This window comes from Coptis chinensis, chromosome 4 (genome assembly GCF_015680905.1).
Source record: "Coptis chinensis isolate HL-2020 chromosome 4, ASM1568090v1, whole genome shotgun sequence".
NCBI classification, from domain to species: domain Eukaryota; kingdom Viridiplantae; phylum Streptophyta; class Magnoliopsida; order Ranunculales; family Ranunculaceae; genus Coptis; species Coptis chinensis.
In genome coordinates this window covers 74,426,257-74,570,435 of record NC_141459.1, presented here as the reverse complement: position 1 = coordinate 74,570,435, position 144,179 = coordinate 74,426,257, and the positions used below count along the sequence as shown (strand labels likewise).

At 36.6% G+C, this 144,179-nt stretch overlaps 5 protein-coding genes, 1 long non-coding RNA gene and 1 other non-coding gene across 10 annotated transcripts in view; 3 read left to right on the top strand and 4 right to left on the bottom strand.

Annotated features, from left to right (window-relative positions):
- Positions 1 to 586, top strand: part of LOC147504788 (uncharacterized) — a 1,725-nt gene extending 1,139 nt beyond the window's left edge. The window contains exons 4-6 of the mRNA XM_086605359.1: positions 3 to 93; positions 189 to 372; positions 462 to 586. Coding sequence (XP_086461485.1) covers positions 3 to 93; positions 189 to 372; positions 462 to 586 — 400 coding nt within the window. The remainder of the gene's footprint in view (positions 1 to 2; positions 94 to 188; positions 373 to 461) is intronic.
- Positions 587 to 49,409: 48,823 nt separating this feature from the next.
- ARP5 (actin-related protein 5) lies at positions 49,410 to 63,529 on the top strand. 2 transcript variants are annotated; one of them, XM_086557526.1, is made up of 12 exons: positions 49,410 to 49,562; positions 49,637 to 49,707; positions 50,967 to 51,091; positions 51,726 to 51,770; positions 52,734 to 52,836; positions 53,684 to 53,793; positions 56,044 to 56,153; positions 56,257 to 56,347; positions 56,421 to 56,852; positions 60,937 to 61,064; positions 62,323 to 62,665; positions 62,782 to 63,529. In XM_086557526.1, the coding sequence occupies exons 1-12, from the start codon at positions 49,453 to 49,455 to the stop codon at positions 63,286 to 63,288; spliced, it is 2,175 nt and encodes a 724-aa protein (XP_086413652.1). In that variant the 5' UTR covers positions 49,410 to 49,452; the 3' UTR covers positions 63,289 to 63,529. The 2 variants fall into 2 exon arrangements, with proteins under 2 accessions (XP_086413652.1, XP_086413653.1); XM_086557527.1 differs by lacking the exon at positions 49,410 to 49,562 and having other exon boundaries at positions 52,729 to 52,836.
- Positions 63,530 to 64,843: 1,314 nt separating this feature from the next.
- LOC147504786 (uncharacterized) lies at positions 64,844 to 65,796 on the top strand. Its single transcript, XR_015220455.1, has 2 exons — positions 64,844 to 65,160; positions 65,427 to 65,796. It is a non-coding gene; the product is annotated as an uncharacterized LOC147504786 (long non-coding RNA).
- Positions 65,797 to 72,273: 6,477 nt separating this feature from the next.
- On the bottom strand, positions 72,274 to 76,330 carry LOC147504785 (FKBP-like peptidyl-prolyl cis-trans isomerase family protein). Its single transcript, XM_086557525.1, has 6 exons — positions 76,133 to 76,330; positions 75,638 to 75,751; positions 73,902 to 74,035; positions 73,693 to 73,772; positions 72,873 to 72,965; positions 72,274 to 72,760 (listed from the first exon to the last, which is right to left on the bottom strand). The coding sequence occupies exons 2-6, from the start codon at positions 75,744 to 75,746 to the stop codon at positions 72,610 to 72,612; spliced, it is 567 nt and encodes a 188-aa protein (XP_086413651.1). The 5' UTR covers positions 75,747 to 75,751; positions 76,133 to 76,330; the 3' UTR covers positions 72,274 to 72,609.
- A 12,299-nt stretch (positions 76,331 to 88,629) lies between these two features.
- LOC147504784 (uncharacterized) lies at positions 88,630 to 94,839 on the bottom strand. 3 transcript variants are annotated; one of them, XM_086557524.1, is made up of 5 exons: positions 94,275 to 94,839; positions 94,103 to 94,181; positions 93,844 to 93,942; positions 93,621 to 93,736; positions 88,630 to 91,899 (listed from the first exon to the last, which is right to left on the bottom strand). In XM_086557524.1, exon 5 carries the CDS (start codon positions 90,865 to 90,867, stop codon positions 90,181 to 90,183), a length of 687 nt encoding a protein of 228 aa, XP_086413650.1. In that variant the 5' UTR covers positions 90,868 to 91,899; positions 93,621 to 93,736; positions 93,844 to 93,942; positions 94,103 to 94,181; positions 94,275 to 94,839; the 3' UTR covers positions 88,630 to 90,180. The 3 variants fall into 3 exon arrangements, with proteins under 3 accessions (XP_086413650.1, XP_086413648.1, XP_086413649.1); XM_086557522.1 differs by adding an exon at positions 93,327 to 93,393 and having other exon boundaries at positions 93,844 to 94,839; XM_086557523.1 differs by having other exon boundaries at positions 94,103 to 94,839.
- A 9,278-nt stretch (positions 94,840 to 104,117) lies between these two features.
- On the bottom strand, positions 104,118 to 122,256 carry LOC147504782 (RNA-binding (RRM/RBD/RNP motifs) family protein). Its single transcript, XM_086557521.1, has 17 exons — positions 121,722 to 122,256; positions 121,552 to 121,649; positions 121,350 to 121,483; positions 120,999 to 121,082; positions 120,802 to 120,880; positions 119,759 to 119,892; positions 115,111 to 115,250; positions 111,208 to 111,258; positions 111,043 to 111,125; positions 110,892 to 110,946; positions 110,698 to 110,809; positions 109,218 to 109,716; positions 108,928 to 109,141; positions 108,763 to 108,833; positions 107,453 to 107,621; positions 107,237 to 107,366; positions 104,118 to 105,120 (listed from the first exon to the last, which is right to left on the bottom strand). The coding sequence occupies exons 1-17, from the start codon at positions 121,818 to 121,820 to the stop codon at positions 104,420 to 104,422; spliced, it is 2,853 nt and encodes a 950-aa protein (XP_086413647.1). The 5' UTR covers positions 121,821 to 122,256; the 3' UTR covers positions 104,118 to 104,419.
- Positions 106,794 to 106,898, bottom strand: LOC147504783 (U6 spliceosomal RNA). The gene has a single exon (XR_015194108.1). It is a non-coding gene; the product is annotated as a U6 spliceosomal RNA (small nuclear RNA).
- Positions 122,257 to 144,179: the final 21,923 nt, after the last annotated feature.

The following is a 144,179-nucleotide window of genomic DNA, read 5'->3' as shown; positions in this document are numbered from 1 at the left end:
AGGTACACTAGTCCTTTTTTCTCTATTGATTCATTTAAAAAGACATATGTTGGATATGTGATGCCCATTGAGAATGTCAAAGACTGGAAAGTTGTAAGTTGCTAAATATTTATGTTAAATACTTGCGTTAATTACTTACTATTATATTGTAACTAATGTATTGTTAAATATTCATGTTGTTAGTGTAGCATGATAAGATGGTATTTCCTACTCTATTTGAGTCAAAAGCTGGTAGACCCAAGAAGCAGAGGATAAGAGTTGAAGATGAACCTCAATCCAAGGGTCTAATGAAAAAATGCAACAAATGTGGAGTTGCAGGACATAATAGTAGGACTTGCAAGGATAACATGCCGCCAAAACCAAAGAGGACAGGTAAACAATTATGAATTATGTTTCTATTTTGGTGCAGTGGGGATTAATGTTGAATGAATTATGTTGTTTTGACTTGTATTGTGTATTAGGTATTAGTGAAGATTGCCAAGGAGAGCAACATGATGTGGCACCCAGATGGACAAAAAAAAGGAAAGAAGTCGGGTGGAGAGACAAATCAACAATCTGGTGCAAATATAACCATGGGGGAGACTAGTTAGCAATCTTGTGCAAATGTGAGCATGGAGGAGATAAGTCAACAATCAAGGGTCCCTTTGGTCATTCTTGTGCCACCACCTTTAAAAGGTACATAGAGAGAAGGAAAGAGAGGTAGAGGAAATGGTAATAGGGGAGGTAGAAGAAACAATACCAGCGGAAGGACTGCAACTGGTAACAGAGGAGGAGGAGGAAGTGTTAGCAGTGTCAAAATTGATTGGTTTAATATTTCTGCACCAGAAATACCATCCACACTAAGTGGTACAACCCATCCATTTTTCTTTCTTTTTTATGCACGTGTTGCTAGATCTTTTTTTGCAAATACATTAACCTGTTATGATGTCGGCTGTCAGTTGCTATGTCTTGTTGTTTTCAGACTATATTTTGATGACTGGACATGTTTATGTTTGTTTTGGACATGTTTATGATTCTATAACAATTGGTGTGTTGATTGATTGCACTTTAGTTGTGTTGCTATGTATTGCACGGTTTTGTTTTAAGTCAATACACATTACTAAACACACAATACTACACTTTTCTTGAATTTCAAAAACATCATTACATTCATAGCACGATTATGCTCACTCACATGTCAACTTTGACATTCACACTCACATACATCTTCTTATACTTCTCCACCATAGTCCCTACCATCTCAAGCTTCCCACATACATAACATTTCATCATTCTTAGACCCTGATGAACACGAATTTGCTAAACACAATATTAATGCATAAACACTAATACCTAATCTAACAAACACATGTTTAGATCAATACTCTACTCACTCTCTATATTATCAAGTAATATAGATCTAGTGAAGGTTCATATCCACTCTTTAACTAACAAGATTAAATAGAATTCGTTAATTAAATCAAGAGAAACAAGGTGAGAGTAATAATATGTTGAGAGATGAATTATACTATGATTATGTTATTGATTAAAACTTAAACTAATTTATCTAAGCAATAAAATATGTGAATCAAATAGAGAAAGTTAGAGAGAGCTTAAAATCTATTTTGATGATTTCCTAGCATGCCATCATAGAGTTGTTGAGAAAACCATAGTCTTTATATTTTCACACAAGGTGAAAACATAAAGACTAGACCTTTAATGGTCCCTGATCACTTATGGTATCCCTAGTCATAACTAATTACCATGAGAGAAAGTTTGTTCCCATTCTCATGGAAAACTCACTATTCTCTAGTCTAGGTTAACTTTCCTTATTTCTAAGTAAAGAAAAATCTAAACTTGAAGCTCTAAATTAAACAACACTACTCTATATTAATAGATTAAATCCTCATCAAAGCTTCATTCAAACCCCCTCTAATGGAGGTTTAGCTTTGATTCATGGGACTATCATGAATAAAAGAATAAGAAGAAAACATAATATAGAGAAGAAATTGAATTGAATAATAACTTGAAGGTATTTTAATGGAGGTTTAATGGAGGCTACAAACCCTAATTCTAACCCTAAAAACTAAACTAATTAATGGATACTTGAACTTGAAGTTAACCTCTACTTTTATAGAGAACAAGTAGGGTTTTACATGTTGTGGTCGAAATTATATTTCTCTATAAGCTCATGGGCTTCAAAATCACACTAGGGTCCAATACATAGAATTTAACTAAAGCCAAATCTATAGTGTTTTACTGTTACACCTTTTTCTTTGACTTGTACTGCTCTAAATGGATGGAGGCTGTGTGTGCATATTTTAGCAAATAGATATGTAACACGTGGCAGTATCTTCTTAAGGCTTGGATATAGTCTTGGTGTGGGTAGAAAGTACCAGAACATACCTAAAGTCCAAATCCTCTTACTTCGGAGGTTCGGAATTGGTTGGAATAGGCTCGGAGAACTGAAGGTTCGGAACCGGTTGGAGTAGTAGGCTCGGAGAACTGGAGGTTCGGAACCGGTTAGAGTAGTAGGCTCGGAAAACTGGAGGTTCGGATCTAGTTCGAGTTGTAGGCTCGGAGAACCAACTCCTGACTAGGAACACCAAATCCGGAACTACTAAGTTTGAAACTCCAACTCCCAATCCGAACCTAAACATGTTTTTCTGTTGTTTAAGTCAATAAAAGAGACCTATTTGACTTGGGAAACATGGGGCTTCTAGAAGAGTCAAGATGAGACTTAACAAGAGACGGTCTCCTAGTTAAACACTAATTGGGAAACCTCATCTATTCATCAAGATGATACTTAACAAGAGACGGTCTCCTAGTTAAACACTAATTGGGAAACCTCATCTATTCTTATAAATAGAATAGTTGAACTATGCTTTGAGTTTGATTCCTATACATAGGATACGTAGGCAGCCATTAAAGAACGTGGTTCAACTCATCATCTTCTAAATCTCTTATTCTTATTGATTCAATACTTCTAGTTGTTCTTTGATCATCAACAAAATATTTGTGTTTCTTTATTAGGAAAAATCATCACACAATTGGCGCCGTCTGTGGGAAACAAAACTATACAGAATTGATTTGATTTCTTGGTCGAATTTTTTTTCAGTTCTAGGTTCTCCTACCCACCAATTTTTTTTGGGTTTGTTGTTCTTTAAAAAAAAAAATATTTTTTCTTCACTTTGATTCAAAATCATGGTTACTACAAGAGCCAATGCGAATCAAAGTAACGAGGGGAATAACGAGATCAATAACTCACATGTTACTTCTCAAAGACAATCTGAACGTAGAGGAGATCGTCGTTTTGGACAGGGTCGTAAAGAAAATGAGCCTAACAACGATACTCCCCAATCTGCCATAACCAACTAAGCCATCATGGATGCTGTGATGGCCGAACGTGGTCGACAGGAGGCTCGTTTGCGTTTCTTACAAGACTACTACCGCACGCAGGAGGGTCGTTCACCTCCAAGAGTGTTGCCTACTGATGGAAATGCGAGAGGGCAGTTCCGGCCACCGAGTCTCGACCCTGGTGAGGGTTACGTCCCTACACCTTATATACCTTACTTCGCTGGGTATCATAGTGACCAACCAGATTCGGATTATAATCCAAAATTGGATCCCACCCAACACTTGAGCTCACACGGAACTGACTTCTCTTGGTATTCAAGTTCTCAAGGAACGAGGGATGGACGTCCGAATGTGTTTACCCGGAATCCACAACTATTAAGGTCAACCTCGGCACGAAGAAGACTTTCAGTTTCAAGGGAACCTTCATTGCCTCGGAATCCCTCAGTTCCCCGATCCAGTTTTGCAAACTCCTCCACTCGATCTCTAGAACCGGAACCACGTTATCATCAAGATGAGAACTATGAGAGTCTAGGTCTAAGGTACAACAACGAGAGAACTCCAATTCATGAACCGACTACTCTTGCACAACTCAAGGCGTAAATACTAGAGGAACTACGAGGTTCGAAACCAACCAAGATGGATGAGTCAGTTGTTCGGGTCAAAGAATCGAGGGTGACATTGGAACTCCTTTTTCACGACATGTTATGAGTGGATACATACCCCATGATTATAAACCACCGAAGTTCTCTAAATTTAATGGCAAAGGAGATCCGGTCTCTCACGTGCTCGTTTATCGTCAAGCAATGGTGGGTCTTTCTAAGAAAGATCATTATTTGTGCCGGTATTTTGCTTCAAGTTTGACAGACTCGGCACTCATCTAGTACACGAAGCTGCCCAAGGGCAGCATTCACGAGTTTAAGGTGTTATCCATCAATTTCATTGTGAAATTCAGTTGCAACCGACCCTACATTAAAACCGCTGATGCACTATTTGACATGAAGATCTGAAAGGACGAGCATATTAGGGATTTCACCAAAAGATTTAACAAGGTGCAATTGCATATTGACAACGTCGATGAGACCCTCGCCATTGTGGCCTTTAGAAAGTGGTTAGATCCCACTTATGGTCTATACATGTCCTTGAAGAAAGAGGAGCCTACGAACATGACAGAGTTGTAGGCTCGGATCGATAAGTATGCGGAACTAGAAGAAGACCAATTGGATAGGGAATCTTCTCATAAATGAGTGATAACCAGTGTCACCTCCGTTCCTGTTGGTAGGAGCTCTGCTAGTCATTATAATGATAGGAAGTCCGAGGAACCACAGTCGGAGCACAAGTTAGTCGACAGGAATTCCTATCAAGATAAGTCCAAGAGACAGAAGACTAGTGACACGTTCGGAAGTAATAAATTACCCCCACAGGATAGGGACTTTACCACTTTAACTTATCCTTATGAGGACATCTTTGAAGTTAACTAGGAACAATATGTTCATGAAAGATCCTCCAGCGGTGAATCTCGATGCTAACATGTACTGTTTCCAAGTAATGTTATACTACTCTTAGCTTCTAAGAGACAAAATTTTCACAAATTTGGATCTGCTTCCACTATACTGGGGGCATGATCTATGCCAATCAATTCTCAATAAAAGTTATATTTCTCTTTTCAGAGCATTGTTTCTTTTATAATTTTCTGCTGTGATACTTTTTGGATGTTGGGTGAGAGATCCCATATGTTGGCCAAAGTTGTATCAGAACCTTTAGAAAGCTTTCTCGGGATGATGAGTGAAAAATATCATGTGTTGTTTCCCGTGTGATGGAGAAAGTTTAACTTAGCTTGGATTTTATCCTCCTACAAGCAGTTCTAATGCCTTATGCTTATAACTGTCGGTTTATGCATTAGATATCAAATCATTTAAGTACTTTATAGGAAATAATACCGGGGCACACCCTACGTTCCTACAAAGTCTTATTTCTTAACAAAACTAAAGGTATTTACAGGAATTGACACAGGGGCAAACCCTATTTTCCTACAAAATCTTGTTTTTCTAAGATTCGGAATAATAATTTGTATAAAATATAATTCGACACTTTTGTCATTTTCCTTCAACAGTCGAATGTGCAACCATCGTTTGAGAGAAAAGTGGGGCATTTGTGTATACATATTTATGCAAATAAAGAGAAAATAACACCACTTCCTAGCTAGTCTGGAACTTCACGTTCGGAACTTGTCCAAGTTCGAACCTCCACTTCCTAGCTAGTTAGGAACTCCACGTTCAGAACTCTACTTCCTAGCTAATCTGGAACTCCACGTTCGGAATTTGTCCAAGTTCGGAACTCCACTTCCTAGCTAGTCAGGAACTCCACGTTCGGAACTTGTCCAAGTTCGGAACTCTACTTCCTAGCTAGTCAGGAACTCCACGTTCGGAACTTGTCCAAGTTCGGAACTCCACTTCCTAGCTAGTTAGGAACTCCACGTTCAGAACTCTACTTCCTAGCTAATCTGGAACTCCACGTTCGGAATTTGTCCAAGTTCGGAACTCCACTTCCTAGCTAGTCAGGAACTCCACGTTCGGAACTTGTCCAAGTTCGGAACTCCACTTCCTAGCTAGTTAGGAACTCCACGTTCGGAACTTGTCCAAGTTCGGAACACCACTTCCTAGCTTGCCTGGAACTCCACATTCGGAACTTGTCTAAGTTTGGAACTCAACTTCCTAGCTAATAAGGAACACAGAAAGTCCAAGTTCGGTACTGTTCTCTCGAGTAACAAACCCGAAACTATTTTGTGGACGGAAGAATCCGAAACTACATTGTCAACTACAGTACCCGGCCTATCTGAATTGCATTGTAACTTGACATATCCGGAACTGTATGCCTCGACAATTGCATTGCCCAGTACTGGATTCGGAACTGCTTTGTGGATTGAAGAGCCCGACATTGATTGATGAGACATTATAAACGCAGTAGCAATGCGCGATACTGACTTGATCAACCTAGACGTGTAGGCTCGCTAGCACACCCGATACATCAATACCAACCAACACCGGAACTATAAAGAGTGTTGATTAGTTGAAAAGAGCGAGATGGCAGCATCAGTAGTCATTCAACCAATGATCAAAGTTGCGGCACTTTGTGGTTCACTTCGCAAAGCTTCTTACAGCCGTGGCCTAGTTAACTCTGCAGTTCAGATAGCAAACGAGTCAATCCCGGGGCTGCAAATAGAGTTTATTGAAATTGAGCCTTTACCATTTATTAACATGGATCTTGAAGTCAATGGAACTTATCCTCTAGTTGTTGAGGCTTTTCGACAAAAAATTCTTGAAGGCGATAGTATTCTATTTGCTTCTCCGTAATACTAATTACTCTCTTTCCCCTCGAAGAATGCGATTATTTGGGCATCCGGACCTCCAAATTGTTGGTTGATAAGCCACCTGCTATCATAGCGCGGGAGGAGGAGGTTTCGCGGGGGACGATCACAATACCATTTACGCCAAGGCATTTACTCGAGACTTAAGTATGGAAATAAAAGGAACCGGCGATTTACTTACTTACTTTCGGTATCCCACAACTCCCAAACCTTGTCAATGGCGATAAAAAGCTTCAACCACTCATTAATGGTGATACTAAAGAAAAAAAAATTGAATCTTTAAGTTGGAAACATGAGCTGTTGGAGGAAAAGAGTTAGGAGCTTGTTGATATCATTTTACTTTGGAATCATGAGCTTCACACTCAGTGGAAAATACTAATCAATTCTTACCGACGACAACAACGAGTTTCTTGGAGTAGCCTGTACGAACAAGAAGAAAGAAGAAGGTGTTTTGAGCAAGTTAACGAAGGGTATCTTTTATTTTGTTATGTTGAACAGTTCAATTAGGCAAAGCCCAATTCAATTTTCGCCAGGCCCAGTTCCAAGTTGCACTTCCGAGTCAAGGTGATTTAGAAATCAACTTAAGTCCGGGTAAACACGGAGCATGACAGGTGCTGCTTTCACGAAGTTTAGTTCCGGAATGTAATCCCAAGTCGGGATCTTTGTGAAACATGGAATGTTGACTTACACTCAGAGTGGAGTTGGTAAGGCTCGGATTGATCTGACCAGTTCCGGGTCATCACAATGCACTGCACGTTTGGTTTTAACGAAGTTTAGTTCCAGAATGTAATCCCAAGTCCGGATCATCACAAGGCAAGGCAAGACCGGTTTTCACCAAGTTCAGCCTAAAATACAAGGTTCGGGGCATGGTCATAGCAGGTCCGAATTTATAGTTCCTTGCGCAGAAGTAATGCAAAATTTTGCCAATATATTCCACAGAGAAAATCGAGGCGTAAGACGTCGATTACATTTTTATCCAGCCTTTTTCCTTAAGGGTTTGATTCACAACCCATGAATAAAAAAAGGGGGGCATCTGTGTGTGCATATTTTAGCAAATAGATATGTAACACGTGGCAGTATCTTCTTAAGGCTTGGATATAGTCTTGGTGTGGGTAGAAAGTACCAGAACATACCTAAAGTCCAAATCCTCTTACTTCGGAGGTTCGGAATTGGTTGGAATAGGCTCGGAGAACTGGAGGTTCGGAACCGGTTGGAGTAGTAGGCTCGGAGAACTGGAGGTTCGGAACCGGTTAGAGTAGTAGGCTCGGAAAACTGGAGGTTCGGATCTAGTTCGAGTTGTAGGCTCGGAGAACCAACTCCTGACTAGGAACACCAAATCCGGAACTACTAAGTTTGAAACTCCAACTCCCAATCCGAACCTAAACATGTTTTTCTGTTGTTTAAGTCAATAAAAGAGACCTATTTGACTTGGGAAACATGGGGCTTCTAGAAGAGTCAAGATGAGACTTAACAAGAGACGGTCTCCTAGTTAAACACTAATTGGGAAACCTCATCTATTCATCAAGATGATACTTAACAAGAGACGGTCTCCTAGTTAAACACTAATTGGGAAACCTCATCTATTCTTATAAATAGAATAGTTGAACTACGCTTTGAGTTTGATTCCTATACATAGGATACGTAGGCAGCCATTAAAGAACGTGGTTCAACTCATCATCTTCTAAATCTCTTATTCTTATTGATTCAATACTTCTAGTTGTTCTTTGATCATCAACAAAATATTTGTGTTTCTTGATTAGGAAAAATCATCACACAGAGGCCTAGACCATTAAAAATCTATTTCCGAGATGGTTATTGTGATCTAAAATGGGCCTCAATCAAAGCTTTGAGTCCAAAGATATGCTTATTTGATGAAGTTCTTTTGACTTTTCAGCAGTTTTCTATTCCGGGTTGACTTTCACTTGAGTCCTTTGACTTGGGATTTTTGGGGGCTTTTTCTTCATAAATCTTGGCCTTTCTCCATGCTTCTCACATACCAATCAATTTAGCTTCTTTTCATGCACAATTGACATCATTTCAACACTTATTCAACTCCAAAGCCTAAAATACATAAAAACAAGTAAATAGTGATAAACTCACATTATTAATAACATAATTGGCCTAAATAGAATACTATTAAGGGTTTTAAACTATAGTTTTTAGCGCTTATCATACCCTCTCCCACCAAGCTTAGCAACATCTCTTTGAAGTCCGTTTCCCTTTCACAACCTTTTGGACAAGGTTTCTTTTTGTATGGACAATCAATAATACAATGGTCTAATTCACCACAACACATGCCTCCATATCACCATATATATGATTGAAACTAGGGCATTCATGATACATGCATTTGAGGAACTTGTGAACTTCCCCATTTTCATCAGTTCTATAGCTGGAATCATCAAACCATGGCATTTTGGTTCATCTAGGTATCCACAATCATATCTAGTGCAACATGCTTTCTTGAATCACAGATCTGACATGTGACCTGTAATGGAGTGGAAAATAAAGTTTGTTTTTGGTTATCACTGTAATTAGAATTTTAGATTTTAGGTCCTACAAGTTTACTTACTTTTAAAGGTTCATGATTGTGCGGTGGAGAATAAGCATCATCATCAACAGCTTGTGTGGTGTGGACTTCAAGTTTGGCTTCGTCATAGGGAAGCTTGAAAGAGTAAGAAGCCATGTCGAATTTTGAATGGTTTGTAAGTTAGGGAGTGATAAGCACAAAAAACTATAGTTTAAACCCCTTAATAGTATTCTACTTAGGCCAATTATGCTACTAATAATGTGAGTTTATCACTATTTACTTGACTTTACATATTTAAAGTTTTGGAGTTGAATAAGTGTTGAAATGACATCAATTGCGCGTGAAAATAAACTAAATTGATTGCTAGGTGAAAACCGTGGAGAAAGACCAAGATTTATGAAGATAAAGCCCTAAAAAAGCCTAAGTCAAAGAAGTCAAACAAAAGTCAACCCATATTGAAAACTACTGAAAAGTCAACATAACTTCAAACAATTTTGATTAAGGTCCATTTTATATCAAAATGACCAACTCAGAAAGTGCTTTCTAATGGTTCTGGCCTCGACCCATTTGAGTAATACGGGTCGACAAAAAGGGTGCAACAGTAAAACATTGCATATTTGGACCTTGATTATTAGACCCTAGTGAAATATTTTAGCCAGTGAGCTCAAGCTATGATGGGATTTCTAGCAAGTAATATAAAACTCTATTTGTTCACTATAAAAGTAGAGGTTAACTTCATCCCTAAGAATCCATCGTATTATCCAACTTTAGTTTAGTTTTTAGGGTTAGCCACCATTATGATCTTTTTCCTTCACCATCAATAAAAATCCCAACTTTGTTATTCCATATAGCATAATGTCTTCTTTTAATCATGTTCTTGTGGTTATTCCAATGACATTAGGCTAATCCTCCCATTAGAGGGAGTGATTATGAATTGAAGCCTAATGAGGAATATATTATTACAGTAGAATTATTCATTGTGTATGTTTTAATAGATTTAGTTTCTTATATATGTTTAGAGATAAACTGTATATTAAATTGAACCATGGATTATTATGATTAGAACAAAGATGTTTAGTTGTTATTATCCTACATGCTAGTAATAATGACTATAAAGATGTATGTTGTTATTAGGGGTGATAAAGTTTGAGGCTTTAGGTTAGAACATTGCGGGAAAACCTAAAGAAGATTACTTTTCAATGAGTAATTTGAATTTGCCATGAACTAAATCATTAGGTGGATTATCATTCTCTCTAGTTCTTTTCATTCATTCTCACATCATATTTCAGTGTTTTAGTTAATTTAGTTTAAGCTTAAATTCGTAATATAATCATAGAATAGAAATCTCTCAATATATTATTACTCTCACCATTGTTTCTTTAGATTTAATTAGTTGAATTCTATTTAGTCTTGGTAGTTTAAGAGTGGATTCGAACCTTTACTAGATCTATTTTATTTCCTTGTATAGAGAGAAAGTAGAGTATTGATCTAAACACGTGTTTATTTAGGGGATTGTTTATGTTTTTACATTAATAGTTATTCTTATAAATTCCTGTTTATCAGGGAGGAAGAATGAGTCATTTGTGAGGAGGAAGAACTGATCTTAGGAAATGAATTTAAAGGTTCGAATGATAGGAACCAAATCCAACGGCTCTTTAACAAGGGTATGACACGTTACCTTTTAATCTCCATAACTTTAAAAGTCACGTGAGAAGCTTGTGCAGGGGAAAAAATGGGTTTAAGAAAATTATCTACTTGAACCAACTGGTTCTGGCTATGGTTCATTTGGAGAAAAAGGGGCCAAACCCTAATAAATGAAAAAGGGCCAAAACCTAATTATGGCTAAATATTAGGGGGCAAAACCTAAAAACTACATTTCTTAGGGCCTGCTTGATAAAATTTCCCGCTTGCTGGGCAAATATTAGTGGGAAAACAATTTCCCACTTAAAATTTTGCCAGGAAAATAATTTGCAGGAAAATAATCTTTTGCCACTGCTTGTTTCATCAAAGGGCAAATATTGGCAAATGTCATTTGCTAGGTTTGGCGGTGCTTGATAACACAAAAAATTTGCCATCGGCAAATAATTTTAACCCTAGTTTTGAATCATTCGCTTCTCTCACTCTCTCTGTGTCAAGGTAGTCGGCCTCAACTCTCTCTCCCTTTAAATTTTATATATATAAACAAAAAAAAATCATTTTAACTGTGATTGCTATGTCAATTTGACAGATTTTGTGAGATCGGATTCATCTCTTTCTTCTTTTAATTCGAATCAAGGTGAGAAATTTAATGGTTTTCACTTATATTTTTTCAAATATTTGTATTGCTAAGTTTGGTACATACTTACTTCAGCTAGTTAGTTCGTTAATTAGAGCTTATGCCCACAGTATAATGTGTAATTTGAGTTGCACAGCTGGTATTATTTGCTTGCTCTCTTCCTGCCACGACTAGTGTTTCTATCCTTTTTGCTATCATCTTTTCCATACTTTATTCCTAATTTATAGAATCTGTAGGCTACTTAAAGAGGAGCTTCTAAAGTAGTGTTAGCTTCTCTGTCAGTGTTTGTTTAAGATTTATCAGTTCTTTAAGTTTTAGGAATTTTCTTCACCTTTGAGATTTTAGGTGAAATACTAATATTATTTTGTCTCTCAGCTGTGATTGGTAATTTCGAGCTAGCTTCAGAGATCACATGATTGAGTGGCACTTGAAGTCAAAACATCTTGTTGGAAACTTGTGAGTAGATCCTCCTTTTTCAAATATTCCATGTTGTTTATTGATTGCTTGAACTTCTAGTGTGTATAGTGATAAGCACCCAAAACTGTATTATAAAAACCTGTAGAGACATAACATTTCGATCAATTTTGTGCTTAATAATCATGAAATAATCGCATATTCGTGCTTTTTGCAGGTTGGAGCAACTAATGTAAAAATTATGATAAAGCCAGCATTTAAGCACGGAATAGGGAGTATACACATGCCTTCCAATCAAGCCCATGTGAAGCCCAACAAATCCGGACTAAAGCCCAAAGACTCAAATAGTACAGAATCCAGTCAGAAACGGGATTACGTGCACAGAAGCGTCAAACTTCCGAAGCTCATATCTCTTGAACCAGGACTCCGAATGCGATGAGTGAGCTGCTCCGATGATCAGTGCGACAAACTCTCCGCATAGGCGGGAAGTTGTAAAAATGCCAAAAGACTGGACTGCCACTGGACACTGCACGTTGACCCACTAGGCGGGCCCATAAGATATGATGAGTAATCATGCAAGTCAAGACAAAGGTGCAAATAATTGGTGCAAATTTGACACCTTGTATGAAGTTAATGAGTTGGTTGAATTTAGGTGATGATTATCTAAAAAAATGAAAGGTGTCAAATGGGGGTTAGTTGTGGATAAGTGAAAAATAAATGAGAGGAGAGTGTTTCAAGTGGGAGAAGAGAAAAAGGCTCTCTTATGTAAAGGGGGGCTGATTTTAGGAGTTGGCTAGCTTTTACTTCCTTGACTTTTACTTTTCATTTACTTCCATGTCTTTACTTTTAGTTTTTAGTTTTTAGTTTTAAGAAAAAAAGCTTGTAACTTGTTAATGGAGGACTACACCTTCTAGTTCTTGAATAAAAACTTCTGTTTTCTTTAGGTAATTAGTTGGCTTTGTATTCATTTCTTCTTTCTATCTCTTTTTACTTATCTTACTTGTAGTTTTAATCAAATCCTAGGATCATGAGCTAAAACTCTCCCAAGGGGAGGGTTAATGATGCTCATGTGAGGATCAGGCTACAAATTTAGGATTCAAAAATCACTACTTAAAAGACTTAGGTTCTATTTTTCATCCTATCCCAAAATGACAGAGATTGACAAATATCTGATCAATTGTTGTAAAGTAGAACTAGGAGTTGGAATGATATTTTAGAGATGAAATATCATTTCAATTCTACATGCTAGCATGATATGTTTAGAGATAGGTATATTATGTTAGGGATTTGAGATGGTAGTGACCTGTTTCTAAAAGACTTGTAGCTAGGCCTTGCATGAGTAGGATTAATCCTTCCCTATCTTTCTCTCTCTTTCATTTAACTATAAACAAACTTACAAATTTTAGATAACTTGTGTAAAAAAAAAATCTATCTATCAAATCCTTCTCACTTAGTTCTCCAAGGTGCAAATTTTAGTTGTGATCATTTAGATTCTTGTCTTAGAAGTTGGAACGAAATCCCTACTCGAACTAGATTGACATTCTAAAAGAAAAACAGTGAGTAAGGAATTATTGAGTTTTAGCACGTAGTAAGTCAACTTCTAAAAACACTGAAAAGTGCTAAGATCATATAGTCACTGGTATACATAACACATCCCATGGACTAGAAATTATGTACCATAGATGATTGGACTAGCTATTTGTAATACCCTGAACACTATATACATACACTTAAATTTAACATCATCATTATTATCAATATTAGCATTTTCAAAATCTTAGCATTTCATTATTTAAATTACTGCATGAAGTCTTTTATACAATTTTCTTGTACTAGTTATTAGCATATCATATTGAATGAGTGCATGGAGTTTATCTTTGGACTTGATAAGAATAGTGAGTACACAGGTGGTTTGGGTCAGGTAGTCTAGACTTTAGCTTAGTTTTTATTGGAGAAGTATGAGTGTTGGACACGTGAGGGAAGCGTTGTTAAAGAGAATTGAACTAGTCAAGATTAAGACTAGTGTCTTAGTAACTTAGGACTCTGAGAACTTAATTGAAAAAATTGGATAATGGTGAAGTGGTTGTGCATACAGGTTGAGTGGTTAGAGAAAATATAGGAGAGCTCATCTATAGAGGAGATGGAGCTTTTGATGATTAAAACGGTCAATTTTCAACTGATTAAAAAAAAACTAAGTGGTAGATAAAATCTCTCAGGTGTTGAGAACACACACAAGAACTGTTGGTGGAGTAATTCACTAATTCACTTGAAAGGATTTATTACTCAAGTGTCAGCACTACGTATAGGTGCTATGGAAATCTTCTTTCTGGTTTTGGAGTATCAATTGCTAGTATTACCAAGGTGAGTTTTACACCTTTCCTATTTTTAATTACTTAAAAAGAATGTTACTTCTATCATTTCTATATATGTTCAAAGATTTATTTGGAATTGTAGTATTGCTGACTTTATACTAAAATTTCATTGTCATAGCGGAAATACGATTTTCGACTTATAAGAGTGCTATTTTTATAACTATGATTAATTTTCTGGATTTTAATACATTCACAAGGTTAAGGATGCATGGAATTTATGCAAAGTTGCTGCTTAACAAAATGTGTGAATGTGGCTTCAAACTTCCTTTGGAAATTCATTGGTAAATGTTTTGTTAGTTCTTGATATGCGACTCGGAACTTAAGAAGGGAGTTGTTATCTGATAAGTGTTGTTTTTGACGTGACTCTAACTCACACTTAAGTCAAGTACCTTACTCACAAATTCATGTTGATGCACAATTTGAGTAAAGGTTTCATCCCATGCCTAAACACTATAGCACATATGACAAAGGCGCTACAACAATTCAAAGGGATTCCATGGTGATAAAGATTTTTGATGAAGTTTTTGCACTACACTTGAATTCTTTTTTACATTAACTTACAAATTACATAAACTCAACTTTTAAACACCTACACAAAGAGAATTAAGAGAGAAAGAATTGTGGAGAGTTAAATCCGCTCATGTTAAAAGCAACTACCATTTCTAAGGACTTCATCACTGCATCTCTAACCCTTCTTAGGTTCATAAACAAACCCAAAGATGATTCGAGCTTCAATCCTTAACACGATGAACTCGTTTATGAGAACACCCTGTTAGCATGAGGATTTGAAGTGATATTTATGAAATATCCATTCAACGCCTAGATTTACTCTACACTAGCCATCCATAATTCAATGCCTGTTACTACTAGGGAGTAGTGCATGCAACTAGCCCCAATGTCACCTAGGTCACGCTCGCTACTCTATTTTGCATTCTAGATTCCAAACTTGGTCGTTCACTGTCATTTTGTGATAGGATGTAAATTAAAACTTGTTTTACCTAATCAAATGACTCAGGTCCCCAGAAATGGAACATATTCCTAACATGAGCATCATTAACCCTCCACAAGGGAAGGTTTAGGTCATGATCCTAGGAAATCAAAAGGCTAAAAACTAAAAGAGAATAATAATAATAATAATAATAATAATAATAAGTTTTATTTCAAGAATGGAGGAGACTCCATTAACAACTTACAAGTTTTTCAAAAACTAAACCAAAAAACCAAAAAACATATGTTTGCAAAAACTAACTTATGAATCAAAAAATGGAATGAGTGCCAATCACAAGTGCTCCACTTTGGTATTGCTCTACTTGGTACTAATCCACTTTGGTAGTGCTTAAATAATGGAGAAACCACTAAGTGATGGGCCCATGTGCTTTGACCAATGGTGGGTCCATGTGGCCCCTGGTGACTTTTACAATTTCATGTCTTTGCATAGAGCTCGCCGTATTGATCGTTTTGACAATTCAAGTGCCAAATTTGGAGTCCATAACCAAAACATATGATTGTCAAAAGTTTCACAACTTTTCTGCATCATTGTCTTGATTTGACTCGGAAATGGTCGGTGTTAAGTACACGGGCTTTATTCTGGCCTTTTTTTTTAGCTTCAAATGGGCAGAGATTGAAGACTTCAAGTTCAAGCACTATTCCATACAACTTTTTCATGCTAAAACCCAGGTTTTGTTGCAATTTTTTCGTTAACTGCAGAAACCTGTGAAAACACGAAAATACAATTAATTTACAAGTTAGTTAGACTTACCCCCTCCCCATTTTTGTATACCCCCATTTCCAAAGATCCAACGGTCAGATTTCTTCATCTGAAAAACAAAATCATCTCAGTAGCCATTGGATCTTGCAATGGGGGGGGGGGGGGGGTGTATTACTAATATTTTTGAAAAATTAGGGGAGGGAGGGGGGGGGGGGGGTAAGTCTAACTAAATTTACATTCATTAAACACATAATCAATCAATATGTGGTGTCTCGATCTACAAGGTTTATAACACAGTTTTGAGTGTTTATCACACCACCCCCAAACAACACTTTGCTTGTCCTCAAGCAAAGAAGAGACACTAAAACAGATAAGTGGCCAAAATGTGTAGTCTAAGCTAATTCTCGTTTCGCAGAGTGTGATTACATTAACCGTATGCAACAAGTCCTTAAACCATTGGGAATTCCCTAGTGGACGAGTCATAGCCTCGTGAGAGTTTTTCAGAGAAGATGCTCACAAACTTCACCTATACTACAACGACTCAATAAAAAAGGCTTGTTCCCTGAATTAATATCAGATATCTATACATCTCATTAGCAGGGAACAAGAACTAATTCCTTTGAAACTTAAATTAATAAATACATAATAATTAAAACATCTACATATGATCATGCATGCAATAAATTTTTACAATGAATTGTACAAGCAAAGCCGTTTCTTGATCTTTTAAAGAGCGTCTTTAAGTAGGTTTTCACAGGTATGCGTTAAAAGACAAATTCTCTCATAATTTTCACTCAGGGTTTGCTTACTCCAGTGTGCAGTGGGCACACAGTTCCTCACATACTCAATGGCAATCAGAAGAGCCGAGGTCGATTGATCACAACTACTACTTATTATCGCACACTACCCGACTCCTAGTTGAGTTAGAGGTCTTTATTAGGTATGTATTATGGGGTTTAGGTAGTACTGTAGAAGAAAATGGAATGGAAAATAAAAAATATGATAAGTATGAGAGAACAGGGTCTTCAAAATTTTAACATTAGAGAAATCCGCCTTTTGTTCGTTCTTGCTTCTAAAATGTGTTTCCATACTTACCCCTTTTTTGGCTTTTTGACTCATTTTGATTTGACTTTAGGAGTTCTAACTTTTATTTTTCTTTTCTTTCTGAAAACTCATTTCTAACTTTCTTTTCTAAAGCAAATAACAAATTTGTGTTTGGACAAGTCTTTCTCTTCACTTTTCTGTATTCATCCTATTTCTCATACTCATCAAATAGGCGGGTTTATTTTATTTTAGGTTTAATAGATTGGTAAGGAAATTTTGGTGAAAAAATGAAAATGGCTAATGAAAGGTTCAATGGGGCGATTAGTGGTAAAATTTGTAAAAGTATGTATTTATGGTTATATCGATCCAAAGAAGGCCTAAATTCTCTTCTAGAATTCGGATGGTGATCAAGTAAGTAGACGTGTGATACTAAATACAAGACTTTGTCACAGAAAAGGAAACAAGACTTTGTCACTAAATACACTTAGTTAGAAAGAAAATAAAGATATATACAACCTAAAAATGTTCTAACCACCCCCAAACAGAAGGACGTTTTGTCCTCAGAGTGTAAGCGAGATGGAAAGAAGATACCTAAGAAACTTAAGCAAAAATCAGCTAACATACTGCAACAAAAAGTTATTCGAACACAACTGTCACACCCCGAATTTTGACAGAATTCGGAAAAACAATATTTGTTCCCGACTCTTTGATCTTCGAGGTGTACTGCACTCTCAACTCCCAAAACCCATAATCAATTTAAATACGCGGATAATTAAAAACCAATATCCACAAAAGTTCTCTTCATTACAAAAATTCACAAATAAGATTAGGTTACAAATCTCTTTTCAATAACTCTTTATTTAAAATTATAAATGAAAATACACAAACATTGTCTAGACTGAAAATCTATATCACCTCAAGGGAAAACAAAACATATCCTAAAATGCAACGCTAACGCAAACCATAAGCAGCAACCAACCTTCTTCAACACTAAACCTGTCAAGACTTATCACACCCGGTAAGCAAACATGCAAATCGGGTCAGCATTATAAAAATGCTGGTGTTAGTAGCTCTAAAATACAACATATACTTATACATATACGTACACAATCCATAAGGCAGTTAGTTCCTCCACCGAGGCGCCTTAACTTCCAACAACTAATACGACATTCTTAACTACAATAAGTAAGGCAGTGTAGTTCCTCCATCGAGGCCTTTAACTTCCCACTAACCACACAACAAACCATACGCATAATAAAAGGCATTTAGTTCCTCCACGAGGTTTTAGGTTCTAACTAAACTAATAACCAGCCAAGCATATTCTATACTTACCGCATTTCATGCTCAATTACAGAGTGGGTCGTCTCTGCACAAGTAATTAGTTTGACCCACCCTTCTGCAATACCATATACAATCATCTATCTAAAGATATATCCTTAATCAACATATTACCATAATTATATTAATTAAGGCTTTGCGTGTCCCTAAAATCACGTCGTATCTATGTCTTACCTAGTTTCCCTGGCTACCACAATCGCTTTCCAACGCCGAACATGTACATCCACATGCCTCCCCTCACATAATGAACCACTCCGTGTGTAACTACCCTGAGCGGGATGCCGCACACCGGGTAACCCTCACACGAAATCCATTATGCAAGTACTGCCACTATTCGGCATAAAATATCGCGCGTCTCATTCTAGTTTTGCGAACGGAATAATCAAGCCACCATTCGGCTACGCTAGAAGGGCCATTCAGCTTTACTGAAACGCCAGAAGGGCCAATCACATTACTTACGCCAGAAGGGCCATTCAGATTCACTAAAACGCCCGAAGGGCCAATTATATCACATACGCCCATCACAAAGGCAAATCCCATGAGTTGTGGTAGCTAGGTTCTAGGATTTTTGTTACGTAATTTATTCAGGTGTCATACCTTTATATCTCAGAATAATTCTTATTCTATCTCATGCCAGTATACTTAATTGTACTGAAGCTCAACATTTCTCGTTATAATATAATCCACATTATCACGTGTCAATACTATTCATTGCACGATATCCAAATATCTCTATATCAAATCTCGAAACTTATTATTTCACGTGCCAATTATATATTGCACTACACCATATGGAATATCTTAAGCCTTCATAAATACTACAATTCATTTAAGTAGCAACTCATAATAGTAATAAATCCTGTAACGTATTCGTTCAATATATTTATGTGAACTCAATACCCCATCAAAGCCTAATACTAAAATCCATGAATCTGAGTCCACGTGTAGTTTAATTCTCGTAAAAACGTATATATCTAAGTCTTATAAGAATTCCCCTCTTGTTACGTGCCAGTACTTATATTTTTTACACACTACTCACGTCAAATCTGAATTAGATAATGACAAACAAAGTTATACAATTTTCGACAATATTTGATTACTACATTTGTCCATATTTTTAACTATGTGAAAATCTGGAAAGAGTCAACATTCCACAGTCAACGGTCAACAGTCAATGGTCAACGGTCAAAGTCAAAGTGTCATTTCCATGTTCAACAGGTTCAGGGTCATAGCCCTGGTTCATGGCTAAGGGCAAAGGTGCATGGCTCACAGGATCATGACTAAGGAAACGGTTCGGACCCAACTAGCAGAGCCCAAACTCAAACCTTAGAACCCGGCCCCAAAAGTCTAAACTAGCCTAGTGAATCAACCTGACCCACTTTAAAACATATGGACCAAACCCAAAACAAAAACAAAAAAACCGGTCCAAAAAAGTTAATGTGAGCCGGCCCAACAACAAAGATTAGATCTGGCCCCAACAAGAAAATAGAGTTTTGGCCCAACCAAACAAATAGAATCGGGCCCAAACAAAACCGACACACTTGGTCCCGACCCAAGCCCAAGCCCAAGTCCAACCAAGTCGTCTTCTCCATCAGCTGCTCCAGCAGCCTCCCACCACCAGCCTCCAAATCGAGTTCTCCTCCTCCTCCCACTTCATCATATTGGTTTTTACCCTTGGCAAAAACCAAACAACTTTAATAAAAGCCCCCACTCAATTTGCTACCTCGATCTCACTCCCTCCAAACTGGATCTGTAAATCTTCATCTTCCATTCATGGCTTCTACAACCTCCGACAGCCCCCCCCATCCACCATCAAAAAGTTCAATCAAAATCCTAACATCACCACAAAAGTTTTCAAATTGGAGGATGTGAAAAGTGTCGCCATCGAGGATGTCCGGGGAGCTCGCCATTAACGAGTCTTAGGAGCTTTCAACGCCAACCCCCAACCCCAACCACACAACAGACTCAAATCCATAACCCGACCACCGTATTCCATCCCACAACAGCACACAACCCAATCGGCAGCCACCTTCCACCCACAATCAAATGCCACCACCGATTCTACCCCGCCAACCAACAAAACAGTCCAACCAAAACTAATGAAACTGATAACACAATCAACCACACTCACAATAACAGTTTATATCTCTATATGGATGAATAATTAAAATATTTTAGTAATCAAACCCAATTTTATCAAGATAACTTGGTTTGAAGCGCCAGATAGAATATTTCAAAGACACAATAGAATGAACAAAGAAAAAATAAATGAGAAAACTCATGTATTTTGACAATAAATTCGTAAATTTTAAATAGACGAAAATTCTAGTTTTAGTAGTCGGTGAAAGATAAAATCTACTCACCTAATTAACAGCTCGACGAATCCCTCCTAGTTCGAATCGTAGCGCTCCAACGCTCTAGCCAACGAGCTTTTATCTCTGCTTCCATTTTTTTTTATCTTCAAAACCCTATTCTCTAGAAAAATATGAATATATACTTGGGTTTGAAAACTAAGCCCAACACAGACTTGGGCCCAGAAATCAGACCCACATATCCTAAATCCAGTCCAAAGAATTTTAAACTAATTAATTAATTAATTAATAAATAAATAAATATGTATTTTAAATACGGGTGTTACAACAATATACAACATGCAAAAAGAAAGTTGGAAATATCACACCAATCAAATAAAACAAACAAAATACATATAAACAATCAAATAACACACAACAAAAAGATAAGAGCACGCCAAATACATATATATACAACCCAAAATGTAAATTTAGGGCACATCTAATCTAAGGTCATCATGTGTGAAGTGCCATTCTTTAGCATCACACCAGTTCATAATGGCTTGCCATAGTTCGCTCCATTGTGTAGCTCCAGATTCGTCCAAATGGCACATCATTTTATTGTCGTTCGGGTAGCAAGGGTCATTCTTCAGGTACCTTGAAAAACGTCCATGCTAGACTCGAAATTGTAAGAAACGAATGATTTTGTTGGCTGGACACATGGTATCTACTTTAACCTAGTCAGTAAAATCGGCCGAAAAACGTGGGAAGAAAACCCGCATTAAGCGGCAGGCAGTTACGGGTAAAAGCAAATAACAGTGTTGAAAATCCCGAGCTCGTTTCAAATTCTGAACTAGATAGTGTGTGATGTCAAAAAACGTATTCCTTTGAGCAAGCACATGGAAAACTTTGCAGGTAGAATCATTGGCAGTAGAAAAATGTCAATCTCCCATGATGTTCAAAAGGACAAACAATATTGCATTACTCGCGTTCATCGTCATGCTCGCTAAGGGAATGTTTTCGTCATGCTAGCATCCAGGTTCATCTCTTTCCTCCTTTCGTTTGAGACCATCACCATACGTGTATCGAAAATTAGGCCATGTGAAGGAGTTGTAAGTGTTCTGGGAGATGTAGGGCAGAGTGGTTAAAGGTTCGTGATAAGGGAGGTCTAAAGCCATGCATAACAATTATTGGCTTAGGAAAGACATGATGTGTAGTGCCTACTCGGATTGTGAAACCGTCAATGAAGAAACCATGTGCACTGTTGAAGGCAGTTGTGTCCTCCAAATGAGCATAAAAATATGCAGTCAAACTTGGAGAATAAGTTTGCTCAGGTTGAATAACGAGGGAAGACCAACCGATGTCGGCAATGTAGTCACAAAAATGAAGTCCATAAAAGGGAGAATCCAACATAGCTTAGAAAGATTGATCTGGAATAATGCGTGGAGATGCCATGCTGAGAGAGGAGATGCCAAAGATAAGAGAATGAGTTAGAAGAACAAATACGGACTAGAAACTGAGTGGAAAGATGAAGATTGTTTTTGTTGTAGGTAAGAACGAGTGAAGAAAGGGATGGAAAGTTAAGATCGAAGAGGTGTAACTTATAGCAATGAAGCCCGATAGACTCTTAATCATTGTGATTAAAAGTCAAAATGGTAGTTACGTTGGCTTAAGCACCAATTAGTCCATTCCTTAAAACAAGCTTGGCCCAACGACGTTGATAAAATGGTTGAAGGAGAGAAACAAGCTAGAAGTAGTAGGAAAAGTAAGCAATGTTCAAATTATAACAAAGAAAGAAAGAAGAAGGTTGGTAGTGAGGCATTAGGAGCAAAGTCGGTCGATGGAAGTCATAGAGCTAGTAATAATTGTTACTTTACATTCTTATATTTTCGTAGTAGTCAATTAAAAAATTCCTGATGTTAGAGTTTTATGCATTCATTTGGATGGTAATAAAGATTCTCATTAATGGTCTCTACTTAAGTATATTGGAAAAATAAAAATTGGATTTCAAAGTTGCTTTTCACTTTCTTTTTATATGATAAACTGATAAGAGCCCAAAACTGTAGTTTTAACCCCTTAACCATCATACTTTTAGACCAATTATGTGAGTAATAATTAAGAGTTAATACTGATTACGTGTTTTTATGCATTTCAGGCTTCAAAGTCTATTATGTGCAGAAATGTGTCACTTTAGCGAGATAAAGGAGCAAAGGTCGGTTGCTAAGGAGTTCTATGAATAAAGGCCAAGATTCAAGAAGACAAAGCCTTTGTAAAGCCCGGTCAAAAGCTGAAAAGTCAACACGGGCAGAAACAGCACACAAAGTCTGCAGAACTTCCGAAGGCCGTATCTTTGGATTCAGACCTCGGAATTGGGAGTATCTTATGTCAAAACGACCGGCTCGGAAAGAGCTTTCAAATGGTCCAAGCCTTGACCCAATCAGAGAAGCAGAAGTGGATGAAACATCTGTCGAAGCCAACTGCAGCTGAAGAGCCCATTTTGGACTAAAGAAATTGGGTTTTAGGCCCGATTTTTCGCCCAAAACATGGCTCCAAGCCCATGCACGATTTTTGGATCTGAAAGTATAAAAACAAAAGCTTGACTCTTTGTTAATGTAGTTAGGTTAGGAAGCTAATGTTAATGGAGTTTAGGGTTAGAAAAAGATAGATCTAGATTAGTTTTTAGATCTAGATCTAGTTTTTTTACATTCATTCAATTAGTTAGTTTAGAATCATATTTTAGTTTTTAGAATAAAGTATTAGTTCTTCATTTCAATTTAGAATATTGCTTAAATTCTTATTTAGATTTAGTTGTCTTAAATTCATAATTAGTTATTCACAATCTTAGTTCTAAATTAGTTTTAATTTCAGTTTAATTTAATTATGTCTTATTGTTATTATTGTTCTTGTGTTGGGAATGGTAGTATAGAAATTTCACATCAAATCATTACTCTCACCATTGTTCCTTTTGGGTTTGATTAGTTGAATTCGATTTAAGTCTAGACAGTTAAGAGTGGAACGAATCCTGACTCTCTTATATTACTTCATTATTGAGAGTAGGAATATTGATATAAACACGTATTTACGTAAATTGATTGTTTGTGTTTACACATAGATAGTTAGAATACATAAAATCACTTTTATCATAAACCGTAAATTTTCATAGTACTTTTACTCTGCATTCTTAAATTTTACTTTGTATTCTTAAATTTTCATTGTACTTTTACTCTGCAATCTCAATGTTTCACAGTACTTTACTCTGCATTTTAAAATTTTGCATAAATGATTTTTGTTACTAATTGGTTTTCTCTCATTATAACAGAATGTAAACAAGAAGAAGTTGTACAAGACATTTAGATCTTCTGCAGTAGCTCATCTGTTGGGTCTTGTGCAAGATTTTAAGGAAACTCTTAGAGATGACCATATTGCGAAACTGAAAGAAACACCATTTGGAAAGTTGTTTATAGTGTTTCATGATGGTAAAATCACAAAGACAATGTTAGAGAAACACAATCAATGCATAATCAAAGTCTTACAAGAATACTCGAAAAAAAAGGTAAAAATTCAAATTAAGAAAAAATAAGTGGGTGGAGTTGACTCCAGAAGATGTAGTTTTTTTATAAGCACATAAATGCTACACATTCATGCCCATATTTATATTAAGTTATCTAGTTAATTGATATAAGTTTTTTTTATTAGTCTGTTTCATTGTTTTTACAAAAATCAACATGAACGCAATGAAACGGGCTGAGACCTGAGTTTTTAAAAGGATTGCTAAATCCTTGTGGTTTGATTTCAGGAAGAATGCTCGATATGAGTCTGGAAATAGCATATGAAAGATATCCAGAAGCTATTGTAAGAGTCTGAAGTTATGTAGTCAAAGTTAGAGGGGCCGCACCCTCCATTTTGCCTATTCTCAAGGGCCCACCCCCACTCTCAGTACGTGAATAGTAAGTTGTTGTTTTTGCGATCATATTTCACACTGAATGACTCGGTTAAGACTCTCCACCGCTTACAACTCTCGAGAAGGGATTCCAACCTAAAGAAAACCCTATATAACAAAGGAGACCAAGAGGCAAGGAAGCATCAGATCTAATAAAGGCAGACGAGCTGGAGCTGCTGAGAAGCGCTGGAACAGACAATTTGGGGAAGACCATACCACTACTGGACGACGGTTTTGTAATGGCTTCTCTCTTCATTATTTCTTTCTTCTTTATTTATTGTTCGATCATTTTGTGTAGCTAAACTATTAGCTAGGGCTAAGATGAAGCCCTAGCAATGATGTAATTATTTTGAGATAGGGTTTCAATGATTTCAAATATAATTTAACCAACGATTGAATCTTTTTCTGATATATTCGCTATTGATAGTAATTTATTCTTTCACTTTGTATGTCATGCATCCTTAGTAGTTTGAATAACAGTTGTTATTAATCAAAGCTAGATATCACCTATTATATATTAAATTGAGAGATTATTTGTGTCATTAAAAAGACAAGTAATGCTTTTGATTTGATCTTTAGTGCTGAATTTAAGAAGATGCTTTTATGTCAAATAGCTTTGTCATGATAAAATCCCGAGAAACATTGAATCCTCATTAGGATGTTTCTCGTATCAAACTGAAGCATTGAAACCCAGTTCTAAAATATTTACTGAGAGGTTTAGTGGTGGATTTGATAGTCCTAGTTTTATCCATTGATAATCCACATTCAATTTATCGTTTTCGTAGTAATTACTTAATTTTAGTAATTTATTAGTAATCCAAATTTCCATAAGACACCATAGTTCTGATTAGGTTAAGCAATATTCTAAATACTCAATTGTTCAAAGAAGCAATCCATGTGGGATCGACCTCGTTCTCACTTATCTACTACAATAAACCTTGTGCGCTTGCGAGTATTATAATTAAGTAGGATTATATTAGTCTGTTTATTTAGGCTGATTAAATCTCTATCATTGTTACTTTTGGTCTTCTAGTGCAGGGAAAGATAGTGGCATTCCAGTCAAGAACACTTAAGCAGAATACTATTGAAGCTTCACCGTTTATGCAAATATACTGGAAAAAGGAAGCCAAAATAACAACTGTGGTTGTATTAGCTACATTGAAAAAAATTGTCAACAAAAAAGATAATGAATCTGTTGAAGACGTTGCTAAACTAATAGTCATATACATGGTTATGACCATGTTTGTTGATAATCACGAATATATGTAAAACTAATTATCTTTGCCTAAACACAAACAACTAATCCACTAAACTCATGTCTAATCAATTTCCTATACTCTCAAACATATCATGCAATATATGAGTAAGGATTTTGTTCCACTCTTAACTATTTATACGCTATTGAATTCAACCAATTGAACACAAGAAAACAAGGTGAGAGTAATATTTGAAGAATGAATTTAATAACTATTATTATACTATCAAATTGACTTATACTAATCTTAAACTAAGTGATAAAAATATGAATTTGATGAATGGAGAAGGTATAGAAAGAGTTTAATCCACCTATATGATGATATAACTAATTACCTAGCTATTGTATTAAAGTCTCAACCTTTACAATAAAACACAAGGTTCTAAAATTAGGGTTTAAACTTGAAGAGATCCCTAATTAATCCTAGTTATCTCTAAGCAAGGAATTAACTAGTATGAGATATTAGCACCTCCACAAATCTTTTTGATGGAGTTTCTAACCTCTAGTTTGATTCCTATGATTCTAGCTATAGATATCACAAGAATCAAACTTGTAACACAAACACAATAAACTAAGTAAACAACTATAACCCTCACATAAGTTTCATAAAACTCCCTCTATTCGGGAGTTTAGCCTAGATTCATCTGATTCAATGAAGCAAAACAATAATAGAAAGACATAATTAAAGGAATACTAAATAATTGAATTAAAGTTTGAAGAATTGTAATGAGGATAGGCTACAATAAGAACCCTAATTAAAACTAAACTAATGGAGGAGGAAGAAGAACTATTGTTTTTGTCCTAATCCTCTTTATAATAGAGATTTAGGTTACAATTTCATGCATGGGCTTGGGAGCCAAGTTTTGGGCTACTAAATTAAGCCCAAAACCCAAATACTTAAATCTAAAAGGGTCTAAACTATTGGAATTTACTGCTCTGCCCTTTTCGTCCACTTTTACTACTTTGATTGGGTCAAGACCTAGACCATTAGAAAGCTATTTTCGAGCCGCTTGTTTTGTTATAAATTGGGCACGATTTTGAGTTATGAGTCCAAAGATACATCCTGTTGACTTTTTGTTTTTTTTCTGCCCAGGTTGATTTCGACTTTCCAGCTTTGACTAGGCTTTAAAAGGTTTTTTCTCCTCGCAACTTGGGCTTTAACCATAGAACTTCTTTAGGAATCATCTTAACTCTTTTTCCATGTAAAAGTGATGTCTTATACACATATTCAGCTCCAAGACATTTAGTACACAAAAGCAAGTAGATAGTGATAAACTCACATTATTATAAACATAGTTGGCTTAAATAGTTTACTATTAAGGGGTTTAAACTATAGTTTTGGGTGCTTATCACACCACCCCCAAACAATATTTTGTTTATCCTTAAACAAAGATGAGAAATTAAAACAAATAAGTAACAAAAAATGTAATCTTAACTAATCTTGTTTCGCAGAGTGCGAATGCATTGACTATATGCAATTAGGTCTTAAACCACTGGGAATTCCCTAGTGAGAGTTTTCAAGAGAAGATACTCACTAATTTCATCTATACGACAACACCTAACTAATATTAGTTATATTCCCTTAATTAATCTAAGATATTTATACATCTCACTAGCAATGAATAAATAATAATCATTTTAAAACCTAAGTTAATACATGTATAATAATCAAATCATCTAAAGATAAACACACATGCAATGAACTATGCTATGAAATGCAATGGCAGGTCCGTTCCTAAAACTTTTGGAATGGCGTACTTAAGTAGGTTCTCACAAGGAATGTGTCAAGAGACAAATCACTCTAATTTTTCCACTCAAGTTCGGTCACTCCACTGTGTAGTGGGCATACACTTCCTCATAATCTCAATGATAATCCAAAGGAGTCGAGGTCGATCAAATACAACTACCACTTATTATCACACCAACTTATTCCTAATTGAGCTAAAGGTCTTTGTTTCAGCAAAATTTGCCAAAACACACCAGTTGGCCGGGTCAGAAGTGATCTTGTTCGGATGAGATTGCGAAGGAGATGTTTGTTGGGGAGAGTTGAGATTGGACTTCAGTTTTGAAGTTGCCTACGTACCCAAATGTTGTATTTCATTGGGATCAAGTCTCGATTGCGTAATTCTGGAGAATGACAAAGGTTGGATTTTATAAGTAGGATTGGTGATAGTTACTTCTTCGTTCTCCAATATTCTAATCGTGGGATGAAGTTGGAGAACTGGCGGGAGAAATGTCACACGATATGAAGTTGATAGAAGTGAATCTTGAATGTGGACGAAGTTATGGACGAAGTTGTGGAAGTTGTTTGACTCACAAAACATGTGCGCAATTGATATTGATTTTACGTGTAGGTATGTAGGCTTTGAACATGGGCTCTGAGTGTGGGCTTTATTGTAGATAAGCTCTGAGTGTGGGCTTTTTGGGCTATGAGCATGGGCTTTATTATAGATAAGCTCTGAGCGTGGGCTTTTTGAACTCTGAGCATGGACTTTATTGTAGGTAGGTAAGTAGGCTGGTTCTGAGTGTGGATTTGTATTGAATTGGGCTTTTATTAGGCCGCATTTGTGGGGGCGGAATATCGCCCTCTCTTTGTTACATGGGCAAAGCCTGTGTGGCAAAGAAGTAATTTTTTTTTTGGTAGGTTTGTAAATTGTTATATTGATTGGTAAAATAGTAGTAGTAGGGGTAGGCAAATATCATGAACATTAGATATTAAATTGGCATGTAAAAAATCAAAGTTATTTGATCAAATGTAATGGCAATTTGATAAATTATGGGTAAGAATAAAAGATTAAAGGTTCGACAGTTTCAATATTGGTTAGTGCATGGCCATTCGGTAAATATAACAGGATTAAAGAAAAGAAAATAGTCTATTGGGCTTTGCTAATGGGCCTTTGGTTTTTTGTTGATCGACTTTATTTAGAGGATCAACAAAAAAGAAATGAAAAAAATAGCATATCTTTGGAGCACAAGTTATGAGTAGATTGTTTTGAAACCAGCCGCAATTCAATTTGAAAGGATCGGCAGTAACAACGAAAATTCAATTCGAAAGGATCGACAACTCATTAAGCGGCAATTCTTTTCAGCGGTAATTCAAAGGCTAGAATAGATTTTCTTGTTGTTTTACTGTTGAATAGGGTGGGAAAATGCTATTTTGTTGGAAGGAATTATGAAATGTTGTAGCTCTGAGTGTGTCAATGATATTTTTTTGTTGGGCTTCTTGTCCTTCCAGCGGTTTCTTGTTCTTTTATTGTATGAATAGGGACGTCCATATTTAGTAGCCAAATATGGAGCACAGACGTAAATTTGATTGTGGGTAATGTAATTTAAAACAAAAGGATCAGCAGCTTTAGCAATTAATTTTAGTGCATGGCAGATTGGCAGTATGGTAAATAATATATCAGAAAGGGTTGGTGACTAAAGCGAAAGGTTTTAAAAGATGGGATGGGTCGGCATTTGAAGTGGGTATTTGTATTTGGGATTTGGTAATGGAGCGAAAAAGAAAAGAACATTACAGGAGATGGTGGCCATCCAAATATTAATTGAGTTACCATTCTAAAGATTTCAATAGGTCGGTTTGAGAATTCCCAGCATAGGTATCGGCTTAAGATAGTTATACATGAAGATTAGCTTTCTAAGAAATGGATATTCGAAGATGAGTCTTTTGGGACTTGATAGGCTTGATTCACTTTGGAAATTGTTTCAATTTAGATTGGCCTACTAATTTTGGTCGAGTCGGTAAATCGAAATGATTAAATTTTTGTTTCAGTTCAATTTAGAAAAACTGATTGGTTCTGAATTGTATTCATTGATCGGTTATTTAAAGTAGATAGGCAGATTGGCGATTGATCGAGAATTTGTATTGATCGGTAAGTTGAATGGAGGATTGGCAAACTAGGCAAATAGGACCGGCAAAAGGCTAGACTGTTCACATTCGGTGGAGATCGGTTATAAAAAAAGGCATAACTCGGATTTTATATCGACAATTTGATTGTTTGATCGGCAATTATTTTCTAAAAATGGTTTTGGGTGCCCATTGATTGACAACTTGAAAGAATTTTTGGTTTGATCGGTATGGCTGATCGGTTTGGGTGAGCAAGAATTATTCAAATTGATCGGCAAGTTCAATTATAAGTTCGAACTTCACATAGATTGGTAACTTGATAAGTTATTTAATTTGACAGGCAATTGAATTGGTTTTATAGGTAATTAAAAGGAAATAAATTGGCAGTTCGTTGGGTTTTCAAATCAATATAGATTAAGAAATAAAACTTCCAACAGACTAAAAAGTTCGGGTGCTCACTATATTTAAGAGAAGTAAGACTTTTCAATACTCAAAATTTAGCAATTCAAAGTGATCGGCAATTTATATAGATTGAATACCAAAAGTTGATCGGTTTGAGTAATCAATAGATATGCAATTGACAAGTTGATCAAAACAAAATTGATCGGTAAAAGAAAACGAATTGGTAGTATGTTGAGTATTCAATACTAAATTGGGAAACCCAACTGCAATATGGATCAGCAAGTTACTAAAGTTCGAAAAAGGTTAATTGATTAAACATATAAAGGGGTAAGAAATATTTAAGCAAGATACTGGGTGAAATGACAAAGGCAGTTTAGTAAAATGAGATATTTTAGATAAAATGATCTGCAATTTTAGAGTTGGATGGGTCAGGTCATATTCTTGTAGTTATGCTGTAACAAAGAGAGGTCAGTTTGTGTTCAAAATGGATCGGTTAAATAGAAGCCAGACAAGTGATCGGGTGAAAACTTGGATTTCAGCTCAAAAAAGAGAAAAAAGTTGTTCAAAGGGAATTTCATTAATTAAATTGAAGTAGTGGGTGCTCAATATTGAGAAATAGAACTACTAAAAAAATTGGTTAACTGAACATTGAATCCAAAAAGGAGAAGACAGTTTATTGGAGGTCGGGTAAAACATATTGGTTACCATATACGTCGAAATGAAACTGAAGGGCAGTAAGAAAACTTTGACCAGCTCATCAAAGAGAGTAGGCTTATGAATTTAACGCATATATCTGTGGATTGAATAAGAAAGGGAGGGTGAAAAATTGAATGTAGCTTTTATCAAACTGAAGGCAATAAGAAAACTTTGATCGGCTCGTCAAAAGAGTTGTGTTGATTGAAAAGAGGACCTCTTTTAGAGCTAACAAGAAAATTATTATGGATTGGTTAGAATTTTGACTGACCTATTAAGGATCGGTAAAAAGTGTCAAAAAAGATTAACAGACCTATTAAGAATCAGTCATATTTTTTGACCGGCCTACTAAGGATCGGTGAAATGTGTCGAAAAAGATTAACCAAATTATTATTTATTTATTTATTTTTATTGACCCCAAAGAATGGTTGGTAATTAGTGTTCTAAAAATGTTAATCGGATTATAAGGATGACCGACTCCCGTTAAAAATCGGTGAAAACTTGGGTGACTCCCGCCCCATAGCAATGATAACTTAATGAAATTTGGGTTGTCGGTGCCCCTAGATTGTAATGATAATGTATTGAAGTTAATTTGAGGCGTCGTCGCCCCCCATAGTGTACTGATAACGTAATAAATTTGAGGTGTCGCCACCCTCATATTGTAATGATAATGTATTGAAGTTTGAGGTAGCGTAGTGAGGAAGAAATTTGAGGTGTTGCCGCCCTCATAGTGTACTGATAATGTAAGAAATTTGAGGTGTCGCCGCCCTCATATTGTAATGATAATGTATTGAAATTTGAGGTGTCGACACCCTCATATTGTAATAATAACGTAATGATTTATGGGGTGTCGCCGCCCCCGTAGTGTAATGATAACGTAATGGAATTTGGGATGTCGCCACCCCCATAATGTATTGATAACGTAATTAAATTTGGGGTGTCGCCGCCTCCATTATATAATGATATGATAATGTAATGAAATTTGGGGTGTGGCCGCCCTTATGGTGTAATGATAATGTAATAATGAAATTTGGGGTGTCACCGACCTATATTGTAATGATAACGTAATGAATTATGGGGTGTCACCGCCCCCAAAGTGTAATGATAATATAATGATTTAATGATTAAAATGTTATGAATGAAATGCTATGAATACTAATTTAAATGTATATGTATTAATAAAAAATGAATTATAAACGAAAAGATATTTAAGATACCCCATATATGAATGGAAGGTCTTTCGTTTGATGATAGAGTGAATGTCATCATTCTTTATAAATTGCAATATTTTTTTGTAGTGAATCAATATGACTTTGAGGCAAAAGGGTTGTAAATATCATCATTTTTTGAGCAGTTGGTAAAACACTTCTTGTTGTATGGTCGATCCATTCTTTATTTAGACTATAAATAGAAGAATATATATATCATCATATTGGACTGATCAGCATGTTGATGAGTCATAGGCTTGGCATGTTATCAACTATACGAGTTCCATGACGAGATCAATCACTTCTAGTTGTATACCGATCCATTCTTTAGTGAGGCAACAAATAAAAAGTTATCAACGTTATCAGATGGGCAGATCAGTATGTTGATGATCCCTAACATTTGGGATACTATCGACTGTGCGAGTTCCATGACGACGTCAATCACTTCTAGCTCCGATCCATTCTTCAGTGAGGCAACAAATAGAAGACTATCGACATCATCATATGGACAAATCAGCATGTTGATGAGCCCTAAGGTTTTGGGCTACTATCAACTGTGCGAGATCCATGATGAAGTCAACCACTCTTTGTTATATGTCGATCCATTTTTCATTGAGGCAACAAATAGAAAGCTATTAACGTCATCATATAGATAGATCAGCATGTCGATGAGCCCTAAGGTTTGGGCTACTATCGATTGTGCGAGTTCTATTATGAGGTCAACCACTTCTTGTTGCCTGGCAATTTCTCGTAGTTACTGAAGTTTCAATTTTATCATCGAGCTACTCAAAATGATTGATATGCTCAATATTAGATTTTGTTCTACTCAATATAAGAGTATTAGAATAAAAATGACATCTAATCAATATTCTTTTTGTTTGTCGATCAATTAAGTTGAATAAGCTTTTTCGAAGTAAAATTTGTTGGAGTGCCAAAATTGAAAAATCAATTAAGACAAAAAAATTCTTGCCGACTATTTGGATCGGCCAAAGTGAAAACCAATTATATATATATATATATATATATATATATATATATATATATATATATATATATATATATATATATATATATATATATCGCCGATCCATTCTTTATTTAGACTATAAATAGAAGAATATATATATCATCATATTGGACTGATCAGCATGTCGATGAGTCATAGGCTTGGCATGTTATCAACTATACGAGTTCCATGATGAGATCAATCACTTCTGGTTGTATACCGATCCATTCTTTAGTGAGGCAACAAATAGAAAGTTATCAACGTTATCAGATGGGCAGATCAGTATGTTGATGAGCCCTAACATTTGGGCTACTATCGACTGTGCGAGTTCCATGACGACGTCAATCACTTCTAGCTCCGATCCATTCTTCAGTGAGGCAACAAATAGAAGACTATCGACATCATCATATGGACAAATCATCATGTTGATGAGCCCTAAGGTTTTGGGCTACTATCAACTGTGCGAGATCCATGATGAAGTCAACCACTCTTTGTTATATGTCGATCCATTTTTCATTGAGGCAACAAATAAAAAACTATTGACGTCATCATATGGATAGATCAGCATGTTGATGAGCTCTAAGGTTTGGGCTATTATCGATTGTGCGAGTTCCATTATGAGGTCAACCACTTCTTGTTGCCTGCCAATTTCTCGTAGTTACTAAAGTTTCAATTTTATCATCGAGCTACTCAAAATGATTGATATGCTCAATATTAGATTCTGATCTACTCAATATAAGAGTATTAGAATAAAAATGACATCTAATAAATATTCTTTTTGTTTGTCGATCAATTAAGTTGATTAAGCTTTTTCAAAGTTAAATTTGTTGGAGTGCCAAAATTGAAAAATCAATTAAGACAAAAAATTTATTGCTGACCATTTGGATCGGCCAAAGTGAAAACCAATTATATATATATATATTAAGGTAGGCAAAATCAGATATTGCAAATTGGCAATGAAGAAGACCGAACCAACTATGGAGATCGGTTCTTTTGTATATAGGATGAACATCTAGAGAATATTGACGGAAGGTTGGAATCCAATCACTCTTTTTGTGGTCTTATGTAAGTGAGTCACCTTATACAAAATTAATATGGATGGGAGGTTTGAATCCAATCACTCTTTTCGTGGTCCTATGTAAGTGAGAGCTACTACCGTCAATTGACATGTTATGTGGAGCATGCCTTAGCCAACCGGAGAGCTCAAAGGTTAGAACTACTACTTGCAAAGAGACCCCTCCAGAGATGTTGAACTACTAAAGTGTGGTAACTAATATTGGCATCCTAGCAATAGACTGCATGTCGACCCTCTATTTGTGGTATGTTATGCCTACATGCTCTAGTGGTCCGGACGTCCAGATAATTTCTTCTAGGAGAGAGTCGACGACCTCTTATAGCCTTTCTTCTATGATCGGCTACACCAACATTATTTTTCTTCATATCTTCGATGAGTCCAGATAATTTCTTCTAGAAGAGAGTTGACGACCTCTTATAGCCTTTCAGCTATGATCGGCTACACCAATATTATTTTTCTTCATATCTTCGATGAGTCCAGATAATTTCTTCTAGGAGAGAGCCGACATCTTATAGTCTTTCAACTATGATCGGCTACACTGCACCAACATTATTTTTCTTCATATCTTCGATGAGTTGTCTACCACTCTGTTGAGTGATTGGCTGCAAAGTTAGCAGAAGAGTTTCTGGACTCACTCACAATCACACTCGAAATTGAGGGTCGATGGAACTGCCCACTCATATTGTAGTTTTGTTTGTGAGCAGCCTTCCTTAATCAACTCGCACGATTTCTCTTGGAACGTGAGCAAGTGCTTTTATTCTTTGATTGGCTATACGAGGATCCAACAGCATCCAAACGATCCCACATACATCTTTCCTTATGTGTTGGTTTCGTTGGTTCCAAATTAACTTCAAGCAATCATCGTAGCTGTCTCCTGAGATGGTTGTTTCCGTTTTCCAATCTCTAGAGATGACGATCGGCCAGAGTTGTTGGATCGATCCGCAATATGGATATCCACTCTCTCAATTGCATTAGATGATTTTTGGAGACATGGGAATATCCATTAGCTTTTGAATTTGAAAGTTGAACGAGAGGATGGTCCTCTCCGTTAAGGTTGAGTGTTTGATGATGCTATTGACGTAACTTTTTGTAGTTGAGGGTAGGAGTACAGACAGCGCCAAATATGTTTTAGCAAGATTTGCCAAAGCACACCAGTTGGGTCAGACGTGATCTTGTTTGGATGAGATTGCAAAGGAGACGTTTATTGGGGAGAGTTGAGACTGGACTTCGGTTTTGAAGTTGCCTACGTACCCAAATGTTGTATTTCATTGGGATTAAGTCTCGATTGCGTAGTTCTGGAGAATGACAAAGGTTGGATTTTATAAGTAGGATTGGTGATAGTTACTTCCTCATTCTCCAATATTCCAATCGTGGGATGAAGTTGGAGAACTGGCGGGAGAACTGGCACACGATATGAAGTTGATGGAAGTGAATCTTGAATGTGGACGAAGTTGTGGAAGTTGTTTGACTCGCAAAACATGGGAGAACTGTCACACGATATGAAGTTTATGAAAGTGAATCTTGAATGTGGACGAAGTTGTGGAAGTTGTTTGACTCGCAAAACATGTGCGCAATTGATATTGATTTTACGTGTAGGTATGTAGGCTTTGAGCATAGGCTTTGAACATGGGCTTTGAATATGAGCTTTATTATAGATAAGCTCTGAGCGTAGGCTTTTTGGGCTCTGAGCATGGGCTTTATTATAGGTAGGTAAGTAGGCTGGTTCTGAGCGTGGGCTCTAAGTGTGGGTTTGTATTGAATTGGGCTTTTATTGGGCCACATTTGTGGGGGCCGAAACAGTCTTTATTAAGTATTATGGGGATTAGGTGGGTGGTTTAAGAATGAAGGAAATGGATATTCAAATAAACAAATCTGAGAAAATATGGTCTTCAAAACATGTAACTAGAGAAAACTTTTGTTCTTTTGCTTCTACACTTTTGTTCCATACTTAGGCCCCCCCCCCCTCCTTTTTTTTTGGCTTTTGACTCATTCTGATTCTATTTTTGGAATTCTAACTTTAATTTTTCTTTTATTTTCTTTTTAAAGCAACTAACTAATTTTTGTTTTGCACAAGTCTTTCTCCTCACTTTTCTGCTCTTCATCCTATTTCTCAAACTTATTAATATGGGTAGGCTGATTTTTATTTTTATTTTGTTTAATAATGGGTAAAGAATTTGTGGTATATGAAAAGGTTAAAGAAAGGCTCAGCGGGGTGACTAGCGGAAAAATATTTTTTAGGTTGGAATTTCTTGCTATATCAATCCAAAGAGGGCCTAAATTCTCGCTTAGGATATGGTGTGGTGATTAAGCAAGTGGACCTGTGATCTCTCTACTTGGAATTGACTTCTCCCTTGTGTCATCATTCAAATATTTCACTCTTATGAGGCTTTTAGGCTAGATTCTCACAGGATTTGTAAAATTAAGTAGTCTAACCTAGGTCTCAGAAAAATACTGCCAAATACAACCATATATGCTCATGCAAGACGTTTATGAAAAGATGCAATGACTATTACCTATATATTAACCTAAGTTTCTAAATGATACTCTTAGTTCTAATGCTAAAGTGAGACTTCTAGACTAGTATCATCACAGAAAAGGAAACTAAACCATTATTACTAAGTACATAGTATAAATAATTTTTATGATTTTTTAATCTTTTAAACTTTTTATAAAGAAAAGTGCGTAATTTATATCCTAAAAGTGCCTAATTTTTGCAATTATTTCTATCTCACCCCCATACAGAAGAACGTTTTGTCCTCAAAGTGTAAATAGAAGGAAAGATATTACCATAGAAACGTGACAAAAATTGGCAGTACCTGTAACAACAATATTATAAAGATGATATGGTAACATGAAGCATAATCAAACTATTACATAGTAACTAACATTGACTCTACTGGAATAAACATGAGAGACAAATGGTGGCAAAAAGTTTTGAAATGAAAGACCAAAATACTCGACCCCCAAACAAATTTGAAAACTCTTTTAAGTTTGAAAATTTTGTGGTCTATGCTTCAGAAAGGTGGTATTGTACAAAAACTTTGGTCTTTTAAAGTCAGATTTCCTAGACTTACTAATGTATTTTTATGGTTTAATTTATTAAGGGTTTTTTAAACTTTGGTCCTACGCATAGTTGGTTTATTAGACTTTGGTCCAGAAAAGCTTGAATATTAGACTTTAGTCCTAGTTCTATTTGTTCATCGTTAGTCAACTCAATTGAGGTCAATCTGCTTACATACGACTGAGTTGACTGTTAGTCAATTGAGTTGACTAACGGTGAACAAACAGAAATAGGACTAAAGTCTAATATTCAAGCTTTTCTGGACCAAAGTCTAATAAACCAACTATGCGTAAGACCAAAGTCTAAAAAGCCCATTTATTAATTTTTATAAGTTTGATTTTCGGAAAAACAAAATTACGAGGAAGAAATAAAAATGAAACTCACTTCATAGAGAAACACTACTCAAATAACGAGAAAAAGTGCAAGAGAGGAATGTGTGAGTCACATGAAATGTGGACTAAGGATCCAGCACTTACAACCACTCACTCCAAAAGGAAGGTCCGGTTACCTTAACGGTGAACTCCTATAATATATGATTAGAATGGTGTACACCGAAGAATAAAATGAGTCTTTTATAGTCAGATACTCGAGACTTTATCTAATATATATGTATGTATTGCTTACCATATATCAACAACCGAAAGAGTTGTGGGTCTTTCCATAAGCAACTACCACAAAATGTACTCCCAAAAAGAATCAAACACCAAGATTTCCTATGACACAGCTTAGTGGAATGAGAAAGAGATCTGATTGACCGGCCTAGAACCTAATCGAGCGTGTACTTTCTTCTTCTTGGGATGAAAGGGTCCCCAAGTGAATGACCGTGAGGAAAGGAATGGTTGTGGAAAATACTTGGAATGTGTAGAAGTTTTAGAAGAAAAGGGCGAAGAGAATGAGAAAGTGGATTTAACATAAAATTCATTAATGGTGTGGGTCTATACTGTCTCACATCCGAAAATGAAGAGGTCGGGTGGCTCGTCCTTGGGTATTACTGCCGCATCAAGACGGTTGAGAAAGTCATGAAGTACAGGAGAAGTACGAATATCAAGTGCAAACTCAAGGTTCCTTTGAAAAGGTGGAGGGTGGGGAACATTCGTGATGGAAAGTGAATGAGCGGTAGGATGATGTGAGGTGGGTGAATGGTGCACAACTAGTGGTCGCAGTTTTAGATCATCAGAAGCTTTGAGATATGCAAGACATTCCTCAATAGGTAGGTAAGAAGAATCACGGGGATAGAAGGTGGAAAATTCTTCTTCTGTCCAATAGAGGTCTAGGTTACAATTTCGTGCATTGGCTTGGGAGCCCTATTTTGGGCGCTAAATCAAGCCCAAAACCGAAATACTTAAATCTAAAAGGGTCCAAACTATTGGAATTTACTGCTTTGCCATTTTCGTCCACTTTTACTGCTCTGATTGGGTCTCAGCCTAGACCATTAGAAATATATTTTCAAGTAAGTCGTTTTGATATAAAATGGGCTCAATTTCGAGTTATGAGTCCAAAGATACAGCCTTTTGAAATTCTGTTCTTTTTCTGCCCGGGTTGACTTTGACTTTCCAGCTTTGACTAGGGTTTAAAAGGCTTTTTCTCCTCGAACCTTGGGCTTTTGCCATAGAACTTCTTTAGCAATCATCTTAGCTTTTTTCTCATGTAAAAGTGACGTCTTTATACACATATTCAGCTCCAAGACCTGTAATATACAAAAGCAAGTAGATAGTGATCAATAAACTCACATTGTTAAATAGACTAATATTAAGAGGTTTAAAGTACAATTTTGGGTGCTTGTCATTTGTTAGTAGCGGAGCAAGTGGATTTGGATGGACATTTCCAAAACATGTGCAGTCTTTTGATGCAATGTGGAGTGTTGCATGGGCCACATCTATCCACAAAGAGTTGATGACCAAGCAGGTTCATAAATGGGATAGTAAATCTCCATTCACTCTATATCAGGATGTGTTATTCAGCTCTTGTTTAGTTACTTCACTTTATGTATAAATGATTGGCCATCCCGATTATTAAAGATTGTCTGATCCATAACAGTTTTACTCTACAATCTTAGATATAATTTTTATAGTAGTTTTACTCTGCAATCTTAAATTTACATGTGATGTGCAGTATTTTCTATATGAGCATGCTGATATATGTGAGCCTGCAAATGCGCACTGCTTCCCAAGAATAGCAAGGTGGTCTATGGAAAAACTGAATGAGAAGTTGACCAAGGATTTTGAGCTGGAAAATGTTGAAGTGGGGAGCGTGATGATAAATTTGAAACTGAGTGAGGAAGATACAAGATTAATAAGCCATGTTTCTGCTCCAAGTGAACTAGATTGATTGAGGAAAGAGAATGAAGACTTAAAAAAGGAGAATGATCAGTTGAAGGCTGAAAACACTCACTTGAAAATAACTGCTAAAGATTGAGAAGTTTGTACCTTTTGATGATGAGAATGAGTTGGATGTGGAGAAGGACATAGGTGAGGCAGAAAACAAAGAACAAGCATAGTTAGACGGATAGGAGGAAAGTCAGATAGAGAGGAGGAAAGTGGAGAGGTAAATGAGGATGAGGAGAAAGGAAAGGCAGATGAATAGGAAGAGACCGAGTCAAATGGAGAGGAGGAGAAGGATAGACAGGTGAAGATGAGGAGAAAGGAGAGGCAAATGAAGAGGAAGAGTCTGAGTCTGGAAGAGAAAGGAGAGACAGGTAAAGAGGAGGAGAAATGAGAGGCAGTAGAAAGGAAGAGAACAATTTGGATGGAGAGGAGGAAAGCGTAGAGACAAAATTAGATAAAGATGAGGAGGAGGAAAAAGGTGAAAGTTGATGTTTAAGTTAAGGAAAGGGAGAGGATGAAAAAAACATCAACGATATATGAGTTCAAAGATATTAAGAAGCAAAGAAGGAAGACTAAAGTTACTGAAATTAAATTGGATGATGAACTGGTGATTGATGCAGATGATTTCGAGATTCCACCACCATGCGCGGGAAAATCTATGTCAAAACCACATTCAAACAAGTTATGGAGTCCACTTGATAAAGAGAAGATGTCGTTGGTGGAAAAATTCTTCAAAAAAGCAAACCAGAAGTAAAATTTACTTTTCCTAAGTATATATAAATTTTTATTATCGTCTATGTAGTTGCACTAAAAATTTTTAATCGTGTATGTTGCAGTACAATTGTGTGGATGGGCATCCAAATGCATTTGAAAATATAAGGGGAACACTTGAACCACATGATGTTGACCTTCTTCATCAGTGATAAGGTAAATCTTTTGAAATGAAAAAACTTGCAATTTAGTAATTTTTGTTACTTTTTATAGTAGATCATTGATTGGTACGTGCACTTCCACCTCCCTAAGGAAGTGGTGAAGCTAATTGGATGTTCTCCACCAAAGTGTCTCCATTTCTCATCATTTGCATGGGTAAGCATCTTCCATGTAATTTAATTATTGAAGTTGAATGTGTAAATTCACAAAATCTCTAAAGATGTTGTTGTTCTAATAGCCCTTTATAGGCAGTCTGTGGTTATGGTGTTTTTGGATGCGGATAGTGTTTGTGGATCAACATTGTTTTATGGGTTAGGTTGGTAGGTAGTCTATGGATATGGTGTTTTAGACGAGTGCAAAATATATGGTCCCTATAATGCTAAATTTCTAGCTTTTGACTTGTGGAGAACACTATCTAAAAGAGTGTGATATGCATTATGTTTTACTCTACATTCTTATATTTACGTAGTAGTTTTAGTCTGCACTTTTAAGTTTGCATATTAATATAACTTCTGTTTGCCCAACACTTGAGTTTTTATATTTAAGTTAGTTACAGTTATAAACATAGTACTCTTACTATGCAAACTTCAAAGTGCATAGTAATGCCTTCTTATTTGTTGTAGCTGGATTTAATAGTTAAACAGAAACAAGGCATGAGGGTCCATGTTAGAGATGTCCTAAAATAGTCGGATAACAAGGTCGCCCATTTGTTTTTCATCATAAATAGTCCCAAGTTGAGAAAGTATAAAGATGGTCATCACTGGACTTTGCTTCGTGTTGATACTCTGAATTAGGAATGGACGCACTATGCCTCTTTAAGGCCAAAGAATAGGAAATATATTCCATTAGAAGGTGTTGAAGTTTTGGTAAGTGAAATGTTACTTTGAGTATATATATATATATATATATATATATATACAAACTTTTGGTAATTTAAATACTGTTTATTTTTTTGTTGATTCTAATTCAATTTAATGCAACAAGCTAGAGAGGGTGGTGGAAGCTATTAGATGTAGGCATCGGGAGCTAAAGTTGCCAGATGTGGATTTGATGCCAGATATCAAAGTTGGAGCATGCCCACAACAAGGAGCATCGTAAGAACTTAACTTTCCGAACTAAAATGTCTTTTTAATCTCTTATCTGAAACTTCTTTTTTAGCATTTTCAATTCAGATCATAGATTCTTTTTCATCATTATGTTCGTGAAGGCTATAATATGTGGAAAACCTATCCAAGATATAACGGTAGAAGACGCAAGACAATTGATGGTTGACCTGACATATGAGATTGTATCAAGCCAACAAGAAAAATAGGATCCAAAAGAAGAACGCAAGAAATGAAAAGCTGATTCCGTATTTCTAACTGATTACGTTGTGGTAAAACATTGGAACCATCCTAACTCCTGTTCGATTATGATTTACTATTACTGTTAATGTGTTGGAGTTGTTTAATTAGTATTCAGGTTTTGCATATTCAATCTTTGTTGGATTATACTTTTTAGTCTAGTTATATTGACAAAACATTTTATTATGACAGATGGTTTTGCATATTCAGTCTTTGTTTGATTATACTTTTTAGTCTGGTTACTCTGTCAAAACATTTTATTATGACGGATGAAATGCTTATAGCTTTTCTGGAAATATTATGTGTGCAAAGTCCCTTTCTCTATCAGGTTAAGCACAAATTATACTATCTATATTTGTGAATCCAAGGTTACTTGAAAATCACTTTTTGTACAAATAACATACTTCATTATGGTAGTTATTAAGAAGCTATTTATTGTCGTCACAAGCACAAAATCTATTCACTTCCAAACCAGTCTCCAAACACCTGATCACCATTTCCAAAGGTGTTTAGAAATATAATACTATTCCATCCTCTGTCCCTAAATTGGATAGCAAAGCTAGCTCAAACATCTACTAGTTGGTGCTATGTAAATTTAACTAGCGATTGATAACGGCAATTGATTTACATATATTGACTATATAGAAATACATTTACATAGTTTTTCAATGGAAATAATCCAAAAAGTTAAAAAAAAATTACTATATGTAAATCTAAGTTTTCATAGGTCAAGTTACTATGTAAATATAGATTTACATATTTAATGACTATGTAAAAGTACATTTACATATATTCTGTCAGGTGTCAGGCTAATTTCATTCCCAAAAGTTACTATGTAAAAATATCTTTACACAATAATACAAAACCTCTTTTGATTAGCTATTTTAAAAATCCCCAATTAAAAAACGTAACATATAAAATCCAACATCAAACTATAAAATCCAACATCAGAAAAAAGAAAGCAAGTTCATCGACATCTCATTTTTTATATACGAGCAACATCAAAGAATAGATTGAATAATGCAAATTCATCGACATCTTGCTTTTATATAAGAGCAACCATCAAATAATAGATAATTAAATCGGTGTAGAGCATGTTATAGGAGTGGAGCCCACTCTTGGGTTGTGGTGTCCATAGCAAGGGCCCTTATTCTTCTTCCTACCTTTTGCAGCACCCGTGTTGTGCTTCCGTTTCTTGTCTGGTCTCCATATCTTCCTTTTCATATTCAGATGTAGTAAATCAGGCACACTTGGTATCTTAGCAGGCATTTTACTATTTTCCACGGGTATTATAACTCTTGAATAACTATCGTGGAATGTCTGAGAATAGAAGAAGTTATCACACTACGTATACACATTCAATCCATTAGCCAAAATGGAGCGCAGTGCGTGTGCACAAGGGAATCCTTTGATTCTCCACCAATTATAAGAGCAGTGACTTCTATTCAAGTCAACCAAGTGAATATGAGTAGCACACACCTCGAAAATACCCTCCCTTGACTTGAGAACCACCCAAATTCTACCCACCTCGATTCTCTCATCCAATAAAGTTTCTATAGACGGACATATGATAGTAGTCCAGCTCCTAGATGACTCCCGCTGATCAGACATAATTTTCATAATTTTCCCACGGATCTTGTCCACCCTTGCAGTGATAGGCAAGTGGCGTTCTAGCAGGATCCAAGAGTTGAAGTTTTCCACAATATTGGAGCACATATCGCCATATCTATTTCCTTGAAAATAAACATTACACCAATGCTCATAACCTACGATGGACAAATATTTGTTCGCTTGATTGCCGCAAACATCTCGAAAATCAACCATCACTTTCTCAAACTCATGGTGCGTCTCCACATAAGCAAGGTCTGAAAAGAGATCCAGGGTTTACAAGCGAAAGCAATGGTTGCTGGGCATAGCTGAATTAAGGTTATTTTTAAGGTGCCACAAACAATAACCATGATGGGAATCAGAAAAAACACGAGAGACACCCACGAGCAGACCATGGTTTCTGTCAGATATAAAAGTTAGCTTACGATCTTTGGAGACTACCAACCTAAGTTGCTCCAAGAACCAATCCTAATTGTCATCAGTTTCAGAAATTACAACTGCCATAGCTGCTGGAAAAATACCTAGAACACAAATAAACATCAATTACTGAATTGGTTTTGTGTACCATACTCACTATGAAAATTTAACTCTTATATGTAAAAATAAATTTTCATAGGCTAAACTATTATGTAAATATTAAAATGCATAGGTTAAACTATTATGTGAATGTAAATTTTCATAGTTTATGTCATTTCACACGCTTGTTTAGTTTTACAAACTACTATGAACTACTCGGTGAAAAGTCACAAACTCACAAAGATATACCCCTATTTGCAATTTTGGCAGTAGCTGACGAGACACTCCTTGTATTTTGTTTTTACAAAAGTTTCATCCAAACAAAGCATAGGACGACATAAGTTAAAGCTGTGAATACAAGCACCAAATGCAACAAATAATCTCTTGAACTTTCCTGTTGTCGATTTCTTTTCCAAAACAACATGACTCCTTAGATTAGTTTCTTTCAGCTTTCCAAATATCAATGTAACTGATGATAAGATAAAGCATGGTCCCCATCTATCTCCTTCAATACAAGATCTATACCGATATGCGCAAAGTAATAATTCAAGTTCACACCATATACCCTTAGAAAATGGTCAGTGATTTCACCTGGCTTAATTAAAGGCTTGTCTCTCACCATATCTAAAACAATGCTCTTTACAAGTCTACTATTCACTGGGGGATTGTTAACGTCAACGAATCCAGCTCCACATGTGTGTTTTGCTTCCATTGTCTTTATTTCAAAGAACTTTGACATCTTATACTTATTTGATGTGTGAACTTTCCATAGACACCCGGTTTCAGTCTTCAAATAACACTCAACCGTGACTCTATTATTGGGATCATTCTTCTTAATAGAAACTCTTTAATGATTAACAAGACAATGACGTAAAAGCTCAACACGAAACATAGCATCACCACCAGGAAATCTCTGTCCTACACCAGTCAAAATAGGCAAAGCAACGACTTTTATATACTTTCCATCATAAGCAGCAGAAGACATAAAATAACTAGCAACCAAATCTCTAGAAGTAGAACAACTAGCAACCAATCTCTTGACGATGCCATTATTAAGAATGTATCAAAACCTTTAACCAAATTGAAGCAAACAAGGGATTGAAACTCCGAGTCAATATCTATTACAATACACTTCGATTCCCCTACAAAAGAAATGTTTACAGACAAAAGGAGTAAGGTCAGACCACTTTTCACAAATTGTATGTTTCAAATCGGCAATCATAAAATTTGTCCCCACACGAGCACTCATCATTTGGGTCTCGTAGATAATAACAAAATGAATTGTCCCATCCAGGTCTCCAGTAACTTTTGTCTTCTTTCTTTTCTTCCTAATATCTCCGAACTTATATATCGTTGATGTTTTCTTCATCTTCTCCCTTTCCTTAACTTTTTTAAACATCGAGTTAGGTTCTCCCTCACCTTTTTCCTCCTCATCTTCATTTGATTTGTCTCTGATAAGGTTATATACTAAAAGCATTACTTTTTTATTAACTCTAATTCTTCATATTTTGAATGAGAATCATATGGGCAAATGTTATGTATATTATATATGTTATGCATGTGTCTAATACTTTATGTTGTAGATGATATGGTGTGAACACACAGAAGATCATATCATCAGTACCTTATAAAGTATAAGTAATCGTTCACAACCTAGATGGATTTGGACAAACCATTGGTACAGTTATAGTATAATCTAGTATTAGTCTATCTTGACTATAGGATTACACTAGTACACTTTGTGTGTATTGAACAGGACCAAGTGAGGTCATTTCTCTTTATACTGACTATATAAGAGAACAAACGCCTCTGTTATTATAGATGTTTGTCCTCTTAATCCGGATGTAATAATGGGCACTTATGTGCATTGTACATTACTTTGAATCATCAATGAGTGAAATTTATTTGTGAATCAACAAACTCGATGGATTGGATAATGACATTGTATGTAAGGTGTGTTGTTGATTATAGAAGAAATTCGTGACCCGCAGGAAGTCGGGTTGATGATGTCCCCTTGAGGAGCTCAAAAAGATTGTCATGTAAACCCTGCAGGTGGATTTATTCTGACATGACAATAAGGTTGAGTGGTACTACTCAAGGACATAAGAAGTTGATTGATGTTGTTGTCATTAACTTGACTTAATCAACGGACATTCGATATCTTAAACACGGGGAGATCAACGAGCATATAATATGGAGTCTATAAACGCTGACACGTAATTTGGGATTAGGGTGGTAGTGCAACAATGACCTTTAGTGGAATAAGCCATTTGTTGATGGACTTGGGTCGTGTGTTCTGGGTGAACATGGGAAGCCCAAGCCCGTCAGGAGGCCCAACCCTAATTTCTCCTCATGGTCCCTATTGTAGCCTATAAATAGAATCCTTTTTCTCTTGGCCAAAATTACTATTCACTGGATTGAAAAGAGAGGCAAGAAAAGATAGATCCAAAATTGGATCTAGCTTTGTGAGAAAAAAAGGGGTTGGTAGATCGTTGCCCACACAACGTCCAATTTATTCTAAAGGAATACAACAGAAGATCAAGGGGTTGATTGTTGATTCAGATTCATAGCTATTGGATTCTCAGAGATTACATCTTAGCCGATTATAAAAGGTCGCACATGGGTTTTTGCGGTTTGTAGAAATTTGCATTATGAAATAACGGTTCCTACAGTCTCTTTGATTTCCTCCTCTCCATCCAACTTGTTCTCTTCCTCTCCTTTATCCTCCTCTTCGCTTGTATCTCCTTTCTCCTCCTCTCCATCTGCCTAGGACTCTTCCTCTTCATCTGCCTCTCCTTTCTCCTCCTCTTCACCTGTCTATCATTTCTCCTCCTCTCCATCTAACTCGGACTCTTCCACTTCATCTACTTCTCACTTCTCCTCCTCTACACCTGTCTCTCCTTTCTCCTCCTCCTCATCTACCTCTCCAATTTCCTCCTCTCCATCTGACTTTCCTCCTCTCTATCAAACTCTGCTTGTTCTTTGTTTTCTGCCTCACCTATGTCCTTCTCCACATTCAACTCATTCTCATCATCAAAAGGTAAGAACTTCTTGATCTTTAGCAGTTTTTTCAAGTGAGTGTTTTCAGCCTTCAACTGATTGATCATTCTTTTTTTTCAAGTCTTCATTCTCTTTCCTCAAGCAATCCAGTTAACTTGGAGCAGAAACATGGCTTATTAATTTTGTTTCTTCCTCGCTCAGTTTCAAATTTATCATCACGCTCCCCATTTCAACATTTTCCAGCTTGTCCTTGGTCATCTTCTCATTCAGTTTTTCCATGGACCACCTTGCTATTCTTGGGAAGCAGTGCGCATTTACAGGCTCACATATAGCAATATGCTCATATAGAAAATACTGCACATCACATGCAAATTTAAGATTGCAGAGTAAAACTTCTATAAAAATTTAAGATTGCATAATAAAACTACTATAAAAATCTAAGATTGCATAGTAAAATTGCTATGGATCAGACAATCTTTAATAATCGGGATGGCCAATCATTTATACAAAAAGTGAAGTAACTTACCAAGAGCTGAATAACACATCCTAATATAGTGAATGGAGATTTACTATTCCATTTATGAACCTCTTTTTGTGGATAGATGTGGCCCATGTAACACTCCACATGTCTTGGAAATGACCATCCAATTCAACTTGCTCTGCTACTGACAAACATGGTCATAACCATGCATATGACTATTAGCCTAGCAATGTCTTGAACAAATTCACTATCTTTTTTGTTGACAATTTTTTGCAATGTAGCTAATACAACCACAGTTGTTATTTTGGTTTCATTTTTCTAGTATCTGTGCATAAATGGTGAAGCTTCAATAACATTCTGCCTAAGTGTTCTCGACTGGAATGCCACTATCTTTCCCTCCACTAGAAGGCAAAAAATAACAGCTACGTCTTCTGGAGTAAGCTCCACCCACTTATTTTTTCCGAATTTGATTTTTTTCCTTTTTCTTCGAGTACGTCTGTAAGACTTTGATTATGCAGTGGCTGTGCTTATCTAACATTGTCTCGTGATTGTACTATTGTGAAACATATAAACAACTTTCCAAATGGTGTTTCTTTCATCTTCACAATATGGTCATTTCTAAGAGTTTCCTTAAAATCTTGCACAAGACCCAACAAAGCGCTATTGCGGAAGATCTAAATTATGTCTTGTACAATTTCTTCTTATTTACATTATGTTATAATGAGAGAAAACCAATTAATAACAAAGATAATCTATGCAAACTTTTAAAATGTAGAAATGTATTACTACACAAATTTAAGAATGCATAGTAAAAGTACTGTAAAACTTTAAGATTGTAGAGTAAAAATACTATGAAAATTTAAGAATACAAAATAAAATTTAAGAATGTAGAGTAAAAGTACTATGAAAATTTACGGCTTATCAAACAAAAAGAAAGTGAAAAACAACTTTGAAATCCAATTTTTAATTTTCCAATATACTTAAGTAAAGACCATTAATGAGAACCTCTATTACCATCCAAATGAATGCATAAAACTCTAACATCAGGAATTTTTTAATTGACTACTATGAGAATATAAGAATGCAAACTAACAATTATTACCAGATCTATAACTTCCATCGACTTTGCTCCAAATGCCTCACTACCAACCTTCTTCTTCTTCTTCTTTTGTTAGAATTTGAACATTGCTTCCTTTTCCTACTACTTTTAGTTTGTTTCTCTCCTTCGACCATTTCATCAACGTCGTCGGGCCAAGCTTGAAGAACAATTTTCTTCATTTTTTGGGGGGTCTGTTAATTTTTAGTTTTAGACCTAAAAATGTAGGTTGAAATGGTTGTTTATGGTGTCGGGATGATGGTTGTTTAAAGAGGAAAGAGAGAGTAAAAAGAGAAAGAGTTGTTCAGGGGTATTTTTGTCAGTTTATTTTATTTTAGAAAAGAGGAGTGTGTATGTTAGTTTGTTCGCATACGAGGAGGTTTTATGTACCAATTTTTTTGTTAAGGGAGATTAATTGCAAAATCTGATTTTAAAACATGACAATATCACCAATGAAACACTATGTAAAACATGACAATACATTTTCATGGCATGAATCTAATAAGTAAAATAAAAATCGAAAAGAAAATTGAAAAAATGTGAATCAAAAGTTAAAATAAGTGTATTGCCGAACCTTATTTTTCAATGAAAAAATAGTGGAATTTCGTCAGCGTCAAACTTTAGTTCGTCAACAAGAGAGGTTAAACCTTATTTCATTTGCTTGGATAAGCCGCGTTCTTCTTGGTTGTAGACTTGTAGTGACAATGAATTAATTTGTAATTTTCTCAAAATGGTAAAAAATAAAATAAGTTTTATCTCTTTTTGGGAAAACATAGAGGTTATTTGGTACGGGCCTTGGGCCTTCGGAGGGTGTTTTTATTCAACCGGATTAGAACGAAAGGGCTGAGCCTCATTTCTTGATTGGGCAGGTGATAAGCTCTAAACTATCGGGTTGGGCTCCTGTAAGTCCAGCGGGCCTTTAGTCGATTTCTCTCTGCCCTCTTTTACTCTTTCTGGTGTCTCTCTATTATTATTATTATTGAAAACCTTCGGGAATGTCTTCTTTTAGCAAAACACGACGACCGCAGCGTCAGACTGATTACGACACTTTCCCACCAAGCTGCCCTATTGTCATTGACAATGGTGCTTCTACTTTTCGAATCGGGTAATCCAAAAAAACACAAAACGACTTGATTTATTTGACCCTGACTTGTCTCATACGCCTTTTTATTTGGACAGATGGGCCGGGGAACCCAATCCTCGTATAACTTTCCGGAATGTCGTCCAGCGTCCTCGTCACAAAGCAACTGGTATTTTATTTTTTCTTCAATTCTGGAGTCCTACTGAAAATACACGTATACGTCCAGCTTTGGAATAGTCTCACATCTTGGGCCAGATTGTTAGTCTAGTGCACACAACTGACATGCCAAGATCAGTTCTGTTTTGTTAAAGCCTGAACGCGTGGTGGTTGTTTTCCATGTGGGGTGTTCCACTGGTTATCTAATATTGTGGCCCGTGGGGCTTATTACCAATGGAACTGGTGGTTATTTGAGTTTAAAGCGGAATTAGCATTAGCATTTTCCGTCATGCTATTTTCTACCCTGTACTTGATTTGGAGAGGGAATGTAGGCATGTTTAGGAACTATTGTCACATGCTGATAGGTTTACACGGGCATATTGGAACTTTGCATGTTGAGGGACTATTGTCAGCTGCCAATGTAGGAGCATGTTTTCACCGAAACTAAGTCCATCTAACGGAATAATGTTTAGCATTGTGTGTGGATCATGTGCGGCTATAGGACTTTTCAATTGGTCTGTTCACGGATACCATGATTATGATTACTCCTTTGACCATTCTATTGGATGTTAGGTTTAGTATTGCTTATTGGTTTATTCTATGTTATGTGGACATGCCATATTTTGAAAATAATTCTTGTCGGATACGTATCCACATGTCCGTGTCGTATGTTTGTGATATAATATGTGCTCAGGTACCATTGAGCTCCTTCCACATATTGTATGTATTCACCTTGCTACAGACTAGAGGTGAAAACATGCCTTTGTTACCTTTAGTTTGCCTTGCTCCTTACATTCCCTCAAAGAATGCAGTGATGTGGAGTATAACCAAAACTAAAGTAATTTCCCTATATAACAAGCCCTAGAACTATTGGAAGGATCCATTGGTAACTTCACTGTAGCACATCTTAGAATGTTTTCTATATGATTTTTATTTGATAGCATTGGGTTTGAGTTTTATAAATTGCACCAAAGATTAAGTAGATTTGGCTATCTCATTTTGAGTAATGAGAGGTGAGCTATATAATGATAACCATTTACCATGAGTGTGTGAACTTAAATGTTAATAAATCAACAGATATTTATCAAAATAAAAAATAAGTAAATTAACATAAAGGATACACTGTATCAGTTTTATTTCATTTTACTGATATTTTGTGATTCAGGTGTTCTGAATAGGTTATATTTTCCTTTGAATTGGAGAACTGACCTTGAGTGAAATTTTTTAGTACTTTAGTATGTTTAATATTTATTTACATTTATTTTGATGCAGGTGAAACTGTCACCATGGTTGGAGACCAGGATCCTGCCTTAATGAAATATTTTGACTGTACACGTTCTTCATACCGCTCGCCATTTGATAACAATGTTGTTTATCAATTTGAGATAATGGAATATGTAAGCTTCTATAGTCGTTAATCTAGATTAATTACATTAAGAAAATTTTATAATTTACTTCTCTCCTCACCTAAAATCTTTCTTGACACAAAAATTTGCACCTATCACGTATTTTCAAGTGGTTCTCATTTTTAAGATGCTTAATCGAGAGCTCTTAGCGGCACAAAAGATCTTGCATAAATGTGTACACGTTGAGTGTGCTGTTTAAGGCATTGGATTAAAATAGCTTCTTCTGGATGTAATATTAGTTTGGTCCACTATACTTAATTTCTATGTTACATGGACACGCCATATTTCAAAAATAATCCGTGTCAGATACGTGTCCGTATTGGACACACACGTACACATATTGTATGTGATATACCTCAAATTTTGATATTTCATTGTATCAGACACTTCGTATCCGTGTTGGATACCGACATGTATCATCGTCCATGTAACTTAGCTTGATTTCAATTTCTTTTTGTATTTAATGTGTTGATTTCACGTCACTGTGTCTTCAGTAAATTATTTTATGTAATGTCTCTAGTTTTGTTTGTGTTTGTTTTTGGGCAATTTAAACAGCATTGGTTGTTGCTTTAGAAAGTCATCGATTTTCAATCGACTGGTCCTCTTATATGGTGATCTTTTGTAGATCCTGGACTACGCATTTGAGCGAATGGGTGCAGATGGATCACGGGTAAATTAACAAATCTTTCTGGTGTTGGTTATTTATTAGATGTACAAAATTAGTTCTCTTGGGACAACAATCAATTCCGATTTGTAGTTAGCTATTGACTTCTTGGTAAGTTGGTATGACCCATGCTGATGAGAATGCTAACTTATATTCTTGCCTACCTGCAAATTTTCCAAAAGCTGTGGTCGTTCAAGGTACTGGGATGTTAGACTGCTTCCATGGTCTTGTTTGAGACTGAATTTGTATTCTTTGGCTCAAATGTGTTGTTAAACTCTCAAGAACCATGTCTAGCCAACAGAGTTTTGTAGACCTCCGAGCATAGAACAAAATGCCGTATTTGACTAAAATGTTCAATGTCTCCAAAAATGATATTTTGAAAATATTAATATAGACCGCCGGTAAGCAGAGGTTTGGCAAGTTTGATTTTCTGATGTATAAATCTTTTGATACATATCGGGATCTTTTGATGTTAAGACGAGGTGTTAAATAAGGGGGAAAAGACATTGTTTTAAATAAAAAGAGAGGGACAATTCTATCAAATGCTTCATGCCTTTATTGTAAAGTCGTAGACAATTTTATCTTCATTTAGTTCATTTGAATCCTTTTTTCATAACATTCAACCTTTATGATATGGATTTCTTGTGAAAGCTGGTAATGAACCACTAGGGTCTGGAGATGGACTTATCCAAAAACGTACCTCTAATGTGGAAGGTATTGGAATCATTCCCTACATTCGACCATGTGATATTTCACAACATCCTTGAAAACCGGTAGATTTTACAAAATATGCCATTGGGAAACATGTGGGAAAGAGTGAACAAACATAAGCAATTTTTTGGGTTCTTTATATTGTCAGATTTGGCTCAGTAAACTTGTACTTCAACTTTGTAGATAAACGTATTTCTCATTGTAGTAAATACACTAAGCATTAGTCTTATTGCAATCTAAATTTCGAGGGCAGAACAGGTTAATCATCCAGTCCTTATCACAGAGTGTGCGTGCAATCCTGTTCAGTCTCGCAGTAAAATGGCGGAACTTCTTTTTGAGAATTATGGAGTGCCATCAGTAGGTATGAACGTTAGTTTTGAATTAATTAAGAAGGTTCCCATTGTGTTTTGATACTTGTACATTGAGGACTTTCTAATCTAGTATGACTGTTACCATAGTTATCAAATCGTATATCGTATCATATATTGTTTTTCATTTTTAGCGTATTGAGTATCGAATCGTATCGTGTAATCGTGTATCGTATGATATGCTTGACATAAAAAATTTATAGTTTTATATGTGTCTCTGCATGTGCATGTAAGTTCATATACATTTATACGCTTTATCATGTACAACATTACTAATGTATGGTAAAAAATGTCATCATTTTCAATAACTGCACCTAAATTATTATTATACATAAAGGGCTAAGCTAGCTCTTAGTTGAGTAAGTAAAGATTGCATTGCATTTGGGCTTTTGTTTATTGAAACTAAAACCTTAGTTGGCTTTCCAAAGCTTAGAAAAGAGAATTAAAAACTAAATTGCTCTTACAAACTCATTTTTGGATAGAAATTTCCATGATTTCATGTGTTAAAGTGTATCGCCCGATCTGGAGTTGTATCGTGTATCTTATCGTACGATATGCTACCCATATCGTGTGATATGCTACCCATATTGTGTGATACTTAATACGAGACGTATCATGTATCGTTCGATATTGACAACTATGATTGTTACTACTTGCTCCATGAATCTCATGCCAATATGATTTCAGTGTGGGAGGGGCAGACCTAATAACATAGATGCTCTGCTCCTTTAATTTGTCTAATTTTCTTCCTCTTTGAGGTTTTTTAAAAAGTATCTTTTGCAAAGTTAGACCCTAATTTCTGTTGCTTTCTAATTATGACACATGTAAATCTGAAACCAGCTTTTGGGGTCGATGCTGCATTCTGCTACAAATACAATCAACGACTTGGAATTTGTGATAAAGATGGCCTTGCTTTATGCTCTGGATTTTCGACAAGCCATGCTATCCCAGTAAGCTTGCCATCCTCCTTTTTTTTTCAATAAACTATACTTTTTTTTCATGAAGGGGCCATTTGGTATTGCTTAAAAACAGCTTTATGGTGTTTTAAAAGTGGATATTTTCTCACAATGTTATTTGTCAATTTAAAAAAGAAATCTCTACACTATATGATAGCCGAATCTTTAGGAGAAAAATTTATCAACCAAACTGTGTATTTGTAATCTCTCTATTTTATGATTTTAGAACCACCTCCCTTAATTATTCTAATCAGCTCCCTCCTTTTTAAACAATTTACCAAAAACTCTCTCACTTTATTGAAATTAGAATTAGCTTCATATTATTTAAAATAATTTAGAAAACCTCATTCACCTCACTCAAATTATATTCAACCCCTCCTAATGTTTTTATATTATTTTTTAGATTATAACTAAAATTCAAAAAATCATACTATCAGAGAGATGTTAGAGCGACAGGTTTAAAGATTTGAAAAAACACCGATGCGTAGCATGGTTTTCATACTCGTTGGTAGTTAAAAAGTAGATAACTAAAAGCACCATTTTGATACTTTTTTCTGTCCACTCTCTAAAATTTTAGGAAAAACACTTTAAACTAATGCATTCAAACGAACAAAAGTAATTTTTTAAAGCAAATTTTCTAATATGTTTTTTTAAATCTGCTTTAGTTTGAAATTAAGCAAGGGCAAATGGGGCCAAGCTGATACAAGAAATACAACAAGCAAACATGCCAGAGCAGATTACAGAGAACAAATAACATAACAAGTACATTAAAACTAAACCCATTCTCCCAACAGCATCACCTCCAAACCGCCACCAACAAGCAAGGAATGTGTTACCTGCATCCACCTTACTACCGCCACTCTCACCCCTTCAATGTGCAAATCTCCAACCTTTATTTTCTGAAAAAAAGACCTGAAGGTCAAAAACCAAGACCCAATGTCCTAATCGCCAGATTAAGTGATTAACGCTTCCAAATAGGAAATGCCCTACCAAGTGCACTATAGCGGAGCAGTGGTGGCCTGACATTAATCCTTGCCAAGGTATTGATGCACCACAACAGGAGAGGAGGAAACGAAACCTTAGATCTGAACAATAAAGGATGAAGGGGATAACTCAGTAACACGACCAAGACACAACATGCTTCCATAGCGGAATTTGAGGAATCAAACTGTTAGGAATAAGACTTTGAACCGCTGCAAGCAATACTAGATCTGAAACACCAAAATCTATTGCAACCATATAAGAGATCCAAAAGGAGAAGCGTTGTGTGAGCAAATCCCTTCACTAAATCTCTCATTAAACTATAAGAACCATAGATCTTGGACGGAGAACTAAAGAACATCAAAGAAAGGGAGAAAAAGAGGGTTTTTTCCTCTTCTAAGTGGATCTAGAGGAATGAACTGGATTGGGTTGGGGAGAAGAAGAAAGGTGAGATTTAGGCTATGGTTTGGAGGGGAAAAATGAGGTTTTACGCCTTGTTTATCCTTGCGTGGAACGAGACAGAGAGAACAGAACAAAACCAATGGAAGAGTGTCTCTCTTACCATCTTGATATGTTCTAATATATGGTTACAACAGATAATGGCTTATATCTTGCAGGGCATGGCGGGTCACTAATTGCATGGTTGCACTTGGATCCAGGGTGTAGAAAAAAAAATGCTTCTAATGTTGTTATTAAGATAGATTTTTAGGCATGTCGGCATTTGAGTGGAACCCACAGTTGAAGTGGCAAAATTAGGCTAAGGGTGTGTTTGGAATACCGGATTTGACGGGGGAATTCAGATTACATTTCTGACAATTAAGAATCACCCCGTTTGGCAATCTTTTGTGAGCTATAATGGAAACCCCAATACCCCAAAATCAAGGAATCTTAAGTTTCTATTGGGGGCAGAAACTTGAGATTTCCATATTTTGAGGAGTTTTAACTACTTGAAATTGTAAGTCTTGGAATTATATTTTCAATTCCAATTCCAAATGAAACTTCCAAACAGACCCTAACTGTTAGTTTTATAGAGCTTTCTAACGATAGATTCTTAGGGATGTAGGTTCTTGAGTGGGGCCGCAGTTGTAGTTAAAAATTGGGTAACTGTTAGCTTTATGGAGATTTCTATGCTTAAAGGCATTTGTATTAACACACTTTATTTTCTTCAGAATGTTGTTACTTGTTATGTTTAACATTTTCACTAATTTCGCTTCGCTAATCTTCTTGTCCTGCACATATGTTAATCCAACATTCTAATTTCAGTTTGTCAATGGCGAGCCTGTTTTTGAAGCATGCTGTAGAACTAACATTGGTGGGTACCATGTCACCGACTACTTAAAACAACTTCTCTCGCTTAAATACCCCAATCATATGTAAGCATATCCCATTTCTGTTCTTGTAGTATTGTGACGGTGATCAAATATCTGTTTTTCCGCATTTGGTTGTTTGTATTCATTTTTAATTTGTGCAACATAGGCCGAACCTTTCATGGGAAAAGGTTGAAGAACTAAAGATGGAGCACTGTTACATTGCACAGGATTATTGTTCAGAAGTTCAACTGTTTCAGGTAACAGGCTTGATGCTTTGTACAACTGATCTTTTAACTGACTGAAGGACAAGTAATACAATAGTTATTACAGAGAGGGGGAAACGAAGCTGAACAAAAGACCAGGTGCTGGCAGCTCCCATGGATCCCACCTCCCATGGAAGAGCGACCTTCTGGAGAAGAAATTGCAAGGAAGGCAGCTATAAAGGAAAAACAGGGTCAACGGCTGCGTGATATGGCAGCGTTAAAGAAGACTAATAGAATATCAGAGCTGGAAACCGAATTGGAAGGATTAGAATTTCTTCTAAAGGAACTTGAAAATGTGAAAGAGAGTGAGGTACAAGCTTTCCTGTCTCGGACTGGCTATGTCTCCAAGCAGGAAATTGAGTCTGCTATTGTTCGGGTAACACAATCTCTACGCAGATCAAAGGGTGAGCCAGCCGAGGTTGAGGAGAAGACAGAGTCTTCAGCGACTGAGAAGTATCCACTTATCAATATCTCCGATAATATGCTGTTGCCAGAACAGGTGAACTACTTGAACAGATCTTTACTTGACTCTTAAATTATATTCAATCCCGCCATGGCAGCACACACACACACACAAAATAGAATTTAAGAAAACAGGTCATACTCCTTGGTTCCTTGCTTGTACAGCTGTCAGTTAAATTATGCCTATGGTTTTACCAAACAAGTTTACAAATACGAAGAAGACTGAGGATAGTCTTGTTTATCCCTTTTCCCACGACCTTCTCTTTCTATAGTGTAATAACCTTTCAAACTACGCGGGAAAAAGCACTGTCCTATACTTCTATGTAAATTAAACCAGGGTGAAAAGATCTTGATGTGTTGGTAAAAATTGGCTGTGGAATTTCGGGAGCCCAATACCAGTATTTGTGATATACATCCACATAATGATCTTTTAATTTACTGTTTTTTTTTTTTTTTTTTTTTTTTTTTTTTTTTCATTTTTTGCATTATAAGGGATATGTTGCTTGACATTTTCCAACGTTGGAGAGATGTATCATAATTTTGGGGGTCCTGCGTACTGGAAATATCTTTATTTCGTCCCTTTTTTAAAACCAACAAACCTTGAGACCTGAAGGCTAATATGCACAGATATTAATATGGGTACCGACATGGGTAAGGGGTACGATACATAAACTTTTCGAAATCTAGGACATGGGTTTGGGAGTATAATTACTGAAAACTTGCATTTCAATAGGAATTTAAATGCAAGATGGTGCTGCGATTACTGATTAGCAACAACGTAGGTACGAGTTCCTCTTCATCTTTCTTAATTACTTCTGTTCCATCTCTGATTGTGTGTTTCTCTCCCCCTCCCCAACACACCCATATTATTCATGGCTGTGTGAGGATACGTGTTTCAGCAGTATCCGAAGCTTATCCTGTACCAGTTACCATTTACATACCCTGTTGACTCGGGTACAATGGGTAAACTGCAGTATCCGTGGATCATGAATGATTTTCCTTTATTAAATATTTCATTTTTCATTTTTCGAATCATTTCGTACAAAAGGGTATAACATTTGTTCTTACGTACTACATTATTAAGTTTGTGAGTGAACATTTAATGTATTGGTATTTTGTTTGTCTGAAAGTTATATACATACTGAAAATTCATAGCTGATCCTCATTTTGCGTTTCTTAATGCTGATGTGGTGATGATATAGAAACTCTTAAGTCTCAACCTATTTATCTAGGGTTGAGTGATAGTATCACGTTTCTCCATTGAATTTTATCTAGATTAAAGTTTCTCGTTATCTCTAAGTATCATCATATTTGGCGTTACTGCTTCCATTTTTGTGTTCTTGTTGCCCCCCCTGTTGTTTTTTAAGTGTTTATGTGCATTCTTATCTGGGCGTTATTGGTCTATGGTGTAATTGAAGAAAACATGTATCATTATCTTCTTTGTTTACCAAATCTTGGAGCTCCTCTTGCATGTTGCATCCAGGTTACTTGAATGCAACTGGTTTGAATGTGGATGTGTTGCTAGAATGCTACTAGATGCAATTTGGTTGAAGGTATGAAATTTTAAAGGACGCGGCTAATTGGTGCGGCCTGTTTTAATATTGGTCGAAACACGTAAAGTGAAGATTACCATGGGATATCCCTAATCTCTGAGGCATGTGTCACAACCTGCTTCAAAGTTGCAGAATCATGTGTATTATGAATGGATGCCCTTAAATTTGTTCAAACGACCCCTCAAGGCCCTGCACATGTGGCATGGCAGGATAGTGCTAGCAACTTATTAGGACTAGGAATTGGTTCAACCCAGACTGAGCCCTTTTTTAAGAATTTGAACTGAAGTAAGGGTCTTGAGCCCATAAAAGAAGAGCTATGATATGAAGATCAAGAAAAACCACAAAAATTTTCCTCCACGAAGGACCCATGAAACCTTGATTTTCGCTAATTGGTGAAAGGGATCCAAATTTGTTTTCCAATCAGATGTTTATTCCTTGGAAAGGAACAAAGAGGTCCTCACAAGTGACTATTTTGTTAGGATAGGTAGCTCTTTCAAACATTATACATTGCTGACATATGAACTGTTTTACTTAGATTCAATTTTAAGAAAAACTCCTTTGCAAGGCTCTCTTCTCTGATATTCTCGAATTGTGGGGAAGGTCGACAAAGGCTTATATTCTTCTTGATCTTTTGAAGCTTGCTTTGCTTTGAGAGAATCAATTGTGGCAGGCAACGAATTGGATGGAAAGGAAGACGTTTGAGTTGTATGGTAGAGCACAGAAGGGAGAAGCACAGTCTGTATATAAGAGACATAGGAAATTCTGGTGTTGTGTGTTTCTTTCAAAAGAAGTGTTTTTCTAGTTGTTTAAGAAGGTTTTCAGCTGGTGAAAGGGGAAGGTATTACTGACAAGCAGATGATTTTGGTGGAGTTGAATCAACATGGAAGGTTTATAAAACCCCCGATCATTCCCACATCTTGGGATTGCAGTGAATCTCTGCTTGCCCGGAGACCATAATGGAGATCAATGGATGAAGGTGGTTGTGGAATAGCATGTTTTATTCCATGAAAATGGAATGAGAAATAAAATTACATTATTGATAATGAAGTAGTAAGTTGGAGAGAAAAGAGAAAAAGAGGATATGGTCTTTGTTTCTTTCGGCCTTGCATTACTTCAATATATATAAGAAAATAACTGTGTTAACTTAATATAAAATTCTTAAAAAAATTGGGGTTGGAGGCGCTGCCCCCGAAACCCCTATGGACCATTCACACACAACAAAGAGAAGCGATGTAGGAGGCTTGCTCCCTATAACCCCCCGGGAGATGTCCCATAGAACTCTAACAAGAGACAATGATGTAGACGAAAAGAGGTGATGGATGGAAGAAGCTCAAAAAGTGCTTTTTTACGTGAAAGGAGCTAGGGTTAGAGGAGTCTACTTTCTTGTCCAAAATCTATGGTGGTGGAGGCACAAAACCACACTAAGAATCTTCAAAGATGCTCTTACAGGTGGAAGTGGCGACGATGTAATCTAATCGACAGAAACTTCGATTAAATGATCCAACATCAATTTGATAGGTAGAACCCTTAAATGCAATTAGGGAAAATATGATATAAACCCTAAAAGCTTTAAATTTAACACTTTTCTTTAATAACAAAATAACAAATCAACCAACCCTCTATTCTATTACAAGCCCTTATTTATATATATAACCTAGGGTTTTGATGCAAGATCATGATTACTAAATTAGTATATTGCTTATTTTATTTAATTAGTAACAGATTAATATCATTAGTTTCCTATTTGTATTAGATCTAAGTTAATTAGTAAGGTTTCTATTTTGGAGTTCAAGTAAAATTAGGAACAATGTTTATTATATAAAGGCATCTAGGCCTTCATTGTTAGAGGGTTATTATTGAATATTATTTCTAAGAGAATTGTTCTTCAATTTGAAGGTTTAAACCCAAGTTTTAGGTGTTTGTTTCATTAAACTTAATTAATGTTTGACTATTGTTGAAGCTTCAGGTTTACTTGACAGCAAAACACACCAATAACGTAATGACACGTGAACCAACTAATAAAATAAATAGAAACACTAATAATACTAGACAAATGATTTGGGCTTGAACTTGGACATGTCCACCACATGATTCCTATCAGATAAAGCCAAGAGGGTTACTTTTATTATCTCTTCAAAACAATTTTTCAGTGCAAGCCACATTTCTTGGCTGAGAAAACTTGGGTGTTGAAATAATTTATAACAGTCGATTGTCAATTCTTAAATCCCTGTACTTACATAACTTTTCTCGATGTGTAAAATGGTTATCATTTTTTGATGATAGTCAAAATGGTGAACTTCATGATACTGTGTTATTACACTGCCTAATTCAGAAATGTGGGAAACTGGATTTCTATCTGCTATTTATCGATCTATTATTTCCAGAAGCAACTCTGCGAGTTCCACCATACTGGGAAATTTACACAAACATCATGTATTGAATGTCTTTTTTCAAATGTTCTGAATAAACTTGCTCAATTTCATGAAAACAGAAATTTATTGTTCTTGTCAGTACACTATTTTGATTTGCTGTTCTCACCTCTCCCTTGAATTTGGTTTTCATTGGCAGCTGAAGGAAAAGCGGAGGCAGTTGTTTCTGAAGACCACATCTGAGGGTCGGCAGCGAGCTAAACAGAAACGATTTGAAGAAGAAATAGAACGAGAGAAAAAAAATCAACAAGATGAGGAAAAGCGCTTGTAAGTTCTGACAATTAGCAATAAACCAATTAGGAATGTGATCTGGGTTTGAAGAAAATAAGACTGTCCAAATAGAAAATGCTTGTGGAAAACCTCTACGGACTTGTCTATAGTTTAAATTGAGAGACAAGACGTAATTAGCTTGTATGTATACTGTTTACTAGATAGAGACTGCCTTTTGAGGGTGTTGATAGGCTGATCTTGGCTGGATACAAATGAATGTAGGTTTGATTCCATAGTTGGCCCACTTTGTTGAGACAATAAGGTGATATAAACTGGAGCATAACCTTATAGATACCTGAAATTTGATGTCAGTAATTTAAACCTGGAAAATGCTTTAGTATTCCTCAGAAGCAGTTGAAAATATTTTTTATTTTTTTTATCCATTTAGGTATTCTCTTTTTTCTAAAAAGGATGAGGTGGCTACCCATGCCATATTGCCATCATAGCTAGTAATTCGCGAATTATAAGGTTTGGCGAATAAAACAAATAAGTCGGTGAATTTTTGAATGATGCGGTTTAATTCGCGAATTGGTTGGGCCGGGCTTATAATTGCCGAATAATAATGTCCGAATCTTTGAAATTCAAAAAAACGGGCCGGGCCTTAGTTGGAACCAAAAATAAATGTGTTAGTAATAGTAAGAAGAACCAAAAATTTGTATTATTTTTTCATGAATAAAATTGTAAAAATAAAAATAAAAACGTTATGTACTTATATATCAAAGTTTTAAATGTAAAATATATAGCCGAATTTTAAAGGAATGCATTCGTATTATACCCGTTTAAAACGTATACCGTATTTTTACCGTTAGCGTTTTATTAGACCGAATATTTAAAAGTATTATTGTTGAAAATTTCGAATCTTAGGCGAATAATTGCTTTATCGAACTTTTGCCGTCCACGAATTTACTAGCTATGATTGCCATACATCTGGTGTTGCAGAATTGTGGTCATTCCTGTGTGTGCACTTTGCCCTATTATTTGTGTCCATTTCTTGGTGGATCTGTGGGCATGGACTCATAGAAGTTACTCATTGGCTGGCCATGTTAGGGAAACTCTTACCACTTTGAAGAGCATTTTAGCTTAGTTTTGTACAATGATTTAGTTCCAAATTTTTTAAAGCCACTGTTCTTTTCATTTTAGTCTTAACAATTCCAGAAGTTCTTTAATGGAATGAGAACTAAGGAATGGTTAAAATTCTTTGAAGCACTCGAAACAATTGTTACTTGTTTGATATGCCCGCCTTGTTTTAATGTAGAGAGAATCCAGCACTATATTTAGAACAACTCCGTGCTAAACAGAGAGAGCTCTCTGACAAGGTTGAGCAGCGAAAACGTCTGAAGACAAATGGATCCCGTATGAATGGAAATCAAAATTTATCAAGTAATGTTGGGCGTGGTGAGAGATTAAATGCTGTCCAGAAAGAAAGGATGCGCCTTTTGACAACAGCAGCATTTGATCGAGGTAAGGGTGAGGACACTTTTGGAACCAAGGAAGAGGATTGGCAACTTTACAAACTCATGAGCAAAGATAATGATGACGATGACGAGGGACCAGATGTTGATGAGGCTGAGCTTGTTCGCGTCACTTCTCGACTCCAGGTCAGGTCTTTGTTTTCTAGGGTGAACATTGTCCATGTAGTTCCTTGTTTTTCATTGTTATTATTATGCACTTGTCCTTGGGCTCTGCTCACATGTTCTTGGGTGTTGCTTGGCAGGACCTTGATCCAACATTTGTTCCCAAGTTAGATTTAGGTTCCTTCCAAACTGTTTCTGACATTCCCCGAGTACGTCCTCTCACAAAGGAAGATTTCCAGATCACATTTGGGGTTGAGAGATTCCGATGCCCCGAAATTCTATTTCAGCCGAACATGGTTGGGGTTGATCAGGCAGGGCTTGATGAGATGGCTGGAATCTCGATGCAGAGATTTCCACTAAAGGGCAATGCTATTGAAGAGAGAATCACCAATTCAATTCTTGTGACTGGAGGGAGCTCTAGATTTCCTGGAATAGTTGAACGGTTAGAAGCTGGGATCCGAAAAGTGCGCCCCTTTGAATCACTTATCAGAGTGGTCAGAGCTAGTGATCCTGTTCTTGATGCATGGCGAGGGGCGGCAGCTTTTGCTTCTTCTGGACAATTCTATGTGCAAACCTTTAATAGGGATGATTATTTTAAGAAGGGTGAAGATTGGGTTCGTCAATATCGCTTGAGGTATACTATTTAGAGGACATGTACAGATTGGAAAAAGTTTGTATACGAGGTAGAAATTAACTGGAAATTGACGGAATGAAAATCCTCACAACACATGCGCTCTTGGTTTAGGTTAACAGTAGTATAGGCGGGGCAGGTGAATTCATAATACTTTGAAATGTCATGTTTCTTAACCTCAGGTATTTTCTTGAATACGGAAGTGTCATGTTCACGCTGATTTCTATATTTCTCAATCTCCATGTTAGCTTTATAAATGACCATCCCTACATTCCTACAGATATGATCATATTCCTGCAATTCCAGTGATAGGACGATTTAAGTTCATATTCAAAGGAAATGCAGCTCAAAAATAAAGGATGTAGGTCGTGTTTAATTTGTTTTCTTAATATTAATGGGTGACAATAGAGCTGCTTCTTTGGTGCCAAAGTGATGTTGGATAGTAATGTATTCCACATTAGTTCTGAGCACAAAATTTGCTAGATGAGCAAGCAGCCGAACCATGATATCCTCATCGAGCACCCTCTTCTAGCTCTTTTATATATTGAAACTCAGAAAGTCATCCCTGAAGTGTGTATAGAGCTAAATTAGTTCCGAATTTCTATCACTCAGTAAACTAATATATGCGTTCTACTTTTTGTTTTCAACTGAAAACAATCACTGTATTCCATTCTTGGTGCTCGTAGTCGAACATTTTTTATCATTCACTTTAACTAGACGTCATGAAATCTGCAAAATTTCTGCATAGCTTGACATACTTCTGTAGCCGTGGGTAGAACTGTAGAAGTGGTCAGCTAACATTTCTAGAATCAGGAAATCTTTCTTAACTGAGCTAAGAAGTCCGCAAATGCAACTGATTCAGTCTTCTCAGCTAACATTTCTAGAATCAGGAAATCTTTCTTAACTGAGCTAAAAAGTCTGGTCTTTCATTTTAGTTCTGTAGAAGTTGGAGCACAATGGGAGTTTCTTTTTGTATATTGTGTATTGTGTAACAAATAGGTTTTACAATTCTCCAGAGGAAGAGATGAGTCCTGAGGCATGTGTTACACTATAATTTTCCTTGTAACTATCATTTCATTCTTCCGTAGACGACAAGGCCAAGATCTGCCCAGCAGGCATGCTCCGTGGGGTCTCTAGTTCCATGACTAAATTTTTTGTCAGAGGACGCAATCTGTTAACCATTTGATAATTGACGATCCACTATATATAAAAAAAAGATGATTGACGATCAAGTCATACATCCATAATTCATTGTTTTAACAGTTTGTGATCTTTGCGTGGCCACTGGTCACAGCAGGCACGACGAAATGAGTTGCTACACTGTATTTGTAAGAGCGCCGGACTCGTGAATAACAAAGAGCCAAAGAATATGATAACCAAAGTCCAAATAGAAAAGTTTGCAGTCCATCGCATGAGGCAGGGCGGGCAAGGGCTTAATACATTTTCTATTAGCCCGTTTTGGCCGGCCTCAGTTTGTGAGGGTTGTAACTAATCGCATCATCCCCGCCCACAACATATAAAGTACCAAACTCCATGTGAAGTTGCATTACACATGCGATTATAATATTCCAACCTTTTGACAATAACATTTTACATTATTTTTTACAAAATGTTTGCTATTACAACTCTATAAATGCTGATTTTAGTCTCTAGGACTGTTAGATCAACAATACACTAATAAGATTGAGATTGATGTTGAGAAAGGAGAAGGGGTTGATGGTTGTCAATGGTTGTTCTTTTCATGGGAGGGAAAATACCTAAGTATCCGATTGTACGGAATTGGAATCGGAATCAAGCCAATGTAATTCTGAGTCTCTTTTTATTGTTGAGCTATGGGCTGAGATAGATCACAATGTCATTCATTGCCAAAGGCTCTGTGCCATAGATGGTAAGTATTTGAATGTACTGATGATCATATATTATTGTAATGGTACTCATCGAATGGGTAGTTGCTACGGTTATAAATTTAAACGCTGCATTTGGAAGGTTTTGGTGTTGAGATTGCTGCTTTGGTTTAGGATTCTGATTGTTTGATCAGTGTCGTTCTTCTGCTTGGCCCTTTTCATATTGATACTGTCATGGGAAAATATCGTCTAAGCCAATATTTCAGCCCATATTTTCAGTACTAACTCGAGAATTGTCGATATCTTGCAGGTGCCAACTACCGGTAAAACCTTGTGTGATGATACCAGAAGTCTGTGGTTCGAACTCGCTAGCATTTATTGATCTCATTTAAAACAGACTTATCAATAAATAAAAATAAAAAAATAAAAAAAATTGTCGATATCTTTCATAAGTTCATATGTTGCATAGGAAAACGGGAAAGGAGAAAGGAAGAGAAAAATGAACATGTGGCACCAAATGATTGGACATCAGTAAAAGAGAATGACTATAGAAGTACAGATTGATGAGAAAGAAGATCATTATCTTCTTCCTACAAAAAAACTGTAAAACGAGAGCAAAAGAGAAAGATTGTAAAGAACACCAATGTTATTCAATAAAACATACTTCCATTCATCTTGAATCCGAATTTAACATTTGAATACTTAATAGTTCTTTAGTGGATCATTCTTGATCACCACAGATACCTTATTATTCTCCCATTGATTGCGAAAATGTGTCGTTGAAAATGTAGACGTTGGAATAGAACTGAGAGATATAGACGACTATGAGATGGGCTCGTCATAGATGTGCAGTGTTCATAGGTCGTCGAATATGTGTAGGACGTGGTTTCTATATTTTTTGATAATCAGGGAGTAACTCTCAAGGACAAAACTGCCGAAAATGTAACTCTCAAGGACACCTCTTTTTTTTGTAACTCACAAGGACGGGGTAGATGAAAGGTCAAGTATACCCTTGACGCGAAATAAAAAATGGATCGGGTAGATGAAATGTCAAGTATACCCCTGACGTGAAATAATTAACTGCCCGGCCCAGACAAAACGACCTGGTGTATTTAGTATGAACAATCACCCTTTAAGCAAGTGTGAACACTCATTGTTCATACTCCCAATTACAAACATTAGCTATGAACAATGAGTGTTCATATCTATTGAAACTATGAACAATGATCTAATAAGTATGAACATTGATCAAGTTATGAACATGGATTGTTCATACCTATTTGGGAGTATGAAAAATCACTGTTCATACATTAAACATGAACAATCATTGTTCATGACTACTTTTAAATTTTTTCAATTGGTAGGTATGAACATTGATTGTTCATAGTCTTTTCAAAAGACTATGAACATTGATTGGGTATGAACATTGATTGGGTATAAACATTCAATGTTCATAGTCCTTTGGGTATGAACATTGATTGGGTATGAACATTCAATGTTCATAGTCCTTTGGGTATGAACATTCGATGTTCATAATCTTTAGTCCATTGGGTATGAACATTGAATGTTCATAGTCCTTTAGGTATAAACATTCATTGTTCATACATTAATATATTGTATAAGGTACATTCACCTATTTGGATATGAACAATCATTGTTCATACACCAGCAGAAGGTATGAACACTCATTGTTCATAGTAAAATAACATAAAGGGTAAAATCAGAAAATATTTATTTTAAATCCGGGCCATTTGTCCTTGAGAGTTATTTTCACAGAAGGGTATAACTGACATTTAAAAAAATGTAAAAAGGCGGGGCCAACTTATTTTGTCCTTGAGGGTTACAAATTTTGAAATAGTGGGTTCGTGAGTTACTTTTTCCCAAAATTTGTCCTTGTGAGTTACTCATAAAAAATCGTGTCCTCTAGACTTCATTTTCCCCAAAATTGGGCCTTGGGACCAATTTCTTGTTTGAGAATTCTGTTAGTTGCTTGGTCACATGTCTCGTGATTGGGTGATAAATATGAATAAAAATTGATGAACTAGCAATCTCTACAGAAAGCTTACACGCTAATTATAACCACGCCATCAGAACAACAATGTAAAGAACTAGCAGTCTCTACTGAAAGCTTACAGATACATGCTAATTATAACTATATGATCCCATTTCATACACACTAATCTTACAAGTCTCCACCCCTCGGTTTCCTGTCGAAGATGAGAAATAATCACAATTTGACTTCATCAGCTGAACCCATTTGGGTTGCCTACGTACCTCCGAACCCTTCTCGGATGATCAAGCTGTGTCGTAGTTCTCCTTTCTCTTTTCTTTTTTCTCTTTCACCCTCCTCTCTGTCTCCTTTGTTCTCTTTCTTTTCCTAACCTCTTCTCTTTATATATCCTCTAACCGCTCTCCTTTCTCTAACCGCTCTCCTATCCCATGATCTTCTTTTTCTTCCCACGATTGCTACTTGTCCACCTCTCGCTTTAGGTATCGCGGCCTTGCTACAGTGCTCCCGTCTCCTGCTTCACTATGTTGCCTCAGTCCAGGAGACATGTCATCTTGATGGTCATGAATTAGGCTAATATAGATGCCCCCTCTCGGGTCCGTCGACGAAGACGATGGACCCAAGAAGACCTTGACGTCCCCTGTATACGTACTTGAATTCCAAACCTTCGCAGCATCATGACTTGATCTCATAATTTTGTGTACTCCTTTGACACTAGTTCTGTGATGTATAATCTTTTGAAAGCAGTTTTTTAATGGAGGTGTGCCATCTCGAAATATCTAATAGTTTGAATATCTCTCCATTTATATCATTCTAGCTCATATTGATATTTTCTTAGCTCATCCCTTGAAGTTTTTCGCCCATACAAGTTTAAGGGAGTGTCCAAACCATGTGACAGTTTAATGGGGTGTCCAGCCCACGCTTGTTTTGGACAAGAGGGTCCACGGATGGCTCCTCCCACCTGCTCCACTCAAATAGCACAAAATATATTCAGATAGCTTGCCCCCAGTTTGTTTTTCCACGGCCTTGAACTGACAGTGACTCGGTTTGCTCTCGCGTCACTATTACTTGCCCCTGCTCTCCTTCACTAAACTCACTACCATGTCCGCAATGTACCTCAACCCAGTCATCAGCTCTCCTTCACAAAACTCACTACTATGTCCGTGATGTGTCTCACCCCCGCCATCAACTCTCCTTCAAAGAACTCACTACCATGTCTACGATGTGTCTCTTCCCCTTGGCCCTCACTCTTCACAATCAATCATCATCTCTGCAAAGTGTCTCAATCAATCAGCTCTCGTACATAGAATTCATTAGTGTATCCGCGAAGGGTCTCCTCCCCTTTGCTCTCACTCTTCAACCTCAACATATTGTCTGTGAATGGTCTCATCCCCTTCGCTCGCAGTCTTCCAACTCAATATATTGTCCACGAAGGGTCTCATCCCCTTCACACTTACTCATGGAACTCGATATCACCTCCACAAATGGCCTCATCTCCCTCAATTTCTTTTTTGTAGAACTCAACAATATATCAACGAAGGGTCTTAACCCCTTCGCTCTTATTCATAACAGTCAACATCTCCGTAAGGGTCTCATCCCATTCTCCTCGGCACTCTGTAAAACTCCACATCATGTTCGCGAAGGACTTCATCCCCCCGCTCTCTAGCTTAGAGGTAACTCATTTTGCCCCAAGCTTGATTCGGAGACTACGGTCCACGAAAGGCTCATCCCCCTGCTTTATGGCTTAGAGGCAGCTCATTTTGCCCCAAGCTTGATTGGGACACCGCGGTCATGAAGGGCCCATCCCACCGCGGCTCTGCGACTTAGAGACAGCTCATTTTGTCCCAAGCTTGATTCGAACTCTGCAGTCTACGAAGGGCTCATCCCCTTCGCTCTCTGGCTTAGAGGCAGCTCATTTTGCCCTAAACTTGATTCGGACTCTGTAGTCCACGAAGGGCTCATCCCCCCGGCTCTGCGGCTTAGAGGCTCATTTCATTTGCCCCAAGCTTGATTCGGACTTTGCAGTCCACGAAGGGCTCATACCCCCCACTCTCTGGCTTAGAGGCAGCTCATTTTCCCCCAAGCTTGATTTAGACACTGCGGTCCACGAAGGGCTCATCCCCCCCCACTCTCTAGCTTAGAGGCAGCTCATTTCTATCTCTTCCCACACAAACTACATAGAGATAACAGTGTACATGTATGTAACACAGTGTAAAGATATCATGACCTTAATGTGAACTGTAAGATATCATATCTAGTACGGGGCTCGACCCCGGTCTTACTCAATGTTATATCATGCAATATACATTTAATACAGACAGTAAACTCTTTGATGACAATATAGTGTATGCAAATAAGGTAGTAAATGAGGTGAGATGGATCCATCTCCCAATACCAGCTCAAACTCCGCTCGGTTCCACGGTACCGCAAGTCTTTCTCTTTCTCTATAACCTGAAACTTTCACATTCGAGTATTGTACAAATAACACGTAAGATATAATGACGGACATTCCACATAAACTCTTGCCTACAAGACTAATGGCAATAATGTGTTCCAGACAATGTACCACCCGTCTTACCCTGAGGGGTACAACCACGCTTTCTCATTCATGGTCTGCGGCTCCCTAGAGCGAATAGCTCCACGGAATATCACGATATCTGAGGACAACCTAGCCTGTTCCTATATACATCTCTGCCAAGGATGGGGACAAGATTTGCTTGCCCCCAGTGTATGATGGGAACAGGAATCGCCTGCCCCAGCCTGGTCGTGGACTCAGATTGTGAGACCAATTGCTTGTCCGTGGACAAGTCTCGCTTTCCCCAAGTGTAACTCTAGTTAACAGTTGAGTCATTACCCGTCTGTCTAGTCTATTATGTACACAACAAATATAGGTAAGATATAGTATATGAGCTCAGCTCCTTTCTCATCAATCCAAAGTACCTCATATGGTGAACTAATAAATGACAGCATCACAAACAATTCAAAACAAGGTAAGATATCCAAGATCACATAAACCATCAGTTCAAAGACCATTACAGAATATACGAGGATAACATTGTAATATGACCAATAATTTCACTCCCGTATCAGTAGGTTTAAATCACATAGAATGGACTATACACAAGCAGGCAAAAAAGATAATAATACTACCACAACCAAACCTATTTTCCAAACAAGATGTCATCTCAAAATATTTTATAACCAAAGGTTTCACCTTCTTTTATCATGCATAAAAGCACATGCAACACCATGAGATTTCCCCATTCCTCAAAAATTCAGTCTCTCTCATCTCGTCTGATTTTACCCCCAAGTCTAATTGATGCTTTATCCCTAAACAAATAATGACTGGAGTGTGGATTCTTGTCAAAAATCAAGCATACCCATTTCTCAAAATTCATGACATAATGTACATTCTCTCAAATTATTGTACAAACCATCAGAGTCTACTATAGCCTCCTCTGTTATAAACATAATGCCCTATTAATAAATTTCATGACCTCAACAAGGATAGCAAATTCTCCTTATAATGTAACTGTAACATATTAAAGGTTAAGAGACTACCTGCTCCGTTGTCACACCCGAACAATTTGACCAAATTAGACTAGTGATAATATGATTACACCATAGCTTTGAAGGTCCTTTGTGGTGTCAATGCAAATATGTCTCCTGTAATACGAACCCATTTGATCCCATTGTAGGTGCCCATGTGGTTTGGAGCCGAAATCAAGAGTCATGCCCATTTCATGGATGTTTCCCTCTTTAGCGCAATTTCTCAAACACTTATTGTGGAACTTTGTAGAGCACCTCATTTGGCAACAGGATTCTTCTTCACCATTCTTCTTCACCGTATTTGCACATCTTAGAAGGTATAACAATAGGACCTATTGCCCCTCAGAACCAAGTAAATGCATTGCAACTCAACTGATGAGAAAGGCCTCCCTTACTCTTATGATTTGAGCCGTGAAGTAGTTTATAATGTTGGCCGCCAGCACCAACTCGAATGGGATCCGATATTCAGTGCACCCCTAACTTTGTATAGAGCTATTTCATAGAGATATATTGGCAGCCTCACGTCCAAGACCACTCGTCAAAGCAGAGATTAGAGATATCAAGTCAGTAAGACAAAGAGACACCGCGTCACATTCTCGGCCCCTCAGAGCATATTGGTATGTAAGCTCCTCTATCCAGAATGGTTGATTCCACCAGAAAAGAGAAAACCAAAAATAATTTGGGACAAACCGAAATTTAAGAGAACCGAAAAAGGACTGTGAGAATCACTATTACTCTTAGCTGCTAGTAGTTTCTTTTGTGATACCGGACCAAGCTGCTAGTAACCGCTGAAATGTGATGCCTTTTAATTGTATTTGTCGCCGGAATATTCATAGCTGCTCAATAGTTTCTAGACAGCATAGCTTTCTCATTCGCATTGCACATCCCCACAGACAGCGTCATTGTATGATCCCATTTCATACACACTAATCTTACAAGTCTCCACCCCTCGGTTTCCTGCCGAAGATGAGAAATAATCGCAATTTGACTTCATCAGCTGAACCCATTTGGGTTGCTTATGTACCTCCGAACCCTTCTCGGAGAATCAAGCTGTGCCGTAGTTCTCCTTTCTCTTTTCTTTTTTCTCTTCCACCCTCCTCTCTATCTCCTTTGTTCTCTTCCTTTTCCTAACCTCTTCTCTTTATATATCCTCTAACCGCTCTCCTGTCCCATGATCTTCTTTTTCTTCCCACGATTGCCACTTGTCCACCTGTCGCTTTAGGTATCGCGGCCTTGCTACAGTGCTCCCATCTCCTACTTTACTATGCTGCCTCAGTCCAGGAGACATGTCATCTTGATGGTCATGAATTAGGCTGATACAATAACCACGCCATCAGAACGACAATGTAAAGATCTCTTCCCACATAACTTTCTGCACAACCATAGCCTGATAGGTAGGATTATCAATCATTTTGTGCTAGATAAATGGGTTTCCCATGTACAATCACAGTTTGCAAGGTGATTACAAGGGAAAGCTCCCCATCAATCGTTAACCCACAACAATTTAGTTTATATCTATGGCAAATTAGTATCTCTTTTTTGTTTTTAACAATGTAAACTTCAAAATTTTCAAGAACTACACAAACACACAAACAACCACTTCAGTCACAGGATTGTTCCCATTAAAGCAAACAATTCATACGCTAGCCAACTTTTCCCATGTCATAGTAAATATGTTAATTTTCAGTAGATTTTTGGGCTTAGTCACAGGATTGTTCCCATTAAAGCAAACAATTCATACGCTAGCCAACTTTTCCCATGTCATAGTAAATATGTTAATTTTCAGTAGTTTTTTGGGCTTAGAAGATACGAAGTAACACCGTCTTGTAACATTCTTGTAACATTCTTCTCTTTCTTGCTTTCGTACCAATGCTTTCACTTCAAGTTTACCATATTGGGCACCGTTCTGATACTTATCTGAAGGTTTATGTTAAGCCTATTTAGCTTTGCCTTTCCCCTTTCCATGACCTTTCTTTCCCTCCAACTTCGCTTGAACACGAGCAGCAGCAGCTGCTTTGGCTTCTTCTCTCTTTCTCTTTTCTTCCTCTTTGTTTGCAGCAATGTTCTCCCTCTGCTTCTTCAGCTCCCTGTTTTAAATTCCAACAAGATTATCAACAAACAATGTAATTGTGAAACAACTGTGACAAGCTATCAAAACCAATGGAAGCATTTCAGTTTCTAAAGAATACGACAACTTACTCTAGCCGAGCCTTCTCATCTGAAGCTATACTAAGACTTGATCCTCTCCGTGGCCTGCATGCCACCAGCTCCACCTCAAAAATAAGGGTCGCACTGTAACAAAAACATAAAACAAATTTTGCATTGGATTTGAACTTTAGAGAGAGACTATTACAACGACACACTACTGTCAATTCTAAGCAGCAGATTATTCCAAAGAAACAGTCTGCAATGATGCAATCAGTTCTACAGGGCCTATTGGTGAACGTAACAGGAATCAAGTGCTGGTTTTCGGAAAAGATGATCTTCCAACCAATTCAAAACTTAATAAAAGAGAGACATAAGCTGAAGAGTTCTGGACTGCTATATACATTTGAAAGATCAAAACAACTCTCAAGTCGGTCTCAACAAGATTTGATACATTCAAACAAGCTGGATTTTATATGAAGATGGTTTTCAAAGTGGCAAGATCACATATGCCCAAAATAAGTCCCACACTTGTGTGACGACATATTCAATGCGCTGAGTTTTCCTGTTTTCTCTAATGATGCGAGTCACCAAATTGTTCCAATATATTGATCTAACCAACTCAATTTCCTTTCTTTTGAAACGTATATACCTGGCTGTCGCACAGAATATATTCCACGTTATCTTCAAAATAATAAATTAGATGACCTTTGCCTACTAGAAGCTTATCTTCCACAAAAAAAATGTGGACTTAGATATGCTATTGATGATTTTGAACGGTGATATTCTTGGAAGCAAATGTCAATTTGGACTTACAAATCATTGAACACGATGCAAATGAGATTAGGGTACTGCAAATAAAACAAGAAATTACTTTGCGGGGATATCTGGTGGAGAACCTGCACTTCCATAGGCATAGTCTGGTTTGCAAGCGATTTTTGCAACCTCGCCAACCTAAAGGAACAAGAAATGAGTCAGAGGGGGATGATATCCCGAGAAAATTGGATATTTGAATATTCCCCCCTCCCCTTGTCGAAATGTGCGACAAGAATATAGCAAAGTATGTTATATTAGGCCAATTACCTTCATGGTTTTTAAAGCAATATCCCAAGCCTTTATCACAGTGCCTTTTCCAACTTCAAAAGAAAACACTGTATTGTCCTCATGTGTAGAGTCAAAAACTTCACCAGTTTCAGCGAGGACACCTTCATAATGAACTGCTCAGCACATATAAAACATAATAATGATCAAGGGTCCACAAAGTTGGAGAGCGATTTTTTTATTGGAGAGCATCAGAATTTTGGAAAACAAATATACATAGTTGCCAGAATTCCACCACTCAATATGAATGAAAAAGGAATTAGCGGCTGACCTCTTGTGGTGATGATCACCTCACAATGGAGGTCATCCACTCATCCAACATCAAAAATCATAATCAGTAAAAACCGGTGTTTAATTCATATATAGAAGGATCACAACGGATCCCTTGTAAAAACCCTTGTATAGATCCCATATATACAGCACACTTCTTATACCACATTTTATACAAGCCCCACAGTTGCACCCACAAGATAAATTAAGAGTTTAAGACCAAGGCAAGCGCGGACTAGATGAGCGTCGGCAGTTGCCTTAGGGACAAGATCTAGGCTCGCTTCAGCTGTTGTGCAGATGGACCTAGGCTAACCTAGGCGGTTGCCTCACGGACCTAGGCCTAGTAGGCGCAGGCTCGGGGTTAGAGGTGATGGATTGATGTTTTTGGATTTCGAACTTGTTAAGTTATTTCTTTTATTGTTTTCTAATAAAACCCGAACTTCAAGCACTATTTCCTCCACTCTACGTTCTTTATATACCTTTAAATATTTTCTCCACTCTACGTTCTTCAAGCACTGTTTGATCTTTCATTTCCCCCTTCTTCTTTCTTCAGTTCGCTTTCACCCCTTCTTTTTGCCTTTAATTCCGTGCTCATTTCTGCTTCTTTCCTCTCTCCCCCTTCAATACTTTTTCATTTTTTATTCTAATACTGCTGCAGCATTTTCATTTTTTTCCCTTTATTTTTACAAACATTATTGTCGCTACATTTGGTTAAATGTTGATGAAATATCACAGTTCTTACGTCTTGTATAAATATTTATGTACTCCTGCAGCTGTGCCTCTGTATGGTGCATGGAAAATGCGAATTGTGAATGCATACCTTGTCTTCATGAATATATATAATGTTAGAAACAAGGGGAAAAGTCAGCTAAAGAAATGGGGTTTCATGTGCTAACTGTCGCCTAGGCTCTTGGCTCAATCCTGGCACCTAGCCATGGATGAGCCTGTGACTTTCTAGCCTAGATTTTTGTGGATCTCCTACCTACCATGAAGATAAATCTTCACAAATAAACATTTTTAAAATGCCAAAGGAGATGCAACCTCGAAATTTGTTGACAGTTATTTTTTTTTTCGAAGTTGGAAACAATTTTTGACAAAGTTTCCGGACGGTTGATTTTACCAACGTTAGGTTTCATTCCACCTTCACCCGGGAAAACAAGGGGTTAGGAAATGGAAGTTCTAAATATCCAATAGAAAATTATAGGTCTAACTAGTTAATTATAAAACCGAGGAAAAAGATATTAAGTCTACAGCCATGCTATAAAACTAAAGAATCAGCTCTCTATCTATGTCATCTTGGATGCTTCATATTTACACCAAGGGTATGAGATGATTTTACATACTTTGGTCTACCCATGTATCAATAATGTAAGGCTTATCTTTCTTACCAAAAAATATTGTTTCAGAATAAACAAGTAAAATAGTGAGTCTTGAAAATGGAAGCATACCATCAACAACAGGAACATTATCTGTTGGGCCAACAGCATCAGATTTGGCCCGCCTTACAATCGTCTTCATCACACCACCATCCCCAGATAAATCAATTGCATCCGCCATGATTCCTGAAGTCAGACCAGGCAGTTCAAATGAAATTAAATCCAAGTCCAGCTAAAATGACAACATAATGGTACATTATAGCGTCGAAGATATGTGAAAAATTCAACTGGATATAAACAGTTAAATAAGTTCCTAAGGGGCCAACAATGAAAGATGCAGCGCAATCCGTATTTTCAACCATAAGACAAAACAACTCTTGCAATATCATCAACAAAAGAGTGACACTGAGTACACTGTTTTAAGGGTTAATGTAAGAAGCACATGATTAGCCATAATAAGTCTTCAGTTTTACCACCTGCTCGTATGCATGATAACTGTTTAACTTTTAAAAATGACTTTACTTTACTTAAAAAAAAAAAAAAAAAAAAAGAAAGAGAGACAACAACCAGTTAGAATCTAAGAGAAGTGGGGTGCTAAAAAACGATGCACGGGCGAGGAGGCAAGTAAAGGGAACCGAAATGGATTATTGTTCAACTTTGTGTCGTCGGACTAATTCTGAATGGAACGAAACGCGTCGGTCAGTGGGAGTGGATGGTGGCGCCATAGCCCATAGCCGTTTCAACACTAAAATAATAATTCTAGTGGTGGGTTTCCAGGCCTAGGCCCATCATGAAATTAAGCCCATGGAGCAACCCCCAACAACACAACGCTATTTTATTTTTATTTTCCGCTAATCCCATTCCATATCAATCTATCTATTTATATACTAATATACTGCATTGAAGTGGGGGGCGGGGGGCATGAGCGGAGAGTGAAAGAGGGAGATGAAAAATGGCGGAGAGTGAAGGAGAAAGAGGGAGAGAGAGGGAAGAGGAGAGATTAAGGACAGACAGACAAAAGCCTACCAAACTACATTTTAGGCCACGTACTCCCACCCCTCGCTGAAACGTTCGCTCTCCTCTCACTTGATTAATATTAAAACTCCCACAAGAGACTTGACCTGTGAGACTTGAGCACAACACTTTTTTTTTCTTTTCGCTAATCCCATTCCATATCATAACTTCAACTTCAACAATGTCACAATTTAGATCAACAATACAATTCGGAAGAGAGCTTTGATCTAGCCATTGGATAGCACATCTAGTTCATGAGCCTCCCCACTGAACAATATATTAATCCAATGAAAGTTCACTACACTACTTCTACTCAAGTTCCTAATAGCTAGTTTAATAGCTATTACAACTGAATCCAGCCTCCAGTGTAAGTCGGCATCTAGGGTTGGATTGTCTAAAGACTAGATCACTCTTTGGTAGTTTCCTTCAATCAAATAACTGCTAGCATGAGTACATGTAGCTACAGTAATGGCAGTTTCTGCTGCAAGTAGTTTAGCTTCCTCTGCATCCTTGACTTTAAAAGTTCATTATACAGCTGCTACTACTTTTCCTGACATGTCCCAAACAATAACTCCTGTTGCTCCTTCCTCCAGCCCTATCATAGGAAGCATCAAACCTTAAGTTAATACAATCTTCAGTTACTCTAGGCAAAGAATCTAACATATCCAAGGAATAAGATTTAGGTTTAGAAGTTTGAGGGGCATCCTCTGTATCTCCATCTTGATATGCTTGCAGACTTTTCCTCAGGGCCGGCTCAAGCCAAGATGTGGCCTTAGGCGAGGCTTTTATTTGCAAGGCCTTTATTTTCTAAGCCATCTATAATCACCAAAAAAATTCACTATATATTCACAAATTTATTATAAATTAAGAGCCAAAAATCTAGTATCAAGACGCAAATCAAACGAAAACAACGAGAACGTAACCAAATAAACATCAAAACTATAAATAAATAAAATAATAGATTCATATTGAAATATTTAAAAAAAAAATCAAGTTTCACAAGAACTGTGAGTATTAGATGATGAATTGATGATTAACCGTTTAGAACTCAAAGAGTGAAATTGACAAATGGTTAAACTTGAAATTGGTGAAATATAACAAGTGAGAGAAAGATTTAATGAGAGAAGTGTAATGACAATTTCTCTAATTAAGACAGTTTATTAATTAAGAGATAAGAAGAAAATGTATAGAATGTGGAGATTCTTTCACTAAACGTGGGATTTGCCCATTGTTTTTATTCTTCTAATGAAACAATCTGATTAAATGAGCACACTGCTACAAAAACTGAAATTACTACATGTTTGTAGCCCGTTGGATTCATATTAATACTTCGAGATGTCATTTGTGCGGTGGACTATTGGATTGTATATACTCCAAATTAATTCACTCCGAAATTTAGTGCGAGGATAGAAAACCCGGCCTTTGTAAACAAATTGACTATCATATCCTTTTTCGGTGTTTTTTTTCTTTATAAAATTAGGTAATAATAAACAAATATGTGGATAAATTAGGAAATATGAGGCCTTCCAAATTTGAGGCCTTAGGCGGCTGCCTAACTCGCCTAAGGGTTGAGCTGGCACTGCTTTTCCTCCACAATGCCTCTACTCCTTTAATGATGCTCTCTTTGCAGAAAGGTGATCAGCTCCCAAATGTGCATTTTATTACCCTTACATTACTGCATTACAACCATTCTTACGCATAATGAAAAGACAACTCATAGCTTTTATTGCATTTTTCAGGTTACAAAACATTTTAGACCACTTATCATAAAAGTTGCATCTTAGCACCCAAAGGAGCATTATTTACGTTTATTATGAAGACTTGAAGCTGCTATGAAAAAATGCTAAAAAGTCAAAGTCAAAGTCAAAGGTCAAGGACTCAAAACCATATAACTAAAAGTCACATCCTTAACTCAGAAGACTAGTGATGGATGGCCTTGATACAAAATAAGACTTGCTCAAAACCTAGCTTGATCAAGAAGATATGCAAAAGCAAAATAAAAAGCAAAAAGGAAAATCATAAAGCAACCATGGTGAGGTGTCTTGATTGTAGAGGGAGAAGGCAAATCAGACTTTTGTAAAAATAGGGGTATAAGAACCAAAAAGTAGGAGGAGATAATACACCTAAACTTATTCTAGTCTCGTCATGTAGGAATAGTGTAGGATTTATTTTTCAAGTCATTTACATTTAAGTTTGTTTTACTTTTTGTTATTCAATTCAATCATTTATATTTCAAGTTTATGTTTCAATTATTCAATCAAAGTTATTTATTTCAAGTTTATGTTTCAACCATTCAATCAAACAACTTTCTTTTAAGTTTTCTTTCATCAATCAATTTGTTTCCTTTAAGTATTCTTTCAATACAAGTTTAGTCATTACAAACAAGTCTTAAAGCAAAGAATACTATCTTTTTTCCTTCACAACTCCCACCAATCCATCTTCCAAACAATCTATGGTGAACCACATCAATACTTTTTTATTTACTTACCACCCAACTACTTCAAATGGCGCCGCCATCAAGAATTGAAAAAATATGGATTCTTGGTTGAGCTCTAAGCAGGGAAGCACTATTTCTTGTTATTTTAATTTTTCGTTAATATATTTCATTATTTTTCAATACTGATTTTTTTTTTATTTCAAATCCAGGTTCGAGGTTCAACTGTTGGAGAGGAGCTGAAGTTGCTGCCGAAAGCCGACTGAACTTGGCCGGAACCAGTGGGGCGACCGCCCAGGCACCTCAGGACACTCCACTTTTGTTTTTTCACAGTTCGATCATTTTTTATGTGTGGTTGTAACTAAAGATCTAGATTTTGTAATAGAATAGTATAAATCAGTAGAGTTTGTTATGATAGATAGAGATAATGGGGGAATGAAAAAAACGAAAAAAAAAGTTATGGACAGGAACGTTATGACAGCTGGTTCTAACGAGTTTGTTTTCAGAAAGATAAGATTTACTATTCAGAAAGGACTTGCGGCGCAGCTTGTTGTACACTTATCCTAATTATTTGTAAAATTCGTTATAATTATGAATAAAATTTCCACAAAAAAAAAAAAAAAAAAAAAAAAAAAAAAAAAAAAAAAATTGTTAGTTATGTAGATTAGCATGAGTTAAGCACTTGGCTGAAGTTGTGCAACGTACCAAGGATTAGAGTTTTCATTGCCTTGGGAAGTTCAAGTGTGCGAGGTGAGTCGTGAATCATATGTTTGAGCACTTTGAATCAATTTGGTAATCAACACTCTAATTATGATTAACTCTAGTTAATCTAGCTAATCTAGTTAATATATTAATCTTAGTATTAGTATTAGTTTACTTTTATGTTTTGGGCCCTTGAAGGCAAAGTTGTTTAATTATTAAAAACCCGAGCTGTGGGCTTTTTAAGTAGACATTTTTTGTAACCTAAAATAGGGAACACTCGATCGGTTGGGCCTGGTTCTCAGATCACGCGCCAACCAACGTCGCCTTCTCCTCAGGCAACATGTAAACACGGCTTGAGAGGTAAATTCTAAACCTCCTCGAAGCTCATGTAAGAGGATACCTTGTGTGTCTAAGCAAGCTTACATGATTGTTTATATTTTAATTCCCGCACTGCAATTTCAATTCACACATAAGGCTGAACCCGAGCCACATAACAACCATTGGTAAGTCATTCACCAATGTAGATAAATCAGACATTGCTTGATTCTTGAAGCACTAGACCAATTAATCAAATTAAAATAAATCAACTAGAGCCTAAAGTAGTTAGACTCCTCCAGAAAATGACAAAAATATAGCCACGAGGATTTAGAGTAATCTCACTCACTCCCATCCCCCAGATTCACCGTGAGTGAGATTTTTGGTAGCACACCATTTGGTGAAGTGATTGCTTACTCTTCTGAGCCATGTAGTAAATCCATCCTAGTCTCGCGCCCAATTGTTCCTTTGAACAGGGCCTAGCAAAGAATTTCAAAACTCCAAACTTGCAAAAACAAATTTCGATTTCTTGAGCATACACTGCATCGTTTGTGCATGTTAGGATAGTTTTGTTATCTTGCTAAAAGTGCATGATATTGGGTTTAGGCACTACAAGGTTTAGCAAGAATAAAATTTACTCACGTCGGAGAGCACGTCGTCTTAGACAATTTCCAATTTCTCATCCCCCACCTTCTAAGATGGCCGACGAAGTCGTGCAAGCTGAAGAGCCTCTCTCCAACTTCTACACACCGTTGCAAGTTGGACCTCCATCTTGTATACGACTCACACCGCTCACGAGCGATTTTCGCATTCCACCAAATGTATTCAATCTTCTACCCATATTCCACGAGTTACCGTACGAACATCTACGCCAGATACATAAAGTATGCAATACTTTCAACCATCCGGGCGCCACCGACGATCAAGTGAAGCTACGAGTGTTTCCTTTCACTCTAGCTGGTAAAAGTCACGCTTGCCTTCTTTCCCGAAGCCAGATTCTTTCGATATATGGGAAAATGTTGTGTTTTCCTTCATGAAGAAGTATTTTCCACCAACGAAAACAAAAAAGATAAGGAGTAAGATACAGTTCTTCAGACAGAATCCGAGTGAGACATTTTCCGAAGCATGGGATAAATTCTCTGACCTACTCCATTCATGTCCTCACCATAAACTAGAAAAATCCACTCTTGTCCAATGTTTCTTCAAAGGTCTTCTCCAAGAACACAAAGTAACCTTCGATATCATGAGTAATGATAATTTTTGGATAGAGGTGCAACCGAAGCTTTAACCTTTCTTTAAAACCATGCTGAAAAGAGTACTCATTGGGGTGATATAAACAAATTCAAAATAACCCAACCCAGTACATCTAAGACTAGTGGTATTTTTGAGGTGAAATCTGATCTAGAAATCAAAACTTTAATCAAAACCCTCACAAGAAAGATAGATGCCCTCACAACCAAACAAAAAGACCAAACTCCTCATCCTGTCATGAACATGAATACCTCACCATGCAATGTTTGTTTAAGCTTAAATCATATGGATGTCACATGTCCCTTGATCACAAACCTATCATCACTTCAACTAGAAGAAGTATGTGATTTTAATGTACCAAATGCACTATAGAGACAACATCTAAACATCGCATGGACTAATTATCCACAAACCCAACCACCTCCAGGTTTCAGTAAACCACCAAATACATTCAGACAAGGACAATGTACCTATAACAATCAGAACAAAACATTGGTTCCATCCCATTATAACCATAACTACCAAAACCCACCTATCAATAACCAAAGAGACTTAGTTCCAATTACACCATCAACTAGTGTCCAAAACAATCTATGAACTTGTTAGCCTAAGACAAAACCCAAAAAAGTGTGTTCCCAGGACAAGCTATATATTCTAAACCCTAAACCAACAAACACAGCCTGTGAAGCAATAAGTGATGTGAACGAAGCTTGAGCGCTAAAAATTCTTTCATGATAATCCTATCTACGAGGATTAAATCCTCTTTTCCATGATGTATTCCTTCCCCATTCCATTCCACCTTTTTCATTTAAAGGGAATACATCAATAAGGTAACCGAACCCTCCATTTGGAGTGTGTGGTTGTAAGTGCCGGAACCTTAGTCTAAGTATATCTCGCATATTCTTTGTAAAACACTTTTTACTTGTTGTTTAAGTAAGTGTGAACTTGTGGAGTGAGTATACAATTTTTCTTTTCTTTATTTTACATTTCTTTTTCAAAACAATTGTTTTCTCTGTTCTATTAATGCAAGATTCTCGATATATCAATAGTCAAGTGGTTTTCCAAAAACAAAACTGGCAATGGATTCTACACAGACCAACCCCTAGAACAACGCAATCTAGGGGCAGTTTGAGATCAGTTTTGTTTATTAAGGGTCGCCTATATTACCGTGCTATTCGCACGGGTCAGGACATTCCATGTCTTGCACAGTAAATCCCCCAACTCACGTAGCTGAAGCTCTGTCTGTCTAGATTGGGTTTACCCCAGAGTCGACACAAAAGTTGCCTGAGATTACCTGTTATGGTTTGCTTTCAAAAATTAAAGTAAAAAATCATAGCTTTTTGAGTACGAGGATCTTAAAACATCTCTCCATAGTTTTCAAAACTAGAGGATATAAAAATAGAAATTATACGCCCCGGAGTAACCAAAATGATACCGGATTCACGAATAATTTTATCTTCTTGTAAAAAAACCTCTATATGGTTAGAGATATCTTTTGCTTGGGAAAACCAACTAAAAATAAAATATAAGGCATCTCCAAATGAGAATTAAACAAATAGAGTAACCTAAAGTGATATTATTCTCTATTTAATTCCATCTTTTGCCTCCACCTCTATTTGTCTCGAGAATCTGACGTTAAAAGACTCAAACTTGTACAAATTTTCAAAAATTCTTTCTTTCTTCTCAAAATCTTTCCCCTTGTCAATCTCTCTCTTTCTAAAAACTTTCAAATTTTTTCCAAAATGTTTTTAGTAAGACTAGATGGATCAGTTTCAATGATTGTGTGCAAGCACTTCTTAGAGAACTGCAGATAAAGATATGGACACATACTAAAAACCATTCCTAGTTTGGGTAAGAGTTCATACACATGTAAAAGACGAGCTATGAGAGAAGGTTGGTGCTTGAACTGTCAAATACCAACTTGTCTCGGTCTTCAACCTCATAGTAAAAATTCAGTTTTCAAGGTTTTGATGTGCCAGCCATTTGGTTGGGATTGACTCAAGTTTTCAAAAACTTCAAAGTCTTGGGAATCTGACTTAAAACGACCCATCTTTTAAAATTTCAGTTCAAACATATTCAAAACCCAAAAAAATTAATTAAATTTTTTTCCTTATTTTGTTTGTAGATGTTTCCCTTCAGTTCTTTTTTCGTTTCTTTCATTTATCTGTTTTTCATCCACCATTGGATGTGAGTGTATCCCTATACCCTTACATAGCATTTTCGATGCTTATCGTTTTGGTACCTCACGGCTCAAGATCGGACGAGTAACGAAATGCAGATCGACTGTTAAAGTTATCAAGGCACTAAGGATATGATCGAAATTACCTGATTTCATTTGGGTTTGGGCGAAAATTTCAAAACAACTTAAAAGGCACATGCAAGGCACCTTCCATCAACCCTTTTATAGCCACGCAACTACCCGACTGACCTCATCTTCCCCAAAATTTCCCAACCCTAGCCGCACCTAACCGCGCGACCGCCAGCCCACATACAAACACTACTCCTCCAAATTTTTACAGTAAGCTCCATTTTCAACCCTCATTCCAACTAAAAACTCCGATTTCATCAACTCCTACTATAAATGGCTCGAGTCCTAAAAATCATGCCGGAACAAAATTTCGAGCCCCTCTTCAATTCTGATATATTTGAAGTGCACTTCAAGGCTGAGATTAGAAGAAGAGGATGGAAGTCTTTGGTTTTGTTGGAAGGTGCGAGTTATTCTCCCTCTCTCACTATTTCGTTTTACAACCACATGCAACGAGGGGAGGATGACCGCATCATGGTTGCCAGGGATGGCCACACGTTTGAGCTCACTAAGGGGGTGCTGAGTGAGGCTCTGGGGATTCCTCTGAAGGTTTATATTTACTCAGACGGAACAGTCCCTAGACAACAAGACCATCGATGTGATGATGGCAGAAATGTTTCTCGAGGGTAGGAAAAACTCCACATCACACTGCGTGCTTCAGAGTTCACTGTGAAGGAATTAGTTGGCAGTATCTCAATGGATAACCTTCAACTCAATAACTTTGAAAAACTTACTTGTGCCACTTTTGAAATTAATTCTGAAGTGACCTAATAACCCCCAACACATAAAGTTCAACCAAAAGTAACACAAAAGCCTTACTAAACTTTTTGTTAATAAAATGACACTTAAGAATAGCCTTTTGTGTCACTTTTAAGAAAGAGTGTCACATGGCTTGTAAAAAGTAATACTAGTTATATCCCTTTTGGATCAGGGTGAGACATAATTTCATCAAAAGTGACACATTAAGTATACTAGTTGTGTCACTTTTTTACCAGAGCGAGACGTAAGTACGTCAAAAGCGACACATTAAGTATACTAGTTATGTCACTTTTGGACCAGAGCGAGACATAAGTATATCAAAAACGACACATTAAGTATACTAGTTGTGTCACTTTTGGACCAGAGCGAGACATAAGTACGTCTAAAGTGACACATTATGTATACTAGGTGTCGCTTTTGGATCAGAGCATGACATAAATACGTCAAAAGCGACACAAAAGCCTCCCATTTGTTGTGTCGCTTTTGGAAATCAACTCCATGTAACTCGTATGAAATAGAAAACGACACATAAGAGTGGTCAGTTGTGTCACTTTTAAAATATATTATGTTGCTTTTTCCAAAAGCGAGAGAAATGAAAATAATTTTGTTAAAAATCTTTTCTCATTTTTGTATTCGATCGTATTTATTTCTTAACCTGCATCATATACGTCATAACCAAAATCCCATTAACCTACTTTATGACATAAACAACATCCACATACATTTATCAAAACATCACAACTAAAATCGTTTGATCCTATTTTCTAATATGAAACAAGATCCACTCGGGAAAACATAGACAACATTCAAAACAATTAACTTCTATTGATTTCATCGATCAAATCAAGTATTTATCATTTAGTTTGACTCCTAACAAAATAAGTCATTCCAATACCAAAAGAATCATAATAAAGCAAAAAAAAAAAAAAAAATTACATGACGCTAATGCTATCCTAGTTATATATCTTAACTTGTTGCGTGCACTTTCAACACCAAAAAACCTAGCTTCCATCTATTCAACTCGTCTAGCTGCATTTTCAATCTTTTTGTAAACTTTTTTTTTTTTTTTTGCTCGGTAAGTGTAAATTGAATTAAGGAAATAAAAGAACTGTACAGGAGTGGTAAAACCTACATGCTATACAATGTAGGCTCAATATATTCTAAAATAGCAACTATATGGAACCTCCCATTCATATAGCCATGGGGGTCTGCCATTTGATACAAACGCCTCATTCTCAACTAAGAAAGATCCAAATTTTGCTGCCTGGTCTGCGGCTAGATTAGCCTCTCTCTAGTTGTGCAACACTTTCAAGCTTTACACCTTCGTCATGCATATTTTCCATCTGCATAGGAGTTGCCAAGAGATGCCCCCTGAGTTAAAAACTGTGACAGCTGCTGCCGAATCTGATTCCACCCAGAGATTACTCTATCCTTTTGAAAGGGCAAGCTCCACACTCTCCAATATAGTCATGCACTCGACTGTATAATTGTCTGCAATTCCGATACCCTTGCTCAAGAGTAAGACAAAATCACTATAAACATTTCTAAAGGATCAACCCAACCCAGCTGAACCTGGGTTCCCTCTAGAAACCCCATCTGTGTTGACCTTAATTTGATCACCAATTGGAGGAAGCCATATGCATTGTCTGATTGTAGGCGTTCTACGAGGTCAAAGTTGTAACCCCCATCGTCTGAGAATGTTAACGTCTTGTATGGAGCCATAGGTATTACTTTTTGATAATCTAGCAGAGATCCTAACTTCATATCTGATTTTTCGGATGCACAACACATAGTTCATTTGCTTACCATCGAAGTGCATTGAGTTTCGATGTTTCCATAAAACCACCATGCTTCCAACAGTTGCTGCCATCGCTAAACTCTTCACATAAGGGTTGAAATGTTCAATCTTCTGCATTGCTTCACTGAAGCATGTATATCCTCATGTAAGATTAAAGCTATCCGCAACCCAGTCACAAACCCTCATTGCAAAGGGGCAATACCATAGAATATGCTCTAATTCTTCTATAGATTCTCCACAAGTCATGCATTTGGATGCAAGTCGAACCCCTTTCTGCTGGATTGCAACATCTGTAGTAACACCTCTCATCAACTTCTAAGCAATTGCTGTTGTCTTAGGGTGAATGTATTTATTCCATATCTGGGAGTGCCAATCGACACTTAGCAGTTTCTTTCTGATCTCTTGGAAAGCAGACTTCGTGCTGAAAATTCCTTTCGTGTCTGGTGTCCACATGAGCATATCTTTCTCCACATCAATCTATGCATTCTCCGATCTGAGTCCAGCTGATTGCATGAAGTTGATGACTAGTTGAGGGACGTGCAGGTTCCCTCACACATTATGCTGCTTAACTTGGAGCTACATTTCTTCAATGTTTGTTTGTTGAGGTTCAGGCCTTCTTGAATAGACTTATTTCCCGCCCAATTATCTCTCCAAAGGTCCACCCTCTCCCCAGTGCAAACAATCCACTGGCTCCTGCTGTGTACATCCTTCATGACCCGTTTAAGCCCAGGCCATAAGGATGAAATCTTGTATTTCACTTTCTCACCATCTCTTGTCAGAAACTTGCCTCTTATGAATGTTGAAAAATCATCATCGCCACTCTTGAATTGCCACGCTAATTTCATGAGCATAGATACATTAATTTCTCTTAATCTCCTTATGCCGAGCCCACCCTCTTCAATTGGCTTGCACACTTTGTCCCACCCAATTGTTATCATTTTTCTCTGAGATGGGTCTCCTGACCATAGGAAATTCCTTATGGATCTCTCTGCCTCCTTGATCAAACTTGATGGCCACCAGTATACTACCATGTTGTGAATGGGGATCGAAGAAAGAACATCTTTGACCAACACACATCTGGCCTGAAAAGATAGTAATTTGCCTCGCCTAGTCATTCGTGCTCTAATCTTGTCCAATAAAGAACAAATTCTGGCTCTAGACACCCTTCCTTTGAATAAAGGAATACTAAGGTAGTTCTCTGTTAAGAACCCTTGTTGGATTCCCATTTAAGCCACAATGGTATTGCGCCTATTCATGCCAACATTACCCATGAAAATTTTGCGTTTGGATTTGTTGATGAACTGACCTTCCACTAGTTGGTATCTGGTAAGCATATTGGATATTCTTCTGAGTCCCCTGATATGACCATTGGAGGAAATGATGATGTCGTCTGCAAATAATAGGTGAGTTGGTCTAGGATTTCCTTTATACACCACCATAGGCTGTGTGAGCTTTGTATAGTTCAAGAGTGCTAGGTTTCTGCTAAGAACTTCTTCAGCTATGGCAAATAAGAGTGGAGACATGGGGTCACCCTGCCTAAGCCCTCTGTGAGGAGATGAATCCACAAGGTCCACCATTAATGAGAATAGAGATCTTTGCAGAGGAAATAATAGCTTTGACCCACTTGATAAAGACTTTAGAGATTCCAGTTTTCCTCAGAGCTTGCACTAGGAAATCCCAGCTAATGGTGCTAGGAAGCACGGATACGGATACGCGACACGGATACGACACGACACGGATACGCGGACACGACATTTTTCAAAAATATAGGATACGGATACGTCATGGATATGTTTGAATAATATATATATATATTTCACCAAATTCAAATTAAAATGGCAATTCTACTTCATAAAATGACCAATTCAAACACATTAAGCAGCAACTTTGTATAAGTGTATAACACTGCAAGCAAATGCCAACAAAAAAGTTCAAATTAATACAATGGATTTGTCAATCAAGTTGTCCAACTTCAACTAAGTCATTTTCTACATCTTAATTCACTTCATCTTTATTCTCTTGCATCTCTTCTTATCTTGGATTTTATTTCACTTTTTTTTTTTTTTTTTTGTTGAAGTTCCAAAAAAATTTGTGAGATTACTATTCCACAGATCCGCCACGTATCCCAGCGATCCCCCCGTGTCGGAAAATAAAAATTAATTAAAAAATCAGATACTCCAAATTATGTGATCCGACACGATTATCCAAGATATCGTGATCCGTGTCGGATACGTATCGGACACGGATACTTCACCCATATAGAAGTATCCGTGCTTCATAGTAATGGTGTCATAGGCTTGAGAGATATCCACCTTGATTGCAATGTTACCTCCCCTTCTTTTGTAGTCTAGCTCATTCATCATTCCTGAAGCGAGCCCAATATTTGAATGTATACACCGCCCGCCCATGAATGAACCCCATTTGTTCTTTAGATACTAGTTTCCCAGCAATCTTATTCAATCTGACCTGCATAACTTTTGAGACAATTTTCATAGAAAAGTTTCCCATGCAAATGGGTCTAAATTGCTTAATTTTTACAGCTCTTTTTTCTTTTGGTATAAGAGTTACAAAGTTAGAGTTAAAGCTAGTAGGAACATTCAGGTTAATAAAAAAAGACTGAATAGCAAAACATACATCCACACTTACAATGGGCCAACAGTGATGAAAGAATGCACCATTGAAGCCATCAGGACCTGGCGAGCTTGCGGATCCATATCAAACACAGCTTGCTGGATTTATGCATAAGTGGGCGTACAACTCAGAAGGGCATTATCCTGTTCAGAGACCAACAAAGGAACTGCATTGAAAAGCTGTTCGTCATATTGCACTGGGTGGAACTTAAACTTTTCTTCATAGAACTGCACTACATGCTGCTTTATGGTCTCCTGATCATTGAGTATAGTTCCAGTCTCGGTATGAATCTCAGTTAAGACAGAATGAGCCTGTTTGACCCTGTGCATTATATGGAAATAGCTTGTGCTTCTCTCCCCTCCATCTATCCACCTCTCAGTACTCTTTTGTTTTAACATCACACATTTGTCAGAAAGGGCTTGGTCCAGTAAGAGTTCCTTTTCAATCACACTGTTCACCAGATCATCATTTGTGGGGTCTTGGTCAGATACTCTCTGTGTTTCCATGAGTTCTTCCTGTGTTTTCTTAACATTGGAGTCAATGTTACCAAAGACTAGTCTATTCCATGCCTTGAGCTCGTTTGAGTCTATGCAATTTCTTCATCAGTACAACCATAGGCCCACCTATAATGTTTTGGTTCCAATTGTGTCTCACTACATCCATGAAGGTTGGATGTGAGAGCCAGCAAATATTGAATCTAAAGGGGGTATTTGTTGCTCTTGGTACTACTTTCAGTTCACCAACTAAAGGGGAGTGATCCGATCCACATCTACTCCACACTTTATACTTCCAGCTATTAAATCTAATATTCCAAACATTGTTGTAGAATGCTCGGTCTATTTTGGATGCAATTCGACCCGCACCTATCTGGTTATTGCACCAAGTTAGCTCCATCCCAAGGTGCTCCGCTTCAATCAAAGAGCATGCATTAATGGTATTGTGGAATTCCTCCATAACCAATCGGTTAGGAAGTCTGCCTCCCCTCTTTTCACTGTAGCTTAAGACAATTAAAATCACCAATCACTAGCCACGGGTCACCAAAATTCATAGCCTGTAGCTCAGCCCATAACACTCGTCTCAGATTCATTGGGCAATGAGCATGTACTGCAGATACAAAAGCATCACCAACCCAAACTGTAATTTGCTGCCTTGACATATGTATCAAATCCACAACTAGCTCTCTTTTGTGTATAATCCATTATTCCCCTTGCTACCATTGCTAGAATTATAAATAATTGAAGAATCATAATTCACAAGGCCCATTTTCAAAACTGTATCACTCTTTGGCCATACCAAAGATTCCTCAAGACAGATTAGATCAAAACTACAAGATTTAACAAAGTCTCTTATTCTTTCTAAAGTGCTATCCTTCCTTACACCCCTAATGTTCCAGTAAAGTACTCTCATTAAGATTTTTTAGGGGTGGGAACTGCTTTTTGAGCCCTAGTCTTGGGGCAAGTGCCCTCAACTTGAGCTGCTATTTGGTTTGCCACAGCTTTATCTTTGGGAGGCCGACCTCTCTGCTTCACTTGACCGATACTCGATGCAGCCTCTTTCTCTGCCTGAGCACAAAGAATAGCAATTCTTTTAGCTTCTTCTATCAATTTGTCCTGTTTAGGGGGTTGTGTCACTTGTACCACTGGAATGGCTTCCTTAGCTTCTCCATGTAGAACAATTTCCAGCCTTCCACCCGGGGCAATTACACAATCTTCTCCCTGCAAGAGCGGTGGAGTCTCCACCATCGCCTTACTGGTAGATAGTATAGAATGAATTTCGGTATTTCCAGATTCCATTGTCTGATCCTTCTCGACCACCATATTAGTTGTATCATCAACATCAAGATAGACATCTTCATCCATATCAAGTTCCCCAGTAGAGTCTACTTCATCATCAGTCTCAACAGTCCCATTAGAGTCTAATTCATCAGCAGTTTCCATCTCTGGACTCACCTCACAATTACTACCTTTGTCACCATCCAAAGTGACCACAGTAGCAGCTTCTAGGTCAACCACAATATTTTCTGTTACTCGATGTTCCTCAACTTGACCCATGACATGGTTCGCAGCCTGCTCAATCAGTTCCCTGACTGCCATTTCAAATGCTTAGGCAACTATATCTTCAGCATTCCCAGTTATCATTTCTCCATTGCTCGCTTCAACATTCTAGTTGGCAGATGTAACCTCTAAAATTCTGGTAGCTTCCACCGGTAGACATTCCTCATTCAAAATACCTGCTTCCATAGTGGCACTTTGTATTTGCTTATTTTTTACCCTCCACATCTTTTTTTGGCGTTTCGATAACTCAACTGGTTCTACCTCCATCACCACTTCCTTTTCTTTTGCAGGTTCTTTATCCATGGAGCTGAAGTCAGGTCCTTATGTAATTGCCTACACTCTGTTACTAGGTGACCCACAATTTTGCAATGGTTACAAAATTTGGGTAGTTTCCCTAGTCGTATTTCTTGCCAGAATTCATACTTATCCCCCACTTCAACCAATATCTTGTCAGGGATTGGTTTTGATAAATCAATATCAACAAACACACTTGCATAATACCCATAGTCTCTTTCTAGGGAATTTTTATCCACTCTAATTGGACCCCCAATTGCACGACCCATAGACATTAGTGATTCCACTTCCCAATATTCAAAGCTTAGACCTGGGAATCTCACCCATACTAAAGCTGTTGATTGACGATGCAATTCCGGTGAGAAATTTGGCGTCCAGTTAGAGAGTATGAGGAGTTGTTTTGCTAAGTACCAGGGGACTCCAAAGCTCACTCTTTTGAAGTCCCCTTCATTTGAGAATCTCAAGATAATGTACCCCTTTCCTAATGGTGAAATTTTGACTTTTTTCAGTCAGTCCCCACCTCGAGTTAGCTTCCTAGCGAATGGCTTCGATCGTGATGTCTGTCATATCAAGACGAGCTACAAGGGAGTATTTGCAGGCTTCAAGTCCCTTCTCAACAGCTTTGATAGGGATTCGAATTGATGGCGTTTCTCCTCTCTTACTTGGCAGTGGCAGAGAGTCGAGATCCACCGTTTGAGTCATCCTACTCCTAGCTTTCTCTGCATATGTTGGTGTAGGGTTGCCAACTTTCCCATCCACCAAACCCTTGTTCAAACTCTACAAACACAAAAAGAAAAAAGATCGAATTAGCTAGTATAACATAACAATGACAGTGCAACATCAAAATTATCAATCCACTAGGACATGTGAATGTTTAAACAACTTTTCCGGGTCAACCTAAACCAAAACCACATAATAGATCCGAAGCCAAGAAGTGAATGCATAAACAAATACAAATCACACCATGCAAAACATTTTGACACACAGAAGCTAGGCAAGCACCTAGCTTACAAATCATTTTCACCTTTACAAATCATTTTCACTTACCAACAAAACAAGAGTAAAAGAATTGGGATATTCTTAAGTAAACTCAATGTAAGTTAGTAACAAAAAACTGGATATGGTGGCCTACTTTAAGGCTGAAATAGTAGTTATGGTTTGTGGATATACAATACAAGGAAAAGATCATGCTACATGTGGGAAGAGTGAGGCGAGCCCTAAAGGCCTCAAAGTCAGAACAGACTATATACTAAGGTAACTATTAGATGGATCAATTTATTAAAATAAGCGTTGCATAACCTAAAATAGGAATAACTACCATGGTTTGTGCATAATGGAGTTCATGATATATGGCAACTAACGAGTAGCCAAAAATGAAAAGCCACCACACATATAAAAGTCGCCAAGAAGAATAGTTATATCAAATGAAACAGAGAATGGACAACTACTTTGTCATTCAAAATGTACAACCAATTTGCCCCATTAATGGAAGTCTTAAATACCAAGAACCATATGCAATCAAGTTCAAGCGTGAACAATTATACAAGTAACAAAAAGAAATAATTACTACCTATATTTTCAGCTCATATTGGTTGGTGGACAAAACACTCATGATTAAAAAAGGTGCACATCTATAAGCTAACCAATATTAAGCTCAAAGTGTTTTCGAGCTATACTTGATGTTGTGAGCATAGTAGCTGGTATTACAGCCCCATCTTCTCTTTGCTTTCCTTGTGCAAGTAACAGAATCAGTTAGAGCTTAGTTAGCATGTTGAAGCCTCTACACTTAATGTAAGCTTTAAAGGACTTGAGGTAGAAGAATAAGTTTTGCTAGCTAGCTGCTATACGTGTACTAGTAAACCAAGAAATGAAACACTTCAAAACTTCAACCAAGTCTTTCCGTCTCCCACAAAAGGTTCTGATAATAGACACAAAACCAAAGCCCCCAACATAAACCCAAAGAAAATTAGAGAGAAGTAAACTTCCCATAACAAACCCAGAATTGTTGTAAATCACTAGTTTGTACAGGAAAACAGCACTTCGCTTAAACAGGAAAAGAACAAACTAGACGGACCACACTATATGTCGATTACCATGGATGATGGATTGTATTCAACCTTATCTCAATGCACAAGCACAGACAAATAACCACAAAAAAACCATAGCGACATATACTCAAACAGTTGGTAGAATTCATAACTTACCAAGCTCAAACTCAGTTGCAAGTATGAATTACCCAGCTCATGAGGTAGAATCAAGGCAGTAACAACCCTAATGAAAGAGTTTGAAAAAAATAACAAACGGGAGTTTAATTATTCCTCTAACCCAACAAAAATACACGTACCCAATCAAAACATCCCAAAAACAACAACCAAAAAGCAAAATTAACAACAACCCATCACATAAACACACACCCAACTCGTTAAAAAACATATTTTATGAGGCGAATTATAAATAAAATAGAAAATGAGTATAATCAGTTTAGAGTTAGGTGTTACGTGAAGCTTTCCACGGAGTTCTCTGTCGGAACGAAGCTTGACGTAGATACATTCATCAAGACTAAGACGTATGAGATCAAGTGGCTCTTTCATTGCACCCTGATTCTCTTCATGACCTAATTTACGGGACACGAGAATCAGGATTCTAACACAGTAAAAAACGATTATAGAATATCAAAAGGATTGCAATACAAAAGTAAAAAGAAGCATTGAAGATCTACACCTTCCTTTTCACAATCTTCACCATCTCGTGAAGAACATCCTTCTCCGCGACATGCATGTGCACAATGTCTCCACAGTTCTTTATGACTGTTTCCAGCAGCTAGCATATGACAACACAGCAAGTGGCGAGCAAATTAGTTGTCTGTAAGACCAAAACTTTGGACCTAGGGATCATTTTCATTCTCATTATTCACAGTGAAGAATGGGCCAACGGTTCAATTCCTTCAAATTTTCTACAACTATAGAATGGCAATGCTTACAGTGAGAGCAAGAAGTTGAACTTTGGGATTTTTACTGCCAATGCGTCTTTTCAAACTTTTAACTACATCCTTTGCTTGCCTAATAATCAATTAAAAGCCCATATAAAAGGATGTACAGATGGGTTTGAAAAGGATGTAGTTAAAAGTGACACATAATAATAATCAGAAATACCCGAGATCGCGATTGAGAATGTCACAGATCTCGATGTTCATAGCCCAATCTGGACCGAACAATAAATCACTCGTGCTCTTTCCACCAATGACGAACTCACCATCCTGAAAATCTCGAAAATGTGATATTTCAGGTTGTGGGTAAATTTCGTTTCGATCAGGGCGGCACTGGTGTGATTCTTCTCTCTTTCCTAATAACTGAGAGCCACGTTGAACGCAAGGGGTTTGTAAATTTTTGCCAGTGTCGCTTTTTTCCCGGTCTCGATTGGTGGATTTAAATTAAACAAAATAATTTACAGAGAAATAGAGAGAGAGAGAGAGTGAGAGTGAGGTCAGAGGTGTAGCGTGTAGAGGTGGGTATTTGGGAGTGTTTTGAGTGGAAAGTTTCTTTGAGTAGTGGGGCATGAGGGTAGCAGAGAGCTCTACGAGGGAGAGGAAGAGACAGACCGGTGAGAGGAAAAGTGACAGAGTCGGGAGGGAGAAGACAGACGCTGTGAGGACTCTGTTTCTTTCTTAAACAACCAAGTCTTAATCCAACGGAGTAATTGAATTTATTTCCCTTTTTTATTTTCTTCTCTTTTCGTTTTTTTTTTTTTTAGTTTGGTGATACTTCTAGAAGGAACCTAAATTGAAACAAATAGCCCACAAATCATGAGTTTGAGACTTGGGGTATATATAGTTTTGTATTTTGGTCCAACAGTTACTTGTGTTTGTCTTTTTTTCTTCACTTAATTGGCATAGTATACAACGTACTATACATGTTTTTGCACTTTGGATACTATACAATTTTCTAGGCACTAAACTACATTGTACTATCAAAAAAAATTCAGGTTGCGACCTGGGCAAATATTCCGGCCAAAATCTACTGACGTGGCCAAATTTGGAGGTTTTATAATCCTATGTGGAGACATGTCATTTTATTTATTATAAAAAACGTGTGTTTACATTTGCCACACAAGCTGAATAGCCAACAAGCATTTCCCGCATTTTCCCTCTTAACTTTTCCCTCTCTTTTGATTAGCCAAAAAATTGGAGATTTCATCAAAACCTAATTGACCAAAAATTTGTTGTCTTTAAGATTAAATTGTCTAATTCACACAAACCCTAACCTATATAAAACACAGAAACCCCTAACCTTCTTTGCTGGCAATCAGGAATCTAGTCCATATTAAAGTAAGTTAATGTTTTTTATTCTTAAGTTAATGTTTTTTATATTGTTGTCGGCTATTATATATGAATATTATACTATGATTGTTGTTATATTATTGATATATTGTTGCTAAATTACCGCAGATGGGAAACAGTTGTAATTAATCTCCATCATGGGGGTTCATTTGTTACTAGTCCAGACCTTCGTTACCTTGGTGGTAGGATAGAGTGCTTGGACAATATTGATCCGGATAGGTTTGGATATTTTGATTTAAAATCAATGGTGGAGGAGTTGGGGTATTATAATGTGAATAAAATGCACTATGGTTTGATAAGGGTTATATGTTAATTTTTGATGATACTAGTATTATGAAAATCTTCGCAAGAAGCTAAAATTTGGGAATAGAATTGAGGTATACATTGAACATGATGTTGAGGTGGATTCAAGTGAACAAAATGTTGTGCATGATGATATTGAAGTAGTTGAGTTAGAGAATGGAGAAGACATTGAGATACAAACTCGATTCTGAGTGATAAGGTTTGTATTTCGGATGATAATGAGTCGGGATGAGGAAGATTTTAGGTTTGAGGATTTGCCCGAATTGTCCGATAATGATGAGGAGCTTATTGAAGTTAGGAAAATGATAGAAGAAAGGAAAAACGAAAAAGACTTGAAAGAATGAAATCAATTTGGGATGATGGTGATCATGAACCCGAAGTGAATGGTGGCTTGGAGCCGAAAGCAAGCAATGAATCTTTGAAGGTGATGATGATGTTGAAGCAATGAACACTAGTAATCGGGTGTCAGTTTAGCTGGATGGGCTTTATGTTGATGAAGGCAACAATGTGTTTATTAGTGATGATGAAGTTGACCATGGGGATGTTGATAGTGACTATATAGATTCAAGTGATTATGAAAGTCCAGATACTGATGAGGATGATGGTATTAGAAAAACCAAGAAGTTTAGGTACCCTAGTTTTGATCCCAAGACTGATGTATTTCATGTGCAACCAAGACTAGGGATGGTGTTTGCATCCCCTAATCATTTCAAAGATTGTTTGAAGGATTTTGCAGTTGCTCATGGGTACCAACTTTGGTTGAAGTTAAACAACCAGAAAAGAATCCTTGCATTATGTGCTGAGGATTGCCCATTTAGACTATATGCTAGTTGGATGACAAGCAAGAGAAGCTTCCAGATAAAGTCCTATATAGAAGAACATAAGTGTTCAAGGATATTTGATGTCCAGATTGCTAACTGTAAATGGATTGCTAGGATATATGGAGAGAAGAAGATCTTCAAGTATCCTAAAATGAAATTGAAGGATTTGAAAGAGCATATTATGCACAAGTTTAAGCTTGATGTGACATTGTGGTCAAGCAGCTAAGCTAAGCCGCATAAAGTTCTAGATGCGATGGAAAATAGGTTGGTGGTGTATATGCAAAGTTGTGGGACTACCAATTTGAACTAAGAAGGAGTAATCCCCGGGAGTACTATTGAGATAGAATTATTTCATCCTACACCTAATGAACCCGCAGTTGTTCAAGCCGCGATGTATATAGGGTTTGCCGCGACTTATAAATGCATGGAAGAGTGGTTGCGCACCAATTATTGGAGTTGATGGATGTTTCTTGAAGCGGGTACCGCAGCGGGGAGCTATTGGCGACCATTGGTAGAGATGCAAATAATCAAATGTTCCCAATAGCATGGGCGGTTGTAGAAGTGGAAAACTCGGATAGTTGGATGTGGTTTTGGAAATGCAAGACTTGGGTTATAGTGAGGGTCGGTCTTGGGTCGACTATTATTAGTGACCGCCAGTGGGGTCTTGTACAAGTGATAAAAGACTATTTGCCTTTTTTATCGAAAGCAACGTAAATTGCGCCGAACATGTATATGCCAATTTCAAGAAGACATTCCCCCGGTTTACGATAAGTTTCGTTTTTGGAAGGCTAACAAATGTGGGACTCCTCAAGAGTTTGAACAAAACATGGATGAAATGAAAAAGTATTCGAGGATGCATATCACCATTGCATGGTGAAGCAAAACCCAAGACAGTTGGTCAAGAGCTTTTTAGCATGTTTCCTTGTTAGGATTCCGTTGACAACAACATACGCGAGACATTTAACTCAACAATAGTGGAAGCAAGGGAAAAGAACATCATAGAAATGCTCGAGGATATCGATTGCAAGTAATGGCTAGAATGCAAAAGAAGATTGCAAAGAATGGCTAACTGGAAGACCGCCTTTTGTCCTATTATAATGCAAAAGTTAGAAAAAATAAAGAAGATCATAGGTTTTGGGTTGCACATTACAATGGAAGCAACTCATTTGAGGCCGAGGAAGAACAAATATGAGGCCTTTTTATTGTGGATGCAACCGCTATGAGATAGTAGAATGTGGGAAATGAATGGCATCCCATGTCCACATGCCATTTCAGTTATGTATTATCTCAACATTGATCCATTGCAGCATGTATCTAGTTGGTATAGTGTGGCAGAGTACAAGAAGATATATAGTCATGTGTTCTGACCTTTGAATGAATGGTCAAAACATGTGGCATAGGACAAAAAGGCCTGCTATTTTGCCTCCCATAGCAAGGAGGATGCCTGGCAGACCCAAGAAGAATAGAAGGAAGGAAGGAGTAGCAGTGGGAACTGGAAGAGTGACACAAGTGGGAACTGGAAGAGTGACAGAAGACAAGGCTTCTCATCAACTATGCAGGAAGGGTAGGAAAATGCATTGTTCTAGATGCAATAGTGAGGAACACAACATAAGGTCATGCAAGTCTACAGACCCACCACTTAGAAAGAAACAAGTGAGTATGCATTTGTCTTTTACTTTTATAAGTTATTTTTACAAGTGGTTTTGATTGTATTTAAATATGTTAATATAATATTAGGTGAGGAAGAAGAAAGGAGAAGTGAATAATGTCGGTGAGGATGCAACTAATGAAGGGCCAACTAATGTAATTTGAGAATTTAATGAAGGTAGGTGTACAAAAGGCGAGAGGTACAAGGGGTAGAGGTTTTCCTATAGGCTTTGGAGTATACACTAGTCCCTGAAGGAGAAACTTACATCAATGTGAGTCTTCTAATATATTTAATGTATTTTTCATTTATTATATTTTGTGCATTATCTTATTCATAGTGTATTATGTGTAGACTGCTTCAAGATTGACACCCTTGAATTCAAATGAACCATCTCCAAGTAATGAAGGGCCAAGTACTTTAACAGATGAGAGTGCAACTAATCAGCAACCAAGTACAAGGGGTAGAGGTACAAGGGGTAAAAGGTACAAGGGCTAGGGGTGAAAGAGGAAGAGGGAAGAGGAAGCAATGAGCCAACCATTGTTCCACTTGGTGTAAACACTAATACTATTGAAAGAGAAGCCGACATCAATGTGAGTGTTTTAGTTTAGTTTTTCAATAAATTAGTTTGAGTGCATTGGCTTATTCATTGTGCATTTTTGTGTAGATCGCTTCAAGATTAGCCGTTCCACTTGCACCAAGAGTAACTGTGTCAATGGGTGATGGAGTACACATATTACCTCCAATTTGGAAGAAAATATTTTCATGTAAGTTATTACTTTAAGTTTTTATTCATTTAAGTGTATGCAATTTAAAATTTAGTTTAGTTTATGTCTTTATTCTTTAGTTTAGTTTGGTAAGTTTTTATTAATTATGCTTTATTTTTCTTATATAGCCACCACAAGAAAGGAGAGTTGTACAAAGGAAGACTTCAAGTGCAAGTGATCAAGTTGGAAGTAGTCAAGGGTCAAATAATACACCACTTGGAACTTCGGGAATAAAGTCTTTGAAAAAAGTACAAAGATAAGGCATCCCACTTAATTATTTGGTAAAATTGATCTAGCTCATTTTGGTGTTTTAAGAGTGTATTAATGGTTTCTGTTTCAAACTTGTTGCTTTAATGAACAAGTGTCACATTTTTTTGTATATTTCTCTCAAATATGGTCATGCAAAGAACAAGTGTCATATTTTGAATGTAAAAAACAGTTTTTTTTTTTTTTTGTCAAAGAGAATGCTTTAATGAACATATTGAAAACTGATTTGACTAATGTCTTGTAAATAGTGTTATAGTTTTAATTTTGGACTTTATAGTTGGTGATAATTAATGGTGTTTGGTATGCAATCTATAAAACCATCCTAGAGGGGTAGAGGTTGTATGCAATAGGTTTAGATTCGAAAAACAATGCCCAAGGGTCGATGATCCATGTTGAGGGTAAGGAGAACCCAAAACTTTTGAAAGAGCATTGGTTGCAGTTTGGGACCTCATCAAAACAAAGGAGGGGAAGAGAGTGTTCATGGAGGTTGTTTATGAGAATGATGTTATTAATTTGAAGCCTTGTGGATGACCTGTGGAAGGGTGTGCATCATTGAGTTTGTTGGAAGAGGGGAGAGTCAAGTCGACCTAGAGAACCAAGTCCGAAGTTCCACGGATTGAACATAAGCTCAGGAAATCGCCAAGGTTACCAGCAGCAGCAGTAAATGAAGCAGCAGTGAGGGAATCAGCACCAACACCATCCAAGCAGCAAGTTCAAGAGGTTATCCTGGGTCTTTCTGCTGCTGCAGCTTATCCTGGGTTTTGTATGAAGTCCAAGAAGTTTAAGAAGTCTAAGTCTAAGAAGTGAACTGATGTTTGATGTGTTGTTTGATGTGTTGAAGTGTTGAAGTGAACTGATGTTAGGTTTATCTAGGCAGTGTATTGTGTATTGTGTCTTGTTCTTGTTTCTATGTTTTGATGTTTTTTTAGCTTGGTTGTCTTGTTCTATGTTAAATTATCAAGTCTTTTTTTTTTTGATAAACTTTCCATATTATATATTAAGCCTTAACATGGATTAGGGACAATATATTAAGTTTAGAGTTTGTCTCCACCATACACATTGGCAGAGCTGTGTAGTGTAGTGATGTTTAACCCTGATACAGAAACTTAAAGCCACAGGTTTTGTAACATGGTTTACTGTGGTTTTTCGGGTTTTTTTAAAGACCGGGCTATGGTTTCATTCACGTAAACTTAAAGATCGAGAACATTACGTAAAACCGGGCCATACGAAACTTAATTCCATTTTCATTCCAACTCTACAAAGCCCACGAAACTTAAAGATACGTAAAACCGGATAACTCTACAACTTCATTCCATTTTCATTTTCATTCAACTCATTACATTACAAAACCATGTTCGGAACATTACGTAAAACACAGAAACCAGAGATTCAACTCATTACATTACAAAAACCATGTTACAGAACATTACTGAAACACAGAATCCAGAGAACTCTATAATTTCATTCCATTTTCATTCAACTCATTACATTACAAAAACCATGTTCTGTAACATTCTGTAAAACACAATGCACTTCACTTATTAACCAAACAAATACTTGTAAAGCAAGAATACAATGACCAAAATCAAACAAGTTTTCTTCGTCTTATAATTCTGGCATTCCAAAGCTGTCACCTTTTTCTTCAACTCTGTTCTCTTCTTCTTCTCAGAGTAAACAATTACATTCAATTTTCCTTGCAACTCCACCTTTTTCATGTTAGCTTCCTCCAAACTTTCTTTCAATTCGTCAATCTCTTTGTACAAATCAATGAACCTTTGCTTTGTTGATTTTGGAACTTTGTCCTCCCAATCAAAGTAGCCACAATCGTGAGTTTTGTAATTTGTACAACCAAAAATCTTCTTCCCAAATTTCCAAATCTTTGACATTACTAAAGGAGATGGCTCTCCACAAAAGCATGAATGATTTGAATTGATAGAGGTGGACGACATTTTGAACTATTCAAATTGATAGTTAGGGTTTCAAATTGAGAGTTAGGGTTTTCAAATTGAGGAAGAAGGTTAAACTTGCAATTGAGAGTTAGTGTTTCAAGTTTTCAAATTGAGGTACCACCAAGTCACGTGTATTTCAAAAATGCCACATGTCTAGATGGCCGGACACGTGGCATAGGCCGGTGGCCACATCAGCAAAAATTGACTGGAAATACTTCCAAGTCGCAAAGTGAAATTTTTTTGATAGTACAATGTAGTTTAGTGCCTAGAAAATTGTATAGTGTCCAAAGTGCAAAAACATGTATAGTACATTGTATACTATGCCAATAAAGTGTTTTTTCTTTTATTGTAGCTGTTTTTTTATTTGTTTACTAGTGTCACTTTTGAATAATGTGACCTGAAAAATTAAAGTATTTGTGTTATTTTTTCTAGAAACAACACGTCAACTCTCATTCCATATAAAAGTGACACATCAAACTTATGTGTGTCACTTTTTGGTAGCGAGTGACACGAAACTTAAAAAAAAAGTGACACAAAAAGCCATTCTTTTAGTAGTGAGGTGCCTAAGATATGCATGCAGATTATTTATCAGACCTCAAATATACGTTTTTATCCGCTTATAATGTTTTATTTTAGTTATATTATATGATCAATAATGTGGGAAACTGGAAAATGTATGTTCTTATTGCTTTTTCAGGTTACAAGTCTATATTTCGGATGAAATATCTTAAAGGAGGAATTCTAGTGCGAAAAGGAACCTAAATAGGACATCTTACGAAGACTAAAACTTATTGGAAAATAAGCCAAAAAATCAACGGTCAAAGTCAAAGTTAACTCAAGGACCGAGGACCAAAGACCAAGGATTAATTCTCAAAGGCCTAGAAGACTTGTCCTCATCTCAAAAGTCTATAAGATAAATTCATTTGATCTTATCTAGTGTTTGTATCTGAAAAATAATCTATAAAGTATAAAGTAAAAGCAAGAAGATGGACAATTCGTAATCATAGAAAGGTTCTCTACAAAAAGGAAAAATATGGAGAGAGAAAGTAGTCTTTACATTTTAAGAGTAAGAGTAAGACTAAGTTAGATAATTAGCTTTTTAGTTTTTAGTTTTATTAGTTTTATTTTATTTTCCATTATTATCATTTCAAGCTTCAAGCTTTATTCAAATACAAAGTTCTTTTCTTTATTTCAACTTTGGTTCAATCATTAATTTTTTTACTTCAATTTGTTTTCAAACATCTCTTCTTCACATAAACATGTTCTAATCATAGTACAAAATATCTCGATATATCGCGATATTTGGGGATATCTATCCAGATTTCAGAAAAAGATATATAAATATCACAATATGTTAAGAGATATATACGACTGCAAATATCAGTGATATTTTGACGATATTTGCAATATTTGTGATATTTGAGAATATTTTGCGATATTTGGAGATATTTAACGATATTTTGTGTATATAACAATTTTATTTAATATTTACCATTATATTTTAAATAAATATAAATAATGTATCATGATATATCAAGAAATATCTACAATATCCACGATATTTATCGATATTTTAGATATATCCACGATATTTGCATGTGAAACAATGTCAAATATCCCCAAAGAGAGGGATATATCCACGATACATATCCAGAAATTGAGTATCGATAAATACCCATATTCTGATATTTTGTACTATGGTTATAATCATTTGCAAATCCATCAAATGATTAGAACTTGTTCTTATGCATTTTCTCATTCATTACAACCATTCCTATCATGTTTTATTAATCACTAGTCTTCCATACAAACCATTCAAAACATGTTTTAAATTATTAGTTTAATCTTTCAAATGCAGGTGAAGAACCCCTTTTGTAAAATTTGCTTAATTTATGTAGGTGAGGGTCTGCCTAACCCTACCTTAATTCTAAAAAAACAAAAATAAATAAAAGAACATCAACTATGGAAGAAAGCTTTGAGAATTTTTAAGGCAACCATGGACACAGGAAAACAGCTTACAGAAGTACAACAAGGTCATTGTTTCAGACTGAGCAACAAAATGAGCTATTACCAAACAGATTTACAACAAAGACACTGATAACAACTGCTTCATTTTAAAAAGTGGTCAAGTGCTAACAACTGCTTCATTTTAAAAAGTGGTCAAGTGCTTGTCAAGTAGCGAAGGTGGGGCTTGATCCTAGGTCATGGTTGCAGTCAAGCTACCTAAGATCGCCCCAAAATAAGACCTTCAGATACATACAGCACGAGCATTACAGACTTGCAATCAGCATTTCAGTCTCTTACTTTTCCTCTCAGTTGAGCAAAGTTCAATTCAAGAAATCAAGAACAAAAAGGGTAGAACCGTAGAACACAATAGAGGATCTGCTTTAAGATCACTAGTTGAAAAACCTACCTTTTTTTGAAAAATCTGCCTTGAGATTCTTAGACCCTTTCAATGTTCCCACTTCTCCCAAAAGTCTTAAGATAATTCCTGAATCCTTATTAAACCGAGCTCACTGGGATCACTTCTTGCTTCATTGCCCGAGCTATCTTAATATCCAGGTGAAAAATAAGGTTATCCCAGAACCGGATCTTGTCTGCCAGTTCACGGTGGCAATGGCTAAGGCTTTCCAATTTGATCTTATCTATCTAGGCGTCACAAACTTTTTGGTTTTCATATCAGGAATAAGCCAGCATTTAAATTTCAGTCCTACAACAGTGGTAAACATTAAACATATACTAGAAATAGTTATCTTACTTAATGGGGTTCTCAACTTAAGTGAAGCCAATATGCATCCATGCCAAATGCCAAAAAATGCGTCCAAGAGGCATTTCTAGTATAAAAAATAATGGACTAATGGATTTATCGTGCCAAAAATACGGTTTCTAGACTTATGATTCTAGAGATAGTTCAGATTGACGGGATTCACATTAATCCAGATTCCAGATGCTGGTAGTATTCTCACAAAAATTGTAAAGATTACAAAGTAGGGACTTTTGAGATCTTAAGATCAAAAAGAACATCGGTGCTGTCTAGCCGATGATCTAAGATTAAATTAAGCAGAAAACTCACTTGTGAGTGCTGACTGGCGCAGAGTCAAAATTGAGGCAACACAACTCTGACTGAGAAGAGACCATGAGTGTTACTAGTATACAAAATTTCGACGACTGACTAATAAATACTACAGAAAACTTGTTTTATCAGCACACTAAGACTCAAACCATCTTTTCAGTTGTCTAGAACCTTGCTTTTCACCTTCACTTGTATTCTGCTTCTTCTGTGAAAACTTAGATCGATACTGTTCTATGAGCAGATCAAGTTTATCCACCACTTCTTTTCCTGAAGCAGATTTCGTCTTTTTTTTCTTCACACTCTTTTTGTCCCATTGTTTGGATTCCATAACATCATCTAACTTCCTCTTCTTAAAATCCACTCCCATGTTTTGTTTAGATCTCAACTCACGGATGCCATTATCAACATTTGCACCAGCGACTGATTTTCCAACATTGGTCTCAGCACCTTCTCCATTGCTGTTTGGTTTCCGACTTGAACCCACAATTTTATCTTTGGAAATGAACTTCCCCTTCCTTTCTCTTGTCAGCTTCCTGTTTGCTGAGAAGTCTTTGTTGGCGGCTCCCTTTGGGAACTTCACTTCTCCCTCATCTCCTTTACTAGATACCAATGTCTCCGATGATATGTCATGACCCTTTGATTTGGTTTTTCTATTTATATTCTTATCCTTGTAATTTGGGCGTGTATCTGAAATTTCTGATGTCGTATTTTGAAGTCCATCCTCTGCACTAGTATGGTTGTCCTGCTGAGCTTGTAACTTGAATTTCCGCACCTTCAATGTTTGAACATTATCAAGAGCAAACTCCACAATAGGGCGATGCTCAGGACCAAATGTTTCTACACATGATAAAGTAAACAAAATCAAAACTAAACCATCAAAAAAAGGAAGTAAATAGGAAGGTTCTTTTTCTTTCTTTTTTTGGGCAAGTAAATAGGTGATATGCTTAAAAACACTTGCAAAATGGGCCAGTACACCGAATGGAATTACCAAACCACATATTACTGATGAAATCAAACAGAATCAACTTTACATGGCTTTATAAGACCGCACGTTCCGACTATGTTTTGCAAATGTATACAAGTAGAAATAGCGGACCTGCTTCCTCACCACAAGATCCCATGTGTCATATCCAATTTAACTAACAAGTAAACCACCCTATCATTTTTTCCACAAGAATAAGTTACCTATTTTTCATCTAGGATAAAACACATTGTACTGTTGGTCAACTAACATTCTCCCCCTTGCACAAATTTAACAGCTTAAAACACATTGTACTCTTGGTCAACTAACATTCTCCCTCTTGTTAAAATTTCACAGCTTAAAACACATTGTACTCTTGGTCAACTAACATTCTCACCCTTGTACACGTGGGCATAACCCGATGACTAGGATATTGTGTGTTTAGTGGAAAAAAAAAAAAAAAATGTTAAAAAACAGTAGTTTATCCTTTCATCTATATCTGCAGTTGACTCTGAATCTTAGCTGCGTCTAGTTATATTTTTCTTTTGAGATTCTCTTCTCAGAATTTTGCTCCCCCAGTTAAGCACATATTTGCACACCATTAACCAGGACCTGTGATATGCTACAGCAATTTGCTTCGTGTATTATAAGTGATTTTCTTTAAGATTTTTTCCCTATTCTACCTTGTTATAGCCCAGCCCATTCTATAGCTATAATGATTCTCCTAATCTGAATAAACCTTTTCTGGTTCCCCACTCAGCATAAAGCTACTTCTAATTCTCGTGTGAATCTTTTTGCTGACGTACCAATGTGACTTACAAACTTCCTACTTGACTGCTATTAGCAGATGATCTTACAAATTATTAGAACGTGGGTTCTTCCATCCATGCAGACACAACGCATCACTAGTAACTTATTTAATGTTCTTATACTCAATAATGGGGGCATACACAGAAAACAGTTACCAGTTAAAACTACCACCTAAACGAAGGTATATGTAATGTATACCAATCTATATCTAATATAAAATAAAAATTACTCAGAAAGAGTACGTTTTTATTATTACAATAAATTCAAGGAGGCAAGAGTTTTTCACTGTTAAGAAGCTAACAAAATCAGTTGGATCTTCAACAGTTATTCTACCAAATCTTTAAAAGAGTATTTAGGAATCTTGTGATACTTATTTATGAAAGGAAAAACTAAGAGAATCTTGGAGCATTAAAAAACTGCAACAAAAGCTCTTGAGGTAAAAGAAGACTATTTTGACGCGGATGTAGGAAACCCATTTTTAAAAGGCTGAGGTGGGAGTACCAACCTAGTTGCCATGTCTTCGCATTAGATGAAAATGCCGAGTTACCCCATTTTATGTGCCTTGTGCAATACTATTATATCAACGACATTTCACTTGAGCAATTTAAACTATAAACTAAATGTATAAATATAAAAAAATAAAGCTTTAATATTAACTTATTAAGTCATTGATTGAATGAGCATCTGTGCACCCCTTGCTCAGAGATCTAAGGTTTGAAGACATTATCTTTTTTTAAAGAAAAAATTGAAACATTTCTCAATTTGTGCATGTCATCCTGGCCCCCTTTGGGCATGCTAATCTTCTCAGTGCCTTTCCACTTTTGACAAATGTCCCAGAAGGGACAAATAAGACATTATCTTCGGGTAGGGAAATGTTGTATTGTCATGATACAGAGGTCAGGCTTCTATTTTGTGGTATGTGCCTAGAGCTCCTCCTTGACACTACCCTTCTACTCTATTATAAAAGTTCTTTACTAAGCCCAACTGTAAAGAAATCAAATCTTGACATCATATAATTCTATATAATGCAAAGTTGACACAAGTAAAGTTGTGTGTGCAACATACAACTATGATAAAGTATTAATAGGATGAACAAATGCAAAGATGTACCAATGACCAAATGAAATGAGAATTAAAAAAAACAAACTTGATATATCATCAGTCAATAGGAAAGCAGATTACCAGGATTATTGTTAAGAACTCTCAGGGCCACAAGTGCATGCTGGTGTTCTGTGAACTCCACAAAAGCTACCCCACGTGAATAGTTCTTCGATGGAACCTTTCCTTTCTTTGAATTGTCCAAAAACTTTATCTGGATATACAGAAATGAAGTCAATAAAACAATCTCAAGACTGCACAAAAAAATTCTGATCCTACTACTATTGAAGTGTAACTTACCTGGCGAATCACAGGGTTTTGCTTGCTAGCTCGAGAAAGAACTGCATCTACGCAGAGCTTTTTAAGTTCCTTCTCCGTCATTGATTTTGGCAAGTTGTGGATCATCAGTCTAGTTCTAGAGACATGAAAATTTGGAGATTGAAGTTTTGTAGTCCTTTTCTTTTCCAACCTGTAAACCAACAGATAGCTAACTCATCCAACTTTGACAGGAATACTGCTGGTCAGGAGGCGTAAAAAGGGTAGAGGATGAATTAATTCTGACACATTGCGACTATATCACCTGAAATTTTCTAGGAGAAAGCACAATCTATGGCTTTCTGAATTTAAAACAATTGATAACCAAGGAGAACATGCTAATCCGTAATAACACTCACACAGCTCTACTAGGATGTTCAGCGAGCTACATAATCAAGAGTATTAAGCTTTTTATAACTTCTAATTTCTCATTTGGTAACACTTTAGATGGCTTTCAGTCAGCTGCTAGTACGGTATACAAAGGTAGAAATGTTAACCCCAAAGCCTGTCAATAGTGCCTTACTTCATCATAGTCGACACTTCATTCACATTTAAAGGATAATTAAGAAGCTCAACGAGTTTACCATGTCAAATTACACCTGAACCACCAAATCAGCCTTCTCATATAGAAGACAAGTGATTCCCAGGGATAATAAAAGATTTGGTCAGCTTCTCTTTCTTTCTCCTTCAGTAAGTGAATCTCTCAGCCATTCCGCCATATACACAATAGTTTCTTATCTCCCCCTATGTCAAAAGATCACCATCCACAAGTTGGAGTGCAACTGTGAAACATTACAGGCTCTCTATAAGACGAGAGCATATCACATTGCCCACTGGATTAGAGTACCCCCTTTGTCACAATACTTTATGAATGTAATTAATGTAATGGTTACTGAATGACAAGTAAAACAAACTAACCGAGGAATCATTCCCTTAAAGCATTATTCTATTTGAGTGAGAGTGAAATAAGCAGTTCTATCTTAATGAAAGGAAAAGGATCTGTGATTCCTGAGGCATAGGATCAGAGCGTTTGTATAAACAACTTGAGCAATTTTGTTGCCAGAACTGCATGCCACTTTTGGATGTGACACTCCAATAAAGCATGAGAAACTATGGTAGTTCATCAAGAATAATGTTATTTCAATTATCAGTCAAAGTGACAATGACCAAATACCAAGTGTCTCCTATGAAAAACACACAGAATGGTACCAATAGAATCAACATGTATTAAACACAAAGACTGAGGAATAACTTCTTTCATTTTGGATTTAGATGAGTGTTTTAGAATTACTTACATTTGGCGCTTTAACATATCACTTGCTGAAACACCATCAGCAGCTGATGAACCCTCAACAATGATGCCTTCCTGTTGATAAAGAAAACATGCATGGACTTTAAGTCTACTAAAATAAGAGGAAGTACCATATAAAACAACATGACCGGGAAATAAAAGTCCATACCTTTGCCAGGTAAATGTTTCGTTGGTCAGTATCAACAATTTTGGTCTTTTCTACTTCCTTATTATGCGCTGATGTCTTATCCAAAGCCTTCAAAACAGTTAGCTGTCTGCCTTTCAGAAAAATGCCTAACCCAGATGTAGCATTTGCAGCTGAAACAGCAGCATCAGCCGCCGATGCTATACTAAACTTTAGAAATCCAGTTCCTCTAGGTCGCCTGCCCACAAAAGCAAATTTATATGACGGAAAAGGATAAGAACGTTGATGCACATTCTAGAAAGCTATATCCTTACTTGGTAATTTGATGAAGAACGGGGATAAAGGACTGCACTTCTCCAAAAACAGAGAACCGTTGTTTCACCTCCTCCCTGTCAACATCAAATGGAAGATTGCTTACGAAAACTGTTGTCTCCAAATCATTATCTTCCTTGTTCTGCTCGAAAATTGTTGATTCAGTTTTCCTGTATTTCTCGGGTCTGGGCTTTACAGACTCGGTAGATATGCTTTCATCATTTTGATGCAACAAGGAATCTACACCAATAGCAGGTGGTACTTCTTTTGCAGAGGATGCCATTAAATTGTTAAGAACTTTTCTTGCAATGTTCGTCTCCTCTTCCAAATCTACTTTGTTATTGGGTACTTCTACACTGTCGGTGGCATTAGCATCTTCTGGAACACTATCTTCTGCATGAAAGGGTGGTGATGTCCCATCACCATCAGCGCTATCGTCTTCCATATCATCACTACAGGTATCACTCGTGTCACTCTCAAATGCTGTGTCACTCCCATGCCCTGTGTAAAGAGAAGCTTCATCGTCAAATGTAAATAAAAAAGGAAAAGAACATAAAGCACCATATCAGTTTCATTATACTGATATATATTAAACATTAAACCATTCAGCATAACGCAATGACTATACAGATGAACTGCAACTTCAAAAAAGATCAAAACTGTAGTAGGTAGGGAAATAAAAAGCAAAGCAAACGCAGCATGAGAAACACCATCTCATCAAACAGCCAGTAGAAACTGTATGTCTATTGGCTTATTGTGTGACCATGTGGTGAAAATCTGGAAGAACGTCAGTATAAGCTTGACCAAAGAAACAACCTTGAAGGACAACCATTCCTCATATCCTTAGAGAAACAACCGACCCTCTTGCTTATCATGCTTAGAGAAACAAACAATAAGGCAAAGCACAGTAGAAAAAGAAGCTATGTTTCTAGTGGGAGCAACAAGTCCTCCTCTCTAAAATCAGATGGTTCCAGTCCATTGAAGACCTCTCTGCATAAAGCGTCAATTTCTCACGTAGACTTTCAATCCACTTTCTAATATCCATACAGACTGACAGACCTGATAGGACCTCTCCCTACAAGTACATAAAGGAATACCACGAGAAAAAAAAATCATTTTTAACTTTTTATAACTGATAGAATAGTCCATTCGAAGAGCCCTATCATTACTTAACCATTTCTCACTTGACCATCAAGTGCAGACGCAGGCCCTTCGTAAGTGGTATTTTTTGTAGTCTCTCCCTATCCCTATCTTTCACAACAAAATCTGTATATGGTCGATTCCCATAAAAAAATGTGGCATGTCTTGACAGAGAATCAGTTTGTTTTGTAAATATCCAAACACTTAAGAGTATGATACGTACCATACGTAAGTTAATGTGTCTGGAACTGAAAGACAGACTATACAGTTAATGTCCTAATCCTAGAATAGTCTTAAAAGAAGACAATAAAAAAAGAGACTAAAAGAAAGGTAATTGATCACCTTTTGGTACATCGACAGTATCAGCACCAGCAGTAAATAATTTTTTTGGAACTGCCCAATCAACAGCAATGGGTCTTTTACCAAATGTTTGTCCATTAACCTTTTGAATGGCCTATAGAAACAGTAACACCAAACTGTTAGAAGAACTAAAGCCTTTACAAGTCAAAGTTTAAATCAATAACAGCCACTCATACATTTTCCGCATCCTTCTTGCATGTAAACTTAACAAATCCAAAGCCCTTAGACAATCTGCAAAGAGAAACTGTTGATTAGAGAGGGCAAACTCACACACTACATCAAACAACTTTGAAAAAAGAAATAAAGGTTCTGATCTTAGGCATATACCCTGTCTCGGAATTGTTTGGAATAAAAACATCCCATACAAAACCTGCTGATGAAAACAGAATTCTGATCTCATTAACTGTCGCCTGCATTAATGTTTTACAGTATGGATAAGTCGGCCCACCAACAGAAAACAAGTGTAGTGAGGTTTATTGTTTGATACAAAACCTTGAAAGGAAGATTTCGAACTATCAGTTTCCACTTCTGAGTCTTGGAACCCTGGTCAATAAAAAATACAGAAGAAGTGGGGAAAAGGAGCACTGTTCAGATAGTAAATACATTAAAACCAATACAGGTAAACAATTGAAACAGGAATTCAATTTCCACTGACGTATCTCTCCATGCCGCTTCTCAAGAAATTGACAAATTGCAAAGCAAATAAATAAATGATAAGAGATAAAAACATCAAACATAGCACATTATCTATTCTGAAGTTCGCTTTTTTCGCACTCTTAAAAAGTGTGGATGTTCATTGACTCCACATGATTGATCCACCTACCCAGTCCATGTCAGCTTTGACTAGTTTATGAATTAAAATGAGTGACAAGGATTGTGTTTGTTATTCTAACGTTTGGGTATTTCCTCACTTTGTTATGTTGACATCAACCACTCAGCTACTGACGAGAAAATCAATATCGTCTATTTCATATTCTTACCAATCATAATCAGCTAACAGAAACTGATGCATGAGCATGGGAGTTTCTAAATTAGTTAATTAATTAGTAGTTTCTATTTTATTTGGTCTCCTAATTGAATTAGGATAAGGATTTAGGATAGTTTTATATTTGGTTTCCAATTAGGTTTAGTAGTTGTTTTCTTATATAAAGACATCTAGGCTTTCATTGTTGGGTTGGTTATTATTGATTATTAATTCTTTGTGAATTGTTCTTCGTGTTTGAAGGTTTAAACCCTAGATTTAGGTGTTTGTTTTATTAAATCTTATTGATGTTCATCTATTGTTGAAGCTTCCGCCAACAAAATATATCAAATTTGGTATCAAGAGCCAATCAATTTTTGGGAATTTTTTTTTCCAAGAAACACTGTTCACGAGTACTATTCACCGCGGGTTACTGTTCACGGTGGGAAAAAAAAATCTTCAATTTTCTTGGTTAATTGTCATGGAATATCGTATGAGAAGTAGAAGAGAGTCAACACCGACGCCGCTCGATCATCGAAGTTTCCATGGGTCGAAGTACCATACCGATCACAATTATGGGAGAACTTACGATATGGATTGCAGCCGCCGCGAAAGTTTTACTTCTTCAAGAAAGTATGAACTTCCTTCCCCTCCTCCATCACCGGTTGTTAGTTTGCGACAAAAATTCAAGTCAGAGAAGAGATGCGATTTTTCCTCCCACGAATTGATGTATGATTTCGATTCTGACCACACAAAGAGGGATGATATTTCCCCTCTTAAAAATTGTCACTACCACCACCACAAAAAAAAATTTACCTTTGTTGGTCAAACGAACTCCATCACCTTCTCTTCTTGATCAACTTAGTAAGTCATCTAAAGTAAGAAAACCTCGCCATTGTGATGAACCTGCTTGGGAAATTCCTCCACCTTAATCCTATGAAAGTGAACGGCAACGTCAACACCTTTTGTTTCAAAACGCCTACCTATCATCCTGTTCACAACCTATTCCTCAAACCCTATGCGACAAGCCCACCCCACTAGTTGCTCCAAGCCTACAACATGGTCTAAGTTATCACCGCCCATCACCCCATGCTCAAAGCCCACCACCCCAACTCCATATTGATCTTTTAGCACTAGAAAGTGAATATGGGAGCGCAATAGAAGAGAACAGGCCAGAAAATTTGAGAGAAGACAAGCAGGGCAGGCAGAAATTGTCAACGGGAAATCTGCTAAGTCAACATCCAGCAGCTAAACAGACTAACGTCGCATTTGTTGCTTCGCCAATTGGTCATTGTTTCAATGAACCTTCTCTTTGGAACTCTGGTTTTAACAATAGGTTTCCCTTCAGTCTTATGGAAACAGAACTACAGCATCCCCATGGCCATGACGACAAGCCTTTACAACAAACACCTTTCTGTCAAAATCAGCAACATCAATGCCGGCAACCGACAGTGGAGGACGTTAATTCAAACCAGCAGCAGTGCTCACCACTGTCTATTGCTATTCTATCCATTAATGTTGTCGGGGTTATCATGTTTCCAAAACTAAAGTTAGTTGAAGGAGAAAAGGGTGAGAAGACCAAGCCAGTCCCACCACCGCCACCACTACACCAAGTTTGTCATGGTATTCTGCCACCACTATTTGCACACCTAGTTTCAACTATAAGACCCGCAAAACCAAATAATGTTTCCAAAGGTCCCATTTTCCTACCAACTAACGATGGCCATCAAGACTTGGGTGAGGTTTAGAACAACTTGCTCATTGTTGTTAGTGAAAGACGAGTTGACGATGATGCTTAGGTCATACTGCCTTATAGTGCATATACGTGCATAGAAAAAGCGGAAAATGGCAGTTACGTGAAATTTCCAGCACAGGAAACTACTATTGATGATGAGGAGAACCAATTCACTACCAAGGAACTTTTGCCTCATGCCCGCCAATTATTTGATCCAATTCCAGAAGTTACTTTCAACCAGTATGTGGATCCTTTTGTGTTGGTTCAGGAAAAGAATATTTCTTGGTTCACGAACAAGTTCCTTTGGTGCTTGTATCATGAATGGAACCACCTACCAACTATTCCTAGAATTACACCATAATAGCATTATGGTACTTGATTCCGTTTGAAAGCCAATACAAAGCCAAAATTCGAGGCCGAATTTTCTGCAACCCGAGGAGGGTGCCGCATTTGATTATGAAGAACTTTTGCGGGTATGAAGATTTTCAAGAGAACAAACTCGAGGACGAGTTTGTTTAAAGCGGGGGAGATTGATGCATGAGCATGGAAGTTTCTAAATTAGTTAATTAATTAGTAGTTTCTATTTTATTTGGTCTCCTAATTTAATTAGGATAAGGATTTAGGATGGTTTTATATTTGGTTTCCAATTAGGTTTAGTAGTTGTTTTCTTATATAAAGACATCTAGGCCTTCATTGTTGGGTTGGTTATTATTGATTATTAATTCTTTGTGAATTGTTCTTCATGTTTGAAGGTTTAAACCCTAGATTTAGGTATTTGTTTTATTAAATCTTATTGATGTTCATCCATTGTTGAAGCTTCCGCCAACAAGATACATCAGAAACATTCTTTAGATATCCTAGTGATGATCTCTAGTCCACTGGAATTTCATGATATCAACAGAGATTATAAATCCAAAAAAATTCAAAACTCACAATTATTTAAACACATGGTATTTCAAAAGAATTCGTTGCATCAAACGCCATCTTGAACCCCGTGTGCACAAATATATAATGATTAAGGGTGTGAAAGAATATTAGCACTTAATGTGCAAACAATTCATAAAAGTGCCATGATGACTACTACTGTAGTTTGGCATTTGAATACAGTACTTCCCTGGTCTCTTATTTATACATATCAATGTCAACAATGAGGGCAAGGGTGTGATCAAAGAGAAAAAAGAGAAGACGTTTTAGAAAATAATAGAAAGATATGCAAGCTGACAAATTCTCAGCCTCCCAAGATAATAACTGCTAAATTAGATATGCTTGCTGACTCGCTGCTGCTATGATATCATAACAACCTTGGTGGTGGTATCTCGGATTCAGATTTTTATTTTTATTTTGGCTTTCTTTCTTCCATCCTTGTTCTTGTCTGTATCTTTTCTTTTGTGCTTAGGTAGGGGTAGTTGGGTAATTGGGCGGTCCATGATCAATAGTCTTTCATATTATATCAATTCAATATCTTTTAAATAAATAAAAAGGTTATATCCCCTCTGACATATTATGTATTTGATTCCTTGACCAGACAATTAAGTAATTAAAATGTACTAATAGGTTATCAAGATAACAGGTAGTTTTGACTTTTGAACCTTCTTCAGTTTTTTGCTCAGTAACATGTAGTTGTTTTGAACTTACAGATAAAAAGTATCAATAACCTATTGACATTGTCGATGTAACAAACTATATGTCAACAATATACCTCACCACCTAACTGGCGAGCCCAAACAAGCCCACCCTTTACTTTCTGTTGATGTAACACACCAACAGAAGCACGTGCTGCTTTAACACTCTCATATAGTACAGCTGCACCATCCATTCTGCATCCATCTTGAGCAAGCCCTGGAGGAATGTCATAACCATAACTATGTTAGTTGCTGATTACATATTCATGGTCCTGGTTTAATTAGTAGGGGTGTACCGGCCAAGAAATAATAAGGGGTGCTTAGAAGCAACCGTTCTTAACAGAATTGTTCCGCTCCTAATATTAAATAAAACATGGCACCTGGTTTCACCAACTCACCAGAAAAACATAAGGCACCCTTTGAGGACCCACTGATGTCTTCGCATATACCGTTTATACTAAGGGTGTGCAAAAAACCAGCTGAACCGACTAAACCGACCGACCCGAACCTAACCGGGCAGTTTTGGTTCGGTTTTTATAATAACCGGTTCGGTTCGGTTCGAAAAGATGAGTAACCTACTGGGTCGGTTCAGATTTCGGTATCCAAAATTTATAACATGTAATATCCGACCCGAACCGCTACATAGGGTTTGATAAATGCTTTTAAAGTTGTTGACCATTAGATGCTGACAATTCACCTTAGCCGTTAGATCTTAAAATAAAACATAAATGAAACCCTTACATTCTCATGTTCTTATTCCTAGCCGTCACCACCACTCCTCCTTCCCCAACTAATTTCCCCTCATTGCTTCTAACCTCTACATCTAAATCTCTTTCTCACCAACTCACAAACATAGACAGTTTATTGAGTTGTGAAAAAACATATTTTGTTCTTAAGATTTTGAGTTTTCAAATCCAAGAATAAGAAAGAAGGATAAGCATTAAAACATCTTTTTTCCCGAATTTCTTCTTGTTTTAATTTTTTTTATTTGAAATTTGTATGGATATGAGAAACCGACCGAGATTCGAACTAAAATTTCAGATCGGTTTGCAATACTTCTTGGGTCGGTTTCGGTTGAGTGAACTGTGAAACCAAGCATGTCGGTTCGGTGGTCGGATTCTGATCAAAACCAATCCGAACCGACCCGTGCACACCCCTGGTTTATACCCATTTCATAAATGTGCTTGATGAATACTGCCATAAATTATCCTTACAGAAAGGCTAAGCCCGTGCTAACATAGTATAGATTATAAGGATGCTTAGTGCAATAAGGTATTCTCTAAGTATTTGTACCATCAATGATGAAAATGGCACTTGAGCCAGTGCCACTGTATTACTATCATGTCTATTTTTCCCTTTCCAGTTCTTCCTTTCTTTTCATTTCCTTTATCCTTTTTTGGAACGGTGACCACACAGCATGCTTTTCCGACTGAGGGTTGTTAACACTTTTATGTGAGGATACAAAGACAGGAAAAACTACTATCTTTCGGTTTATTTTGACTTCACAACCAATAATATAATGTTCACAAATTCGAGTTTAAGTTATAGTCAGAAAACTGACAATAACCTCTCTTTTTTCAATCAATAAAACTCAATTCAATTCATTCGAGAGAAAATGACCAAAAAATACAACGAACTTTGCATGTTGTTTCAAAAAAATTCAACGTACATTTTTTATATCCAAAAAATACAAGGAACTTTCAATTTGTTTCAATTGATGCATTCCGTCAAATTAATCTAACGGTAGACTTACGTGGACAGTTAGGTGATGTATCTATTATCAAATAAATTAGTTGGACAATGTGATGACGTGGCCCAAAATCAAGACTCTAATATACCACATGGCGGCATCTAGGGCATTAAAATTTAACTCAATCCAATGCACAATATTTCATCTTCTTCATCATCTATCCAACACCACCACCACCACCACCACCACCTCGACCACCATTATTAGTTACTTACAACTTAATACTACAATTCAAAAAAGAAATTTAACCCCCACTCACCATTATTTCACTATAACCACACTTTCCAATTTCAACACCAATTGTATTTTCAAACTCCATTACCAACTCCCTTACTTCTCTGAAAAATGGGGTTAAGTTTCTTGATTATTTTTTCAATGCGGTTTGAATTCACTCCGGAAATTTTCTAATTAGAAATAGATATATTAGAAAATGAGAGAAACCCAAAAAAAGATGTAGGATTGGGAGGTGGGGTAGTAAAGATGGTGGTGGTGGTTGGATAGAAGGTGAAGAACTTAAATGATATTTGGTTAATTCCATTTTAGTTGGAATTTCAAATTTTCAAAATTTTGAAACTTTAGTTATAGTCCACCTCACAAAAGTTTGGTGAAGGCAGATTTGAGGATTCTTTTAATTGTCCCCAGAAGCTTCAACACACGCTAGCCCACTCAAACAAAACTTCTTTGACTTGGTCTACAATCTTGTGAATTTCTTTCTCCTTGTGTTCAACAGCTCAAAGATCCTCAAATTTCTCTCTTTCCATGAAGTCCTCATAGTCGCACTAGGAAGATAATCCACTGGCCACTTTGACTTGCTAGACAAAGGACCCGCGATTAATTCCTTCACCAAGGCTTCTCTAACATTAATGGTGAATCCCAAGGTTTATAAAATGCAAAAAATAAATAGTACCAAACACCACTCCGCTCGCAAGTGAACTATTGGCAAAAAGATGATCAATACTTTCCTCCACCCTTTGCAAAGAGAGCAAAGGTGCAAAGGTTTGAAAGATTCATACCCCTTCGTTTAAGATTATCAACGGTTTTGATCATTGTATGTATGCTAACAAAAAAAATGCCACTTTGAAGAAGATAGACTTCTTCAAATCCTTTTGTGGAAAAATAAAAAACCTCTCCGTAGCATCAAGATGTTGCAAAGTAGGCCAAGACCTAGTAAAAAAGGTACAACTTTCACTTCCCAAAACCACTTCCTTGAGTCTACCTCCCCAACTCCCTGCATGGTAAATGGGCTCTAAAAAAGTCTCGAAGTTCTCTATCTCCCAATGATTATGGTCTAATTTAAGTGACACGTCCCACACCACCCCTCCATTACTCCTCATCAAAAAATCTGTATCAAGGCTTTCTTGTTGCACGCCAAGCTATAGATTTCACTAAATTGCTCCTTAAGTGAGGCTTCCCCCACCCAAACATCCTCCCAAAATGTAATGGTCTCCCTAGTTACGGGTAGAAAAGTTGCACATTTTTTATAGGGTTAGTTAGACTTATCCCCCCATTAATAGTTGCAATTAGTGTTACCCCAATTTTTCAAAAATATTAGTGATATCCCCCCCAATTGCAAGATCCAACGGCTACGAGATTATTTTTTTTTTCAGATGAAGAAATTTGACCGTTTGATCTTACAAATGGGGGGGGTATCACTAATATATTTGAAAATGAGGGGGGGCGGGCTAACACTAATTGGTAACTAGTAATGGGGGGGGGGGGCATCTAACCCTTTTTTATATTTATCTTGTACTCCCATCGACTTGCAATGCTCCTCGAAAGAGTCACTCCCAAAGGGATTCTTGTTCTTTCAATGACCACCTCTCCATACTTATCCACCACCACTCTCTATAATATATGGTTATCCTCCTCACCATATCTCAAACCCATTTTGCTAGTAAAGTTTTGTTCATGAGCAAGATGTCAATGCAACCTAAACCTCCTTCCTTTAGCAAATCCTATCCCATTTAACCATGTCTTACCTTCCTCCCCTCATATAAATCTTCAAGATAGCTTCACCAAGTGCTTAGTGACAGTTTTAGTAATCGGGAACAAAAAAATATAGTAATATGGCATATTAGATAAAGAAGAGTTCACCAAGGTACAACTCTTTTTCCTCTTTTGATATGTGCTTCCATATACTTTTTATTTTCTTGGATCTTCTCAATCTTGGCTACTATTTTTCATATTTTTAGATGTGAACACATAACTATAGAAAATCTGCAAGTTCATACCCATGAGGTAAATGCTTTGTGTTGTGGCTGGTAGAAAATCTTACTCATGTCAGTGCATAGGACGACTCTTTCTCTTCTTGATTGATCGCAAGTGCTATAGTAAAGAAAATTAATGTTCATTTGCAACTTGGTACGGTTTTAACCAGAACCATGTATGTTATGATCAAAATTTGGAAAAGGATCCTTGGTACATCCTTGATCAGCATACATAAATATAACAAACATGTATTTACTTATTATAGTATAGAATGAATAAATTTAGCAGGAAATGGTGAACGAAAACTAAAGCATAAGGGTAAGGAGTTTTATATTACATTGCAGGAAATTAAACAATGATAAATCTCGTTCATTTTAGACGAATAGGAATACAGAATATTCTCTCCTTTGAAGCATTCCAATAGAGTATGACAAGACATGCTTGCACACAAAACTAAAACGTTTTCATACTCCTCGGAAGGCTTACCATTTTCCAATTACCACCAGCATACCCCATATACAGTACACACACATCCACTGTCTTCTTGGAGTTTACCAACAACAGTTCTGCTACAGTAACAGACTTACAGGAAATAGACGTATCTCCATTCTTTCATAGTTCTCCTAAATTTTGACCAAGAAGCGTGGACATACTCAAATACCTATTATCTTACATAATGTCTTAATGCACATATTCTATTCGAACCTACGTATATTATCTGATACAAAGTATACTAAGAGGATCAGTAACAAAGACAATACACTAACCATTGAGTTCAAGCTCTTCTTTAGGGAGAGTATAGGTTATGGAGCATACTGTGCCGACTTCTTTTGCACGGCGTAAGACTTCCTCAGCCATGTCAGTATTGAGAAGTCCACCGAATACGACAGTCCTAGCAACCCTTTAGAAAACCAGAAAAAGTGTAAAATCACGTCTGATGAATCCATAAAACTTTGGTTCAAATCATTGTTCAATATAAAAAAAAAAATACAACCCAAGCATTTTTAATAATCCATTTTGAATTTTTGATTTGTAGAATACTGAGTCTGAAATCCCAATATCGGTTACAAAGTATAGAGAGTCCTATGTAGATCAACATAACTTCAACATTGTAGAATGCTCCAAAATGAAAAGATATTACTATTCAAAGGGGGCAATAAATTCAAAACTATTGTTCATTATAGAATGTCCTATATATATATAAATGGACTATTGTTAGCTTAGTTAGTTGAGGGTACACTATATTACTCTTTAGACATAGCAAATACTTCATACAAGCACGACACTGATCTTGAGACCAAGAACCACATAAATCTCATCTGTACAAGGTAATAGCATAAACTCGTGACTTCTCATTTTTTTTTTCTAATCAAAACTCTCTGCTAACTGAACTTTGAATAAAAAATCATTGTCATTAACGCCAAAGTGCTCTTGTGGATTCAAGGAGGGGGGAAGGTCAGGTCTTGTTGCTTTAACCTAAATCTTTTACTGATTGTACCAGATAAGGAAAATTCTTGAATTACTCCCTGTCCCATTAGCTAGTTAAAATTATCAGAAAAAGGGGATTGGGGAAAGCGTGATGTATAGATGTAATACGGGTAGAAATTGAAGAAAATGAGTTTCATTAAGGCTTTAGTGCAACATGTCAAAGGGCATAACATTTTTATTTATTTATTATTAGCACACAACTTATTCATCAAAAATATGAAATCGATAAACTTTGTAAGAAACTTATGAAATGGAAAAATACTGCTAAGTATATGAATTAAAATAGGGGCTAGAGCAAGAAAATAAGATATTGATTCCTTACTTCTGCTTTTCTGAGCAGTCCTCCTTATCAGTAAGTTCAATGGGGAGAGTCTTTGTTTTTCTGATTACCTTAGACTGCCCTGATATTTTCCATAAAAACAAGCATCTATAGTTAATTGGTGAAATCAACAGATCCGAAGACAGTGACAATTAACGCATCAACAACATGATTCGTAAAAGTGACCATTGCATTGCAACCTGATTCACGTGTTTTTGGAGCTTGTTCAGGAGCAACTGCAGGTGTACCAACAACTTCCTCATTTTCTTTTGTCTTGATACTATCTGCATGAAATCGTGAATGGCAAAGATCAGTACAAACTAGGCTGGCAGGCATATTATAAAGTGGAGCCTCAGAGTTAACTATATTGTATTCTCTTATTTGAGGTACATGAGCTCCTACTCCTTGACTTAATGACTTTTACTACTTTTGTTGTCGGGTTTCTTTATATTTGATCAATACAATTAATTAATTTCATATTGTATTACTTCCATCTATAATATCGTCAATGAAACTTATATATAAAATAATATTACTTGAATAATAACAACCTTGATTTGCTTTAGCCTTGCTGCGTTGCTCATTTGGAGGTCGATGCATAGCATGTTTAACTCTAATTTTCCTCCCAGTAATTAAGTCGCCATTCTTTGATTCAACCGCACGGTCAGCGTCTTCAGCAACAGCACTAGAAAAACAAAAACAAAAAATCAATCGATATATTTTGGTAAATAAAAAGTAAAAGCAGTGACTTACAATTGAACAAAGCCAAATCCCTTGTGTGTATGGGAACCCTTTTGAGTGACCATGAAACAGCGGCGAACGGGACCCACATCGCTAAATGTTTCTTCAAGCTGAAATTTGGACACGCGTGAATTTGAATCACTTGAAAGAAAGAAAGAAAGAAAGAGTGTGGGTGTACGTACCTGAGAGTTGGTGAAGGAATAGGGTAAGTTGGAAACGAAGATTGTGGAAGGTGAGTGTGACTGTGGGTTTTCTTGTTCCTTCTTTTTCGTCTTCACCATTTTTATTTTTCTGTACCCAAAAACTGCCTAAACCCTACTTACTATTACTCGACAAAGTTTTGCTACATGGAAATACCGGGCTGCCTATAGTAATAATAACTTGTGGGCCCGTGTTACGCAAGTGGGGGTTGATGTTGTCAATAAATTGTTGATGAATCAAAGTTTAAACTACCAAAACCCTACTTTTCTAATCTCTCTTCTCACCCACCCGGCTCCCTACTCTCTCATACTTCTCTTCTCACACAAATTCACAATCCAACAACCCATTTAAAACAACAAATTAAAGTATCACTCAATCACCTTATCTATATTCCATCTAACAACACATTTACAACAATATTCTCTTCTCATACACGCGTTCATCTATCGCGAATTGAATGAAGACAAAAGGGTTGTTTTAGCTCTGGACAATTATTGCGATTCTATTAATTTCTCTGAGTAATGATCCATTTCTTACTAATAAGAGGTCTCCATTATTTTCAAGTGAGCGGAGCGAATGTTCTGGCCGAGTGGAGGAGGGGGGGTATGTGGACAAAAAATCATTTGGTTGGTTTCTGTCTGTTCTCATTCTTCATCTCTTCTCTTCGTTCTTCTTCTCTCCACGCCCTCTCAATCTCTCAACTGCAATCTCTCCCTCTCCCTTATCACTCTTTCCTCCCTCTTTCTGCTCACTCCCCACTGCATAGCAGTATACTAGTTTATTTGAAATCTAACTTTTTTGTCTTTTGTTTTTATCTTGCTTTTCTGTTTATTGAATGTGTTGGCGTAAATCTCAAAACCGAACCGATCCAAACCGATTCTCCGGTTCACTTTGTAACCAGTTATCAAGTTATCTCGGCTCGATTACGGTTTCTATTTCCTATAAACTGGGTCCTTCTTAGCAGTTTCCGCTAATCGAATTTTTGAAGAGCAAAACATATAATAGTTTCGAATCTTTAAAATGTTTGAAAGATTTGAAACAATTCGCGAATTTTTTCCTTGAAACGTATAATACAGATTTTGGCGAATTTTTGAAAAATTCGGTTCAAAATAAATAAATAAATAAAATAAATGGAAATTCAGTTGTGGCTTTTGTTATTTTTTATGTACTTTATGTTCTCACTCTTACTTTAAGTTCCCACTCTTACATTTTTAGTGATAAATTAATCCAAAAACTTTACTTTTATAACTAAATCTATGGTGCGCGAGATGTACCGAAACTAATAATGTACGCGTTTTCTAGCCACACATTTGCGAGGGTAGAATTGGAACAAACCGGATGAACAAGTTAATGCAACAAAAAAGTAACATAAACTACTATTCCGGGTGAACAAGTGATAAGAGCCCAAAACTGTAGTTTTAACCCTGTATCAGTCATACTTTTAGACCAATTATGTGAGTAATAATTAAGAGTTAACACCGATTACGTGTTTTATGCATTTCGGGCTTCAAAGTCCATTTATGCGAAAAATGCCACTTTAGTGAGATAAAGGAGCAAAGGTCGCTCTTAAGGAGTTAAAAGTGACTAAAGGCCAAGATTCAAGAAGACAAAACCTTTCTAAAGCCCGATCAAAAGTCGAAAAAGTCGAAGCGTAAACAAAGACACAAGTCACAAGTCTTGAGAACTTCGAAGGTATCTTTGGACTCAGACCTCGGAATGGGGTCTACCTTATGTCAAAACGACCGGCTCGGAAATAGATTTCTAATGGTCCAAGTCTTGATCCAATCAGAGGAGTAGAAGTGGACGAAAAGTCCGTTGAAACCAACTGCAGCTGAAGAGGCCTTTTTGGACAGAAAGAATTGGGTTTTGAGCCTGATTCTCTGTCCCGAAACATGGATCTAAGCTCATGCACGATTTTTGGATCTGAATGTATAAAAACCAAAGGTTCACTCTTTGTTAATGGTAGATAGTTAGACCTAGATTAAATATTAGATTAGTAGCCTCCATTAATTAATTCTAGATCTAGTTTTCCTTAGATTTAATTAGTTTAATTTAATTAGTTTCATATCTTGTTTTTATTTAATTCCTTGAATGATTGTTCGTCATTTAATTAGATAAATAAAATAGTTATTATTATTCAATTTCGATTTTTGTCATTTGAATTTATTAGATCTAATTTCAATTCTTGTTATCATTCAATTCTTAGTTATTAATTAGATTTCGATTATTGTTTAGTTAAATTTCATAAAGTTAGAATCTTTGTAATATGTTGTATTCAATTTCAATGGGAAATGATGGTTTGATGAATCAAGGCTAAAACCTCCATTAGAGGGGTTGATGAAGCCTTGATGAAAACTTAGTCAGATATAGTGTAGAAGTTGTTGTAGAGTCTATTCCATTCTAGAATGTCGTGTTTCGCCATGAGAATGGGTGGGCGACCTCACATGCTAGTTATAATTGGTAGAAATGCCATGTTAATTAGGGATTAGAACGAGCAATTCTTACCGTAAGAACGTAAGAATTGGATTACAACAGTCTATTCTAGGTGATTAAGTTGGATTCGAGGTGGATTCAATTCCCCTCTAATTCTTTATCTAGATTCAAGAACATTAGTATTTCTATATATTTCGTAGTGACATTCAACATATTGCTTTTCATATTGCATCGTAGTATAATTCCCCCTTCGTAAAACTCTCATTAGACTTAAGACCGACTATTTAGACTAGAAAACATTCCATGCTAGAGAACTAGGAGTGGAAGGAATTTGCTACTCCATTCTATTTCGATAGAATTGAGAGTAGAAACTTTGATAAATATAGACACGTAAACTATCTTTTAGTTTACTTACGTTTTGAGTTCATCGCTCATTTCGTAGGTAGACTATTCATTTTATCGTTTATCAAATGGCGCCGCTGCCATCTTAGTTTCACTTTAGCATTGTTTTTATAGTATAATTAGTCATTTTTAAGTCTCATTTTACCCACCCACCCTTGTTTGATTCATACTGTGGTTGTTCATTTCAAAGATTGAAAAGTTCAAAAAAAATTACGCGGAGCGACCGCCCATACCGAGCGACCAGCTAAGTTATCTTGGAACGATTTGCGCTTCAGCTTCACCAGCTTCAAAGCATTTGAAATTTGCGGATTTCCACAGGTTTGTTTGAATTTCGATTTTTCAAGTTTTTCGGTGTTTTAACTTGTTATATACACGAACACGCGTAAACAAGACGCTATTTATAAGCGAAAAGCAAGGCCTAATCGTATTCCTTTCTTCCACACCTCGTGATCTCCGGTTAGAGGTTTCTACTAGTATATCGAATTGTTTGGAGTGTTGCATGTTTAGTTAAGTTCGACTTAGTCTTGCATGAGATTAAGGTGCGGTGGAAGAAAAACAACTAACGTAATTACACGGCAGCGTCAACAAACAAGTCTATCTAGTTTTCCACCCACTACACCTCTAGCTACTATTTTTCACACACACCACCGATATTATGGATGAAGAAAGAGAGACTCCTCTCTCGACTTTTATAAAGCCTCGGCGATAGCCCTAAATCTTGCATCGTTCTAGCAAACCCGGTGGGGATTTCCGCATCCCCCAAATATATTTAATTTGTTACCCGTTTTTCATGGTTTAGACCATGAAAACCTTATCGGCTTATGCATAGGATTGACCAAGTCCTTATAACATTCCACCATCCTACGGTTGGTGCGGAACAAATTAAATTGAGGGTATTCCCTTTTCACCTTAGCCGATAAAGCGGCGTCTTGGTTAAGCGCTGCCCAAAGCTTAATTCTCAGACTTCGTGGGCCAAACTTGTTGTTTGTTTATGGAACATTTTTACCCACCCCTAAAGACGGATGAAATGCTTTCCAAGATTCACTTCTTTCGACATAATCCTCATGAATCATTTGGAGGCTTGGAATCATTTCACCGATCTCCTTATAGAGTGTCCACACTATCACCTAGCAAAAGACACGTTAGTTCGTGGCCTTTTCAAAGGACTTCTACACCACCATAAAGAAGTCCTAGACATAATGAATGGGGGTAGTTTCCTAAGTAAAGGAGCACCGAGAGGCATATAAATTTTGGAATATCGTATTAAAGCGTAATAATAATTGGGGGGTAGTGACGATTACTCCCGCTCGCTAGTTCTTCTTCAACAGATTAAGGCTACCGGTATGTTTGAGGTTAAATCAGATCCCGAGCTTAAAACCCTAATGAATCCCTCACAAAAAGGTAGAGGCCATTTTACAACAAAAGCCTATCCCCGTCATGAATGTAAATTCAAATCCATGTAGTTTCATTTGGAGTCCCGAGCATCCCGACTCCCATCGTCCCTATAGCCTATGAACATTCTTGTTCCATTAATAGTGAACCTAACGCCCGCGGAGACAAAATCCCAACTTCGGTTGGAGAAATAACCAACAAGTCACACCTACAGGGTACAATAATTAATATGTTAGGCCAACGCACAGTTATAACCAAGCTCCACCACAACAAGGACAGGATTAGGGTAATTATAATAATTATAACAACCAAGTGCAACCTCGACAAAGTCAAGCACAAGGTCAATGTAGTTATAATAATTATAATGCTAATAGAGGTATCGTTCAGGTAAATAATAACTATCACAATCCAGCCCATAAATAATCAACGCGAGATAGTTCCAAATACACCACACCCGTGACTACTACACCCACACAACCGGATCGTCTTGACACCTTCATACAAGTGAGCCAACAACTTTTCCAAACCATGGCTCAATCTAACCAACACATTCTACAATCCGTTAATAATTTAAACCAACAGTTAGCCCAAGAGAAAGCCCAACCAAAAGGCGTGTTTTTGCCAAGCGATACCCAACCCTAGAAGCAAAGCAAACACGACCTTTGAGGTAAACGGTAATACTAGTACGGAAACTACATCCGTAGGTCATTAAATGCCATCACCACTCTCCGATTCGGAAGAGTGGTTGATAACAAAGTAACTATGCCTATAGTTACCCCATCAAGATTCTCTACACCGGATATCGAACTAGATACCGAAATAGAAACGAAGAACCTACCACCGTAGAGGTACCCGGTTAAACCACAACCTAAGAAACGAAAGCCAAGGTTACACATCAATTCGAGCCATACGCTAAAATATAGAAGCGAAACCACCGTTCCTCGAAATTAGCCATGCTAACCGGGGATACTAACTTTGAGGAGATTAAGAATGTTTTCAAAAATCTAACGATAAACCTTCCTTTTCTCGAAGCTATAAAAAGCTACCTAACCACGCTTAAGTTTCTTAAGGAGTTGTGCACTACTAGCGTAAGACCAACATACCTAAAGACGCCTTTCTAACCGAACAGTTCCCAACTTTATCCTAAAAATAATGGAATTGTTAAGTACAAGGACCCGGTGTAGATCCCCATCAGATAATGCACCTTAGGAGATTCTCACCACGACGACCGGCTTACTAGACACGGGGGCTAGTGTTAACTTACTCTCCGTTTTATTTGTATAAACAAATAGGTCTAGAGGAGATGCAACCTACTAAAATGACATTGCAATTAGTCGATCGGTCCTATTAAATATCCTAAGGGTGTGGTTGAAAACGTCTTTGGTTAAAGTCCAAAATTTTTACTATCCGGCCGACCCGTTATCCTCGACCACGTAAGTCACTAACGACTCTGTACCTATCATTTTAGGGTGTCCCTTCTTAGCTCACGCCAACGCGGCTCATAAACCGCCGCGATGGTTCGATGTCCTTGTCCTTTGGCCATCTTTACGTTGAGGTAAATGTTTTCAAAGCGAGGACACGATATCCCGATTCATCTACAAATGGCGAGGTTAGCATGATCGAGAGCTTAGCTCAAGATTACTTCAAAACATGTTTCGGGAGAAACAGATTAACAAATTCCTTTCCTTCGAAATTCCGACTTTAACAATGACTCCACGGTAGTAGGCGAAATCGAAGAAGAATTCTGCTGACTCTTTTGCACCGCTTCTTTACCACTTCAGCGAGCCCCCCTTGCCAACAACCATTCATCCCTTGATGCTATGACGAAATATGAATTTTTCAATCTCTATCCGGTGATCCTTTTAACCCACCTATTGAGGAATGTCTTGCATATATCAAGATTTTCGATGATATGGACTTGAGAGCTCTAGTGAGAATCATTCACCTTCCATCACCAATATTCCCCACCCTCCACCTTTTCAAAGGAACCTCGAGTTTGCTTTTCGATCCTTTAGTTTCTCCTGCTTCATGATTTTTTAAATCCACCTAATAAACAAATACTTCCCAAGGATAAACCACTTGACACCTTCATTTTCAGACTTGAGACAGTCCCTAACTACACCATGAATGAGTTTTGTGCTAAACCCACATCCTCATTTTTTCCATGCTTTCCCTCTAAAACTTATCCCAATCCACCATATTTTCCACAACCATTCACTTTTCCATACTTATTCACTATGACACCCTCTCATTAAAAGATGAAACATAAGGTGCATGCTCGGTTATGTTATAGGTCTATCCGACTTCGCTTTCATTCCACTAGGTCAAGGCGTGCGTAGGAAATCTTGGTGCTTGATTGTGTTTGGATATGTTTTTCGATATTTATTTATGGAACGATCCACAACTATTTCGGGTTGTTGATATATGATAAACTGCATATTCATACATATGTTTAGATAAGTCTAGGAATCGACTTTAAAAGACCCAAGTTTTAAGTAAAATACCAACGTTCGAGTCTAGGCCAAACAAAATTTTCAAACTTAAAAAGAGTTTTCCAATTTTGTTTGGGGGGTGGCGATTTTGGTATTCATTTCAAATCATGTTGCCACCCTAAGCCCTAAGCTTTGTCATGTTTACTCCAAGTAGAGTTTGTGTTAGTTAGTACGCATACCGGTTTAATTGTGCTTCATATTATCGTATCATCTTTACAATATTTTTACAGTGCACGCCAATTTTGCCACGCTTCTATGGTAAATTCTTTCCTTATCTCTTTACACTTTGAGGACAAAGCCGTTCGATTGTTTGGGGTGGGATAGAAACATTTGCAAAAATTAGACACTTTTAGGATGTAAATTACGACTTTTATTTATAAAATGTTAAAAATTATAAAAATTAGTTAGTTATATAATTTAATTGTGCTATTGAATTGTTTCATGAACCCCTTCTCCCAAATTGTTTGGGGTGGTATAGAAACACGATGTAAATGTTAAGCACATATTAGGTTGTATATTACGTATTATTTGTCTTAAAAATAATAAAAATAAAAATAAAAAGTTTATGCTATACACTTAGGAATATTGGTATTGTTTCTTTCTCTATGTTCTTAATAATCTAGAAATCTCACGTAGCTTTTGCATTAGAATAGTTTTTAGAAACTTAGGTTAATATGTAGGTAATAATCTTTGCATCTATCTATAAATATATTACATGAGAGTATCTATGATTGTTTGGCAGTAAGTTTCTGAAATCTAGGCTAGAGTACTTATTCTACAAATTCTGTGAAAATATAGCCTAAAGCCTTATATGAGTGAAACATTTGAGAAATGACACAAGGGAGAAGTATATTCGAATAGAGAAATCACACGCCCACTTGCTTGACCACTATACCATGTCCTAAGAGAGAATTTAGGCCCTTTTTGGATCGATATAGCTAGAAATTCTGACCTAAGTATATTTTCCGCTAGTTAAGCCTAATCGAGCCTTTCATTAGCCCTTTCATAAACCACAAATCTTTTACCCCATTTACAAAATAAAACAAAATAAAAAAAAAATTCAACCTACCCAATTTAGATAAGTCCGAGAATAGAATAAGGAAGAAAAGAAGAAGAGAAAACCGTGTAAACAAAAGTTAGTTAATTGCTTCAAAAAAATAAAAATAAAAATAAAGAAAAGAAGTTTCCATCCAAAGAAAAGAAAAAGAAAAATAGAAATAAAATAAAAACTCCAAAAAAATAGAATAAAAGGAGTCAAAAGCCAAAGAAAAAGGAAAAAAAATATGGCTAAGGATGGAAACAAAGTGTAGAAGCAAAAATAAATAACAAGGTTTTCTCTAGTTACATAATATGAAGACTCTATTATCTCAGACTTGTCTCTTTTTGAATATCCATTTCCTTCCTTCTTAAACCATCTCCTAATCCCCGAAACACCTAATAAAGACCTCTAGCTCAATTAGGAGTAGGTTAGTGTGATAGTAAGTGGCAGATGTGTTTGATCGACTCCGGCTTCCTTGTGTGTCATTGAGATTGTAAGGTAAAATGTGCCCATTTCGCAAGCACTAGAGTAAGAAAACTTGAGTGGAAAAATCAGAGTGTCAGATCTTGACTATTATTGTGAGAACCTACTTAAGGGGCGTTATTCCGAAGTTTGAGAAATGGACTGCTATTACATTTCATAGTATTACTCATTGTATATATGTTTATTGTAGATGATTGATTATTATGCATATATTAGCTTAAGTTTCGACATGATTATTCCAGATTCATTGCTAGTGAGATGTATAGATAATTGAGACATAAATAAGGAAACAATAGTTTTATTTCTTAGTCGTTGTAGTATAGATGAAGTTTGTGAGTACCTTCATTGGAAAACTCTCACGAGGCTATAACTCGTCCATTAGGGAATTCCTAGTGGTTTAAGGCCTTGTTGCGATATGGTCAATGCAATCGCACTCAAATAAAACGAGTAGTTAGAACTCCATTTTGGTCACTTATTCTAATTTCTCATCTTTGCTTGAGGACAAGCAAAATGCTGTTTGGGGGTGGTTTGATAAGAGCCAAAAACTGTAGTTTTAACCCCAGAATATCATACTTTTAAACCAATTATGTGAGTAATAATTAAGAGTTAACACCGACACGTGTTTTATGCATTTCATGCTTCAAAGTCCATTATGTGCAGAAATGTGCCACTTTAGTGAGATAAAGGAGCAAAGGTCGGTTACTAAGGAGTTCCGTGACTAAAGGCCAAGATTCAAGAAGACAAAGCCTTTCTAAAGCCCGATCAAAAGCTGAAAAGTCGACGCTGGGCGTAAACAAAGACATAAGTCAAGAGAGAACTTCCGAAGTCGTATCTTTGGACTCAGACCTCGGAATGGGGCCTACCTTATGTCAAAACGACCGGCTCGGAAAGAGCTTTCCAATGGTCCAAGCCTTGATCCAATCATAGGAGTAGAAGTGGACGAAAAGTCCATTGAAGCCAACTGCAGCTGAAGAGGCCTTTTGGATCGAAAAGAATGGGTTTTGAGCCCGATTCTCCTCGGTTCAAACATGGATCCAAGCCCATGCACGATTTTTGGATCGAATGTATAAAAACCAAAGATTCACTCTTTGTTAATGGTAGATAGTTAGACCTAGATTAAAGATTAGATTAGTAGCCTCCATTAATTAATTCTAGATCTAGTTTTCCTTAGATTTAATTAGTTTAATTTAATTAGTTTCATATCTTGTTTTTATTTAATTCCTTGAATGATTGTTCGTCATTTAATTAGATAAATAAAATAGTTATTATTATTCAATTTCGATTTTTGTCATTTGAATTTATTAGATCTAATTTCAATTCTTGTTATCATTCAATTCTTAGTTATTAATTAGATTTTGATTATTGTTTAGTTAAATTTCATAAAGTTAGAATCTTTGTAATATGTTGTATTCAATTTCAATGGGAAATGATGGTTTGATGAATCAAGGCTAAAACCTCCATTAGAGGGGTTGATGAAGCCTTGATGAAAACTTAGTTGTATAGTGTAGAAGCGTTGTAGAGTCTATTCCATTCTAGAAGGTCGTGTTTCGCCATGAGAATGGGTGGACGACCTCACATGCTAGTTATAATTGGTAGAAATGTCATGTTAATTAGGGATTAGAACAAGCAATTCTTACCGTAAGAACGTAAGAATTGGATTACAACAGTCTATTCTAGGTGATTAAGTTGGATTCGAGGTGGATTCAATTCCCCTCTAATTCTTTATCTAGATTCAAGAACATTAGTATTTCCATATATTTCGTAGTGACATTCAACATATTGCTTTTCATATTGCATCGTAGTATAATTCCCCCTTCGTAAAACTCTCATTAGACTTAAGACCGACTAATTAGACTAGAAAACATTCCATACTAGAGAACTAGGAGTAGGAGTGGAACGAATTTGTTATTCCACTCTATTTCGATAGAATTGATAGTAGAAACTTTGATAAATATAGACACGTAAACTATCGTTTAGTTTACTTACGTTTTGAGTTCATCGCTCATTTCGTAGGTAGACTATTCATTTTATCGTTTATCAACAAGTTAATGTAACAAAAAAGTAACATAAACTACTATATGTTATAATCGATAACATAGTTATACTATAACCAAAACTAGTTAGATTAAAATCATTTATGTTGTCACTTCCAGCATATTTGGCACATTTCACCCCATGAATGACATATAAGATTGATGTCTTTAATGACTCTATATTATGCATTATGTTACTAATAGTTACATATTGTAAAGTTATGCAATAACAAGTTATGAAAGTTGTATATTTTTTATAATTTGAGTCACTTCCAACATATTTGGCACATTTCGCTTCCATGAACGACATACAAGATCGATATGTCTTTAATAACTCTATATTATGCATTATGTTACTAATAGTTACATACTATAAAATTATGCAATAACAAGTTATGAAAGTTGTATATTTTTTATAATTTGAGTCACTTCCAGCATATTTGACACATTTTGCTTCAATGAACGATATACAAGATCGATATGTCTTTAATGACTCTATATTATTCATTATGTTACTAATAGTTACATACTGTAAAATTATGCAATAACAAGTTATGGAAGTTGTAATTTTTTATAATTTGAGTCATAGCCCTCTAAAAAGTCACACATTTATGTTGTTTTTTATTGTATAATACCTTTGCTACCTTTAGTATATTTATAGAACAATATTTATAATGTCAAACCACCACTTGAATTGAAATCGCTTGTCAACTTGTCAAACCACCACTTGTATGTATTGTTTTATTAGCAATATACTAATGAGTCTTTACTCTGTTTAAATTGGTGCCTAGAATTAGAGTCCCCTTATAGATCTAAAAAATTGATGGTGTAAGAACTAGTTCTACTCAACTACTTATGAGGTGGCAGCTTACCAAAATCTGTCTAGAATCCAAATTCTCTTGGTTCTTCTACTGATCCCTGGTTCGATTAAAAGGACTTATGTTGTCACTTCCAACTAGGGGTGTAATACGGGGCGGGCCGGGTCAACCGCGGGTCAAATAGTGATGGGTCGGGTCTAGGGGATACAAATCCAGTGGTCCCCGACGGGGCGGGGCGGGTTGAAGTGTCACGTCTTAGTACCATCACCCGGCCTGTTGGGTCAGCTTACGGGACGGGTTTTGGGCGGGTCATTCGGATCAGGTGGAAATTATCATTTTAACCCAATTTCACCAAAAAAAAACTTTCTAATTCTACAAGTAATATATTTCTAATTCACAACATAGAGAAAAAAATAGAATCAATCAATTAAAAATAAACAAAAAAAAAAAAAAATTGAACTTGAACCTAAAACCATATCTGTAAATTTGAAACTTATTTCTCATGATTTACCATTTATAAATTGATTATTTTCCATAACATGATAAAATGAAGATGGGAGCGAGGATCTATGGTACAAAACAATAAAATATAAACTAAAAGAATTTGAAATTAATATAAGGATGAATGATTCATCTTCTCCAAAATTCAAAAGTTGAATTTGAACTTTTGATATATGTCCAATGTTCAAATTTGAATATTTGAAATTGATGTTGAACTCATAAGTTTGTGTTCATATCGATCTCCCAAATTCCTATAAAAGTAAAAAAAAAATATAAACATAATACAAAAATATTAGAGTAGAGTCTTGAAATTGTGCGGATCAACGGGGTTGGGTCAACGGCTTTTGACACGGTGCGGGTCGGGTTTGAACATAGAACCTACACCTATAGCCCGACCGCGTAAAAACGGTGGCTGGGCGGGGTGGGCCTGCTTTCGAGTCGGTGCGGGTTTGGGTGGCGGGTGAAGACCGGGTACCCTACCGGATGATGGGTTAACGATTTTTTTTTACACTCCTATTTCCAACACATCTGTTATATTTTAGTGCCACAAACGACATACAAGAAAAATATGTGTTTAATGGATATATATAATACATTATGGTACTAATTGTAGCATACTATAACCAAAACTGGTTGGATTAAAATTACTTATGTTGTCACTTCCAACATATTTGTCACATTTTCCCCCAATGAACGACATACAAGATCCATATGTCTTTAATGACTCTATATTATGCATTATGTTACTAATAGTTACATACTGTAAAGTTATACAATAGATGAGAGGTCCCAGCCTAACCCAGAAGCCCAAGTCACCCCATCAACAAACCCAACCCAAAAAACCGCCAACTCTCCATCTCCAAAAATCAAAACCCTCAATTCGTACAACAAACTCAAACACTCTCTTACCAACACTCTCATTCCAAATAACCAATGACTACTCTCTTTTACATTATGTAACATTTTCTTTTCGCATCATCAATAATTGGTACAGATTTCTTATTCCTTACACATTTCGATTTAATGTTAAATTAATTATGTGCTTATGAGGCAAAATTGAGTTGTACATTTATATTTTAGGGTATTAGTCAGTTTGAACCCCATTAGGAAATCTAAATGTAACTTAATGTAAAATTTGATTTATGCATTATTTTCTTATTTTTTACTCATTTTTTATTTGCACGAGTTTTTATAGTATGTGGAGTTTGAATTCTAAACTGCAGTTTTTCATTTTGTAATTATTGTTTTGATGGGTTGTGGTTTTTTTATAATTGAAGTTACTTTTCTATATTGTATAGCTTATGGAAGAGGTAGGGGGTGTAGAAAGGGGGAATATGGACACTGATTTTACTACAGAAAGGTATGAGGAGAATGCCAGTGAAAGTGAAGATGCAGATATTGGTGAGGATGGCAATGAAGGTGAAGTTGGAGGTGATGGTGGCAATGATGGGGGAGATGTGAATGGTGGAGATGGTGAATACCGACAATGCCAGTATGGCAGTGGCCCAATGGACTCGTCCCTTCTGTATAACTATTTTGCGCACGTGGCTCGCAATGTTTGGAATGGGAATGTAATTTCGAATATATATACTTATTTATTTAGTATTTATTTATGATTACTTAACTTCGTGTGCAATTTAATTTTGTGCGTTTTATTATTTTAGGAGCGTGGTCCACTGGAGTGTATTCAACACAATAAGAAGTTGAATCAATGGAACATCATGGAAGAATGCAAAAGTTTTAGATCTGAACTAAAAAAGACAGGCTTGTATGACTTGGTGATTGGTGTAGACCAGCACCCTTTGGATTTCGTGCTTATCTCAGCGTTCGTTGAGAGGTGGCATCAAGAGACTAATACTTTCCACATGCCATTTGGAGAGCTGACCATCACCTTGGATGATGTGTCCCAGATCTGGGTGTGCCCCCACCGGGAAAAGTGTTCATGGAAGTACGATAAGGACTTGAAGAAAATGGAGGCAGAGCAACTGCTCCATGAAGTTCTTGGAATATCGTTGGTTGCGGTGAAAGAAGAGTTGGAGAATTTTAGGTCTATGAGTGTGAGGTCGGAGTTTATTAGGAAACAGTTGGCGGAGAAATGCAAACCAAAGGTCAAGAAGAAAGGGGGGGTATTAGGAAGGGGTCGAGTAGAGAAGAAATCCAATGTGCAGTAAAGGGATATCTATTTTATTTTTTTGGTTGTACCCTCTTCTGCCACAAGACGGGACATGCAATTCCTATTGTTTATTTGAGGTTGCTTAGGGTATGGAAGGAGATCAAAAAGTATGCTCGAGGTGCCGCTATACTTGCATATCTCTATCGGCAACTGGGGATTGCAACATGTGCTGATGTGAAATCGATTTTCGACTTTATTTTTATTTTTTATTTTAGTCTCTTTAATTATTGATGCCTTAGTATAGGAAATACCTCTAGTAAATATTGTTTTAAAAAAAAAAATATAATAATAAAATATATATATATATATATATATATATATATATATATATATATATATATATATATATATAACTGTAGGTATGGATCTATAATCATTTCCCTAGGTTTAGGCCCCACTCTAACCTAAGGTATAACTTTGAGTTGCCGCGTGTGAAGAGGCACTCAAAATCCAATGTGCAGTATGAAGACCCGGCAGTGTCTTTGCAGTGGATACGAGTGATGTTGGATAAGATGGAGCCAGACGAGGTAAGCATTGGGCTTTTTTTTTATAGCTTCGTTTAATCTCTTTTAGGGACAAAAGTTTTATTTTCTTAATTTATTTTGAAGGTTTATTGGGATCCATATGCCGATGTTAGAGAGTGGCACCCGGTAGATGAGATAATGTTTTATGAAGGTTGTATATGCTTCATGGATATAAATGAACATTACAACATTAGTAGAGTAATGCGTCAGGTTGGTTATGTGTAGAGTGTACCGAAGCACCCACCAAGACCCAACAACACCGTGGTTACTGTTTCCGGCCGTGGGTATAAGGTTCAATACTTTACTGCGATGCGGTGTTGGGATTCGTGGAACAATCATGTGCTAAGCTTTCCCCATCGAGGACGTAAAGTAAAGTATCCATCAGAGTGCGACAATGAGTATTTTGTGTGGTATCCCTTCGTAACCCACCTTGTAGTGATGAACCCTAAGCATTTGGAACCATTCAACATTGAGGATCCGACCTATGAGTTGGTGAGTTTTCTTTATGGGGAACCTTTCTTTATTTGCTTTATTTACTTATTCTTCATTATTTAATTATTTTACATTATTTATTTGTTTTTCCTCTTTACTTAATAGCCTTCTTAATTATTTTGCAGTATGACATTTTGGAAGAAACAGGGCGTATGATTCAATGCGGTATTGATGCTTGTGCTGATGCAATTCCTGTGGATGCTTTGAGATATTTTCGAAGGGCGTATTAGATGACACAGAAAAAGTTCATTCCTGATGGATATTGCGGTGATGTTTGATGAAGCGTAAAATTGTCTAGTTACGTTAGTCTTGTTTCTCATTTGTTAAGAGTCTTTTGCTTGTCTGTTTGCTGTCTAGGACTGCTTCTCTGCAACTACCAAATTTGTTTGTTTGCATTGTGTGTATCTGTGTTTTGTGTATTTAAATGTCATTATAAAGAAGAGGAGCTTATAAAGAAAGTGATTTATATGTTGATCGATCAGTGTTCATCTTGTTTGTTCAAATTGAAACATTAACAGAACAGAAAAAACGGAAGAAGAATAACAAATTTCTACCAACAAGACCACTTTTCACATTCGGAACTGTACTGCCGAACAGACACTGCTACATGTAAGTCACCAACAATGTCATACTCCAATTTCTTATTTGGATATATGTTCTACTCTATAGTGCCGAACAGAAGCATTTCAACATATGTCATCAACAGTGGCATCCTCTAACAATAAGCCTTCACACTTCCTTTCAAAGCATTCTGGCCTTCATTTGCCTTGCGCAATTTTTGAAGCCCCTTATTATTTTGGCGTCTTGATGCAAAACAATCACATAGCTTACGAGGATAATTGGCATAACTCAAGACAAAATGTGTATATTACAGATGAATGACAAATTATCGATATGTCTTAGACATGTCATTCCCCAACTCTATATACTGCCGAACAGAAGCGTTTTGCTGTACAAGGCCCAGACAAATTATGTAGAATATGCAGTAGGTATATGCTACTTTTTGTAGCATCACGGGATTATGACATAGATTATGTAATATTGGACATTTTTTATGCTCTTCTCACTGACATACTAGATTTTGGTGCACGTGAGCAGTGACAACATTCCTTTTTCTTGCATTTAACAATCAAGGAGCAATAACAATGATGATACTTTTCTATACTTTTAGAGCATTAGAAAACCAATTTAGTTGTTTGTTGCACCCCTAGATATGTTCCAAGTCTAGCTATCCCACATACAAAACCACTTACATCACACAACTCACATAAAGGACGCAAAGTACATATTCAAGCATCCAAAAAGCAAACTGTAAACTTCCAAATCTTAATGACCTACTTTACAGGTCCTTTACATATAGCATATATATCTTTGTTCTAGTTACTCTGACAACTCGTCTTGCTTTTTGTACATCTTCTACACCTTGGTCCAGCTTCTTTCCGTTATTGTTTTGGGCCTCAAAATTAACCTCTCTTTGTGGTCGCTGCATTGCCGGATAGTTAGATCCATTGATATGAAGACTGGAGAATAATAGGGATAGTTAGATCCATTGATATGAAGACTGGAGAATAATAGAGCAATGACTAATTATTGCAAGTCAAGCCCAAGTAAACGGTTAGTAGTTAATCTTACTTATCGATTTTGTTTACAATCATTATCTCACTATTTTTATTGCTCTACCGATCACTAGTCTGCAATGTTTTGCAACATATTAATTTTTGAACATGAACTAAGTAAAATACTTTTCTCCAGGTAACTAAGTGAAGTCATAACCATGGAAATTCTTGCTTCTGAAGAGTCTTGAGTTAGACCTAATGCCCTAGTAGGTATACGGTTTAGCGAATCAACATTTAGAAGAACATATGAAATGTGTGTTTCGAATCAATAGTAAGAGCTCACCTACACCTGATGCAAAGACAATAGTGTTAAGGTATTACAAATCTAAAGGCTACATTCTATTGACTTGTTCAATAGCCCTAGAAACCTAATACAAATATATACATACCCCAAATATATGCCCTGCAGTTGATTACAATATCCTTACAGAATGACCTAAATATCCTTATTATCGTAACAAAGGTAATGCAAGTAAAGATGCAAGCAATAAACATTTCAAGTTTTTCTGATTCCATAGAGATGGAGGTAATTAGTACAATGCTATGTTGCAAAGAACACTCATGCAAGCAATTAAATTACGTTGAGAGCGGTAAATGAGAAAGGCTTAGTCAAATGCAGTGTTAAGAGATCTGACCTCTTATTTTCTTATAGTTAACTAAACTGCAAGAAATCTGAGCAACACAACAAGCTCTAACAGCTTGTTTAAGAAGTGTGAATGCAGTAAATGTAATTTTTTTTGTTCTTTTTTGTTATGAAAAGGTTAGGGGTTCAGGGCGACCCAAATCTGCATTCAATAAGTTGTATCCCAAGACAGTCTTTTTCGACAATACACTGTAGGCTTCCATTAAGTGGAGGAGAGTAGAGTACAAAATTGCATCCCTAGGCATACTTAAATACATTACAAATTGAAAAAGAGATTAACGATATGGAAGATAATATTTATAAGCAATATTGAGTATTTGATTGTTTAGTAAGCATGACAATAGAGTATTAAAGCTTATTGTTTTTAATACCCATTTTCTACCAATGTAGAATCACTTGCCTTTAGTTAGAGCTATACCAAGCAAAAGCCCTGAGCTAGCATTGTTCCCAAAACACAACCTCCAATATCATCAATTTACCTTTTAAGTCTGTTTGAAACCCTAGCTACTCTAGTAAGTTAGCCACATATCCCAAATGATGGGTATAAGATACTAGGAACTGCCCAAGGATTAAAAAAAAAAGAAAAAATGTAACTTAAGTTAAATGTACATCAAAATCAAGAAATTTAGATACAATTCAAACAAATAGGGATATTATATCCAACCATAATTGGGTCAACCATCCCAGGTCTGTCTCAATTGCTCCGTCTCCCACATTCTTTTCTTTCTCTCAAAAGAGACAACTCACTAACAAGACAAGTAAACAAATCTAATCTCACCTTCACAAACTTGAGACATGGCTATATGCAATGCAACACATCCTGTGCACCTAGTATAAAATGTTTGGTGCGAGAGTGGTATTGTATCCTAACATGGATATAACACCATGGCATAACCGATGTGTACTAGTTTGGTCAACATATGGGGATTGGGTCAGCTGTATCAATGAAATCATATAACATGGAACAATCTATTTATTTTCCATAACTCTTAAGCTTAAGCAATTTATGTGTCATTTATATAGAAAAAGTTATCTGGGTCCCTTTTGGGGCATACTGGTTGTGGAACGCACTTGTGGTGACTTGATGATGCGAGTCCTCTGACCAAGCCAAGTTGACACCCACAACACAAAAGATAACACAAGTGTGAAAGCTTTGTAACAAAACTAAACACCACTGCTTCATCGTGTGATGCCATTTACATAAGTTAATATATATAACAAACTTAAAAAAACTACAAATTGTCCAAATTACATGATGAACAACAACAAAATTATACATGACCAGAATATTTAATGTAGTCCTACTTTAATTACGAGAAGTATGGTTGAACACAGAATGAACACCTAAGTGCAAACATACTAAGCAAACATAGATGACCAAGTGAACTAGTCCTAGTCTGCATCGGATATATATATATATATATTTTTTTTTAATTATTGGCTAAATATTGTAGATATTTTTGGTAGTACCCTATGCGGGTTGCATATTTATTTTTGGGCTGTGTTGCTATGTATACTTTGGAAAAATTTATCTAGTTTTCATGGAATTTAAACCTTTGTACCATATATGTAGAATGTATATGACATGATTTGGTCAGATAGTGAATTTTAACTAACTTAAATACCTGACACATTGTAATATACATTTTCTTTACCATGGGTTGCAAGTGAATAAGTATTTGGTTCTACTATCTTGAGGCCTCGTTCTTGTGAGTGGATAGGTCTGTTCCAGTACCAATGCTCCAAAGTGGGACGTGACAGTTCCACTCCCCAATCTGCACCATTACCATGTAACTTATTTAAGTTCCTGATGACGTTCGAGCACCACTTAGACTTCACTATTCACCAACATCACAATATGTATAACATTGTGTTTAGACTAAAACATACGTCCAATTTACTCAAGAAACAATACTTTTTTTTTTTGCTCTATTTTTTTTTTAGAGTTTATGCGGAAATTGAAACACCCCCATAATTTCAAACAAAATAAAATCATTGTGAAGTAAACACCCTTGAACCAACCAAAATTATAACAGTATGAAGATACTAATTTCAAACAAATAAGATAAAAATAAAGTATCTTCAAACCAAACAAAACTGGAATAGTATCGATATATTAAATTCACATCAATAACTAACAAAATATAAAACATCCTCATAAAACATACCTTTGAAGCAAGAAAAATCAAAGCAAAATCAATGCAAGAAAAATCTAAGCAACATAAATAAAAAACCATAAATTAAGAGAGATGAAAAACAATTTGTTAACAATTAATGGAGAGATGAGTAAAGTATTCTACTTACCCTAGCTAATTTAGAATATCGCACAGCAGTAGTGAGAAAAGAGTGTGTACTAGCCAGTTAGATAGTGAGGGATAGAGGAGAGAAATGGAGGTTTTGTTTCCTCATATGAGCGAGCGGGGATTTTGAGGTTTCCAAAAGGATCCAAAATAAAGATAGAGTGGGATTTTTGGTTTCCAAATTTTTGGGTTGCTTTGGTTTCCCTCTTTCGCAAAATTTTGAAATTTGTATTGACAGACCCTATGAAATTTGAGTATTTGACTAAACTGATTTCGTCAACCTTACTCGATTTGGGTCAAAGTTGGTTTTTTGACTGGATCAGGTTAGACCACTAGTTCAAATAAAACAAGAGCGGTTCTTTGTTAAGTAAAAATTGCGCGCCATTAGTTTTGGTATAGGCCGCACACCATAAATTTAGCGATATGATTATAACTTGTAATTATAATTGAGGCTACTAAAGGAAGTATTTGGTTGAATCAACACGGCCGGGTTAATTGAAAACTCCCAAGTTAAACATGTTTTTTAACATTCGAACAACCGAGTTGACCGGTTCATAACTTGAATTGGGCAGTTCAAACCATAGTACAAAATATCAGGATATGAGAGTTTATTGATACTCAATTTCTTGATATGTATTGTGGATATATCCCCATCTTTGGGGACATTTTATATTGTTTGATATGTAAATATCGTAGATATATCTAAAAGGCTATATCGACAAATATTGTGGATATTGTGGATATCTTTTGATATATCACGATATATCATTTATATTTATTTGAAATATGATGGTAAATATTAAATAAGATTGTTATCTAAACCATATATAGTACAAAATATCAGGATACGGGTATTTATCGATACTCAATTTCTTGATATGTATCGTGGATATATCTCCCTTTTTGGGGATATTTGACATTGTTTCACATGCAAATATCGTGGATATATCCAAAATATCGGTAAATATTGTAGATATTGTAGATATTTTTTGATATATCCTAATACATTATTTATATTTATTTGAAATATAATGGTAAATATTACATAAAATTGTTACATACACAAAATATCGCAAAATATCGTAAAATATCCCCAAATATCGTTGAAATATCATCGATATTTGCAGTCGTATATATCTCTGAACATATCGTGATATTTATATATCTTTCTCTGAAATTTGGATAGATATCGACAAATATCGCGATATATCGTGATATTTTGTACTATGATCTAAACTAAATATCCCCAAATATCGCAATATATCCTAAAATATCATCGAAATATCATTGATATTTACAGTTGTATATATCTCTAAACTTATCGCGATATTTATATATCTTTTGCTGAAATGAGATATTTATCGCGATATTTTGTACTATGGTTCAAACCGTCAAAAAACTCGTTCAACCCGGTTCAATAGTATAAAGTCAACTTGGGGAGTTTCGAATCCCGGTCAAATAGGGGGAGTTGTAAAACCATGCATTTTTTTTTTCAAAATAAGCTGGGGTTAAGGCAGACCCCACTTGTATATAACTAAAGTTACATTCCACTCTAAGAGTATGATCATTAGAGGGAGCAACCATTATGATAGAAACGCTCTTTACACACGTTTATTGGTTTTCAGTTACTTATTTTCTTAAGTCCGAGGTCCACAGTCCAAAGTCCGAAGTCCACAGTCCAAAGTCCAAAGTCCAAATTCCAACGTCCGTGATAGTAAATGCGTTTTAGTCAAGTTACCTTACTCACGTGGGTTTGGTAGGATAGGTCGAGTAAGGGATCGCCCAAACCAGGGCTCGGATAGGTTCACAACCTGGAAATTACAACTTTAAGTGAGTAGGATTTTTAGGTTTCTTTTTAGTTGGTTTTAATTAAAATAACGGTAATGCAAATAAAATAAATTACTACGGCGATTATATGTAGGTAAACAAAATGTAGAGAAACAGGGAGAGAGTTAATCATGCTCATGCAAGAATCATTTTTAACAGTTTTTATTACTAAATCACTACATCTCTAATTGCCTCGTTTAGGAGAGACGGCGCCGAGTATTGATCCCCTAGTGCATGCCCACATCTCTAGGTCGATTTCACTAGCATAAGGAGTTTCGATAATACCTCATCTCGTATATTATTTCAGCTCCCGCACAACTTCACATCACCGGACGAATTGGAGAGTCGCTGTCGACACTCAAAAGTCGCGTAGCAGACATTTTTCGGTCGCGAAGACCGTTTTTCGAGCATCGCACTCCAACCTTGTACAGTCTCGGTCATTTTGGGACCGGATGTTAATTCTATGCCTAATTCCTAAGTAGTGATTCTAGAATATTAACGAAGTCAATCCGATTTTCACACTAGCAAAGATAACCCTCCCCGAGGGGTTAGCTCATCATCATAGAAGGAATAATAAAACTTTTTGTATACATTAAGTAAATAAATGCGGACGTAAATTAAACAAGAAAAGAAATCACCGTTATTAAGGGTAAAATAACTTACTTGTATTAAGTCAATGAAATAAAAATGGCGTAAGGTAGGTAAATCTTGAAAGAAAAAAATAAAAACGTAGCTAAAGCATTAATATCTTTGAAGGCCTCCTAATGAAGCGACCCCTTCATATTTATAGGCATCATAGGATGACCATCCGTGAATGATTTTAATTTGCTTTTGGCGGTAGGTGATTTATTTGTTCAAAACTTTGAGAATCAAAGTTTTGTTTTGATATGTTTATCTTTTCGCCTTTTAGCCGTTTTAAAGTTTCGTTTGTTAGTTAATTTCAATTCAAACCACCGGTTTTGAAATTGGTACGTCTTCTTTCTTGCCGGATGGTATCAATTTGAAACCATCATTTGCCACCGCTTTATGCCGACTCATCATCATGCATTCGGGGAGTGTGTCCACTTGTGTGTCCAATGGCGGCGCTGATTTTGGCGTTTTTACGACTTTTTGTCCTTGCGCAGAGTTCATCGCCCGGGTCGCTATGGCAACTTCACTAGCCAACGTCGGCACCTAGATTTATCCGATTTGAGCTTCGGAAGTTTCCTGCCTCTTTATATGTGGGCTCGTCCTGCACTGGTTCTGTTCTTTTGGAAACTTCGGCTTCACGG

Excerpts from the sequence above, each read along its gene's own strand:
- ARP5 (XM_086557526.1), top strand. The coding sequence starts at position 49,453 with ATGTCTTCTTTTAGCAAAACACGACGACCGCAGCGTCAGACTGATTAC. Across the intron at positions 49,563-49,636 it reads GCTTCTACTTTTCGAATCGG|ATGGGCCGGGGAACCCAATC; the intron begins GTAATCCAAAAA and ends TTATTTGGACAG. Across the intron at positions 56,348-56,420 it reads CAGAAGTTCAACTGTTTCAG|AGAGGGGGAAACGAAGCTGA; the intron begins GTAACAGGCTTG and ends TAGTTATTACAG.
- LOC147504785 (XM_086557525.1), bottom strand. The coding sequence starts at position 75,746 with ATGGCGGATGCAATTGATTTATCTGGGGATGGTGGTGTGATGAAGACG. Across the intron at positions 74,036-75,637 it reads TAATGTTCCTGTTGTTGATG|TTCATTATGAAGGTGTCCTC; the intron begins GTATGCTTCCAT and ends TGTGCTGAGCAG. Across the intron at positions 72,761-72,872 it reads GATGAGAAGGCTCGGCTAGA|GGAGCTGAAGAAGCAGAGGG; the intron begins GTAAGTTGTCGT and ends AATTTAAAACAG.
- LOC147504784 (XM_086557522.1), bottom strand. The coding sequence starts at position 90,867 with ATGGCAGTCAGGGAACTGATTGAGCAGGCTGCGAACCATGTCATGGGT.
- LOC147504782 (XM_086557521.1), bottom strand. The coding sequence starts at position 121,820 with ATGGTGAAGACGAAAAAGAAGGAACAAGAAAACCCACAGTCACACTCA. Across the intron at positions 120,881-120,998 it reads TCCAAAAACACGTGAATCAG|GGCAGTCTAAGGTAATCAGA; the intron begins GTTGCAATGCAA and ends GGAAAATATCAG. Across the intron at positions 107,367-107,452 it reads AAAACCCTGTGATTCGCCAG|ATAAAGTTTTTGGACAATTC; the intron begins GTAAGTTACACT and ends CTGTATATCCAG.